Consider the following 144,179-nt stretch of genomic DNA (forward strand, 5'->3'; position numbering starts at 1 on the left):
CAATGTTCCCTTGCACCCTGATGTTGATACCTTCCCAGTATTTCTTCCTGTAAGCCACCATTTCTGCTGGTCCTACATATCCCATCTGATTTTGCAACAGTTAAAAGTGAAGGACTATATCTGAGGCTTTTAGTACCTGACTTTACCTCAAGTGTTTCTCTCCTCCAAGACTCTACTTCTCAAGCTAACTCTTGCATTTCCAACTTGGTTTCCACCTCAGGTCGAATTTTAGATCCAACACCATACACCTCTCTAAATCTAATATCCTCATTTTACAGATGAGGTAACTGAGCTTCAGAGAGGTAAAAGACTGGTCCTAAGAACACAGGATGCAAAAAGGTGAAGGCCTTTTGACACAAAAGTACATGTTTTCTTACTATGCTGATAATTTTCAGTAAAATCTAACTTCTATTTAATATAGATCATATCTCACAATAACAAGTTCTAGTGGATGATAATTTACTTGGCTATAGCATAATCAATATAATAAATATTTAGGTAACTGGGAAAGTAATTATTTTTTATAAAAATGTTCTTATAATTTCTTATGTCATATTTCATTATAATTTTTATGCATTGTATGCTAGATTTTTCTTTCTTTGTTTACATATACACAAATATATTCACAAACATCTACAGAAACACAACATAAACACACCCCACATGTGAATACTTACTTTCCTATTAGTTTTAAAAAAACTCCATAACTCAAATTAACCTATCTAGATGGACAGGGCAATAAATTAATAGTCCATGTGTTAAAACACTTCATAATAACTCATTAATTTTAATATGAATTGATTTTGAAATAATGTCCTAAAAGCATGCTATCAGTTTAAAGAGGTATTTTATTATTTGATACTGGTTCTGGGAAATATATGATTAATATTTCATTATTCATTAATGAACTCACTTATTCAAGATGTAATCACAGACCCAGGATCCATGTGTCTATGCTCACTATTAAAGTGACCTGGACAAGAGAAAGAAAATTCCTGAGGTCAGCGATTCTCAAACTGGAGGGGCGTGAGAATCACCAGGAGGGCTTGTTAAACCATGGATCCACCCTCAGAGGTACTGTTACAGTAGGTCTGGGGTAGGCCCCAGACATGTGTATTTCTAACAAGTTTCTGCTGATTCAGAAGCCACAATTGGAGAGCTGCCATCTTAGTTAATCATCTACTTGAAAGCCATATAAAAAGGGAGTTTTCTGATTCCTTCGGAGCCAACTCATAAGCTTGTAGTCTTATACTAAGTAGGTGATGTTATGACTGTCTTTTCTGCATCCTTACTATGACCTGAAATGTTCTAAGAGGAGGCTCCTAAAAACAAATGCAAGTATTAACCCAAGTCAGGCAAATGTGTGCGAAAATACATCAATAGCATCAGCTACTACAACAGAGAACATTAATATCTGTAAGCCTTAATGCTTTAATGCAATCAGATAGATTTTATAGGTTCTATAAGTAATTGAGGGTGAGGGATGGTTCCATATTTTTGTGTACTATTAATTTGTAAGAAATTGGAAAATATTTTTATAAATCTCCACTGCAACTGAGCATGGCTATTCTGTAATTTAGGTGTTACTAGCATCAACTAAGGTAGCACTGCTTCTACTGTAATCTGCCTTTAACCATATACGCTATTGCGGATTTCAGTGTATTGACATTGTGGATTCCATATTTGTGAATTTGCCTACTTGCTAAAATTTACTTATGACCCCCAAATCAATACTCATTGTCCTTTCCTGGTCATTCGTGGACATGTGCAGCGTGGTGACAAATTTGAGTTGCCCAAGGCGTGTGTTCTCAACTGAGATCCAATCTTTCTTCAGCTCTCATACTATAAAGAAGTACCCTTTTTGCAGTCTATTTAGTGCCATGTTTTTCATATTTTCATACCTTTTTTACAAAGTAATTTTGCGTCTATGGCCATGCTACCCTAAACATGCCTGATCCTGTCTGATCTCGGAAGCTAAGCAGGGTCGGGCCTGGTTAGTACTTAGATGGGAGACCACCTAGGAAGACCAGGTCTGTAGGAGTAAAAAATAAAAAAATAAGGGATTGTAAGCTGACAAGGTCCTTGCAATCTGTGAGGTCAACCAAGGATTGCCTTGCCTAAAAAATTAAAAAAAAACAAAAGTAGTTTTGCTGTTTAAAATGGCTCCCAAACATAGTATTGAAATGCTGTCTAGTATTCCTAAGAGCTAGAAGGCTGTGATGTGCCTCATGGAGAAAATATATGTGTCTAGGTAGCTTTGTTTAGGCATGAGTTATAGGGCTGGTGTTGGCCATGAGTTCAATGTTAACAAATTAATAATACATATTAAACAAGAAACTCCTGTGTCTTTAAACAGAAACCCACATTTAAAAAAAGATTATGTATTGATCAGTTGACAAAAATGTTATGACTAGCGGCTTGCAGGAATCTAACCCTGTATTTCTCCTAAGAGCAATGATTATGTGCTAATTCAGTGTTTGCCGTGGCTTTATGGAACACAATCATCATGAATAAGGAAAATCAACACGGCTTAGGTTTGCTGAGGCTACCACACTTAGCGAATTTTATTCATCCATTGATGAAATTTATCATCTTGTTTTGTGTTGTTGGCACTATATAGTTACTTCTCAAATATGACATGAAAATGCAGACTTTCCACCATGAAAAAGTAAAAATGTCACAGGTGATTTAGTGATCTGCTCTCGTGCATTGGATCGGGAGCAGAGTATGATATTTCACTGATTTGATTTTTTTCCCCTTTCTTAGTCTCCATAAAATAGAGATATTTGGCTGCCTTGCTCTTACTGCCAGGAGTATAGGTCCCCTGGCCCTACAATGTCCACACCTGCAGATTCTGAACATGGGGAGGCTCCCTAAGATTTCCGAGGCCTGCCTGGTCAGGAGCCTGGAGAACTTAGGAGAAGTAACTGCACTTAATGTTGCTGGCCTTAAAATGGTGAGACTTCTTGGACTCAGACTAGGTTTTTAATTGATCTCCATGTTCCTATGTTTTCAGAGCATAAAACTAATGTTTCTGTGGCTTTCTACCTCATCTTGAAGTAATACTCTGAAATGGGCATTTAAGTGTGTGTGTGGTGGGGGAAGAATCCCATAGTACCTGTGTGATAGAAAATGTTTGAACATTGGATTACTTCTTCTACTTGAAAGAAGAAATATTTGAATCTGGAGGAACAAATATGACCTTCCTAAGGAAAGAGTGCTATATAGTAATGGAGTAGGTAACAGATCTAAAAGTCAATCTATTAACGATCTTTTGCTATTTTTGTAACTGAAATAATATTTATAATTCAATAAAACCATAGGACAAGAGATAATGATAATATCTATCATTTATTGAGCCCCTCCCATACTCTAAGAACTGTACAAGGCACTTGTTACACACATTAATTCATTAGCTTGCCATCTTCCCTGTGTGAGAGGTAGCATTATCCCTAATTTATAGGTAGAGTCATTGAGATTCTAGTTGGTGGAAGAGATACAGGACAATTCACAAAGCTGGTAAGCCTGGACCCAGATTTGCTGGTTCCAATGCCTCTCTCCCTTCTCACTGACTTCCTTCTATGTGGAAGGAGAAGGGAGTCTGACTTCTTCCAACATATGTGATTAGCCAAGAGGTGACATGACCATGGGACAGACTGATTTTTACACATTGAATGTTGATTGCAATTCTGTGTACTTGTAGAAGACAGTACTTCTGAGATTGGATTGTCATCATGCTTTTTGATATTAGTTGATTGGAAGCCAGTGAAAGAATGTTCTGATGTAAGTAGTTGAATTATAAATTTTATATTATCAGTTTTCTCTTTTATAACTTCATCTTGTGCTCTGAAGCATTCTTGACTTGAACACTGCTCTGAATGAAGTAATGAGGGAAGAACAATACTATATTTCTTTTTCTTTATAATCAAAATGTCATGTCCTTGAAATAAATTCTCCATTAAAAGTTGACAGTCTGCTCTTGGCTTGCTTGATGATGTATTTAGATATGTTTGGGGAAGTCTTTTACAAACTGAAAATTCTAGAAAGAAAGAAGCTCTCATTCTTAGTCTCTTTTAACTCAAAACAGCAAACTCACACAGCAACAATAGCTTAATCTTACTCAATTTCTAGGCATTCGCCTCTAATCCATGAAGAACTCCCAAATCAGCATATGTGTGCCATGTTGGATTATTTGATATCCTAAAGAAGATGATGGATGCCATACAAAGGCAGAATCTGCTACTTAAATTATTTGAGTCTAGTTTAATAAATAATGCTTTATTGCTATAATATTTGAGGTTCCTTAGTTAAGTAAAAAATGGGATAAGTACTTCCACGACTCTCTGATTCCTATAGTTAAATGGGGATTCTATAGATTCTGGCACCAAGACAGACAAGAGCACATATTTGGAGCCTAGCCCAAAAGGTCTTTAGGCCATAGGTGTTAATCAAGAAGCAAACCATAGTTCCTGTCACATGGTAAGTACTCCGTAAATTTTTATTAACTTAATAACTGGGTTGTGACCAGGCTATGAAGATTGTATGATGGTAAATTATGTGTCAATTAAAATTTTGTGAATCAAATCTCATTTTGAATGCACAGTGAGGTGTTGTTATATTTAGGAACTCTGCTTGGAATTATTTGTAAAATGAATAGCTGCTTCCTAATTAGTCTACTCTCTAAGTTTGACTTTAGTTTATAAGGTTTTCTTAAAGTGTGGGTCACCTGAATGTATGAGAAAATAACAGCATAACATGGTATCCTGAATAGGATCTCTCCTGTGATTTGTTCATCTTTTATGTCCTAGAAAGTCAAAGTCCCTTTATGATGTTCTCTGAATGTCAAGCTTTTTGGTAAATTCTTAAGAGAGTCACCATGAAAGAAGGTCATGTTCTCTTTGCTCTTGAGACTGTAACCTTTGTGGTCCAGATGGAGTTCAAGGTTTGAAAGTGGGCTTTTGTGCTTACTTACATAGAGAGCAAAAATGTATATGTGCACTTAGATCAGACTATAATAGGTAAAGGGAATAAGTAGTACAGCATAATTATAATACATAATATATAAATAGATGGATAGAACATAGATATATAGCTATATGTAAAGATATAGAAATGGACAGATATAGATGTCAGGGTGAGTGAAGGTTCTAGGACTTAATTTGTCCTTCCTTATGGGTGCTTATATCCATCTTTTTAAAAATAATTCTTTTATTTTTCAATTATAGTTGTCATACAATATTATATTAGTTTCAGGTGTACAATATAGTGATTAGACATTTATATAACTTATGAAGCGATCACCCTGATAAATCTAGTACCTATCTGAAACATACGTAGTTGTTATAATATTACTGACTATATTCCCTATTCTATACTTTATATCCTCATCACTATTTTGTAACTACTAAATTGTACTTCATAATCCTTTTCCCTTTTTCACTCTTTCCCCCAAAGCCCCTCTCATCTGGCAAACATCAAAATGTTTTCTCTATCTATGAGTTTATTTCTGTGTTGTTTGTTCATTTATTTTGCTCTTTGGATTCCACATATAAGTGAAAGCATATGACATTTGTCTTTCTCTGTCTGACTTACTCTACTCAGCACAGTACCCTCTAGGTCCATCCATGTTGTTGCAGATGGCAAGATTTTATTCTTTTAATGACCGAGTAATATTCCATCATATACATGTACCTCCTCTTCTTTATCCATTCATCTGTCAATGAACACCCAGGCTGCCTCCATATCTTGGCTATTGTAAATAATGCTGCAGTGAACATATGGATGCACATAGCCCTTTGAAGTATTGTTTTGGGTTTCTTTGGATAAATACCCAGAAGTAGAATTCTGGGTCCTTGTCTCTTGTTATAGACTTGGTTTTAAAGACTACATTAAAGTCTGTTTTGTCTGGTATAAATATTGCTACCCCAGCTTTTTTTTTCTGTTTTCATTTTCATGAAATATCTTTTTCTATCCCTTTACTTTCAGCCTGCATGTGTCTTTCAATCCAAAGTGAGTCTCTTGTAGGCAGCATATGTAAGGATTCTTTTTCTTGTCTACTCAGCCACCTTATGTATATTGATTGAAGCATTTAATCCATTTACATTTAAAGTAATTGTCGATAGATATGTAGTTATTCCCATTTTATTATTCATGATATTTATTTATTTTTCTTCTTCATCTCATAGAAGTTCTTTTAACATATCTTGTAATATGGGTTTGATGGCGATGAACTCCTTTAACTTTTTCTTGTCTGGGAAGCTCTTTATCTGTCCTTTGATTCTAAATGATAGCTTTGCTAGGTAGTAGGTCCTTGCTTTTTATCACTTTGAATATTTCATGCCAATCTCTTTTGGCCTGCAAAGTTCTTATTGACAAATCAGCTAATAGACTTATACGAGCTTCCTTGCAGGTAACTAACCCCCTTTCTCTTGCAGCTTTTAAGATTCTGACTTTAGCTTTTGGCATTTTGATTATGACGTGTCTTGGTGTGGGCCTCTTTAAGTTTATCTTGTTTGAGACACTCTGTGATTCCTGGGCTTGTATGTCTATTTTCTTCACCTGGTCAGAGAAGTTTTCTGTCATTATTTCTTCAAATAGTTTTTCAATCATTTGTTCTTTCTCTTCTCCTTGTACATACATTTGTGTTTAAATGGATATGACCTCCAAAATTCTGCTCTATTATAAATTACGAGAGGTAAAATCTGGGTCTGCATTCAGCACCTGGCACCATCCTAGCTACAATAAGGTGATTATTAGTGATTTTTTATGATAATGATGATATTAGGGAAATGACTAAAATTTTCCTACTAATAGAGTACTAAGTAGTCATTAATGTGATGGTTAAAATAAGCCAAAAAAGCACATACAATCCTGGGGTTAGTCAAAGGTTCGATTTGATTTTTCTATGTTTATTAGCTTCCAGTTGGTACATTTTGATCCTCAATTTCAATGTGTTCCATAACTCATTTTATTCTAATAATAACTTAAAACTGAACCTACTAGCCCTAAACTTGACATTCACTTTAGAATCTTATAACCAATTCCATTTTATATCATTAATTTATCCTGGTCTCTCTTACTTGCTGATTTTGTTAATAGGGAACCTGGATGCTTGCAGCAGATGACTGACTCTTATCAGTTTAGTTCTCAACTGAAAGTGCTTTGGAAAAAATATGGGCTTTGGAACCATCAGTCTTAGATCTGACTGTTAGCCTTGACATTTACTTAGGGGCAGCCTCAGCAAGCTATTTAACTCCCAGACCCACATATTCCTTAGTTGTAAAGTGGGGGTATTAACATTAATCTTGTAGGACCATTGCAAGGACTAGAGTCAGTGTATATGAAGTGTCCAATTTGGAGTCTGACACACCTTAAGCAGTCTTCAAATGAGAACTATTAATATTATGTTGCTGCTGATGATTATAATGCATCAGGGAAAATGTACATTTTAATCTCTAACACGCTTGATTCATTGCTCTGTCTTCTATGTGCAGAGAGCCCTGTGATTGAAAATAAATTCTTGTTCATTTCCTTGTGTAGGTGAGGGATCAGATCGTTCATCTTATTGTGACACAGTGTCCTAAACTGGACAGTCTGATCCTCAGCTAATGCTCTCAGGTAACAGATGTGAGCTTGGTGGAAATAAGCACCTATCTGCAAACTTTCAGGTACTTTCTCCTCTGTGAGCATTTGTCCCAGACCCCAGCAAAGTGATCACATTCTTCTTTAGGACCATGACTTCGGTCTCTTGATTTTTCTTTATTTATATCACTGGAATAACCAATAAATTCTAGTCAGTGAATGAATTAGAAGCTGGGACTCTGCTTGATAACATTTTTGTGTCTTGGCTGAGCAGCCAGAATAATTCTGTGGAGTGACCTGATTCGTCAACACTGGAATAGAATGAAACAGAAAGAAATGGATGCACAGCTTGGAGATATGTGAGATTCTGTTTGACCAAAGATTTTTTTGAAGGGCAAATTTAGGAAATGATTTCAACAACTCCATAACAAAAGCTCACTTACCCATGAGTGTTCACCAGAGAAAGGCATTGATGGTGCTGTTCTGAAGGGTCTGAGCCACAGCACTATTTGCTTTATTTGTTCCCGTCCCATGACCCCTTTCTCCGCTTTAACTCAAAATTGCAGAGCTGCAAAGGACAATGAGGAACAATCACCTGTCTTTTTGTAATATGGTGTCATTGGCTTCTTCTTTTCCAGTTGCTGTTGCTGCATACCATCACCCTGGAATTGAGTGGTGTAAATTAACCATTTATATGAGACTCACAGTTTCTGTGGTTTGTGAATTTGCACAGGGCATAGAAAGGATAGATAGCTTATCTCTGTTCTACAATTTCTGCGATCTCAGCTGGGAAGATTCAAAGTCTTGGATGACTTAATGGTTGAGTCTAGAATCATCTGGAGCCTCTTTTATTCACATAGCTGGCATCTGGACAGAGATGACTTGAACTCTGGACTCAGCTGATACTGTCAACTGAAGAACCTACACATGGCATTTCCTTATGGTTTGGACCTCTCCTCACAGCATGGCAGGATGGTGTAACTTCTCATATGGCAGCTCAAGGCTTAAGCATTAGTATCCCAAGAAACTAGGAGAAAGCTGTAGCATCTTGGATGAACTAGCCTTAAAATTCATGTAGTGCCATTTCCTCTGTACTCTATTGATTGAAGGAATGACAAATGTGCCTGGCTTTATAGGGGAAGTCACTTCTCAGTTGTAGAAATGTTAGAAATTTTGTGGCCATTTAAAAAAAATGACTGCTGCCCATTTTAGAGATGAGTCACCTAAGAGTCATAAAGGATCTGTAACTTTATATAACTTTCTGGAAATAGGAAGAGAAGACCCTGAAGTGATGTTTACCTCTTAAGCTCAAAGGATTATAAACTGACTGCATAAACTCTATAAGGTGACTTTAGAAATGGAAGAAGAAAGATTAATAACAAAATATAAATAATGATAAAAATTAATAATATGGTTATTACATCTGTATAGATGTTAATATACAAGCTCTTCTCTATTCTGAAAGGTGAAGCTATTTTTGCTCTTATAAACATTTTATAATGATTTTTCAAATAGTTTTTTAGAAAAATCTTCTATTTCTTGATGTCACTTTAAAATAGTTAAATGAAAGTGGCAAAAACCACTTAAGCTTTATTTGAACTCTAATCATGGAAATATTGTTTATCTTTAGTACCTTTTTAACTTTCACAATGGAACATTCTATGAAAATATAGGTAATATAGAGCTCATGGTACTTAGCCAATTAGATGTGGGGAACATAAAAGACAGAGCTCTGACTCTGTTTAGGAAAGTGAGACACGTCCCAATACAACATTGGTATGTGTCTTCTCTATAATGGCAAATTCCATTAAAGTGAACTTTCCTCCCATGTAGTTAGTTAAAAATGAAGCTAATATTTCTCCATATAGAAACACCAATTATTGACTTGCTAGCTAGGAGAAGGGCAACTGAGTGTGCTAATTTGTGAAAAGCACGTACTAAATTCTTTTTACTTAAACTCTACAGGTATCTTGATGTGAGTGGATGCCGATAGGTAACCAATGCAGAAATCCATGCATTGGCAAAAAGTTGCCACTAGCTCAAGTATCTGGACCTAAGCTCTACAGGGATAAGCAAAAAAGAGTAGAAAGTTTTCAGATTATCCTTTTTATACAGTTGCTTTAAAAAAATGAGTCATGAGTTAATTATCCATTTCAGTTTATCATTTTAAGGGCAACTTGTGAGTTTATAATGTAGACTATGATATGGTAGTCCAAAAGGAATCTCTATAGATTCTTGAAAGAGAAATACATGATAAATAAAAATATGAATGAAGGAGATTTATCCACTCATCTGAGGGGAGAGTTGTTTGCTAAGAGAATATATATATATATATAAACAATATATTGTGTATAGTTTGGTATGAACTGCTCCACAAACTTGGAACTAAAATATGTTCATAATTATTTACTTTTCTCATTAACTACTCATTTAAGCAATTCTTGCATTTATAGGAAATCTATTTTCTTCCTCTTTTATCTCCCTCCTTGCTAAATTATCCTGGAACCCTGGAGGCTTACAGAGTCGAAAGGGAAAGAAGAGTCTATCCAGTTTCACCTAAGTGAAGAGATTGGAAGCTCATGTGTCTACTACTGGTGATGCTGGAGATTCACTCTTCACAGTTCAATAGATTCCAGGGTCCCCTGGTGCAGCGATGCTCATGGATCCAGATCTCCACTGAAGCCAGCTTGGTTCATGGAGGGAGAATGGTCTCAATACCTCAGTTCTAAGCAGGATGCCCAAGACTAGGATCTCAGGATTGTTCCTATTGGTGTTTAATTTTTTAAATTTCCTTACACTTCCCAGTGTATTAGTTGACTGGTTACAACTGTTTTTGACACTTGTCAGCTTGTTTTCCTGAACCGCAATCTTTCTTTCCTCTTCAGTCAGCATTTCCTCTTAAACTCTTAAATCATAATCATTCTTCCCCAGGATATTGTAACTAATAGACCACTCTTCCAATGGACACTACTTCGGTCATTCCAAAGGCCCTACATGTATCTATCATTTAAGCGAGGAAGAGTCTTACTTATGCATGGGCTTCCTTCACTACTGTTGAATAAAGTGAAATGTAAAATATAAGAAACAAGCAATCATAAATATCATTGTCAGGGTGCATGTCATACCTGTAAGAAATGTTAATAAGCCAGCACCTTTGTTAAAAGAACAATATACAATCAGGTATAATTGACCCATTTAATATTTAGAAGTACCAGACCCAGAGCAGGAGGTATACACTAGCCAGACACTTTGTGAATACCTTCATTATATTTGGTCACATTTACTGATTATCAAGATTTCTTTTTTTTTTTTTTAAAGAAACTCAATATTAAGGAACTATACACATAACACACTAACAAAAGCTCAAAAGGAAAGGCTGAGTTGCACATAGGTGCTTTTAAAAGCTGCAACATATTCTTGGGAATATACAAGGCTATGTGTATGTGCAGTGTGCATGTGCATGTGTAAGACTATGCATGCTTAGAAAATATTGGAGAAGGCTCAGATACCACTGGCTGACCTTGAGGCTCTCTGCAAGTAGGAAATGAAAGCTAAGGCAGGGTTGAAAAACTGCCTGGCTGAATGTTGAAGGCATGCCCTGATGCACACTCAGTCCTTCAGTAAAGATTGGGGGATGTAATAGTTCTAGTTATTTAGGAGACATTCTGTCCAATCATTGGTTAAACACTAAGCTAACTGAGCAGAGGCATCAGTGGCCATACTTGATATAAACTTTAAAAAATTACTTCAGAAAAGTCACAAATCAACAAATATCAATAAAAACTAACAACAATAGTAACAAGAAACCCTGGGGAGGAGGAGAATTTGATTTCCAGTCATATTATATTTTATAAAATTTTCAGTTTTTGACCAAAATTATAAGACATGCAAAACAAACAAACAAACAAACAAAAAACCCAAAAAACCCCAATAAAAACTGTCCTGGAGGAATCTCAGACATTGGACTCACTAGTCAGACTAAGGGAAAATCTAGCAATGTCTCACCAAATAGAAATGTCAATAAAGAGAATTATAAAAAGGAACCAAATAGAAACTATGGAGTTGAAAAGTATAGTAATTGAAATGCAAATTTCACTACAAGGGTTCAATAGTATATTTGAGCAGGCAGAAAAAAAAATGAGTTTAAGGATAAATTGAGATTATACAGTCTGAGGAAGACAATAAAAAAAGGTGAAAAAAACATGAATAGATCCTCAGATATCTGAGGTGAACTTTTAAGCAGATCAACATCCATATAATGGGAGTTCCAGAAGGAGGGGAAAAAGGGGCAGAAAGGCTATTTGAAGAGATAATGGCCCAAAATTCTCTAATTTGATGAAAAACATTACACATCTCAGAAACTCAATGGATTTCAGGTAGGGTAAACTCAAACTCTAGATGCACATCTAGACAAATCATAATCCAACTCTTGAAAGACAAAGATAAAGAGAGAATCTTGAAACCAACAAGAGAGAAACAACTCATCATCTATAAACGATCCTCAATAAGATTAACAACTCACCAGAAACTTTGGTGGCTGGAAGTCAGTGGAATGACATATTCAAAGTACTGACAGGAAAAACAAACAAACAAACAAAACTAAAAAACAACCCAAAACCCTGTATCTGGCAAAACTATCCTTGAAGGAGTAGAAATATGAAGGAGTAATTAGAACATCCTCAGGTAAAACAAAAGATGAGAGCTTTTGTCGCTAGAACGCCTGCCCTACAGGAAATACTAAAGGGGTTCTTCAGGTGAAATGAAAGGACAATAAATAGTAATGCTAATCAACATAAAGAAATGAAGAGCACTTGTCCCCTTTAAGGATGTATGTCTTAACAAATATGTTCTTGAGCTCTGAATGACAATCTTGTAAAAAAATTTATGACCTTTATTTTTGTTCTTATGTATTCTTGGACCTTTTCCAAGTAGTTGAAGTTGCTGTATACATGGCCTATGATTTTAAGAGATTTATTTGACTTCTTCATATCTCCCATAACACCTAGCACATTTAGTATGCCACTAGGTCTTAGTGGGTAAACTGTAAGTAATTCTTAGTTGGTTGCTTAAAGCATCCTATTTGCCAAAGACATGTAAACTTTTTTTTTTTCAAAGATAAAAATAATGAAATAAGGAACTTCAAGGGGGTGTTGGTTTGAAACATTAATTACTATTTGAAGTTTTGCAAATTTTTTTTAATGATGTTTAAGTTATTTCATCTCACAAAATTGAGTTTTTATAGCTGTAAACAATAATAGTTTGGAAGAACTGAATTTACAGAAAATCAACCTTCTAAAGAAGTCAGTGAACCCCAAGTTCTAAGTATTATTACTATTACATTTTTTAGTTTAAAATGAAGTGGGGTGGCATGGTGTTGGTTTTGGTTTACTGGAAGCAATTTTTCTTTCCTGGGCACATTAAATGATGTTCTTATACCTATTTGTTGTTATTGGTGTATATCTTTTGAAAATTTCAAATAAAAGACTGATTTGTGGTTAATTCTTCATTCCCTGGATTCACAAAGCTAAATGTTCCTGGAATAGATGCAGGAGTACAGTTTCTGTCATTTAATTTACTTGGCATATTTAAATACTATACGATAAATTCAAAATTATTATGGTGAGCTATTTGCAGTGAGAGATAGAAAACAATATCCAAGATAAGTTCTTCCTTCAAGGTACTTATCATTTAATTTGAAAAAAAACACATGAACACTCAAATATCTAAAAGGAATACACATTCTTTAAAGAAGAGAGAGATTGTTATAGCTTTAAGAGTGGGGGTGGCTGCTTGGAAAAGGGTTTAACCTCAGATAGTCTTTGAAGGACTGGTAGGATTTAGGAGGGCATAAAAAAGTAAAAGGAACTTCAAGTGAGAGCAAATTGTCCCACATGTGATTTATTTTTAACAGTTTTCATTTGCCCAAAGCTTCCTTACATATCAGGTCCTTCTCACAATCTTCTGAGGCCCTCAGGCCAGGTATTAATATTCTCACCTATTGAATAGGACATTTTAAGGCAGAAAGCTACTTGAGAGCTTTCCAAGTTAAAGTAGGATGGGGATTGGAAAATTGTAGCCAGCTGCCTGTTTTCTAATGGTCTGCAAGTGGAAAAAAAAATTTTTTTTAATAACCCTAAACGGTAATATCTTAACTGGTTATATAAGAACCTATATGATCTTTGATTTTTGCCTCTTAGCCTGTGATTAAATAAAATTTAAATCTTGCAAAGCCTAAAATATTTAGTATCTGGCCCTTGAAGTAAAATTGTGTCGACCACTGATTAAGGTTCTTCATAATCAAATAAAAATTCTTTGTTTTAATGAAATTAAGACATGGTGCTATTATAATACATTTAAATATGGACCATCTTGTAAATATAGTTTTGTATCTGTCTCTTTTCCATCTAAACTTATACCATGTTCTCCTTATTAGCCATCATTTTTTTCAAAAACTATTTTGATGTTTATTCAATACTCCATTATATAAATGTGATATAATTTATTTAAATATCCTATTGTTCAATATATAGATTGCTTCTAATTTTTATTATGAAAATATCCTGTATACAAATATTTCAATCTTTGATTATTTCATTTGTATAAAACCCTAGAAATAGAATTACTAGCTGAAAAGTTATGAAATAAGCATTTTAAAAGATTTCAGGTAAATATTGCTAAATTGCTCTCGGAAAGACTGTACAGTTTGTTTTTCTTATAGTAGGGTATGGAAGTGCCTATTTGCCATCTCACTGGAAACCTTGGGGTTCTCTTAAATATATAGCCAGCTGATGATTCTTAACATTAAAATCTTTTCAAATTCTTAATGGCATTTTGCATTACTTGATCACTTTTGTATATGGGAGAGTTTTTTGCCCCCTTCACCATTGAAACGTACAGCTCATTTCATAGATTTGTAGATATTCTTTATAGATATTAGAGAGCTAATGCTTGGTCTTTAAAATATTTTGTAGATATTTGTCCAAGTATAAAGTGTATCATTTTATAAAAAGTTTTTCAGTTGATTTTATTGGGGTTTCTTGATATATTGAGTGTATTTTAAGGTGGGGTATGAGACTGTACAAAATATACATATTTTAAAATGTGTTACAATGGTTGCATGCTGCTCTCTGCAAGTTTATCTGATGTCTCCCAATATTTTCATATAATTTTGTCAGCCTTTTGTAATCCAATCAATAATGATTTATTGATGAATGAGAATGTAGGAGCCAGTGGACCAAACCAAATTTATCTTTTTCCATCAATCTGATATATATATATGTAAGTAAATTAGCTCCATCTGTTCTTCCAAAAGGACTACAATTTGATGATTATTGTATTTCTTAGAGTCTCCTGCTTTCCAGTTCAAAAGGATGAAATTCCTTTAAGAACTCAAAAGATAGTGCTAATAAGCACGATAAGACTAGCTCTTAATATCTCTAGGTATATTACCAGAATAGTGTCTTCAAACTCTGAGTCTTGAAAGCTCTGATATGATCTAATCTGATCTAGGATATGTTATTTTAATCCCACATCCTCCTTTCATATTTCAGTTTTAGTTTCTTTGTGTTTTCCTTTCCCTAATGTATGCTCATACTTCTTGGACCTGGGTTTAACATTTCTCATTCTTCATCCTTATGAATGAGGATGACGATAACACCCAGGTAACTGATATTATAGGATACATTGGAAAGGACTGAATCTTAAAAGCATCTCTGTCTACTGTGGGAGGCAAGAGAAACAAGGCTGTAAATGCTGAGTTACAGGAAGCCCAATATCACAACTAACAGACATTAGTTTTTTATTTTCTTTCAAATGTATTGCAAATTGTTTGCCAACACAGTTATAGCAATTTATACTTTCACCAATATATAGTGTACCTATTGACTACAACCTAGCCAGCACTGGATGTTAATTTTAATACTTCTGATTAAAGATGGTACTTCATTATTGTTTTAACTAGCAGTTTATAAATAACTTGCGGAGTTGAGTATTTTGCCTTATGTACTAATTTTCTGTTTGCTTTCCTAATTTTTGTTAAATATAATTTTTCTCTTTGATGAAAATCTTCATACATTAAAAAAATGTGTTGCAATGATAAACATATAGTTCTTAAACTTGAAAATCCCTGATTAAAGATAATATATGAGGCGATCATTTATCAATTTGGGAGAGTCACACATGAAGCCCTTTATGGAACTCATCTGCTCTAAGGTGGCATTTTAAGGTGTGAGCCATTGATGTTCTAGAGAAAATACAGTGATTCTACCTGGGTTCTTCATGTGAAACTGTATATATTAAATACAGGACCCAGAAATGGATCTGAATGGAAAAAATAGGGCCATATTGTATAGACATGAAGTCAAACTACCCAGATACTTTTTACTCATTTCCTACAGATGAATTTACTGCAAATATATACCCCATACTTGCAGATCACTGAGCCTATGGATTTGTTAGATTTGCAAAACTGACATGCTTCCACCCCTGTCTGCTACTTCACCAATGTCATCCCTCTTTCTAATTATACTTCTATCATCTCCTCCATTATTTATGCAGCAGTTGGTACACAGATTAAATCTGTCATTGTCTTACAGACTTTTATATAAGAAAAATCAAATAGTCATAGCAAATAGAAAGGGAGACATATAAATTTACTTCATTATAGCCTTGCAGCTTTATTTTAATTTAGGCCCAATTCGTTATTTATGCTTAAGCCATGTTATAGATGAAAGTTGCCTTTTTCTCTCTTCCCCGCCCCCCTGCCTTTCTTTTTGTCTTTCATCTGTGACTTCTGGGTAAAGATTATGATTATGATTCCTTTGATTGACTTACTATACATATTTGAATTTCACTTATAAATGTCTAACTGAAACATAATGGAGAGAAATTAAATATAGGGTATGCTGCGGTTAATGATAAGCCACTGTTAGATTTTTACTACTAATTTTATCTATTGAGACCAAAGTAGCTCCCTTGGGTGTGATGTAGAACAAACAAAAGTGTAATTCAGCTAGAACCAGGGTTTTTTTCCTGGGTTACCTATGATGGTGGGCTTCCATGAATGATAGTTCAGATCAGTTCCCTAATTAGGAGATTATCTTCATTTTAGGAGGAAGCTGTGTCTCTAATTAAACTGATATGCAACAGAGGCTCGAGAGAGAGCTTTGTGAGGATAGAACATTGCAAACAGGCAGAATTGAGGACACTTTTTTTTCATTCTGGTTTGTTTCTAAAGGCCAAGACCACACTAATTAAAGTACAGAGGAGAGAATGACCCCAGATTTAAGAGCTTATTTTGCCACATTTTCAATATCTTACTATCACTGAGATTCTAGGCTGTGTGTTTTCTGGTGACTATGGCAACATCCCCACTTTTGTTGGCTCTCCTATCACTCTCTTATAGGATTACTCGCTTCAGGCCTCCTCAGTATCTTCCATTTACATTTTACTTCCATGTCTTAAATAAAGCATTTATTTGATTCAAATGTGAATTCAAAACCAGTAACCTTGCGTTGTTTATTGCTCTCGATCCAGTACTTCAGTAGTTTAATTTATAGAGAGGCGATCGAGTAGGTAAATACATGACAGATACTTGGACACTCAGTGTCTCATTGTTTTACTACAGCTCTCGCAGCAGTGGTACCTCTTGAGCAGAGCCTGGTCTATTTTAGCAAGATTTGTTCAATTATGAGGGAAAACACATTCTATTCTAACAGAGATAGTGATGGAGACTTCCAATGGTGGGTGAAAAAACTGAGAGAAATGTGTTACAGAAGTATAAAACCTGTCCTTTCATTGCCTTCCTCACATGAATGAATTTGTTTTCTTAGAGGAAAACATGAAACACCATTCTTGTGCTCATGAAAACACTTGATAGAAAGCTGTCTCTATATCTTGTGGTGCAATCAAGAAGTAGTTGTGTTATCATCTAGGTATGGGCCAGAAATTAATGGAAATAATTATACAAAAACAGTCATGTCTATTCATTTACTTATAAACTATCAGGAATGAGAGGCAGATTACTTTTTATGTAAAGCAATAAGATTTCTACCCAAAATCTTTAGGAAAATACTCATTTCATTCTTGTGCAAGTAATCTGAACAATTTGTTTCGTTTGAGAGGCAGGATCGACTTAGCGTGTGGATTTAGGAGCTCAATTCCCTGGTCAAACCACATTTCTTTTATTAGCTGTGTGACCTTGGCTAAGTCACTTAAACCTCTCTGTGGCTCAGTCTCTTTATCAGTAACATGAGGATGAAAGTAATAGCACCTAACTCAGGATCATTGTGGGGATTAAGTGAATTAACATAAGAAAAGATTTAGGGGCTTGGCACATAGAAAGCACTCTATAAGTTTTAGGCATTATTATTTGTTTATAATACTATAATTTGTCTTTATTCCAAATAACAAGTACTTTTCACTATATATGAAGTCATGCTGCTTATTTACATAAAGGTGGTTATTTCTTTTGGTAAGCATGTTTTTAAAGAAAAAGCAAAAATTATCAGTATTACTCAATTTGAATAAATTTTGAATTTTGAATTTTCATAATTACAGGGAAGACTTATTCCTTCCCTGTAATAATGGCACCAGTCTAATCATTCACTGGAACCCAATGAGATATCAGAATTTCATTATTCATGGATATAACCATGAAATTTAAAGTCCTCTAGTTTTTCCATTACTAATTTGAACTTAGAGATAATGTCCATTGTAAAGCTGAAGACAGAAGAGTGAGTTTTGTATATGTATAATGTTTCTTAACATTGAGAGGCATAGATTTCTTACTAGATACACATATTCTCACCATTATTGAAAACTGAATTCTTTTAGAAAAAGTATGTGGAAGCTTTTCCTTGACCTTCTTAACATTAAAAAGCACCCTCCATGGTAAGCTATGTGAAATGTTCAAAATCTCTAACCCAGGCCTGTACAGGACACACGTACTATCTGGGTCAATCATCTGGGAAGCAAAGATGATAATACAAAGATTTAAATTTGAAAGTTACTTTGCCTTCAATGTTGCATGGCCATATCTATATGTGAATATCTTATGTTTCTGTTTATACTCTTCTGAGATTGTTGACTGCCTCATTTATGCAACAGTTCTGGGGATGTTACAAACCTATTTCCCCTAATTTCTCTTTCTTGTTTGCTATTCTCCACTCTCACCTGTCTACCTACAGTTCCAAAATTTTTGTCTTGAAACCTGGTAACTAGTCTAACAGAAGAGTTTGAAATGGACAGAAGAATTAATGCTTTTGGAGGGCATACATATAATATTGAACATGGTGATGCTAATGGTGACAGTCCAGAAACCATCTTTGTTCTGGAAGAGACTTTTTTATTCCCAAGATCTAGGTAAACATTTGCATAAGGTTATCAATGTTTCATGTCCACTCAATTTTGAAAAATTCTGGGGTGGGCGTTATGTTCTCATGTTCCCTCCTATCTTCTCATGCCTCTTGGGCAACTGCTCCCTCTCATACTATTAATGTTAATTCAGCCTCTTCATTTGTGAGCAAAATGAAATTCAGGAAAAACATTTCAAGGAAATCTAGGAAGGGCTTATATCACAGCAAAGAGAACACTTTGCAAGCCCTTCAGCTTCACCTTGCTGGCTCCAGCCTCTGTCCATTTTTCTCTTTTCTCTCTCTCCTATCCCTGTCAGGAGGAAGAAAAATCCCTTCATGTCCAAGAAAAGTGGCAAAACTATCACATGTTGTTCTGCAGATACTTTTCTCCGACAAGACTCTATAAGGTTCTTTTCACTAATACCCTAGTCTCTTCTTAAGTAATTCTGGTGCCAAATGTTAAGATAATGATTATTCACCTAGTTATTATAAAATACACATAAAATGACAACACTGTAATCTCTGGATTTATCTACTATTAGCATTTCTCTAAGAATCTCAAAATGAAACTTTAACATCTTTGCCCATGTCTTTACTTTTTTGCTTGATTTTTATAGCATGGAAATTTTATTAGGTATGTTCATTGTGTACATTTCTTTCAGGAAGTTCCATTTGCAATCTTAGCATAGTTGGGAGGTCAGGAGTAGTAGGTGAGGAGGAATGGGATGGGGTGAGTGGATATGCAGGGCCAAGGTAAATTTCAGGGTTGAGTTTTTGAAAACTTAATAACAAATACATTTAATAACTGTTTTAATAACTTGTCCTTTTTCTTCTTTCTAGAGTTTGTTCATTGGCTAATTATTGTCATATTAGTTTAAAATGTGTGAAACTCAATTTCTGTAAGAATGTAACCCTGGATGTAGTTAACAGCTTTGTAAAAATTGTAGATGGTAAGAGAATGATGATTTTGCCCACTTGTGTCTCTTTCAGTTTTAAGTGTCATCATGAAGAGAAAACTTTGTATTAGCTGTGCTTTGGTTTGTGCTTCTTTATATGTCCTCATGGTTGTTTCCATTTTATTAACACACAGTTCTAGCAATCATTCAAACTTCCCAGAAAATACTTATTGCACCTAAAACTAAACCAAGTTTCCATGACCTCAAATAGCAGGAAATATACTAGTTCCTTAGTACTTTGGAATTCACAAAAAACTTCTGAAAAAAATATTTGGAAAAAGTGGAATACCTTTCAGTTATGTTGGCCCAGTCCTTGAAATACTGTTTACTAGAATTATGCAAGCCAGGGGATGAAAAAAATTTCAGGAGTTATCAGTTAAAGTGACCATTTCAGGTGTCCCGTATTTCAAGAACTATTTGATTAGTCCTAGTCTACTCTGTGAAATCTGAGTTTTTTTGAGGGAAATCTAAGATTTTTGTAACAAATCGATCTTTCAAGAAATGGAGGAAGTCATAGAACGACTGGGGGAATCTGAAGAACAAATCTTCTATGTGGAGCCCTAGGACTTATTAGGTTTTAAAACCAATAAAACAATGGAACAGTTTGAGGAAATTCTATTTGCAAATTGTAAATATCTTATAAAAATTAACTAATAATTTATCACTGGAAAATCAGAACTGAGCGCTTAAAAGATATAATGAAATCTACATTGTTTTTAAAAATCATTTTTAAAGCTATAGCAGTCTCAAATAATATGTTGGTGGGAAAAGTATTCTGTCTTCTTCCACCCTCTCATTATGTGGTGCAAATGTGACCTCTTATTTTTTTTGAAAGTCGGATTTCCATTTTATTCACCCATCTTCTGTAACACTAAGACTTGCAAATTTAGAAATGCATGTAATATCTTTTGAAATCCTGATTCTATATTTTCAATTACTACATTAGTAAAAAATTAATGTCCTAATTCATTGCTGAAAAGAGCCTTATTTGAATATCTCATCTTTTGGATACCGAATTATATAAAGTGTCCCAGAGGAATAGCAATGGTTTTAGAATTTTATAGATCTCTTTCTGACTTATCTAGTTTGTCTCATTTTGTACTTCTGGGTACAGGAACTTTAATCTTTTTTAATCTAAAAAAAGATTAATATTTTAACATCTCCTCAAATGGAATTGAGAACTCCTCTCATGCCACACAGAAAAGTACATTTCTCCATTATTTTGCATAAGTATAAATATATCTCTGATCTAACAATGTATATATTGCAATCTCTAGAGCTAAAAGTAATTTTTGAGTGTTAGAGATCAAATTTACAGGCTTCCCTAGGAAGAAATCCATTGTGGTCTTAAAACATGATCTGCCTATTGTTAGAATATGAATTTGGGAAAAAGTTGAGTGTATCCTAAGTAGCTCTAAAATAATTATTAAATTAATAACAAGGAAAAATCGATATAATTATCATTCCAATATTACCAACATTAAAATGAACATAACTGCCTAATAGTTGTTTATAATTATTTATAATTCATAAATCCTGCCTACTTTCAAAAAGGCTTTGGGACTTTTCATAGTTAAAAACACATACGCACATCCATACATACATCTGAGCAATTCAAAATTATACAAAAAATGATCAGAAATCAGCTAGAGAAAGAGTAGAAATGGAATTGAGGTCAAGGTGAGTACAGCAATTTAACATTAAATGTAAGTTGGAAATGCTAGCAGGGAAGGCAAAATGAGATAAACTCTTGGTCTTTTTACCTTTTACTTATTTATTTTTTTTAGGCGAGGCAACCCTTGGTTGATCTCACAGATTGCAAGAAACTTGTCAGTTTACAATCCCTTATTTTTTTATTTTTACGCCTACAGGACCTGGTCTTCCTAGGTGGTCTCCCATCCAAGTATTAACCAGGCCTGACCTTGCTTTTGCTTTCTAAATGTAGTCTGGTAATTCTTCATGAAAGGCAAAATTAATGCATTCTAAGAAGAATTTGTCATACAATATTTCTAAAATACTGAGAAACTAAAACATTTAACAACTATACAACATTGCACAAGATTCTGATCAGTTTTTTCTTATTTTCTTATTTTTAAAAATGTTAAATAAGTTAACCATTAACAGAGTTTTCACATTCTTCCTTCATCTTACCAAAATTTCCTTGCGATGATTCACTTCTTTCTCTGTAGGTTGAATTACTATGTTTTTATTGGGTTTGAAGAATTTTTAGAGGCACTGATGGTAGGGGACCGGTTTGAAAATAAGAAAATTCTTGTCCAATGCATTTAGTTAATGTATGCTATGAGAATAAGTGAAACATGTCCTTACCTCGCTTCTTCATGTAAAGCAGGGTTGGCAAATCTTTTCTGTAAAGGGCCAGAGAGTAAATATTTTAGGCTTTGCAGGCCATATGTGTCTGTTGCAACTACTCAGCCATACTCTTGAAAGTGAATGGGTGTGACTTTGTTCCAAGAAAACTTTATTTATGGACAGGATCTATCACAATAGGGCCCAACATCACCTTTATCTTTGGAATACAGATGCTTGTTAACTTCAGATATTCTCACCATTTCCTCACTAATGTAACAAATTAAAAAAAAAATACTTGTTATTCTCAAGTTTGATGCTATCTTTCTTCTTTGAGAAACATAAAGTATTAACAAGGTTATTTTAAAGACTCTTCATGATTTATCACACTAAGAATCTAGGCTCAATTGTAACCACTCCATATAATCTGTGGTCTTGTATTTTTTTAAATTGAAGACTCTCCATCTTTATGGCTGTACCATCACTTCCCACCTGTGTAAAATAAAAAAAGCTTACAGAAGAGTCAAAGTATTTCCTGACATTTCTGCCCTTACCTGCTAATGTTTTTAGGAAAATAGAATTTTTAGTAAATAAAAAATTTGAAATATACTGTTAAATATGACCAGAAAATTTCTCAATTCAAGTGAGATATAAATTATTTTTGAGTTTAGATGAAGATAATCAAGGAATAATTGCATGTGAATTTTGCATCTCATACCAAAATAATGCATTTTTATGTCATATACCTCTGCCACTACCCAATAATGATAAAGTAGAAAAGTAAAAAAGAAAAGTTAATTTTGGCATTTTCTTGCTTGTTTGTATTATTTGTTGTAATATATTTAAATTTTTACCTGAGATTGCTAATTGGTACATTGCAATCTACTTTTCTTCAGTCTCTCAATGTATTGTAAGAGAAGAATTAGATCACTCTGGAAGAAATATTTTCTCTTTTATACTCAATAAATATATAATTGTATGTACTATGGTTTTATATGTACTATAGCAATGTCTAATGTGCAGGACTTGTGTCAGGGCATTGCAGTGGCTTCTAGGTAGCCCATATGTCACACAGGGTCCTTTCACAAACTGCGGACAATGTCACATCTCTAGACTTGAGTCTCTATAGAGACTATTTCATGCCAAGGAAGAAGTTGTTACAGCCTTGGCTGGGGTACCCAGACACTGAGATGAGGATTCCTGTGAATGTGTAAGGTTAGGGCAGTGAGGCAGACAAAACCGGAAAAGGAAGCTGAATAAGCAACAGTGCAACACTGACATCGAACATCAGCTAGCAGGTGCCTTTGTCTGTTCCATTGCTGAAGATTGTGCAGGTCAACTCAGAGCTGTTCACACTGAAGGCCAGGGAGCTTGAACACCATTTGTTGTTCAAGGTTTAGTTCCAGAGGAAATACAAATTGCTCAGCATTTATGGTCCTCTGGACACACAGGCAATGTGCACTCTAGCAGCCTGAGGGCAGTCCTCCAACAAGTGACACAAGGGCTGATTGTTGGGAGGAAATGCATAGGGATCTGAGGGGATGTGGCAGAGCAGGATAGCATTTGCTAAATGCACTATTAAGGGAAACATGCAGCAAATTTGAAGCAGTTGGTCTGGGTTTGAGTCCTAGTTCTACTAGCTGTGTTATTTTAGTCATATCACTCAATCTGAGGTTTTAGTTTTGTTTCTATAATTGGGAAACCTACCTCATGAAAGATGTTTAAAGGATTAAATATGATTACATGGTGGCACAAAGAAAGGATTTTGGGCAGAGGGAACAGCATGGAGGAAGTATAGAGTCTTAAAAAGATTGCGTACTATTTGGGAAACTGCTAGAGTGCAGCAGGGCACGTGTGCAGTAGGTATGGGGGTGGGAATGGGGTCTTATGGGAATACTTGGGAGGGAGGCCTAATTTCTTTTTGGAAGGTTAAATAAAAGATACTTAAGTTGAAGTGTACAGCAAGGGGAGGAGGATATCTAGTTAATATGGTGAACTGAGCTGAAGTGAGAAATACCCGATCCCACTTCAAACATAGAGATATAGAAAAAATACAATAGAAAGGATGTAATATGAAGTCAAACTCAAAGCAAGGAAGGTATAATAGATTAAAGATGGCCACAAATTCTTTACTGCTCCTCTTATTGAGAGGTGGTGACTGTTTACCCTCCCCTTGAGTCTGAATTGGCCTTAGTGACTAGACTGACCAATAGTGGGTGGCTAAACTAACATGGGACTTCTGGCCCAAGACACTTTGAACACTCATTCTTGGAGTCCTGAGTCACCATGCAAGAAGTCCAACAATTTGAAGAAGAGACCATGTGAAGAATCCCTGACACTATTTGGAAAATGAGAGTTGGATTAAAATTTGAAAATTTATCAATATAATTCATCACACTAACAGAATAAAGGAGAGAAAAAACATGATTATCTAAATAGATGCTGGAAGCATCTGACAAAATGCAAAATCTACCCATGACAAATATTCTTAGCAATGTATGAATGGGGGAGGATTTCCTAAAACCAATAAAAGGAATTTATAAAAAAAACAACAACCTATATTTAATGTCCCAATTTATGGTCAAAAGTTAAATAATATTCCCCTGTGATGAAAAATAAATCAAGGAGATATGTTTTTACTACTGTAATTCTACATTGTACTAGAAGTCCAAACCAGGACAATAAAGCAAGAAAAATAAATAAAAGACAGACACTAGAAATGAAGAAGTAAAACTATCTTTCTCTTTCCATAGATGACATGAGTGTGGATGGAGAAAATCCTAAGAATTATACCAAACAGCCACTAAATTTAATAAGTTAGTCTAGCAAGGTCTCGGGATACAAACACGTTCATCATAATACCAGAATCAGTTGAATTTTTATATGTTGGCAACAAATAAATGAGCTATATCATGTTCATTGGTAGGTAGACTTAATATCTAAGATATGTTCTCCCAAAATTGATAAGATTCAACATAATCACAATGCCAGGATATACATATTTGCACAAATTGAAAAACTAACCTTCAAATTTATACGAAAACCTAGGACCAGAAACATCTAAAACAATTTTGAAAAGAATAACAACGTTGTAGAACTTATTCTAATTGATTTTGAGATATTATCAAGCAATGTAATCCAGACCATATGGTATTAGTGAAAGGATGGATATACAAATCAATAGGACAGAACAGAGTCCAGAAATAGGCCTATACATATATGATCATTTGATTTCTGACAAAGGTGATTCAATGAAGAGGGGATAGTTTGTTCAAAAAGTAGTGTTGGAAGAACTGGATATCCATATAGAAAAAAATAAACTTCAACTTTTCACTCACCCAATATACAAAATTAATTCAAAATAGATCATACATGCAATAAATGACAAATCTATATTTCTAGAAGAAAACATAAGAAGTATCTTTGCAACTCTAGGTAGGCAGAGGCTGCTTAGATGGGTCACCATAAAATAAATGTAAACCATAAAATGGAACATTGATAAATTGGATTTCATCAATACTAAAACATCTGCTTTTCTAAAGACACCATTAAGAAAATGAAAAGGCAAAGCACAGAATGGGAGACCTTCAAAGTGTGTGTGTGTGTGTGTGTGTGTGTGTGTGTGTGTGTGTGATGACTCATTTCCAGACTGTATAAAGAATCCTTAAAATTCAGTAAGACGACAAAAATGAGCATGATTTGAACAGACATTTCATAAAAGAAGATATAAGAATAGCCAATAAGCATATGAAAAGCTGTAAACACCATTAGTCATCAGTGAAATGCAAATTAAAACCACCATGGGATACTACAACACATCCATTAGAACTGTTAAAGTTAAGAAGACTGCTGTTACCAAGGGTTGGCAAGGATGTGGAGCAACTAGAACTCTTACGATGCTGGTAGAAATATAAAACTTCAATCACTTTGAAAAGTAGTCAGTTACTCGTGAAGTTAAATATATACCTATTGTGCTTTCCAGCATTCTCACTTCTAGGAATTTACCCAAGAGAAATAAACACATATGTTCCTTCACACAAAGACTTGTACAGGAATAGTTATAGCAACTTTATTCACAATAGCCTAAACCTGAAAATACCCCAAATGTCAACTAACAAAGTTTTGGATAAACACACTGTGGTATATATGTATAATGCAATCCTACTCATTACGAGAAAGGAATGCATTATTGAAATATGTAACAATGTGAATTAACCTAAAAATCATTGCACTGAGCAAAGAAGCCAGGCATGGAAGAGTATGTACTGTATGATTCTATTTATGTGAAACCGTAAAAGGCACAATTAATCACACTAATTTATACTCTTAGTTCTTAGCCATGGGGCTCATTCTCAACATGGCAGCTACTTCTCTAAGGCCTGCAAGAGACTCTCACTCTAGTCTGCTTGGACAAAGTACTGTAATGTAATTGCAAGAGTGACTATTCCAGCATAGTCACAGATTCTGCTCACTTGGAAAAGGAGGGTATTATACTGGGCATGAACACCAAGGGGTGGGAATTTGGGGGCCACTGTAGAGGCCATCCTGCTTACTGGAGTTGGGTTTTCTTTTACTGTACAGAAGTTAAACTGAGATCAATGTATTTTCACTGGACTTAATTCTTGTCTGTTTCCACTTCCTGCATATATAATGTAAAATGCGAACTTTTGTCTTGACTGGGAGGAGCAAGATATGCGAGACACACAGTTTGCTAATGTGGGAAAATGACATGTGAGCTTTGCTTGGTCATCACATAATAGGATTAGAAGTTTGAAACTCAATCCTTCTCGCTCAGCTCTAGTATTGAATGCCTACTCTGGTTTGTGAATTGGTGTTTAATACTGTTTGGAACATTATTGAGATATTTAAGTTTTTACAATGAAAGATTTACCAAAGTCTGATAGCTGCCAACACATACACATACACACAACAATGCTATATATTGATTACAAAAAATATGTTATCAAAGAAATTCAACTGGGCCTGTAATGCTGTATTTTTTTAAAAAACAGATCCAGAGAAAATATAATAAAATGTTCACATCTGCTAATTCTGAGTAGAGGGATATGGATGACATATTATTCTTTCTCTTTTATCACATTTACATAAAGAGTAAGTAAATCACTATGATGTAAATTTGCTGACACATTCTTCTTTATAAAATCTTCAAAATTTTTCCTATAACTTCCTTAGGAATAGTAAGCCATGAGTAGATATTATGAGAAAACTAAGACTCAGGGGTCTTAGTGTTGCAGGGGTGCATATGTTGGAGAGAGTTCTTGAACCTACTAATTGGTCCCTCAGCAGTATTCTATTACCTGGATATCTGGTTTCATCTTAACAGGCTTATCGGGCCAAGTAACGAAAATGTTAAGTCAGGCTCTGAGGACTGCTCTTGTACCTGAAGGAAATCCTATAGGGTAGATTACAACAGGCTTCCATTAAAAGCCTCTCCCACTGACTGAGTGAAGAGGAGGTTAAAGGGTGGTGTTCATTCCCCATTAGAGGAAGTTGGGTCAATTTATAAAATAGTAGCAAGGGATAATTTCTTCTGATTCATCACTTTAGTCATTGTCTAACACTCAGTTTTCCAAAGTATGTTTTCAAGAGCACTTACTCTGTGGAAACCCTACAGAAATGGAAAAAAAAAATCCTGAAAACTAAAAGCTTCCATAGTCAAATATATTTGGGAAATATTAGATTAACAGCTTTCTTTACTTCATCCAAGAATACGTATAGTAGGATTCTTTTCCAAATATATTTGTGTTTTGGAAATGTATTTGATCATGACTCTTTTCAATATCGTTTCATTATTTTGAGAAACACTCTAACAAGATTATCTCTGATTTTTTAAAATCCTGGAGCAGCCACAGAGAAGCTGATTTTCCTAAAAATCATGCTGATAACTGTTAGGCAAGCTCTCCTTACTTACCAATTCACTGGTTCTCAAAGGCTGCTCTGTTATCTCCAGTTCCTCTCTAGCTGTTTCTGGATGCTAAAATAGAAAAGAAATGCCTGCTCTTTCTTCTCTCTTTCCTCTACTTCTGGAAATCAAAATAGAGACAGATTATATAACCTTGGCCTTCCCCTGAGTGTATTGCTAGGGATATTCAAAAGCATTCCTCAGTACCTTATGAATGGCTTTGTAGAGGATCTCATGTTAGATAAACAGGGGGTTTCTTACTCTTTCTAAAAATTAACTCCAATTTTCTCATTGATTTACACAAAGATTTCAGATGGACTGCCAATATGTATTTGTTCCTAACAAATTAGTCTTAAGCCTCCTCCCCACTCTTGCCCATTTTTTTTTCTGACAATTACTTAATGACGTGTAAACAAACACTTAAAAATACAAAAGGCAACCCAATATTTGTACAACTCCTTTGGGAATCTTTTTATAAGCTAAAGAGTCCTTTCAAAATGTGAGTGATTCTTCAATAGAACAGACTAGAAAGTACGGAAATAATTCCAAACGCATCCATGAATTTAGTATATGCTATAGGAGAAATGGGTGTTGATTAAACGATGTTGAGACAACCAGGTAGAAATCCAGAAAAAAAGGAAAGCTGAATCTGCAACTCACACCTGACCCAAAATAAATTCCAGATAAATCAATTTTAACATGAAAAATGAAACTACGTAAAGGACTTGAAAACAAACAAACACACATTCCTGTTATTTGAGCTGACATAATACACACTACGCTGGATATATGGTCCAGCTAACAGCCAGCACCAACTTCCAGGCACTTGAATGAGGCCAAGACCATGCAGCCACAGTTAAGCCACCATGCCTACATGATCCCAGGCAAGCCAGTGGAAGAACCATCTACCTGAGCCCTGTCCCAGGTAATGACAATGAAATTATGAACAAATAAAACGGTGATTGTTTTAAATCATTAAATGTTTTTCGTGTTGTTATGCAGTGATAGATAATTGTTATAGTAGGTCTGGAGTAGATTAATATCAGTGCAAATGGGAAAATGTATACCTAAGATATTTGGAATAACCCATGTTTCTTGATGACTCTTCAATGAAGAGGCTCAGGGAAAGGGCAAAGCCGGTCAAAGAATATAAGAATTTAGAAATAAGTGCAAAAATCAGAGTGAGTTCAGGAATGAAGTTGTATGAAGGGTCTTCAAGAAAGCCCTCTGCCTAAGCAATTAAAAATAACAACTCATCTGTTTTGAAAAATGCAGATATTTATTAATTGCTAACAATATGATAACATTTCAAAGATTCAGTTTAATAAGTGTATTTGTAAAGTTTTAAAGGCATTACCACGCTAGCCACTTTTTACTTTATATGGAAAAATCAATCTTTAGAATAAACAGGAAAGCACATAAACTCAAAATCAATAACAATTTACATCACACTAATGATAAAATTCATTTCAGTGTACTAGCTGTCCACTTGTACAGAACTATATTCACTTAGCAATTAGACTGCTAAGACCAGGGCTTCTAATGGAATGCCTCATAATTTACTAAATTTACAGAAGGAAATTATCAGTGGTATTTACAGCTTGATAGATGCTGTGTGTTGACTGTTTATTGTGCTATTCAAGAAGAAACAGTTCTTCAGATGTTTAGCACTTAGTCTTCTGTTTAGAAACACTAGCCTGAAGCAATGTCAGTCAAACCCACTACTTTATTTTTATGATATTTAAAAAAATCAAAGTAATAAGCAATAAAGAGAATTTGGAGTGGGGTAAAATGAAAATAGAGTCATAACTAAAAAAATGACAGTAAAGTAAGTCTAGAAAGTGGGAGAATGAATAATGTGAATAAAGTAAAAATAACCCATATGCATTTTCACAGGCTGTAAGAATCACGGAAGGGTACATATACTATGTAAGTCATACGACAGAGTGAAGGTCTCTTGGAAACGGAAGGACAAAATTTTCAGAAAGGATAAAAATGAATGAATTTTAAAGACCTTGTACCCATTAAGCAGTCAGTATTAAAGAAATAGCATTGTGAAGTAAGTGTTTAAGATCAAAGGATAACTAACATACATTTGGATATACAGCATTTCTAGAAGCTTTAACGAAACAAAGCTATTCCAGTCTTTTAAATATTGCTGCTTACCAAGGATTTGGGTTATTAATTCTCTGTCAGGCTGAGGAGACAAGAACTGAGGAAAATTATTTGGATGTGGGGATCTGGAAGATCTATGTGATTTCCAACGTGCATTAACTAGTTGGACCTTAATGTTGGACGGACATGCATTAAGGACAACCAGTAAAATCAGAGAATGGCGTCTTCTAATCGATCTTGTACTTTGGTTTGTAAGAAAACTTGTATATACAGAAGTTACTAAATTTTTCAGAATCAGAAATGAATAAAATACACATAACGTCAACCAATTTGGAATCCTACCCCTACCTTCCCTTTGCGCCCAGTTAGCTTCCTGCGCTCATGCCTGCACCCTGTGTCGGGGAAGGTGGGCTAAGTTCTTAGCTTTACCTGAGCACGAGTTTACGCAGAAGGGCCTGGCAATGCTACTGCCTCACCCTCAGTTCCAGTCGGGTGCCCCAACTCCAAGCGCCCCAAACTTGCGCTCCGCAGAGGCGTGGGAACGGGAGCCGCGCCCTCCCCCGCTCGGCGGGGCGGAGCCGGCGCGCCGGGAAAGTGGCGAATGCCGGCCCGCCGGGTGCTCATTCGCGGGTGGACGCCGCTGCGCGGAGTCAGGGGCGCCCTCGCATCTCTCGCCGGGACGAGACCAACGGGGATCCGCGCTCCACCTCCGACCCGCCCCCCCCGGGCATTCCCTCAAGTGGACAACCAGCCGGACGAGCCGAACTCGCCTCGGCTCCCGGCGGCAGCAGGTGGCTCAGGACTCGCCGCCGTTGCCGCAGTCAGGGCGCGCAGCGCGCCCCGTCGCGCCCCGGAGATCTCTCGGTCGCCCCCGTCGGGCGGGATGGAGGCGGACGGGGACCGGGACGAGCTGGCCCGGCTGCGCTCTGTCTTCGCGGCTTGCGATGCGAACCGCTCGGGCCGCCTGGAGCGCGAGGAGTTCGGCGCGCTGTGCGCGGAGCTGCGCGTGCGCCCGGCCGACGCCGAGGCCGTGTTCCAGCGGCTGGACGCCGACAGCGACGGCACCATCTCCTTCCAGGAGTTCGCGCGCGGCTTCCGCGGCGCTAGCCGCGGGGGGCGGCGCCGGGGCTGCGCGGCGCCGAAACCCGCGCCCGCCGAGGCCCTGGCCGGGTCCGACCCCAGGGACGCAGAGGAGGACGAGGGCGACGAGGGCGACGAGGGCGACGAGGACGCGGCGGCGGCGCTGGCAGCCCCCTGGGGCCCGGCGGGACCCGGCCAGGCTTGGCAGGACTTTCAGGAGCGTCTCGGGGACGAGGCCGAGTTCATCCCCAGGTGCGTGTGTGGGTTGGAGGGCTCGAGGTGATGGGGGTGTTTCCTTGTGCAGACCCTACTCTTCTGTGAGTCGCTTTTCTGCATTCGCCTACTCACTAACTTTTCCAAGACTGAGATCCCCTAAGAGTTAAGGAAGGGAATGCGCTCGGAGTCAGGGTTGGGGAGAAAGTTTCACTTGCGCATTTCTGAGCCCTGCAAAGGACACTTTGTTAATGACATGGGCCGTGTGAAATCCTCAGCGTCCTGAGATTCTTCCGGGACAGCTGTTTAGGAGCGCTCCCCTTTTCAACGCGACCTGGTTACGTCACCACTCAAGGACTCCAGGCTGCATCCTGGAGCGGTGAAGTGACACGGTGCGTTTGCCAACTGGTATCCTCTGTAGTAGTTTTTGCATGTGTTCTTTTTCCTACTACTATGTAGAAAAAGAGACATTGTTGGGCACATACATTGCTGGACACATATATTCACTGATGCCTACATTCTAGAGTTCATTTGTTTAAATTTCAGAATAACTTGGGGGTGGGAGAATAGACTTTCTTATCTCTGATTGATGGAGGAACTTAGACCCTGACGCTTAGACCTATAAAATGTTATGGGACTTGCCCACTAAATAAAAGAGCAGAGATTTGATCTCAGATGTTGTGAACTGAAAAACTCTCTTTTTATACACACAGAATGAAATGATAAAATCAAACAATAAATTCTCTACTCTTATGACGCTGACAGATACAACATAATATAAAGTGACTAACTTAATTCTCAGGGAGAAAAGGATACCTTCTGGTTCAAGAAATAGGGGGAAAGCTACTCAGGTGTTTTTTTTTGTTTGTTTGATATTAATTTGCATCTGTCTATTCCCGGTGTCCTCACATGTCTCAAGCTGTTACTTTCACTTCTTCCTCAGGCATTACAAACATGTGAATGCTGTAAAATGCTTTTCGGCTTTCTACTTAGATTTTAGTTGAAATTTTGTAGAGCTCTGGCTGTCATTATTGAGAAGAACAGAAAGGTATAATTTTGGTTGGCAGTTTACTTACCTGAGACGTAGATTTAGAAAAAAGAGAGCTCTGGGAGGCGGCAGTGGCCTGGCTCACCCATTCAGAGATTAGACCTGCAGCACCAGGAGTCCTCCCTTCTGCCTCCACCCAGTTCTCCCTCCAGTTTGGAAAGTACAGGGAACACTGGGCATAGTGAGTGACGCACTGCAGTATAAGAGGGATTGTGTAGAGAAAGTGGGTGTGATATCCATCTTTCCTAGTATTTACAAATGAATTAAAATATAGCGTCTTCACCAGGGAAATAGAAAAATTTAAACATCACTGTGAACTCTACTCTGAATCATCTTTCATCTATAACTTTGTTTGGGTCCAGCTAATTAAAAAAGTAACAATTTTAGGAATAAGGAAAGGTGAGTCCACATCATATTATTTTTATGTATATACACACAGATACATGGACTACTTTTCACAGTTGTCAGGTCTTAGCAGCAGATATTTGACACTTAACCCATAAATGATTAAAATGACTTTCTTATGATCAGTTTACAAACCAGAACTTAAATATTATTGGTGGTATTGCTGTCCTACTTTTTCAAACTCTTCAAAGGTTATTAAAATTAATGGCCCCCAGTACACCTGGTAGACTTGTGTTCTTAAGCTCCACCCCCTTCTGATGGGAGATTAACAAGTACAATATTTGCCTTCCTGTACTTGTTCAAGTGGAAAATAACTAAATGGAGCTGCTTCATCTGATTGTTACCATGGCAGCCATAACTGTTTTGGTAAATTGGATTGCTTCTATTCCAGTTCCTCATACAACTGTTGACCTTCCCATCTTCCCATTTAAATGTGATAAAACTCTTTTGTTATTGATAACGCCATTGCCATTATTTCAGCCAGATTGATTCTGTAATCATTATTGAGTGTCTTGTGCTAGGTACTATCTTAGGTACTGTCCTAAGTCCCTGGAGACAAAAAGATGGATGAGATGTAGTTTATGCCTTCAAGAAGTTTATAGTGTGGATGAAATAGTTCTCAAAAATTTCCTCAAGACTGTTTAAAGACAAGAGAGTTATTTGCAGGAAAACTCCGTCTATTGTGGGCATAGCCTGATGGAACTAGCAAGCAGGGACTTTCTTTGAAGTCTTGAGTTTTTATCTTAAAACTCATGTTTGTTCATTTTCATAATATATGGGGGTTGTTTTAATATACAATATTATATTTTCTTCCTTGGGGAAATTGTCTCTCAGGAAGGTGTGCCATTTCATCTGGTGGCTTTGTTTTCCACCTGGCACTCCATCTTCCCCCTGGTGGCACCCTGTCCCATGCCGATGGGGATGTAGGGTGTTCATGTATAGTTTGAGGAGAACAGACATCAGATATAAGAATGTTTGGTTCTTTAGAGTCAAAATGTGGTAGCGATTTCCATTTCAAAGTTCGTTCAAGCTCTTCGATCAAAATATAAAGCAAATTTGGGTTAAACTCTCCAGTCATCAATAACTGTGTTACTAGAGTGAAAATAATACTGCATTGTGAAAGGATGAAAACAGGTTCTGGGATGTGTGTCAACACTAAGTTCATTTCCTCTTAGAAAACTGAGGAAGTCTTTCCATTGAAGTCTGGGAAGGGAGGATCCAGAGCAGTCGTGTGAACTATTAACCTGAGCCGGGCAGGTGTCCACAGAATACAGGGTCAGGATGGACCGTTACCACTTCCTAGTAAGCTGCAACTAGGTCAGCCAGCAGGTGAAACCAGGATGGGCAAGGTGATGTGGTTATGTAAGAGAATTCTGAAAGGAAGATTGTACCAGGCCAAGGAAAGTTCTCGAAGTGGGGAGAGAACGTCTGGGGAGAGACAGAAAGCAGACTCGTAATAACCTAGCCTGGCCAGTTTCCGGTGTCAGGGGCATTATTTTGGTGAAAAGGAAGTTCGTACCCAGTAGGTACTCGATAAATGTACTCACTAAATATTTGCTGAAGGAATTGAATGAGCCTGTGTTCTTCGATTCCTTGGTTCATATACTGAGAATGCAATTAGTTCATGCTGTGTTTTTTTTATTCATTTCTTTTTCAAGTTCTTGTGAGCTGGTCATGGTGCTCAGAGGCTGGCAAAAAGAGAAAGAAATGGGTGTATGCATGTGTGAGTGTGTGTGCGTGTGCGTGTGTGTGGCACGCACTAAGCATTTGACCTGACCTGAAACAAGAATGGTGGAACTCATCTCTCCCCTGGTTAGAGCTGAAGCTTTTCAGAGTTTTCTCAACTCCATTTGTAGCGATTTTGAGTATCATCTGTGAATTGATTCACTTTGGTAAATTAGCTTAAAACCTCACATTCCCACAAACAAAAACATGAGGGTCCAGGTAGTATCAGAACCACAAAGAATTTGTGAATGGGCACAGGTTCTGCCGCGGTAGCCAGATCAGGGACAGACCCACGGTGGATTCCTAGGCATAACAAGTGGAAGTGCAATTGGTGACCTCTCAGGCAGGGCTAAGGTGGGATTTGGTCAGACACTAGAATCGGTCCTGGGTGGTCAGCTGTGCCACATGGTTTGTGACCTTTCTATATACACAATAGTGAAAGGGAGTCTTTTATTTAATAATTTAGAAACAAGAAATTTAATTGAGAAGAACCAAACCTACCCATGTGCGAACTATACGTGGATTGTCAAGACAGTTCATGTCAGCATGTTCTTATAACAATGATCACTAAAGTCTGGAGGAAAAGATCAACAGTTGAACACCAGTCCCACTTAATGAGGACATTTTTAAAAACAAGTAGCTACACGTAGGCAGAGGCATAATTTTAATACTGGTCAGGGTTTCTTTTACATTTCTTCTTAGGTTCTACCTTAGGGTTTTTCGGTCTGATAGTCTTTTGAAGTAGTGGAGTTGCTTCAGAAGCCTGCTTCACTGACATGATATGGTGCCTGAAGGATGAGAAAGGCGGAGGCGAGATGGAGGCAAAGAAAGAGATAGAGGGCTGGAGACAGAGTGAGAGGGAGACAAGGTGAAAGACAGGGATCAACAGACAGATGAAGAGACACTGATTATTAATTGGATAGTGCCTTGGTTTCTCCTTTCTTACCACTCAGTGAGCTTATGGCCCTGAACCAGCTTGAGATGAGAGAGGCAAATCAGCTTTTCTCTGCTTGATCGCAGCTCTTCAGTATCTTCAAAATATAAGTATCTGGGTGTTTTGGACTGTGTTTGTAGTGTTCGAAGATTAATATAGATATTTTGCTCACATGGCCAGTAATATCTGGCCAGTGCTCTTCCAAGGAGATAAAAATTTATTCCAGCCTTGAAGCATAATGGTGGGTTGGGCCCCAGTCCTGGAAGAAGTTTAAGGATGCTATCTCTCTCCCTGCCCCTCTACACACACACACACACAATAATGTCATGTCACACACACACACACACACACACACACATTATATGTATGTGTGTGTGTGTATTTTTGTTTTCTCACTGTTGCTGGTCTGTTGCTTTTTGTTTTATCTCTTTAATTTAATATATTCTCTATCACTATTACATGTGTCATTACCCTGCTGCTGAGTGGAAGAAACATGTCTGTTAAGAAAACTACAGCTCTAACTTGAATCTTCTGAGCCTTGCTCCTGGGCCTTGTAGGAGTCTGTGCATGGCTTGGTTTTTACGGGCTCCACTTACTGGTGGTCCTTTCTAGTTATGATAATTTGAATTTCATCTCAAGGTTGTAATTTCTTTTTGGTCTTCAGACCCCAGAAAGGTATCCTTAGAGGACTGTCAGTTTTGACCATATAGATAGTGGTCTGCTGTGACCCTCAGATCTCGCTGATTGTCCAGAGCTTTGCTCTCAGGTTTCATTGAGAGATTGTTTATTCTGTCTTGATGGTGTGGGCAAAAAGAAAAAGTCTTAAAATGGATGTCATTGGAAGATTGCTCTCCAAGAACCATAGACTCTTATCTAGCTTGTCCTTTAACCTGAAATGTTGATTTACTTCTCTCCTAAATCACTATTCAAATTCATGGTCACACTACTCCTATCACTTGGAGCATGTAAAAATCTTTACCTGTTTCTTGATTTCTTCCCGAGTTACATAGTTTTATTTCATTTGTAAAGTAGAAGTCACTGCACTGTGCTAATCTGCCTTGAATATAGGAATGGAAGCTGACAACTGAATCCAGAACCATTAGATTAGATGCCACGGTGATTCAAATGTCTGTTGTTTTTTACTCCTGAAATGGCATATACAATATACATTCTTCATGTGTATCTTGCTAAAGCTTAGGTAGGATTTGACTGCATTATGTAGTTGGAAGGAAGAAATGGGAAGAAATTATTTGTTATGGATATTCAGGCTGTTTTTATCTGACAATTTTAGCTTCATATCAGGTTGTAAAACGCAAAATAAACACTTTCCCGGAGGGAAGTTGCAGTGGTGGAATTATGCATGACACATATGGTTTCCTTGGAATTATCCCCTTCCCCCCCAAAACAAAACAATTTCATTGCTTCAATTTGTAAATATTTGAGATCTTCTTATAATTGCTTTTGTTAGGGTAATTATAAAAAGAGAAAAGTGAATTTTAACCCTTGAGGCCTTTGTACATTGTACAAAAACAAGATATACAGATGCAGTAGCTCAAAGATGTTTTATTTTTTTTCTCAAAGTCACTCAATAGTTTTGTTCCTGCCAGTGTCCTTGGCACTAGCGAGACTTCGGACACCTCACCCTGACCTTGAAGGAGCTTGTCTCACCTTCTCAAGTACCCGGAAGTTTCTGATACCAGAAATAACTTCCTGGCACATACCTGGGACTGTGGACATTTCACATCAAAAAAGTTTCTCAGATCAGTGGCTGCACAGACCTTTTAGGGTCTTCACATGTATGCTTGGAAGTCTTAGATGACTAAAACATTTTGTTTACGTTTTGATGGAAGATAAAACATATTAATTCAAGCACATTTGGAATCACCTAGATGACTTCTCCATTACATATTTGGCTACACAGTTTCAATTCATGAAGCATCCCACAGCACCACATTCGCTGTCATGGGCCAATGAAAAAGACAGAGTGGTGAGGCTTAGTGTATGAATGATGTGTTCATGAAAATTGAAAGTGACTGACAACACACATAGACTCTTGGGTTGTGTGAGGTCTCAGTAGAAAGTATTGGGAGAATGGGGTTTTGATCATGTAAGTGCATTCAAAAGAGCCACGTGCAAGCTGCTGGTACCACATTGACATTGGCTGTGGGGATTTAGTTTCAGTTAGAAGTGTATCTGCTGTCAGATTAGATGAATGTTGCTAATTCTGATTTCATTGATTTTGTAAATGTGTGTTGGTCTTATAAACATTTTGGAGACATAAGTATAAGGAGTTTATATCTGGTTTATGTTTGTTCGTAGTTAAGTGACATGATATATAAACAATATTTACATGAACTCTGGAATCCATAAAAGATTTTCTTTAATAAAGTTTGTATGTTAATCAAGTGTAAGAAATTTTGTTCTAAAAAGAATTGAAATCTTCAAGAACTATGTAGGATTTAAAACATTAGTTTCTCTATTTCTCATTGCTTATTGTCTTGTCCATCATTTAAATTGAGGGCGTAATGCTTTGGAAGAAATTCATCTTAAATTGCTCCCAGTCTTGTCTTTTTTTGACAGAAGAAACTCTTCTTTCTTGCCTTTTTCCTCCCTCCCTCCCTCTCTCCCTCTCTCCTTCCCTCCCTCCCTTTCTCCCTTCCTTCCTAAATCGTTTTTTCTGTATCCACATGTACCCAGGACTGTACTAGTTACTGGCTTTCAAATAGTGTCCTATCAAAAACCAAAGTTTCTTAGCCAGTTTCTCTCTGTCCAGAGGTGATGGCACCAGTGAGGATATAGAGTGGAAAGAATCACAAGATGCATAGTCTAGGTCTAGCTGTCACTGGTGGTCAGAAATCAAACAGACCAGCTAATTCAGGGAGTTTCCTCCTGTCTTCAATAGAGAAGTTATCTCCATTAATCTGTGGTGGTGTCATTGCTCCAGCGAGAAAGACTCTAGATCCATGTTAAATGATCTCTGCATTCAGTTCTCTTACAGTCCTGTGGGCAACCGATGTGCTGGAGTGAGGCTCAAACTCATAGGCCTCTGTGGCCAGCAGGAGCCTCCGCTTCATCTGCTGCCAGACAATTGCTGCCGTGACAGATGTAGGCCCAGTGTTGCCAGTGATACCAACTTATAGGGAAAACTCCAGATGTTAAGTGGAAGTCAAAGCACTACATTGAAAAAGATAGTGTCCAGTTTGTATTCTCTGTTTCCTACATGTGAACGGTATATTCAAGTGTCAGGCATGATCTTGCTTTGAAGATCTGTGTTGATACTAGAGTGTGGCCTCATGGCACCTAACTCAGAACTTTAGATATGATCCTTCTGCCCCTTCCAAGTTTGTGGGATTGTATTTTGACCCACAGATAGTCTGTCTTTGCTCTCTTTTTTTTTGTTTTTGGATGTTGTTATACTTTTCTGAATTACCTTATTCAGATTCAACAGATGTCACTGTACAATATTTTCTATCTCCAGGTTATGCTTCCCTGGCAGGTGAGTTCTTGGAGATAAGAGCTGAGCTCTGAATGCGTTGGGATGTCCAGAACACCTTTTTCACTGATGTCTTTCTTTCTCTTAAGTCGAAGCTGGAACAGTTTTTAAGACATGCCACAGTTTTTAGGCATGTCACAATTTTAAAGACATGTAAAAAAATTAGTTGGAACGGAATGGCTTCTGATAAAAAGAATAAGGGAATTTAGTTACAAGAGGTCATGTTTTCTAGTACTGCCATGCTGTTTTCTTTCATTGGTGGAATGCTTTGTCCTACATGAAAAAAAAAAATGTGGAGATGAAAAGATGCTCAGCATCACTGATCAGGGAAATGCAAATCAAACCACAATGAGATACCACCTCTCACCTGTTAGGATGGCTGTTATCAAAGAAACAGAAAGTAACAAGTGCCATTAAGGATGTAGAGAAATTGTAACCCTTGTGCAACTGTTGGGAATGTAAAATGGTGCAGCCTCTATGGAAAATAATATGGAAGTTTCTCAAAAATTTGAAAATAGGACTACCGTATGATCCAGCAATCCTACCTTTGGTTATGTATCCAAAAGAATCGAAATAGAAGATATCTGCAGTCTTACGATCACTGCAGCATTATTCACAATAGCCAAGAGTGGGAAACAATCTAAGTGTCCATTGACAACTGAATGGATAAAGAAAATGTGGTATATGCTTACAGTGGTTCAGCTTAAAAAAAAAAAAAAGGAATGCCTGCCATATGTGACAACTTGGATGAACCTGGAGGAATTATGCTAAGTGAAATAAGTCAGACACAGAAGGACAAATTCTGCATGATTCCGTATATATGAGGTATCTAAAGTAGTCAGACTCTTAGAAGCAGAAAGTAGAATTGTTGTTGCAGGGGCTGGGGGATGGGAAAATGGGGAGTTGCTGTTCAGTGAGTTACAGAGTTTTATTCACTCAAGATGAAAAAACTCTAGAGATCTGCTTTATAATAATGTACATATATTCAACAATACTGTACTGTACACTTAAAATTTTGTTAAGAAGACAGATTTCATATATGTTTTTTAACAAGAAAATATGGAAATATGACATTTTTTACAGGGGTAAGAAATTTGAATAACTACAAAAGTTCTGTCTTGTTTTTTCTGGACCGCTTCCAAATACAGGTTCTGTCAAGCTTTGCCCGTTAAATGTACTCACAGTTTAATGTACCTGTCATTGTTATATGACCAAACAGAAACACTGGAGATAATGACACATTTAAGAACTCCTGCCCACCACTCACACATCAAGGACAATCACTCTCTTCAATTTCAATTTATTTTATTTTGTTCTAAGACATTTTATGGGAATGTCCAGCTATGACATCCCATTGCGATAATTTACAACTATAAAATAGCATGCCGAAGTGGCGATTTTGTTATAATGATATCTTTGACCAAGTATGTTTTTTAAATGTCTGGATACACAGCAAAAAAGTGCAAAAGAGTTATTCATTCTGAAAACTGAATGCAGTGGTGAAAGTATCACTTGCTGTCAGCTGCTCGTGTTGCCTGTTCCAGGGCAGAAGGGCTCGTGGGAGGTTGTGGCAGCATTTGCTGACTTGTAGCCCATCGACTTAGACATAGTGACTGCACCATTTCATCCCTTGATGTGACAAGTCACCTCATAATTCTTGCTTCTATAGAACAGAGTTACAGTCTGTTCTGGGCTAAAGTGAAAGAATTCCCGAAGAGTCAACCAACATATGCTTAGAATATCCATGTTTTAGGACTTTCATATGTCATCTTTTCTGATGGACATGCTACAAGTTAGTGTTAGTGTTTGTGATACGAAGTACTTTTTCTTTTCCTCCATGGGAATCTGTTGGCATAGCATGTACTTCAATCTGGCAGTTATGGGTAACTTGGGAATGTTAATGAATGAATTATAGTGCAGGCATTTCTGCTCTAACGTAGTGTATGCATTCCAGAAAATCTAGTATTCTTCAAATGCACACAGCCCATATTTAAAAAAAGAAGTAAGGATGGGGCTGACCATTTAATTTTTATACAGCTTTGTAAGCAGAATACGCAAAAAACCCCCAGTAACAATACTAATTAGATACTAGCACAGTAAAAAAGAGTCACATTCGATTCTTAATAAACAGAAGAAATACTGTAGTCCAGAATACCTGTAGATGTTTTAAAACACAAAAATACAGAATTTTGCAGTTTATTTTTTTTTGAATGTGAAGGTAGCTTGATGGAAGGAGGTATATGGATTGTAGCTGCTGAGTTATGGGGAGAAGGACAAAGTGTACAAAGACTTGAGTGAACCAAGACAAAGCCTGTGGACAGTCTGTGCCAAGGAACACCTTGGGGTGAGTAAGCATTGTATCCAGCCCTGTGTCCGCACCTTCAGCTATGGGAATGGACTTAGATTTGGTGGCTGTTACTGGGGGGTGCAAAACATTACCATTCTGGGGAAGCCAACTTCTACTTTAGCATCATTCACCTTTTGACCTAGGGAATGAATGAATTGATGCATCGAGAATATGCACTCTGGCAGAGCAGTCCTTGTCTTGAGTACAAATTCATGAGAGGCTAAGGCAAAGCACAAAGCCAGAAATGAGTGTTAGATCGATTCTGTGTGTATAGATTCAGAGGTTTTACGCTGGCCTGAAAGGATAGTGCATCGCTTCTCTCCTATTAGATTACAGTGAATAAACTGTCTTCAGGCTATTGAAATCTGTCAGTCCACAAAAGTTTACAGGTCTATCAGACAGGTTGTTTCAATCCTAATGAACTCTGTTGAAAATTAAAATATTGCATTATAGCTGAGCATTTGGGGCCTTAAAAAGTGGACCTACTCTGTTGAATGATATTTAGAATTAAAGTTCTTATTTAATAACTGAATAAGAATTCAGTTCTTACTGAATTCAACTAATTTGAATAAATTGAATAATATTATTCAATTCTTTTAGGCAATGTTCACTGTGAAGCTAGCACATTTGTTTATGTGCCATCAGCCCCAGTGAAAATGCAATGGTTTAAGTCACTGTATTAGTTAGGGTTCTCCAGGGAAGCAGAACCAATACAATATGTATCTATATCTACATATGTCTCCATGTCTGTGTCTATACTTACCTAACTGTTATGTACCTGTCTGTCTGCCTATCTATCAAAAAAGAGATTAAATTAATATAAGGAATTGGCTTACATGAATATAGATACTGGCAAGGCCAAAATGCAGGGTGGGCTGGCAGACTGGAGATCCAGAGAAGGGTCCATGTAGCACTGTGAGCCAGACGGCAATCTGCTGGCAGGATTACCTCTTCTTTGGTGGAGGTCAGTCTTCATTTAAAGGTCTTCAAATAATTGGATGAGGATAATCTGTTTTACTCAGTCTACTGAGTTAAATGGTAATCTCATGTACAAAATACATCCACAGCAACATCAAGACATGTATGACCAAATATTTGAGTATTGTAGCCGAGCTAAGGTGACACATAAAATTAACCATCACAGCCACTAAGAAACTTTTTCAGACGTTTTGTTTTTTAGAATCCCTATGTTATGGGAATCAGTTTTGAAAAGATCAGAGAGCATTTTTTTTTTTATGCCTTTAGCTTATAAAATATGTACCAGAAAACTTTCAAACACTTACTTGAATCTGGAGAAATGTCTATACATATGTTATATTCCTCCTGTACCCTTTCCAAATGCCTAAACACTTCAAAACAATGCACTAAATTTCTGGGGCAACTTTAAAGTTATTAACATTTTTCTATCTGCCAAGAAAAGACTTGCCCTACATATGTTTATGGCTGCAAGATGCTCCCCAGGAGAAGAGGGCTTATTATTCACCCTTGTCTCCACTCTTCCATTCTCACTCTTCAGTCTCATTCTTCATCAAAATATCTGTAATTCTAAACTGAGCACCTCACAGAAGCAACAACATGGATTTAAGCAGCATTAGCCATCTGGCAAGCTATGTCAGCATTTACATTGCTGCACTTTCCCAGGCAAACTAACTGCTTCCTTGCTCACTTCCTTTCTTCCTTTCCTTCTTTTGCAAATGTTATGGGAAAGGCATTATGCTAAGAAGTCCAAAGGCTGAAGTTTGAATGAGAAACAGTAAGAAATTCCTTGGAGTGGGAACAGATTCTTATGCTGCTGTCCCCAACTACTAGTTTTTGTTCCTGAGTTGGTAGTTGCTAACATGGATGAAATTTGAGAGGCATAGGGAAGCCCAGAAGTGTTTTACTGGATACAGATCCTAAAACTCAGCCATGAGAAAGCCACTCATTCCACACTCATATTCCCAGGACAAAATATCATTCAGTTCCAAGGAACTCAGCAAACACTTTTAAAATCTTTTTCTCAGGCTTTGCTACTTAAGGGCCACAGACCAGCAGCATATGCCATACCTGGGAGCTGTTCTAGAAATGGGTAAAAAAATTATGGTTGTTGTAGATTATGGTAGTCATCTCCATTCCACTGTGTGACGATACCACAGTTTATCTACTTTACCATTAATGGCCATTTGGATAATTTCTACTTTGTGTCTATTACATATAGTGCTGCAGTGAGCAGTCTGTCTCATGTCTTTCGGTGAGCATATAGACACATGCAGTGCATTGTTTGCAAAATAATTTAGCTTTCCTTGCTAACTCGAGGTCATCATTATGAAGTCTAGTCTCATCTTGGACTGTAGTATAGTAATATCTCCAGGATTTGTGGAGATGGTAGTTCAGCTAGACTTTTTGAGTTCCTGTGTGTATTTTCTGTTCTTGCTGTCAGACTTCCAGGTTACAATTTACTATGGTCAGTGCTTCCTTCCTTTTTGGGTACTTTCGTTTTGCTGAAGATTCAGAAAGTAAATGATCAGATATATTAGAACTGTGTCTTAAACCCCTCTTTGAATGCAGGTTATGCCTTTATCAAGCAGGGGTATCTCAGAAGCTGTTTTTCATTCTTTCCTGATTCTCAGCCTTCTTTTGGATTCTTCGTTGTGCCAGATACCCAAGTTTCGGATGGCTGGAGTGCTGCTATTATTTTGAAATTATTATTTTTTGCAGTTTTGTTCTTTTTCCATTTGTATTCATATTTTAACTCCTTTCCCCATTTTGCTCATATTGAAAATTCCCTAAAGTAGACATTGTAGTTCTAAATTATCTTTGTAAAAATAATGCCATTTTTTTTTTTTTGGAAGTCAGATTCCTTCGGAGAAAGAATTTGCAAATCTGATGGTTATTTGCTCTTTTAGTGGGTTGGGGCTCTGCGAGCTCAAAAGTGAGCTAGTTTTCAGGACATCTGATCCTGGTATAATGTGAAAAAGTCAGATTTTAATATAGGCTTTTTGGCTACTTTCTTTTTTAAATCACATTCCAGAAAATCACCCTTCGGTCCTTCAGAAAATCAAATGAAAAAGTAATTAAATTTCCTGCAGCTTGCTGGGAAAGCAATGAAGTAGACTGGTGATGAGCAGTGGAGTGTATCTGGGGAAACTTCTACCTTGTGGAAAAAATGCCCCAGGCGCATTGAATGAGACCAAGAGCCTCTCAAAGGGTCTTAACTATAGAAATGTGGAATTAAAGATGTCAAGAGCATTTTATTTTAAATGGGGAATGTGTTAAGAAACTTTTAAGAAAATATAACTAATTTTGCTTTAGTTTGGTATTTTCGGTCCATCTCTTTGCATAAAACAGAGAGGCTAGAAAAGCATTATTGATCTATCTCTATGTTTGATGGTTAGGTAGCAAAGTAAGTAGGTAAAAATCAATGATTCTTAAAATTAGGACTAAAATTTAAAAATTCTTTCTAGGACATACTTTTTTGTATAGTAACTAAACAAATACTACCATGCATACAAATAGTTTTAATTTAAGATTGTTCAAAGATGTTGTCATTGAAAAGAAGTTCTTATTTTATTATATGATCTTTCAGAGCAACTCTTATAACCTTTCAAAGAGAATTTTAAGAAGGTCAGAACAGGTCGTGTACAATCTCCAACAGATTTTCTTGCCAGTATTATGTATACTCAGATATAAGGTTGATATTTAACTGTTGAAGAAAATGGGACTATAGCTTAGGCACCAAACAGTTATCTTTCCATGATATCAATAATAATTTAGTGTTAGATGCCAGTCATTCAATAATTAGTAGTAGATATTTAGCATATATTAAATATGAATTTAAGAACTACATTTCCCACTGAGTGAATGAGCAGAATGCACTTATATTGCCGAGTATACTAATTTTAGGAGAGAAAATGTGCTCTTTACTGTTACAGACTATTAGTTATAGCCCCAGCGGAAGAGACAGTTTCTCCAGTTGAAAAGATTTGGCTCTTTGCAGCATTCCAAGGGTAGGTTATATAGTAAATATTGGGCACCTCCTCTGTTGGAAACAATGTGAAAGGAGAAAAGAGAAAAATAGAAAAGACAGCAAGTAGGTGGAAGTGTAATGTGCTCTCTTGCCACATGCAGTCTGGCGTGTTTTCTAGAATCTCCTCCTTTCTCACTGTGTTCAGAAGGGGATTGGCACTTTTTACCTTGGCAATCAGATTTCCCATAGTTCATTTCCTCCCTGATCCTGTGCCTGGCAAGGTTCATCTGCTCCCTCCTCACTACTATCTTCTTTACTCTCTGAGTCAGAGTCCTGAGCCTGCCTTAGATCTAGTACACAACTCCTCCTTCCCCGCTTTACCTCCTGTTGAGTCCTCCTTCCCCAGGCTCCAGCCTTGTTCATTCCTTAATGCAGGATCTGTTGCAGGTCAGATTTCTGGGAGCTAAAGGGATATGGAGGTGGATAGGGTACCTGGGGATGTAGACAGCAACAGAAAACTCAGTAGGCAGAGCTTCAGATAAAGTGTGGCATGGGATCTGAAGGGGAGGAATTTCTTATGCTTGGAGCAATCAGGGTAGGCTTCATAGAGGAGGTGACTCTTTGGCAAGCCTTGACCAATGTGGAGGATTTGATTTCTGGATAGGAAATACAAAAGGTTTTTGTAAAGATTTGATTGGAGACTAATATTAAAATATATTTTGACTAGGAGGGATAAAGCTGGTTTTCAATGCTTTTCAGTCTCAAAAGTTGAAAAAAGTAGTTACAAGATGTGATGATGTTAAATACACCAAGATAACATGTTTGATACAAACATTGTCTCCCTTGTTGAAATTTTATGTGTTTGTTAAGTACTATTTAAAATGAGGACTATGAGCTCCTTAGTGTGCCTAGAAGATGAGAAGGGTGAAGGAAATGAGGTAGGAAAGTAGAGTGGCCATAGAAATGATTCTCCAAACCAGAATTTCCTTGCAAATAAATGAGAGGAACTAATATACTTAAAAGTATCTAATTGTCTTGAAATATTATTTTGTTGTTTGACAAATTGCCTTTATTATATATGTAATTTTATAAAATACAGTCGACCCTTGAACAATGATGTGGTTGGGGTGCCGATTTCTCCTCAGTTGAAAATCTACATATGACTTTTGAATCCCCCCAAAACCTATGTTGTTCCTTAGTATCTACGGGGTCTTTGTTCCAGGATAACTCCCCCTACCCCAGCCTAGATACCATAATCTGAAGATAATCAAGTCCCTCATATAATGACGTGGAGCAATGCATACAGTCAGTCCTTCATATCTGTGGACTCCCAATCATGGATCAAAAACAGTACAGGTATTTTTTGGAAAAAATATGCATATAAGTGGACCCACGCAATTCAAATCTGTGTTGTTCAAAAGTCAGCTGTAGTTCTATTTTAAAAGTTTTCAAAAATAAAATTATTTATAAAATATACAAATTTATATATACGTAAGCAATTTTTACATCAATTATATGAACATTAAATTACATAAGCAGAATAGTTTTAGAAAATATTTAACTATTTTAATCAGTTACTTATATCTACCTTTAATAATTTTCTGAAGAATATGTCTTTTTTCAATATGGTCTTATGCTTTTCTTCCCCCATGAAATTGCTTGTAATCCTCTTTCGAGATACATTTTACGATTATTACATTTGAAATTGTTGACATCAGCAGTTGACTATTTGTAGGTCATAATGTTTTCAATTAAGAAAAGTCTTTGTATAAAGTGTTGAAGAGCTCTTTAAGAGCAAATCCTGTGATAAGCTTAGAGCAAATTCTGAAAAATGGAGGCTATTCTCAGTTTTATTTTTATTTTTGGTATTGACATGTGTAAATATTTACATAGGTAAATATTTTAGCCCTGGATGATCATCACAAGTTCTATGTTTTTGCCTCCCTTCAAAGGACTTTCTTTGACAAAGACTTTTAAAAGTTTCTTAACTTTGATAAGACAAGACTTGCCAAATAAGTTGTTTCCATTTTGACTCTTGGATGTTTTCCTATAATTAGATGCTTCATAATTGTAGGCTTTTTTGATTTAATTCTATTCTGGTACAGAATATAAATTTAATTCAGTAAAAATAAGAGGTCCATCAAAAGATTTTCTCCATAAAGTGAGATATTCTAAATCATAATTGCAGAATTTTAGAATTAAATTTGTACAACATTTGAGCTCTCACCATTTAGTCTGTTTAGTTCATCAGTGCCTTCCTGTTTTCAGGCTTAGTTTTCAATTAATTTTGAACTGCCAACATCTTCAAAAGCGGAAGGTAGTTTTTATAGCTCCCATTGTTAACCAGTTTGTTAAAAGCTTTCCAACAGATTTTGAACAAAATGTAATGAAAACTTAGAGGACAGGTTAGAAAAAACAGGATGATTGGCTAAGTAGTTCTTCAAAGATTCAAATGTTTCCAAAACCTGAATGATGATAAGCTGCAAAGAGAAAAAGTAACCACCACAAGAAATGCTTAGCTATTGTATGTATGTAAACATATTTGAAATTTTGACAGCTACAGCTTCTATTTCAATTGGTAGAATATTAAAGCCTGTTTGGATATAATTATAAGCACCACCCTTAATTCCAGGTGCATTTCTACTTCATATATTTCTTAATTTAGTAAACATTTAATTTTTTACTCTTATTTTTCACTGAATTTACAATAGCATTAGTAATAAGATTGGATGTTTTACTTTTGATAGAATGAACTTCCAAAAGCTTTACTTTGATTTCATGCAGTGCATGGGGGGAAAAAAACTCTTATTGGAATTCATCTAACTGATTTTCTTTTTGAAGCATCTGATCAGATTGATGTAAAATTAGCCTATATACCTTTGCAAAGTTCTTTTTCTGCTAATGGAGACGGCATTAACAGCTATTGCTTCACTATTTGCGTTTATACAAGAAAACTTGGAATTAAAAATGCACATAATCAATTTCAGAGTCATTTGTTTGATCTAAGGGAAAAGTCATGTTTCAGAGGTGATGTATAAATGAACCTTCTGCAGCTGCATGAGTGAAATTGTAGACTCTGAACATAGTTTTCTTAAAAGACATATATGCTGATACTCCTTTAGGGGATTTGTGTTTTCTGTGCAGAGTCCATATAACCTGCACCCACTTCCCCCAGTATTAACATCTCACATTGGTATAGGACATTTGTTAGAATTAACGAACCAATGTTGATACGTTATTAACTGAAGTCCATACTTTATTCACATTTCCTCAGTTTTCCCCTAAAGTCATTTTTTTGTTGTTGTTCCAGCATGCCATCCAGGATACCATATTGCATTTAGTTGTCATGTTTCCTTAGGCTCTTCTTGGCTGTTAACAAACATTTCGAGCAAGTATTTTTATCACAATCTTTCTTGAGGAAAAGAAATTTGGTACAAACTTTTTATTAAAAAAGCACCTTTGTTTTTTGAGGTCATTACTGCTAAAAGGGTTTAATTTATCGCAAAATGTAAAAGCATTACCATTCAATAAAATAACTAGTTACACACTTTAAACCATACTAAAAATGGTTAAATCATGAAATGAAGAGCATTTCAGTTACTCTCTTGCTCTGTGGCAGGACTGTCCAATTTCTGTTTTCTGTACCTATTACATGTACTTTGTATGTATATTTTCTTGATTTCCCATTGATTTGGCCAAACAGCTACCTGGCAGCATTGCAGATCTTACAGGTAGCAGCTTAACTCCTGGTTCTCCAGGTGGCCAGCGAGCAGCCACGTCATCTTTCTCCACCCACCATCTGAAGAAGTTACCTGTCTCTTGTTTAATCTTGTCCAGCTTAATTTGTTTTATCAGTGACTATTCTGTTTCCTGTTCTTGAAAGGAAAGTCTTAGTTACACTGTGTCTGCAAAGGATCAGGAAAGGAGAGATGGGTTTATCACTGAGTGTCTTCCATTTGGACACATATTAATGAGTAGTCTTTTCAATGCGCAGGTGTCTGCACATTACTGTGTGAAAAAAAGCTGGAGGTAAAAGTGCAGATCCACCAACTCACCCTGGCTTATTTTAATGCAACTGTTAATAACTTTAATGTATTGTTAGTACACAGTTTCATAAGTTACTGTTAATGTAATTTGCGATTGAAAAAGAAAATCCCATATGCATGCTAAAACAGACAGGATAAAGGACAATAAGCATAAGCTGGGATTCTTCTCAGCAAAGCTGGGAAGGTGACAGATGTCATCTAAAGGGAAATTTTGTATAGAAACTGATATGCCACTCTTTATTTTCTCCCTAAATCCTATTTTCTTGCCAAAAATAGAAATTTTCAGTGAAAAATAACTGTAGTATACCTATTTGCACTAACATTAGTGGATTATGCCTACATTAACTTGACTCAAAGTAAATTGATAGAAGTATTGAGAAAGTGGACATGCATTATAAGATAAGTACTCTTAAGAAGTACATATTCTCACATGTACATATACACACGTATAGCACATTGATAATGTGCTATCCATATATGAAAAAAAAAATTTGATATGGACCTTAGGGGAAGGATGCAAACAAGGCTATTTTCCTGGGTGTAGAAGGGTTAGGTCTGCATTGCCCCATATTCGTTCCTATGCTCAGGGCCTATCTTACTAGACTATAACAGGGATCAAAGTAAGGCCCATTTGGCCCTCTGCCTGTTTGTGTAAATATAGTTTTATAGAAGCCCAGCCAAGCTCGTTCATTTATGTATTATTGGTGCCTGCTTTCATGCTATAAGGCAGAATTGAATAATTGCAACAGAGATCATTAATATTTTCTTATCTGGTGCTTTACAGAAAAGGTTTACTAACCCCCGGACTGTAAAACTTCGCAGACAGACCTCAGGCATGACCCACTTCTCAATTTTCAGGTTCCCCCGCACTGGTACCCATAAGGTAACATCTCTGTCTGTGGGGTTCGCTTCCTTCTAGCCCTTTCCCAGGATGTGACACAGAAGCAGACAGGAGATAACCACCTGCTTCTTTCTAACTCATACGGGTAGAAGAGACACAGATCATAACAATAGATGACATCTATCGGTCACCCTCAATGCACTTTGTATAGTCGTATATGCTTCAGTAGGAGTTAATCCTCACAGCATCATGTGGCGGGTTCCATTACTACACTCATGTTATGACTGCGGAAACTGAAGCTCAAGAGGTTAAGGATTTTGCCCTGGGTCACAAAGCCAGGATGCGAGGAGGAAGCGTTTGAATTTGGCCAGACCATTATGCTTATTCTGAGCACTGGTCATTCATGATTTAAGAATCCCTCAGCTGCTTTGAGTGTGCCTTCCCTAAACCTTCAGCACATTGCCTCTTTCTATCTTTCTCCCTCCACTGGCAAACTCCCAATAACTAAATGTCAGTGATTTTAAATAGGAAGTAATTTGCAATTTGACATGTTGCTAGTCTTTGAATAAATCTAGTTAACATACCCATCTTTCAGGGGGTTTTCATTTTAAAACCTTTAGGGAATCGTTACCCAAATAGTACTTAGTAAAATATTTTTCAAGGTGGTGTGAATCTGGAAGGACTTTTACCTGCAGGAGCTGTATTAGGGCCTTGGATGAAGCACCGGTGGTTGAATGCCTGGACTAGATCATCCTTTGATGGAGCAGCTGCAAAACAGAGCCAAAGAAAGCCCAGGCTGCTGGGCCAGCTTGTCTTTCCCAGTCTGGGGAATGGCGGGACCAAGTTCAAGAGACAATGTTTGTTTTCTCTAGAAAGGAGAGTCATTCTGTAACTGAGTTAATGAAGAGCGAGACCTATTGTGGGAACACAGACTAGAATCACTTCCAGTTACAGGTGGCTGGCTCAAGACGATTAGTGGGCAGGGGAACATCCTGTATGGAAAGAAAGACTTGAACTTCACAAAGAGAATGAATGCTACTATGTTCTAGCAGCATGGCTGGATTCAGCTGTTGGAGTTTATTTTTCAGTTAGTTGGGGTTTATTCTGGAAGTATGTGTGCTATGTAATAAAAGTACATTTTGGATAAGTCCTTCGTCAGATGTGTCTTTGAAAATATTTTTTCCCAGTATGTGGCTTGTCTTTTCATTCTCTTGACATTGTCTTTTGTAGAGCAGTTTTTAATTTTAAATGAGTCCAATTAATCAATTATATCTTTCATGGATCACACCTTTGGTGTTATATCTAAAAAGTCACTGCCGTACTCAAGGTCATTTAGGTTTCCTCCTATGTTATCTTCTAGGAGTTTTCTAGTTTTGCACTTTATATTTAGGTCTGTGATCCATTTTGAGTTCATTTTTGTGAAGGGTATAAGGTCTGTGTGGTCTTTGTCTACATTCTTTCTTCTGCAAGTGGATGTCCAATTATTCCAGCACCATTTGTTGAAAAGATTGTCTTTGCTCTGCTGTATTGCTTTTGCTCCTTTGTCAAAGATCAGTTGACTGTATTTATGTGGGTCTATTTCTGGGCTCTCTTTTCTGTTCCACTGATTTGAGTGTACTATCAGATTTTTAATTGTCTATAATTTTACATATTCTGTAATAAAGGAAAATAGAAGCTAGTGAAAACTCCTGAAGTCCTGCATTTCTGAGCTAGGTTACAGTGGACTTAGATTCACCTTTGTCTCTTTTAAAAGCCTTTGCTTAATTCTTTGGTATGGTCAAAACTTTGTGAAGATGGGAATAGTTATGATACACACTTGATCATGTCATCTCTTTCTTTAAACCTTCTGGTGGCTTCCTACCCTCTCAACATAACCACCCCTTCCCATGTCTTTACTATGATTTTAGGCCCTGAGCAGTCATCCGGCTCTTGCTAACTTTCCTGCTGCGTCCACATCTGCTGCGGCTGCTCCCTCCCCCATTCTGAGCTCTCCAGCCTCACCATCTTCTTCTAGTTACAGGAACTACTGACTCCTCCCCTGGCCCCAAGCCCCTCAGCCTATGGTTATTGGTGCCTGGGAGGTCATCCTTCACCTCTTCCTGATTTCTGCCTAGTTGACATCTACACATCCATGTTTACCTGTTCTGTGCTGTCAGAGCATCTTGTACATAATTGTCATGGTGAGCCTTATGAGAGAAGGAACTCACTTTTTTTTTTTAGCATTTTAGCTCCAGGATCTAACATGGTGCCCTTGGATGACGTGGATGTTTAACTTCCCATGCTCAGATGTTAGGGTCATAGTGTCAGTTTTCTTATGGCGATCCCTAGTGTAGAGTGGTGTAGACGGTGGCATTTGATTGTTCGCTTTTGTTCATAGAAAACTGTTTTGGGTTTTAGATCTGTATAACTTATAGCTTAAATAAATATTTTAATGCTTAAAGCAGTAGGATTTGAAATCTAAGGGACAGTTTTCCCAACAACCTTACTGGGTCACCATGTTCCTTAGTGTGGAACAGTGTTGTATGCATTTGACTCTTTATCAGAGGTGTGCTGAGACCAGATGTGTCCATACATTCTAAATACTGGCCTTACTATATTAACAAATACACACACACACTCTTTTCTAAGTAAAATGTTGATCTTATGAAAATGTGATTTTAAAAATCTTTATATCTTAAGTATACCTTTTTCCCCCCCTAAGTTCATATAATATCCCTTTCAGCTTCAATGGGACTATTTGCAATTTAAAATGCTTATTTCCCAGGGATCATTTTAAAATTTTAACTTGTGAATTTTTCATCAGTAATTAGCCATTACCACAAACTTTCTTACAGATCATCTTGTAATTTATCAAATGAGAAGAGGAATAGGCTCAGATTTTGAACACCTAAAGTTGGTAATTCAGGGTACATTTTTCTCTGATTGTGTTTCATTTGATTCCTCTTCTTTTGACATAAATTAGTGGCTCTCCCTGCCAGAAGTAGAGACTGTTTTGTTTGTTTGTCTTTATCTTGGCTGACTAACATATATGACTTGACCTTAATCTTTACCTGGCATTTGCCAAGTACACCTGTAAACAGGTCTACATGGTATTTGTGAATCCAACTGTAATTGCCTTAGATGAGGCACTGAACTTAAATTAAAACTGATTCGAGCCTTGTTACTGCCACGTACTCATCTCAGCACTCAACGTGTACCACATTGGCTCAGGCCCAGAATAAAACAGAGCTAGCTATATGTACAGCATTGTGCCATCTCTGCTTGTTTAACCTTCGACGTCAGGAGCTAAGACACAGGGAAACTGGTGACTATTTCGTTCTTGGGCAGAACAAAAGATTATCTTGGCACTCGGTCATGGTAGCATGTCTTCTTTTTCTTTTTTTTCCATCAGATGTGAAAATTACCAAGTGTCTCAGGTTGCAGTCTGTTGGCATAATCCAGGTGGTTCTCTAGTTTCATAGACACAGACCAAATGAAGCACAGACAGATGGAGAAGGGTGGGGGCAAGAGTGTCTACAATAGTGCTTTCCTCAAATAGCTTTAGGTAAACCAAAGTTTTATAAGATTTTTCTCATTTTAATCTTACTTGTGCTTTCATTCTTTAAAGGAGTCTCTTTGTATTGTTCATAGTTTTTGTAGCAATACTATGTACCATTTTCCAAAGTAATTAAAAAAATCTTGGTACGTCAAATTTTCTTAAATGGAGCCATGTACGTGGAACCCCTGAAAACCTGTTCAACATTTTCTTTTGGCCTGAAGAGCACTGTAGTACCTTCCTGGAGAGCTGGCCTCTGGAGCTGAATGGGCTGAGTTGAAAGCCTGCTTCTTGCTACCTGATGATACTTAGACCTCTCTCTGCCACAGTTTTCTCCATAGTAAATAGGATGCTAGTGATAACTTCTTTATAGGGTTATGATGAAGATTAAGTAAATAATAGAGGTCAATGCTAAAATCACTGCCGAGACTGTGTGTGTAAGGTGCTTAATAAATGTCTGTTTCAGTATATGAATGTTTCAGAGTATTCTTTTGTTTCCTTGAAAGAGAGTAGGTGGTGGTGGGAAAGACTTAACCTGGTCAGAGAAGTTTTATTACTTAGTTCATATGAAGCTATCAAGGAAGTAGCTTATTCTGGAAGAGGATGATAAAAACAAATTAGGAAATCATAATGCCAACTTTCTAAGCTCAAGCTAACTATAATAGAACTTCCAAGTCCCGGTGGCTTTATAAAGTACAAACTTTTTTTCTCATATGTCAAGCAGCGCTCCTGATTGGTTTCCCTCAATGTGGTAATTCAGGCATCCAGGCACATGCCATCCCTTGGCTTTGCCATATTGGAGTTCTTCACTTTAGCTATGAGGATTAGGAAGAGAGAAAGGGAGGCAGAGGAAGAGAGGGGAGAGAGAGATGAGGAAAAGGAGTGGGGAGAGAGAAGGAAAGAGGGAGAGAGAGAGGGGAAATGAATGAATGAGAATGAATATGAGCTGAGTGAGAATCTTACAAAGGATTTTAAGGGCTAAGCATGAAAGTGGCAAATATACTCTTTCTGCTCCCATTCCACTGGCCAGAACTGGTCACATGGCTCCAGGCTACCTGCTAGTGGTTCTCCCTGTGTGCCCTGTAATAAGAAGCAGAATGGATGACTATCCAGGTAGTCTCTGGCACAATAGTTAACCATGTATTTATTTTCTGCTAGTGGTAGACATTTTCTATAATTAATTTATTTGTATACTTCATTGTAAACTATTTCTGAAATTCTGTATAATGCCAGGACCAGCGAAGGACTCGAGAGAATTTATAATCATTATGTTTCTTTATTTTAGAAATTTGCAGGAAGTCAAGGACTCTACTGAGACGTCTACTTCTTAACATTTTACTGCTGCACAATTGGCCACAAAACAGAGACTGTCAAGGACAGTATCTTAATGATCATCCATGACAAGCTGGTTCCTGTTAACGAGAAAGTTTTTATGCTTTGTATTCTGCTGGTGGTCAGTAAAAGGCAAAAAGGCAAAGAAATTAATGATCCTGTAGTGATTGAAGTTACATGAGACAGTCTAAGAGCAGAGATTTTTTTTTTACTGTTTTTTAATAAATATGGCTCACTATTGCAACTAGTATTTGTACTCAGCTCTGATGGGAGAAATGATGGCAGCTTTCTGTGTCTTATATTGTCAAATAAAGTGACTTACTCCTGTAGCTTTATTAATAATATTCCACTTGAGCAGCTCTTTTGAATCACAGTTGGCCTCTGCACAGATTCAACAGTTTATGAGAGCAAACCTGGGAAAGTTTATAGCTACGCAGACACGCCTTGGGGCCATACTTAACTGTTTCCGTGTTAATATATACCTCACATTTTGCAGTTCTCCATAGTTATATGGATTGATTTTGAATCCCATTTCTTCTGCCAAGGTTCAGATATATAACACAATTGGGAAGCAATGTAATGTAATGGTTGATCATGTGTTCTCCAGCATCGAACTGAGTTTGGATCCCAACTCTGCCACCAGTCACTGTGTGATCTTGGGCACTTTCATTGTTTGCTATGGTTGCCCAGTTATTTCTGGTAACAAATACCAGACTGAGTGGCTTCCAGCGGTCCCCAACTTTTTTGGCGCCAGGGACTGGTGTTCTTATGAGAATCTAATGCCTGATGATCTGAGATGGAGCTGAGGTAGTGATGGTAGCGCTGGGGAGCAGCTACAAATACAGATGAAATCTCACTCGCTTGCTTGCCACTCACCTCTGCTGTGTGATCTGGTTCCTAATAGGCCACTATGGAGCAGTACCAGTCCGCAGCTTGGGGTTTGGGGATGACTAGCTTAAACAACAGAAATTTATTTTCTCACAATTCTAGAGGCTCACAGACTGAGGTCAAGGCGTTGATTGGGTTGGTTTCTTCTGAGGCCTCTCTTTTTGGCTTGCAGGTGGCCATCTTCCTGTGTCTTCACATGCTTTTTTCCTCTGTGTATGTCTGTGTCTAAATTTCTTCTTATAAAGACACTTGTCACATTCGGTTAGGGCCATTCCTAACAACCTTTCCAAATACAGACACATTCCGAAGTACGGGGGTTAGGACTTCAATATATGAATTTTGAGGGGATATGATTCAGCCTGTAACAGGCACTTGGCTCTGCCCGATCTGCAAAATGGGTTTGTAAAAGTACTTTATAGGGCCATTATGAGTATTCAAAGATATTATGCAAAGAAATTGCTTACCATAATACCTGGTACATAGTGATAATTCATTACATAGAACTTTTAATTATAATTATACATCTTATTATATCTAGCTAGGACATCTGTCCAAATTGGGAGATGGTTTTCTGCATGGCCTTTTAATTATTGAGGCCTTAGATTAGTGTAGTCTTTCTTGTGCTCTCATAGCATTGGAATAGGCTGCCTTCAGCAGAGTAACAGGGCAGAAGCCCAGGGCTTGTGATCAAGTGGATGGATATGGATTTTGTGCTAAGGATTTCTGAGTAGGCTTCTTTGGGTGTCACTGTGGGGTCATTAGGCATCATAGATGGTTGTGAAATGCTCTCAGATGTTCTGGTTCCTGTAATGGCCTGACCAAAAGTTTTACCAGATCTAGATAAGCATCTGGAGAAGAGCAATCTCTCTATGTCAGGGGCAGAAATCAGAAAGACTTTTTCATTGTTAGGGGAATAACTATGAAATCATAGAAGTAGATCACTGAATATAAGAATTATCCAAGCACTGGAGATGGTTTTTAAATAATGCAGTGTGTCAAAGCTGTTAGTATTCCTGTGATTGTTGGCTACCCTAAACAGTTCTAGACTTGATGAGAGTTGGTGGAATTCTATAATGCTGATATTATAGGTAACTTATCATTAAATAAGTACCTCTTATCTAAGTTCCTGGCATTTCTTCTTTCAATTGACGTAAATGTTTCTTGTTTTAAAAAAGTGCGGCTACTGTCCCAACACAGTCACGGCTTGTGTAAACCATTAGTGAGCATAGGTCCCCACTAGGGTAGAAAAAGGAAGGCCGGATCGCGTGGGCCCTGACAGAGCAATCTGTCCAAGGAGGACAATATGCCTGTCGGTCAAGAGAAGCTTTGAATGTGGTAGGAGGCTCATCCAGTTGTTACATCCCACACCGTGATAGCACACATTGATGGGAGTTGAGTTGTACAGGCATGTTATTCACAGTTCAAACCAGATCTATTTACTGCATCAGCTCCTAACCCGAGTCAAGGGCACTGCTAGCCAACTGTCTAGTTGTATCAAGGTTTCTTTTGAAATGACTGTGAAATATTTGTCTTTTAATAAAAGTCATTGAGTAATGAGTATGAGGATTGTCGCATATAAATACATATATAAATATGAATTATAAGAAGTAATTTTTAACTATAAAATAATATGTATACTTACTATTATGATCATAAAGTCTGAATTATACTCTTATTAGGGATTGGTGGGACATAGAATTTAGCAATTGGTTTAATGTTACCTTTTTTCCTATAAATCTATTTACCTTGCTTTTAAAGAAAAAACCCAGTAGTGACAATTTAAAAAAAATCCTTCCCTATTAATCTCTTCATTTTCATTTCAGTTGCCCTTACAGTCCTACATCTTCATCACATTGTACACTTTAAAAAATTCACATTGTACAACCGAAATGTATATAATTTTAATTTGTCAGTCTTACCTCAATAAAGCTGGACAAAATTGCTATTCTGTTGTAGAAAATGTGGAGAAGAATGCAACAACACCTCTTCCTCTTCATGAAGGTCATTCTGTTATTGCTGCTTTTTTTTTTCTTGGTTTTTATGTGTCTGTTTCCTAAAAGTATTCTGAAAATTTGCCTTTTTATTTTTCACTTGGTTTAATTAGTTAATTTCTTTTTTTTTCAGGAAAGAGCAAGTTAGTACCTTATATCAAAACATCAACCTTGTGGAGCCAAGACTGATTCAGCCATATGAACATGTTATAAAGAACTTCATCCGTGAGATCAAACTTCAAAGCACGGAAATGGAAAACCTGGCCATTGCAGTGAAAAGGTATTGAAGTCCTTCCTAAGTGGCACATGGGGTTCTTTACCTGGCTCTCCGACCCCGGGAGCACATGGACTGAACTGCATTATCACGTTATGATGGGAGGACTTTCTGATCCTCAGGAGTCTGGAGCTTTCTAAACTAAGCCAGCATGAGGAAAGTTGAGTCAGGCAGTACTTCGCAGGGTCAGTCAGCAATCCATCAGCAGGTCACCATGATCCTATCATTTAACTCTTCCAGGCCAATGATTCCATACAGAACATTCAAAGAGATTTGTTATCTCCTGTCTAGCCACTTGAAACATATAGGAGACTTTTCATCCAGAGAGGCACGCAGGGCCCCATTTGAAGCCTGGCTTTGTCACTGACAGATTTGTGACTTTGGGCAGGTTACTTAATCTCCTTGTGTCTCAGCTTCTGCATCTGCAAAATGAAGTTGTAAATATTCACCTCCTCGGGGCATTGAAACTTAATAGATGCCTTCATGGGTGATGCCCCTCGCACTGAATCTACCCCGTGGGGGGTGCTTAGTGATGTATCTTCCCTCTCTTTAGCCTTCCTCATCCAGCCTGAACTGAAAGCCTAGGAGCTGTTAAGCCCTTACTGTCACACTGCCAGTTTGTGTAAGGTTTGGCTGGCTTACACAAGATATCTTACTGGTTTTAATAGCAACCCAGTACAAAAGAAGAATTATATGTGCTGCAATTCAGATATTAACCTCTTTGCTTCCTGGAAGAACCACACTCCTTTGGCATATGTTGGGAAGGAGGACACTTTGTCGCAATTCCTGGTTTGCTTTCCAGAGGCTTCTTGTTGCATGTGTTCCTCCAGCAGATCCAAGCATGCTACTCACTTGCTGGTCTCTGCCTAGAACTTGTAAATGGCCCCTTAGATAGGATCCTCTCTGCTCAATACTTGTTTGGAACTTTATTAGAAATTAAACTAGTGCGTAAGTAAATTGTGAGGGAGTCAATAAGTTATAAGAAGGTAGCACGGTGTAGCAGAAATCGTCAAACTGGAGGACGGGAAGCCTTCTACTTAAGTCCTGTTCTCTACCTTTTATTAATAGCATGTCATCGATTCAAGTAAACTGACTTTCTAAATCTCATGGTGGCTGCTTTTCATGTCACTGATAATCTAGTTGAGTACGCAAGACATGTGCATGTGAAAATGTAGATAATTAAACATATACCTGAGAGGGAACAAAAGTAATTTTTTTAGAGCTTAATCTGAAGCCTCAAGCATTGTAAAGTGACTGATGTCTGCATACTAGACAATTGCTGAATAAAACTATCCTAGAACTCTTCTCAATGAAAATTTCCTATTTTTAACTTTTTGGCAAATCAGGACGCTCTGCTTCTATAGAAATGCAATTTATTGATTACATTAATAAAATTTTCTAAAGAGTAACTGTATGTTTAAAGAACTGATTAGTAATAATTGTTGAGATCCCTTTTTTTCCTCTTCTCACTGTAGCATATGACATTGTGCGTTTCAATCGATGGAATTTCAGAATTATACCTAACCATCTCTTTGCCATGGGGTTTTCTTTTTTTTTCCTTCCTTCCTTCCTTCCTGTCTGCCTAGGGTTGTAGCTCAGTCATAACAGCAAAAGGATTTTCAGAATTTATTGACAGACTCTCAGTCACTCGATATCTTTTTCTGCTCTTTGCCACCATCTAGTTTAATGTCATTTTATCCAATCTATTCCATTTACTTAACATCTAGTTTTAATGTCCTTTTATACCCAAATGGTCAAATTGCTAATCTCATCTTATTATGTGGAAGGAACAGGGAATATTATTTTAAATGGCATGTTTCTCTTCATTTGGAATAAAAAGGACTTGAAATAGATTAGGTTGAAATTTCTCTTCATGTTACATGTGCAAGAGTATGATGAGAAGATGTGCATCCTCTTGAATTTCAGAGCCCAGGACAAGGCAGCCATGCAGTTGAGTGAGTTGGAAGAGGAAATGGATCAGAGGATTCAGGCTGCAGAACACAAGACGCGGAAAGATGTGAGTATGTGGTATTTATTCGTTCAGTGAATTTTTATAGAGCAACTTTTATGGCCTGGGTACTGGACATCCTTTGGGCGCAGCAAGCCCAAGCTCTCACAGGAGATCTCGATGAGGGTGCTATTGGTTGTTTCCGGGGGCGGGTAGGAGAGAGAGAGAATAAACAAGTAATCAAATAAATAAAGCAGGTAATTTCAGATAGCAACAAGTGCAGTAAAGAAACAGTATGTGTGATAGACAGTGACTGGGAGAAATGGCTGTTTCAGGTTGGGAGGTCAGGGGCCTCTTGGTGGAGGTGACATGAAAGTTGAGGCCTGAGTGAGAAGGCAGAGCCAGCCTTCCGTAGAGGGGGGTGTCTCGAGTGTCACATACCACTCGCTGTCTCACTGCTTGTGTTCACTGCCAATTTTAAATATAGATTATTACAGTGAAATTAAAATGATCTCTGCAAGCTTTGTTGTTTCATATAGCATATGTAATTATAAATAAAGGTATACATGGAATATACTTTTATTCATTGTTATAGAAACTCATAGTAAAAGTTGGGTGCTGCTTTCAGTGATTTCTGTAAAAGAAATAATTGTCTTTTTTTTCCTTATAAAATATATTCAGGTGATTAATATTTACTAGAAACAGAAAATAGACATATTTCTTTGCGTAGCTAGTGTTAGGTTTTTAAACATTCCATTTTTTTTTTCTATTTCTTTGTCCTGTTACCCCTGAGAGGCAGCAAAATAGAATGAGAAGGGCCTGAGTGTTGACCTCCGATGGACCTTAGTTTGCTTCCTGGATCTCCCCTTGTTTAGTTTTGGTGGCACTAGAAAAATGCCCTAACTCTGAGTCTTTATTGTTCCATCTTTAGAATGGAATAATGCCACTTACTCGCTTTAATGGGGACTAAGCCTAGTGATCTATATGAGTGCACAGTGCAGTGCCTGAGGTGTTTTGGGTGCATCCTGGCCGTGGCCCTGTTGCTTTTTTCTGTTGCTCTGTGTACTTTTTAAAATTTTTAAAAAAATTATAGTTGACATACTGTTCTGTGTATTTTGTGTCTTCAGATTCTTCATCTTATTTTACCACATAGACGCCTTTAGGCTCTTTGTTATCTTATCTCTTAATAACAACTTTAATAACTACTTGGATGTCACATGCAACAGAATGAATGGTTCAGAGCCCATGAACCAGCTTTAGTGCGATTGATATCCTGTTCTTCTGTTAGCACTTTATTTTTGTAGTCTAGAAACAGTAGTCATTTTTTTCTGTCCTTTTTCTCTCCATTTATTTAATCTGTACACTCATTCATTCATCAAGATTTACCAAGCACAGGTGTTATTCTGTCATCAAGTCTCATTGCTTCTTCCAGCTAAGTACTTTCCAAATTTGTTATTGTTAATGAAGACCTTATAACTTCATGTTTTGTTAATTATAACATATTCCTTGGTTTCCTTGGCTCTGGTACACTGGTGGAAAATATATGGCCTCTGCAGCATCATTTTCTGTACTCTATAGCAATGGCATACAAGGCCAGTCAGTCACTGCTTGGATGTGGTCTCTGAAACTTCAGCATGCCACTGCCAACTGAGCAGTTTTGGCATTGGGATGACACCTATGTGCTAGCCCATCCTACTGTCCATCACACACCCTTTTAGACAGTCTCGCTGGAATAACACATCCAGTCTAATTGACAGTCTTCTCTGTGCATAGAAATTTTCAGATGATGTAATTGGTATTCAGATAAGATATGAGCTCTTGGAAAAGGGGTAAACCAACCAGGCCTTCCTGGGTCCTGGTGATAAGATTTAGGTAAGAACTGGAGCCCTTGGCTGTGCCATATCCTTCACTTAATTATAGTGATAATTAAACTAGCTAATTGATGTGCTATGTATGACCCTCTATCGCAATCTGGGTAATAGTCTTAGAGGTACCAGTCCCGGTGATATGTATATATAGCTTGTAGCATTTTGCAGTTCTTTCACTTTTATAGGTTTCAATTCCAGAAGTACCATACATCTATAGTTATGTGATTTACTTCCGTCCTCCCTTCTCGCCATACCTTTGTAAGAGACTTGGGATCATCCTTAGTTTGACACAAAATGTTTCTCATCTATGGGGTTTTGAAGAACCTCTTTAAATCAACAAAAAATTTTTTTCTTTTAGGAAAAACGCAAAGCCGAGGAAGCCCTCAGTGATCTCAAACGTCAGTATGAAACAGAAGTAGGAGATCTACAGGTGACAATAAAAAAACTCAAAAAGGTAGGTATGTGGCAGCTAGACTTTTAGGGATGGCCTCAGGATAATAGTGTATCTGAGCTATTAGCCACAAAAAACATTTGGAATCACATCAAAGCAGCAAATGGAATCAAATTTCAGAGTCAGATCGGACTCCTTGGCAAGACCTTTTTTAAGGGTCCCTGATTTTCTTTTCTGTTTCCAAAGACAACCTGTCTTTTCCATAAATCTAATAAATATGTCTGATCCCTTGAACAGTTGTCCATCAAATCTCAGTTTTCCTTCCTTAGTTTTTCACCAACAAGGTGCCCTGAATTCCTGTATGTCCAGTGGACTGTGTGCTCATGACAGTAGGGGACTGTGTTTCTTGGTCATGTATCCTTGAATCCCTACTCCGAGCTTACTGTAAGGTACATAGTAGGTATCCAGTGAACAGTAAATGAAATGAATATTCCTCTTCTATGTAGAAAGATCCAGATCTAGGGGACTCTGACAGCAAGTGGTGGGAGAGAACTTGAAGTGTGAGCAAAGAGGTGTGAATAGGTTTTGGCCTTTGCCCTATTTTGTTCATGATGAGTAGGGTGCATTTCACTCAGTATTGTGCTGGTAGATGCTTTAAAACGGCTTTGGAGAGGAAAGTGGGGAAAGGAGAGATTTGCAGCATTTGCCAATTTCCATGGTATAAACACTACCACCGTTACTGATTTCCAGCTACCAAGTTGACATCACTGAATGCACAGTCTGGGAAGAGATGCTTAAAATAGGCTCTCACCTGCCAGGACTAGCTGGTGCCAGCAGAGTACTGGATCCACTGTTTGCATGTGGGTGGTCTCCATAACTAATGGAAACATTGTGCCTGAAATTCAAATGAGTACTTAAAAAATAATTGTTTCTGAAAGTGGCATTGTGAATTTGGGCATAGCACTTTGCTTTTCTGGTTATTCATGTGCTAACCTTTAATGCTCCATCTAGTGTTTATATTCAGTGAGATTAAGTGATGATTAACTGTATTTTGTGAGCTATTGTAATATGAATCTCTAGAATTACTAAGAATTCTCCTCAGTAGCCTTAAAAAATGTACTAGCAATGTCAACCTTATATTGAATTTCCAAAGGTCATTAGACTGTGCATATGATGCAAGTGTTACAGAACTCGAAAGGACCTATCCCCCGTTTATGCTAGAGTCACAGGTTCTCCTAGTCACCGTCCTCACATATTTCTATGTCTTCCCAAATCTTTAGACAAAAAGAACGTGTGTAAGAAGCAACAGTTTCTTGCCCTGATACAGCATGTGATGAAGACCAGATAGACACTGAACAGTGAGTCAGGAGTGATGAGGCCTGAGTCCTTACCAAGACTGTGCCAATTTCTGCCTGTAACACCAGGGACAACTGGCTTCATCTTTCTGATTTTTAGTTTCTAACATGAAAATGTTATTAATTATTAAAGTGTCCTGCCTAGCCACAAAAACTGATATTTCTTTTGACTTTATAGTTTATTAAGCTCTTTTTCATGATTTAAAAGATCTAAATCTTAAACTTAAAAAAAAAAGTATAAATATCCTACTTTTATAGATGAAAATACTGAGTTCCAGAGAGGTTAAATAACTTATTCAAAATCACACAGCTAATAAGCAATGGAATTGTCCTACACTACGTAGTTTATGCTTTCTCTCTTATACCAGACTTCCTGCCTGAGTAGTGGGGTTGTTCTACAAAAGAATAAGAGATGACTTATGTGAGAATATGTTAAAGGCTCTAAAGAACTATAGAAAAGTTTGCAAAGTTATTATGATTGCCATTACCTTATGCCATTGATTCTGAGAAACTCACTTTGCCCACAGTTTTTCTTCTCTGAAATTGGCATGTATTTTGAAATCAGTGGCTCTTCTGAGTTACAGTCAGCCACGTGACAGTCATAGCATAGTTGCTTGAAAATCTTCAGTTGGTGCCATCTGGCAAGATGAAGAAAGTCCAGTGTCAAAATACTTAGATTTGATGAAATAAGGCATACATTTTGATCAATGCATAGATACTTAATTAATGGACACCCACAAATCCCCACATTTCCCACGGGATGTCAGGAAAGACATTTTTGTTGTGTTATAGATGCTCGTGAGCCAATTTAGTCTGGAAATACTAACAAGTCAATCAGCAAGTAAAGCTCATGTACATATGTATATAATTTTGTGTGCATGTGTCTCTAGCTTCATATCATACTTAAATTCTGTTGATTTCAGTCATTTAATAAATATTTCTAGAAATCACCTTGAAGAAAACAGAGGTGATTCTGACACTAATTCTGCTCTTAAAAATCTTAGAGTCTAGAAGGAGAAGTAGGACATTCACAAATACAGGATGGAAAATGCTAAGTGCAGAGAAAGTTCTAAGTGACTGTAAAGGTCAGACTCACATGCGATGTAACTGAGAAAGCAAGGATTGGGCTGCTTAATTGTTGAATGGTTTCTGGAAAAGGCTTTTCAATTGTTTTCAAAGAAAATTTATTAAACAAACAAACAAAAAAACCCCTCTTTTCAAATGTTTAAATTTTTCGAAGTAAATTTTTAAATCTTTATGAATTGATTATATTTAGTTTAATGATTTCCAAAGTCATATGTTGAAAATTGAAGACTTCTAGAATTCCCATTTCTATATGTCAAGGATATTCCTAATCTTAACTGAATCGATCATAGTAAGTTTTTAAACACAACTTTTATTTGTTCTTTCAGCTAGAAGAACGGTCGAAACACATAAGTCAGAAAGAGGATGTGGCTGCATTAAAAAAACAAATCTATGATTTATCAATGGTAAGAATCACCTTTTCATTTACAGAAATACATTTCTTGTTAGACTGCTAAACAATCATGCTATTATTTTAGTGTTCCAGGAATAGAAGCTTAAAGAGAAATTAAAGCTTAAAGATAAATTAATACTCTAGTTGGAGAAAGTCTTTGAAGTACCTTCAACCAAAGGTATCATTTATGCAGGCTTCTTTCCTCAGTGATACCCCACCTATTGCGAACGCTTACATTTATTTTTTATTCAAAGAAATAATAGCATGGCCATTAAACTTTCAGTAGTTAACTCTGCATTCTTGTAACATCAAGTCTGGTTTGTATCCTGGCTTTGTAAGATGAGACATTATTGCCCTGCCCTTCCTCTAGCTTTCCTCTTTCTGTTCCTTTTCCATCTTCTGCTAACCATATCTTTAGTTTTTCTAGTGCCAGTAGAGATAACATTTACATAGATTTTATTATCATCAAGTTTTCTTTATTTTGTATTTAGGTTTGACTCTGAAAGTTGAAAGCCAATAATGAACATTTCCTTTATTATGACTCTTCTCACTGCGGAGCCAAGAAGTAGGTTAGCATGAGCTAGAATTGCATTTCTTTCTCTCCAGCCATTTTCCCTGTGCCATTCAAAAGAGAAGGCTCCTAGCCTCGTGGTCAAATATATCCCTTTTCTGTACCACCAGTTCCATATTTTGCCACATCTTAGTTGGCTTTGTATTTAGATCATGACTTTCTTGTAAAGTTGCTTATTTTTCTTGGATTTCTTGGTTAAATTTTTGGTTTCTTGTTGTAAAAAGAAACTCTGCCATCTTCATGATATCACCAATATCTTGTAACTTCTTATTTATTCTTCCCAATGCATGGAATTTATTTTTTTTCTGCTTAAAAATATTGATTCTGGAGTCCATGAAGTTTCAGTTCTTATTGGACTTTGTTTTTTAAACTTGCTTCCCATTTGTCATCTTGGAATTTCTTTTCATTTTAGGTAGCTGGTGTAGGTAGGATTCCTGTGCAGCTAGGTAAATAGATCTGTTTACCTTGAAATTTCTCCTTTGAGAAAGGGAGGACCCTAGGAACTCTGTGTGAAGCCGGCTGTCAGACTGGGGGACATGGATCTTAAGAGAAGCTTTAGCTTTCTTTGTAGGAGTCAGTCATTTCTTTTTAAAAAGACAAGCCCTGTCTTGTTGCACTTGAATGACTCTGGTTGTCTGCTGTTCCTTCCTAGAGTAGGAGCAGGCATGGGCTTGAGGGGCTGGGTGACTTAATGTACAGATTTAATCTCTGTTTTCAGCTTCACTCTCACTCTGGGTTTTTGCCTGGCCAATGCCCTTTCTTTGTTCTACAGAAGTTCCTTCAACACACATCTTCTGGATCTCCTTTTCTCTTGTTCTCTTCCTTTTGTCAGCACATTTCCATCATCTAGAAATGTTTAAATCACTTGACTGCAGATGGGCCCCTATTCCATTCTTTTAATTTTTATTGCTTTATTTTATTTCTTTTGCTATTTCATGTTAATGAGGTCTCAAGAAGGAAGGAAGATGAATTCATGTACTCAGTTCACCATCTTGAACTGGAAACTGTCAATGAATTTTTTTTTTTAGAAAAGTGCTTAGATAAATTCTTAAAAATTTAAAAATTCTTTAAGAATCCTTAGAAAATTCTAATTTCCTTAGAATTTCTTTAAAAATATGATGTGTGCTTTTAATTTTTTTAAACAAAAATTTTTAAAGAAATTTCCCAACTACAGTGGTTTATTTTTAAGTGCAAAACTTAAAAATGTTAGGTGATAGGATTTATTGTATGTAAAAAGTAGCCAGTCTGTTTGGTAACGGGTACTATTTATTCCATAGACTTATCAGTTGTTTCATAGTTCTCATTAAGTAAAACAGATGTTTAAATATTTGGTCTAAGTTAATTTGCCAATAACATGTCAACATAATAATAAACTTGAGTACTAGAGTTTGGCACCGAATGTCAAGTATTTTAAAAAAAAAAGAACAATTTTGAAGAATTAGATTTTTGACACTTTAATACTTTATGATAATTTCAAATTACCTTGAATTGATAATTATTTCTTTGAGTACCAAGATTTGAAGAATTGTGGCGGGACGAGAGTGATGTATGGCAGAGTTTCACTGTACTTGACTTCATTTCTCCCATGTGGAAGAAACTCTGAATTTAATGACCTGCAACCTTCTTTGTCTCTAGGAAAATCAGAAAGTTAAGAAAGATCTTTTAGAAGCACAGACAAACATAGCCTTTCTTCAGAGTGAATTAGATTCTTTGAAAAGTGATTATGCTGATCAGAGTCTGAATTCTGAAAGGTATGAAACTTCATACTTTATTTTTCAGTTTGAGAGGAATGTTTATTTGGGTAACCACCCATGGGAATAAAACTCAGCTATGTAATAATAAAGGCTTATTTATTAACTTTACTAATACATTCTTCGCTTTCTAAGGATTTTGCTTTCAGTGTCAGATTGCCTAGTGATGTGTCTTTTTAATTTTTTTAAATGTAATAATTTAATAATTAATTAAATTATTGACTAGGTAGGACAGTGCAGGGCTTAATAAATGTTTGAATTAACTGGGAGCAGAAGAATATACCTGAAGTGTCAAGTGTCAGTGCTAATAAAAGTGCTTTGAAGGTAGAAATCCTGGCCCTGCAACACAAGAAAAGGGAAAAATAGACATCTTAGGCAGGTGATTTTATTGTGCTATGTTTCAGTTTTGCAGTATGGTGTTAATAATGTAAGACCTAACACACATGCAGGCATGTACTTATGTATATATATACAGACACATGGGTGTATGTTTATGTAAAAATGAATATATGTAAATATAAAATATATATGCGCACACATATTTGCATGTAAATGTACATATATTGTACACTCACATATGTACTTGGGAAAATATCTTGCTTTTTGTTTGTTGGTTTACAAACTTTATTCAGAGTCAAGGTCCTGTAATGGAAAACAGTGAAACATTTGTTAAGTACTCAGAATGTACAAGTCTCTGAGCTAAATAAGGAGTTATTAGTGTGGCGTACATAGAAAAGAAAACGTGGACTCTGCTCTTTCAGAATTTCAAATTTAGTCGAAGAAGACAGAAAGCTAAAAGATTTCGGAGTTGACATAAGAACTGAACCATGTCAGACACAACATGACCAGCAGTGTCACAGGTCGAGTTCATTGCCATGTGATGGTAGACAGTGCGTTCTTTTAGTTCAGAAGAGGTGAAGAACTTTACTAAAGAGGAGGCACTTGAGGTGACCGTGGGAGGAGGGGTGGGTTTATTTATGTTGGTCAGGAGGAGCAGAGGTAACATCAGCAAGTACTTAGTACTTTACTAGTATTAACTCATTCAGCCCAGAGAATATTCTGTGAGATAGGGATTTTTCTTATCCCCATTTCACAGATGGGAAAAGAGAGTCCAGAGATGTTCCAGGTGAGGGAGTAACCAAAAAAGGGGCAAGAACATAGAGGCAGATAAGACTGGTTTGGGGCACAGTGGCCAGACCACTGGAAAGAAAAAAGCCATTTTGAATGGAAAGGTAAAACTTAAAAAAAATTAAAAAGTTTAAAAGCTAGTTTAAGGCTATACTGTAAGGACCAAAAATTTTTGGCTAAGGAACTTAAATTCCTATAGAAAATTGTGAAGTCTTTGGCCTTATCAAGAGAGCAAATAAATAGATTATTGTGGACAAAGTTTGATAGCCTGAGAGCTGTGGAAGCTAGTGATGGGGTTTGTATGCTTAGAGATGGGGCTGAGGTAGAATAGGGGCTGGAGGTCAGTGGCTAATATTCAGAGTGGACATTTAGAGAAGGAGGCCAGGGCTTCGTAATAAAACTACAGAGGTGTGTGTCTGTTCACAGCCAGTGGAGAAAGCCTGGTCTTGTGGGTTCTTGTGGTTCAGGGTGAGGAGGGAGGGAGGCCAGGAGCAGGGGCAGTGTAAGGAGAGGAGAAGGAATCAGAAGAAAGGTGAAAATGGCTGGGGTTAGGATTGTGTAAGGCTTGGAATTAGTAGAGAAGAGTCAGAAGAGAGAGCAAATTGGATAGAAGGGATTGGTAATGTGAGGGCCTGGGGAGAGGGGACTTAGCAGAAGGTCAGTGGTTTATTCTCAGTGAAGAACAGAGCAAGGTCAGTGAGGTGGGGATGGAAGACCTTGTGGTTGCTGAGAGGGAGATGAGGTGGAGCAGAATGTCACACAAGGAGGCAGAGGGTATGGCTGTGCTTGTGGAGTCCCAGAAAGAGAAGAGGCTGCTGATAGCACAGGGGAACCAAACTGGAGCACGAGTGAGATAGAAACTGTGGTCAAGAGCACAGGTCTTTGAAAAGGAAAAAGAATCTGGGAGGGTATGTATGGGTAAGGCAGGACTGAACACCTAATTCTCATTCAAACATAAAATATAATTTTTCAGGGATCTGGAAATAATCCGAGAGTACACAGAAGATCGAAATAGTCTTGAGAGGCAAATTGAAATACTCCAGTAAGTTCTCAGATAAAATGCTCATTACATTTACATTTTACTTATTTTTTCGTTAATAAAACGTGTGCCACATGAAACATGAGGTGCTGTATTCTAAAGACCTAGTTCGCAGGTCCACACCTGTTTCTTCTCACTGTGCTGCATTTAGCATATCCACTTAGCTCTCTGACATTTCTAATCCTAAATAACCTGTTCAACCCAAGGGCTAGAGTGTAATTCTCTAGAAGTCCTCAGAAGTCAGGTGGTATGTCCAATACATCTTTATTATACTTGTAAAGAGTAATGGCCCTAACTCTAATGGCTCTATGGCTCAGCACACTGAAAGGGTATCAGGCCTCTCACGGTAGTGCATGTCACAACACCAGGTCCACATGATCATTCTTTTGCAATTTATTGTGCTTGGTTAGAGATAAATTTTTCTTAGTTTTTTTTTATTTTTTATTTTTTTTATTTTTACCCTATTGGAAATATTATACCTGCTTTGTCACCTTCACAACTGAGTTGCAGTAACTCCGGCCTCTGAGGCCCTTCCCCACAAAACTTCCCCTCTCCCTCCCTTCGTTTTCTACCCATGCAGTATTTTTTGTTGGTTGCACTTCCCCCAAATGAAGTAGATCAAGCTTGACAAATTTTTTTTTCACAATTTTTGCATGCTTTTCAAGTTCTCATCTATGGCAATTATAGAGTTGATGTATTATCATAATTCTGTTCATTTATTCATTCATTCAGCACATTTTCACTCAGTACCTTTTATGGGTCAGGGCTGCTGAAAGCTGAAGATAGAGTGGTAAGCGGGAGAAAAAGGTCTCTCTCCTCATGGGGATAGTCTAGAAGAAGACGGAAACTCATCAATAATTATAGAAATAAATATAAAATGCCAATGAGAGAGGTAGGACAAAGGGAAGGGATGTGTCTTCCAAGGGCATACAGTAGAGAGCTTTGGCTGAGGCAGAAAGGTCAGGAAGTGTTCCCAGCAGAAGCAAAGAGTGAGCCGAGGTCAAAGGATGAATAAGCCTCAAGTAAGTAAAGATTAGCTTCTCTCTAAGGCAGAGGCTGTGTTGTTAACCTCACTTTATAGTAGTAGTTGCTGAGGCTCTGGCAGGTTAAATAACACCTGTAAGTCATGTGGAAAAGACATGCCTGAGTTGGGATTTGAACCCAGAGTCACCTTTGGAGCTTTAAATGGTACATGGCAATACCTGGTGGAATAGTACCAGGCCAGGAGTAAGATACGGGAGTAGCCAGGAGAAAAGTGTGGTATAATATAGCATATCCACAGCCTGGCTGGGGGGTGTGTGCAGGGGCATAGAGCGTGGCATGTGGGGCTGGCTGGGTCTGGGCATTGAGGGAGCAGACACTTGCACAAAACTTATTCAAACGAAGGAACTACCCGAAGAAAGAGTGGTTCCACAGCACAGCCGATTCCTCCCTAAAATGCCTTGAGACCTTTAAAGAGAGGTGATATATTCATTAAGTTGTAGTTCTAGTAATGAATTATGATCTCAGTTTATGAGGTGTGAAGGGAAGTGGTAGAAAGTTGCAAGAGCTAAGTAATTTCACATTCTGTACATCATAGCCTGAAAAGAAAGTGGTGACATTTATCTCCACCAATACTTTTCTGTATCGATTTACTTATTAAGTTTATTTACTCTGTAGAACGGCCAACAGGAAACTGCACGACAGTAATGATGGCCTGAGGAGTGCCCTCGAAAACACTTTCAGCAAGTTCAACAGGTCCTTGGTATGCAATAGAGTTTTATAATACATTTTGTTCTGTCTTGTGGTAAAGTATTTTGATGAAAATTTTGTATTTAGAGGAGAACTTAGAATCATGTGATAATATAAAAAAAATAATATAAGTAAATATAATAAAAAGAGGTCACATTTTCTCCGATTAAAACGAATGTGCTATCCCACTGAGGACGTACATGCCTTTGTTAGACATGCTAGGAAACCAGAAAAAGATGTAAAGTTTGACTTGGGTCCTGGATGCGTTTATAATGGAGAGGGGATTAGATAGGCATAGATAGCAATAATATAAGAAAAAGTGAGCAAGCCTGTGGAGGTACAAATGAAATATTGCCCAGTTGAGAGGAGGGAGAGGGTGCTTCTGGCTAAGGAGTGTGTTTACACACATCGAGTATTCTTTATGGTAGTGAGATTATCAGAGTGGAGGCCTTAGATTCGAAACCGTCTTACAGAAACAAGCCGAACATTTGGAATTTTGAAGACTTTCCCCAGACTGTGTGTGCTAGAAAGCCTCTTCTCCCATCATCAAGTTTGGGGTTCCAGTGCCATAGTTTTGGGTATAGACAGATCAGTCACTAAGCCAGATTATGGTTTGAGAAGAGACAAATCAAAGTTGGTATTGCACAGTCCTGGCAGATTGGGGAACCGGGTGACCCTTTATGGCTTATGCAGTAGGGTTTGGACTTAGGACACAATGAGGAGAAAGTACTATAGTCTTGCCATTTTCTGGGCTCACATTTGTTCATGTAGGATACCAAACTTTTAATTACATTAGGAGTTAACTAGTGTGCTACAGTTTTAATAAACATATAAATGTATATAATGTTTACATGGACTAACAAAATGTTACTTATGTATTACAGCGTATAAATAATATATCACCAGGGAATACAATTTCTAGGAGCAGTCCCAAATTTAATGGTCATTCTCCTCAACTTCTGGGCTATGACAGGTATGTTAATACCTACTTACTTTTTGTTTGAATTCTGGATTGAAGTTAAAAGGATAGTAAATTTCCTTAGAGGTAAATTAAAATAATAAAATCTATTTTGGGCACTCATTTCTATTTCTGCTCTTACTTTAAATTTCTGAAACATGACATATGTAAAAATTAAAGTAAAAATGTTTCAGAGAGGGCAAAGTGATTTCCTTAAGATGCCATCATGACTTGGTTTCATGTATGCTCTCCTTTACCTCATCCCTAATCGTGTCTTGTTTCTTAGAAGTAGACTCAGTAAGAGGAGTTTGTTGTTTCAGGGAAACAAGTTGAACTATAGTCTACGACGTTGAGATTTGTCGTAATCTGTAAATGTTTAATAGCTTAGCATAATATTATGTAAGCTATGTTCAAGGAAAAGAAAACTTTCAAAACAAAGAGAAATATAGCTAGTAAATATTTACGAGCTAATGTATTAAAGGAGTCACAGAGGCTTACCCGAAGTGGAAATTTAGCTCTGTTTTTAATCAAATGAAGTGAAACATTGGCCCCACCGTCACTTGAAATTCAGCAATAAAAATGGAAAGATTATGTGTATGTATACATGTATGTACATAGAGCTATGTCCAGTGTTGCTACTTAAGTTACTTTTGGAGTATGTCAAAGTGTGAAAGTAGAAGTGAGTGCACAGACTACAGGTTTCCAGCTCTCCATTTCTGGTGTGGCTTTCCAATTCATGTTCATTCCCTTTTCATTTGAGAACCTTTGGTCCAAAGATTACTGTACTTAATATCTTGGTGATAACAAAATGGTGCCCTTTCAGGAAGGTGTGTTTATCAAGGCTTACTGGTGGTGATCACTTTTAAGAAAATTCTGTCCACGTTATCAGATGTTTTTATTGTTCACTGATTAGTGAAATAAAATTTTTTAATGGCTTATCGATTTATAGACAGCTGGCTCCTCTGTTCTTGGGAAATGGAGATTACATTTTTTAAAATATGTGGATGTGATGCCATTTTTCTGGACTGAGATTTAAGGTCAATTCTAAGTATACAGGGGCAGAGTATATATATTACTGAAAATTATTTCAGAAATTTCACCATGATTCATTTTTGAAAAGAGTAGACACTATAAATAAGGCTCATCAGTACTGGACTAAGAGTTTCTCAACACCAGAGACAAAATCATCACATCCCAGGGGCTCAGAGTAACAGGAACATGTCATTGTGTGCTCAGCACGAGCAGTAACTACGGGAGACACCGTGGTCCATACTGATTTTCCTTTTTGGAGTGTCATTGGTTTGATATGAGAAGTTAACACTTTATTTTCTTCTGGATGCTAATAGGAAAAAAACTTAAAAACTTATTGGAAATTTAATTTTATTGCTTGTGTGCTCTTATTAGATTTTAACTTGCATATTTGTTTTAGTTTTGTGTTTTTTTCTAAGAACTCTAACAAAAATGTAACTTGTTTTATATTTTTACATATTTAATTGCAATGAAAATGTTCTTTGGATAGGTAAGAATAGTTTACTTTTAAAAGGGTATGTATGTAAATTGAGTTTGAGAAAATCTGATCTGTACCTATAGGTTTAACTTAGAGTCTAGCTATTCATGGAAGTGATTTCTCAATTTGTGGTTTTACTTCTACTTCACTCCTTTTCAAAAATACAAATAGATTGAAAATAAAATTCTGACCAATCATAACTTGAGATGAAGTAGTTTGTACTATATTATAGTGAGACTGGTTTCCTTAGGTTCCTTACAGATCGACCTAACATCAATTTCAGAAGGAGAGTTTCAGAAATAATGAAACAACGAAAAACTTACACACACTCACACACACACACACACACGCACACACACCCTACCCCTTGCTGTCTAGTAGATTGAGATTTGGTATGAGGTTCCTGTCCCAGGATAAAGACTTCATAATTGAACAACATATTTAGAGAGAGTATGGTGGTTAAATCATCTTTTCCCTTAATTTTAAACATTTGCTAAAGGCACCAAAATGTTTTTGACTTCTCAGACTTATATGGCTTAATTTTTTTATTTTAAGATCACCCTGTCTTTTCTAAGGATATCCATCTCTTATTATTTCTTGTATCTGGAGACTCATGTACTTTGCCCATTCTTCCTTTCTGATGAGATTGTGTATGTTTGCCAACCACTGTGTGTGCCCAGTATGTAGTGGGGACTAAATAACTTGTCCTTTTTCACCATGTTGATTAGAAATATGACTCCCAGAAAGTTCGCCCTTATTTTGTCTTGGGCAACCCAAGAGAATGTATTCTTTTTCATGTGTCAGCCCTTTGATTATTTGAACAGAGAAACCAGTAAGATTTGAGCTGAGTACACTGAGCCATTTCTCATATGTGAGGGTTTTGAGTCTCACGTCATCATGCTTGCCTTTCCTATCCAGGTTCTTGGCATCCCTTTTAAGATCAGATGTTATCCAGAAATGGACATATTGTTCAGAATGTGGTCGGACTACATTAGAGCAAAAAGGTTCACGTGTTCTACATACAGTTTTCTTAATGCAACTTGAGATTGCGCTTACGTTCTGAAAACTGTAATTGTTTTTGTATCAGGAAATAAAGAAGGTGATTTAAAAAAACAAGTTCATTTATTAAAGATTTGATTTGAGTATCTTTATTGATTATTGCATAGAATGAACTGATATGGCTTTGAACATTTTATTTCCCCTGATGCTTAATCATGGAATACATTGTGGCTCTCGGCCAAAGAGAGAATGTCGGTCTTCTTGAATCCATTCTGTCTGACTACTGCTTGTGTAGTCTCGACCCTTGCGAACCCTCAGATAAAGCAGCCTTCTCCTTTACCCCCAGGTCTTCCCGCTCTTCCTACGTGGATGAGGACTGTGACTCGTTGGCTCTCTGTGATCCTATGCAGAGGATGAATTGTGAAGTTGACAGCCTGCCTGAGAGCTGCTTTGACAGTGGCTTGTCCACCCTGAGAGATTCCAACGAGTATGACTCGGAGGTGGAATACAAACACCAGAGGGCATTTCAGAGGTCACATGGCACTCAGGAGGGCTTTGCCGGTGATGCTTCAGACACAGATGTAAGTCCCAGAAATCACTACTTTCCCAGGCCTTATCTTCGCTGGAGCTCTGTCACCCTGTTTGATTTTTATCTGTCATGGGGATCAATTTTAAACATTATACATATGAAACGTAGTAGAATTTTTTCCTTCCTTTACCAAATTAGGGAGAAATTCTCATAGATTGCCATTTGCGGCCACTCTATTTCATAACATCATTGACTGTAGATTCAGCTGTATATTTTTCTTCTCTTTAATCTATGATGTATATGTGTAATGAGAAACTTTGTTTTTTAATAGCTAACTTTTTTTTTTAAAAAAAAAACAAACAGGTTCCTGATATAAAGGATGAGGAGACGTATGGTGCAGAAGGTATGGCTTCTGCCTTAGACTGGAAGCCTCAGGGGTCTGTTAGTGAAGGCAGCATCGTTGGCGTTTCAAGAAAGCCCATCTTGGCACTTTCACCCCAGGTAGGTAGTTCCTGAGACACTTTTATTCATGAACACTATTAACTTTCTATGCCATGTAACTTATTAGGAAGAAAACTGGCATTCTCTTTGTCACCCACTGTGGCTCTTTTTCCCTAGACAGACATGGTGGATGATAACCATAAATCTTCCAGCTCACAGAAGGCTTACAAGCTTGTGCTTGCTGGGGATGCTGCAGTGGGGAAGTCTAGTTTCCTCATGAGACTTTGCAAGAATGAATTTCGAGGAAACACAAGTGCCACCCTGGGTACGATTCCTTTTTCAGTTATTAATGGGGGAAAGGGCCTTCTTTAGCTTGATTTTATTTTCTTTAAGAATTATATACACAGATACACAAATCTCTTTCTCTCTCAATATCTCTTTTCTTTTTCTCTCTGTACGTGTGTGTGTCCTTGTTGACAGGATGGTCCTCCTCTGTTCTGGCTAAGTCTCAAATTTAGGAAAAGAAACCTCACAAAGGACAGAGGTATCTACTTAACCAATCAGATCAACCACACCAAGTTTAGAGCCTGAGGTGACCGATCCATTCATTCAGCAAACCTTTCTGGAGTCCTGCTATGAGCCAAATACAGTTGTAGGTGTCAAGGATACACGATGAACAGAGACAACTAAATGTCAGCCCTCAAGGAACTTAGACCCAAAGGAGGAAAATGGATGAAAAACAAATAAAAAAATATATGAGGTTTGAGGAGAGGTGCAGTTTTACACAGCGTGGCCAGGAAAGCTTTTCTGATAAGATGTCATTTAATGTTGATAAAGTGACATTATTGATGGCTAGTTTGCTATTATAGTCAAAATCATAGCTAGAGGTATGCTCCCCCCACTTGCTCTACAATGGTATTCAAGAGTGATCTCTTTCAGGACAAAGAAAGAAATAGTGTCCTGATTTCCCAGGTTTGCATAATAATCAGTAAAGCGTTGGAGATATGCAAATTATCATTTATTTTTCTTCTTCATCTAAACGTTTGTATTTTGTTAACCATTAGAACAGTTTGATTACCCTCTTCACAACGGACGTCTTTGTAAATTTATGGTTCTCTTTGTCAGGCCCTTCAAGATAACAAAGCTGAAAGTTCACTTCAATTTGACTCATAAAAAGACTGCAGTTTTTGGTACAGTTGCTAGAGAGCATGTGTATGTACATGTCACATAAACATATACATGAATATATACGCACGCACATATACACACATATTTATGTACATGCACACACACAGATATAACTGAGTTCATCTAATTGCATGGACAAATAGAACATAAACTTTCCCTTTATCCACAGATTAAATATTTCCCCAAGTCAGCTGGCCTGCAGACGGTGCATCTGTGCACACATATGTGGTCTGACTTATAATTAGTAAGTGAAGGTCACTCTCCTTGAAGACCGTGTTCATTCCTCTCTACCTCACTGGGCTGTTTGCCTTATTGGCTTTTATTTCATCTGAAGTGGGCTTGAAGGTAAAAACCAGTGGAATTATTTACATCATGTTCTCCATGTTCTCTTGAATTCCATTTCAGGAGTCGATTTTCAAATGAAAACTCTCATCGTAGATGGAGAGCGAACAGTTCTGCAGCTTTGGGATACTGCTGGTCAGGAGAGGCAAGTGCTTTTCATGATGCTTTGGGCTCTGCTTACGTTTGCACACACAAGCTTTGTAGGATGCTTGGCTTGCTTTTTTTAATTTTTATAATTATATAATTATAATAGACTATATAATTCTATTGTATATTAGAATTTCAGGAATACTCTTCCCCACGTCCTTTCCTCCTTCACTTATCTTGTCAGTTGTGTAAGAAGAGGATCTTAAACTTCCATTGAGCTGGTGTTCAGCTGAGAAAGAGAGTGCCCTCTCCTAACGGAGTTTAGATGAGACAGCACCCCTGAGTGCAGTGTCAGTGTGAAGAGCTACTTAGCTGGGGGACAAAAAATGGTAGAGTAGAGAACCCGTCAGTTCTCCTTCATTCAAAGGCAGAGGCACAAACTAAATAGGAGACTTGCATCTGGTGACAGTATCTTACCTCACATTCATTGCCTGTGACCAGAGCATTAAGCATGGGTTTTAGTATTGCCCAAGTCTTTGGGAGCAGAATCTATCCAGTTGTTCAATAAGTAAATATGGGGTACCCACCTACCTCTGTACCAGGTACCATTTAGGCTACTAAGATTCAACAGTGAATAGACACAAATACCTGCCCACATGGAGCTCATATTCTCTAGCAGACTGGGAGCCTCAACATTTAAAAATATTTGTGGTTGACATAACTCCATTTAAGATACTATAAAATATCACACTAGGTTTAGCATTAGGATGTACATGCCGAGGTCTGCTCCTCCCCTGGTGAATGCCCCACCCTTGTGTATGTAAAGCTTCTGGTACTCCTGGTGTTCCACAATGTTAGTTCTTTTTTCCCCCACCTACAGTACTACCCCCTCTCCCAGTTTTTCTCTAATGCGCATTTCTTCCATCCTTCTCTGTGTCCCACACGTAGGTTCTGGTAGCTTGCTGCCAAGACTGAAATTTTTAGAAATTATGCTTGCAACCTTGTCCTGGTTATGCTTTCGGGTTTATTGACATTCTTGGGATTGTTTGGTGGAGCAAATGATTGGCTTTTTAAAAATCAGTGTCCCAGATTCTCATTCTGTTACTTTTTAGTGGGCCATTCTAGGCCTTGGAGATGGCAATTTCATGGTGATATGTTGCCATCAGATTCTTATCAATTGGGGCTTAGTAGAGAAGATGAGAAAGAAGTGATCATAAAAGAGAAAGAATGAAGCAGCACCAAACTGACTGATTAGAACGGTTACCTAAGCGCTTTCCTCTTTTCCAGGTTCAGAAGTATTGCCAAGTCTTACTTTCGAAGGGCAGATGGTGTTTTGCTGCTGTACGATGTTACGTGTGAGAAAAGCTTCCTAAACGTACGAGAATGGGTAGATATGATTGAGGTAAGAAGTCAAAACAGAGAAACAGAAAATTACACAGGGCAGTTGCAGGCCATCTTCAAAAATGCTAGTGCTCTTCTTCATTGAAGTGAACGTGATATGAAGCCACTTATCCAAGCTATCAAGAAGAAATGGATGTCAGAGGCAGAGTTGCCAATGGCACTCGGCAGTATTGGTCTCTCTCAGTAGCTGGGCAAGTTCTCACAAAGCCAGTGACATGACTAACAGAAACTTCTGGGAATAAAACTTCTGGGTTTTCTTAACAGATAAAATCAGAACCCCAGTAGAAACGAATAAAAATGCAGGTAACCTGAGAAGCGGCAGCTCTTTCAAACAAGAGCGTGGTATAGCTGGCATGTCATATGGTTGAGTGTGTAAGGGGCTTCCCCATGTACTAGAAGTACAGGTGAAACACCATCCAGTGTGAGCACATGTGAAGCCCAAATTCTATAGTGACTGTGTTCTTAGCCCTATCCTGGTAGTGATTTGTGTCTTTACATATCTCAAGTTACAACTGAAACACTGATTTGTATTTTTAGCATGTGTGACAACTGTCTGGTCTTTTTTTGATCAAATGAGATGGTGTTTTCACCTGAGGAGCTTTGAAATCCTTTCATTTCACATTCGATAATTTTTAAAAGTGGGAAATGATTTGACCACAGTTAGTGCCAGAAGTTATTAACCAACATAAAACTATAGTATAAGCTACAGTTCAGCATACTCTCTTTGGAAAAAAAAACAAAAAACAAAAAAACCCAAAACTAGTGGCTAATACAAATTTTCAAGTAAGTCTATTATCTGTAATTTTTAACAGGCATTAAATGCAGGAGTAGCTAAACATAGAACTGATTACTCTGATCTCAAGTTTGCTTCTAGAGTCTTCAGTTAGACCTATTTCATGCCCTGTAAAAAACAGAATTAATATTCTCTTTCTAACTAAAGAAATAATATGAGAAGTGACATTGTAATTGGCAGTGATAAATGTGTATTTTAGTCTACTGAAATTTCATGACTTAATAAAAATGTTGACATTTATATAATATTTTTGTTCCGTAAAATTTTCCACATTATAGTCATCCCTGTAACATCTTAGAAAGGAAGAAACATAGTGTTATTTTCACTTATTATGAGAAACCTGAGGCATAGAAAGTATCTGACACTAGCTTATAGTTACTTAGAGGTTAGGGCTGGAACAGGGGCTAGAATTGGACCGCCTGATTCAACATAGTTGCTCCCTTGATAAAGCACCAGACTGAGCAGGAGATAACAAGAAGAAGCTTTTGAGGTCAAGGAAGGAATTCCTAGGTACAGTTAGTGCATAGAGGAGAAACATCTACTCCGTGGGAACAAATGGACCTCCATGCGATAAAGCAATGAATCTGGAGAATGCTGGATAATCCCAACTAACTCAGACACATGAATATTTGAAATTATAGAAAAACTTTATTGTTGAAACTGTTGGACATAGTATTAATTTTAAGTCTTTGGATTATGCTCGAGAAAAGGAAGCATAAACAGCAAGGTAGTCCCAGTGTTGAAATAGCTCTTGGTGACCAGCCGTAGTATGTGCCAGGAGCCCCACTGTCATGATCTTCTGAGCACCTACACAGGGTAAATGACCTTTTCAGCTATCGGTAACACCTTTCACAGGATCTGAAGAGTAAGAAAACTGCATTTAAGATGAATTCTTGAATTTGTTATATAGAAAAAATTAGAGACCACTTAGCATTTGACTTTCATATTAGAAAAAAAATGAGCATGATAAACCTTTACCATGGGTCACCCTTTCCAATTTGAGGAATTCTATAGGGACAATTTATGTGGCTACTGTAAATATGGGTAGAAATTAATGATGTGATCATTGGGATAGGCCAGAGGATTGAGAAGTAGAATGTCAGTGGTGAATGGACCCTCTGAATTAATAATTAATACACTTTGATCGAAAACCACTGGGTTATAAAATCTTGTGATAAAATTAAGGGTAAAATAAAATTATGGCCATTAACTTATCTGTTGTGAATAATTCATTGATTGACTATTTGGGTAAATGTTGAATAGAGACATTTGAGACATGATCTCCTCCTGACTTTCACACATTCAAAAATATTTTGGGGTGCCTCTGTGTAGGTGTTATATGGGTGCTTGGGATATATCTGTTAATAAAACAGAGCTTGTACTTTAGTGTAGGAGAGATAATAGCAACAAACAAATTAAATAGAATGATAGAAAGTGATAAATGTTATAGAAACAAAAGACAGGGCAGTGGGCTGCAGTTTTCATTAGTGTGGTTAGGGCAGCCTCACGAGAAGGTGATATTTGAGTCAAGACTTGAAGGAGGTATTTACCTGTGTGACTTTGGGAAGTCATTTAGACGCTCAGATTCTTGGTTTACTTAAGTGAATATTTGATTAGTGGCTTCCAAATGACGTCCCCTTAGATCCTGAGCAGACTGCCAAAGAACACAATTAATTAACACATTGATGGGCGGTTCGGGTAGGTTTGGGGAGGGCCTTTTACTCCCTTCTCTCCTCCACTCTTACCATACTCTGATACCTCCAGTTAGAGGAAAATGGTCTGAAGAGAAAGGAAGTCAAATGTAACGTCGTTATTTTTGAGGCTCTTGATCCTGTATCAGATACAGCACCAAACTGAGTGAGAATCTGGGTGTCTTTAGGCACAACAAAGAGTAAGCTCCACATACCTTAGCCAGGTCTGCTGCTTCTCTTGTTCAGGAACCAGGAACCTGTTTTCCTGTGCTAGCCAGGTTATCTTCTCCTGTTCTCATCAGAGCCTGCTGAAGTGGCACATGCCTTTACTGATCCCTCCATTTTAGAGATAGGGAAATTGAGGCAGAAAAATGAGACTCACCTGGTTTCACACAGTCTGTGTACAGCGAGGGGGTTCGAGGGGTCCGGTATCTAACTCAGCTCTGCCCTTCATATCACATATTCCGCCAGCTCTGCTGAGAATGTGAGATGGTGTGACAGTTTGAATATGCTATTTTGGAAGCGTTATCCTTAGAAGATGTTACTTTTAATGATTTGTAGTTGACTCCTCCTAAGAAAAATGTTACTTTGCTTTTGTCGTTAATCAGATAGCAGTGAGTATGGGACACTTTCAAACTCCATTTTGGTCCCATCATAGCTGAGGGATACTTGTGTGTTTTGTATATGGGATAATGAAGTTGACTTGTAATCACTGTTGCTTGGAGGCAAAGTTGTGGAAAATGAGGTTTTTACCACTGTCAAATGCAATCCTGTGGTCATGCTTTCCTGAGTTTATACAGGTTTGTATAGTATGAAGGGGGATGCAGGCAGTTTGGACCCTGGCCTGGGCCCTTACCAGTTTCCATGTAACCTCTTTGAGTTTCAGTGTTCTTACCTGGCAATGGGAAAATGTTTGCCTCTTTTTAGAGATTTTAAGGTTAAAAGATATTATCAGTGCATCATGTGGCACACAAGGGGCATTCAGAAATGATACCTGCAGCCATCATTGTTGTCACTTGTCCAACATTTGATGTATGCACACTTTTTTTCTTTTCTTTCTGGTAGGATGCAACCCGTGAGAGTATTCCTATCATGTTGGTAGGAAACAAGGCTGATCTTCGTGACACTGCTGCTGCTGAGGGACAAAAATGTGTCCCAGGATACTTTGGAGAAAAACTGGCAATGGTAAGAGTGAGAATGGTTCCAAATTGGAAAAGGTCTTTCACTTTTGTCTACTTTCGCTTAAGAGGTTCTCTGACAATTCTCCACCCTGTTCAGTGGGGCTTCAGGCCTTGTTATGCAGGCAGGACTCCAAGTGTCCCTTACCCTTCATGAGTATAAGGGTTAAATCCCTCATAGAACTAAAACGGCCCCTGGTCATTTCCCCGCACTGAGTATCACTGACAAAGAGGAGCCAGAACTGGCCCGTCTTCCTCTTCACTCTCACCTAGTTCCTGGAATCCTTCTCTAATCCCAGAATCTAGCTAAAGGAAGAAGAATGGGCGTCCTATTTTGAAAAGATGGGTTTGGTTCCAGAGGATTACAGTGTCAAGGGGCAGAAGATAGTGCCTGGGTGGAAGAGACTCGGAAGACTTGTTTTTTTTTGGAAAATTTATGTTCAGTTGGAATAGTCTACAGTTATTTTTGGTTATGCGTTTTTGTACAGCAAATGGAGCTCATTCCTGCTTAGAATACTATTGTGGGCAGTGTTTACCCTCCTGTTATGATCACTGTGTCAGAGTGCTATGCGACCCTCTTCTGACTTGTCCTACCCTATATGGAATCAGATTTATCTTGAGTCAGCCAAGAAGTCCATACCGTAACAGTCTGATTTAACGTTGCTGTCATTGTTGTCTATCATCAGCACCATGAAAGGACTTCTATGTAGAATATACATGTAAACTTTAAACAGAAGTTTGAATTTCACTATGTTAAGTTAGGAAATCTCTCTCATTTTAAATTCAGAACTGTGAACCAAATATAATAAGCATAAAAACTAGGCAATGAATACAGAAAAGATTCATTCAACACATATTTAATTGTCTCCACCATGTGACAAGCACTTCATTGTGTGCTGAGCAAAGAGTAGGGAACAAAATAGACAGTCCTTATCCTCATGTAGTTTATTGTCCGAGGGACACAGACGTTAAACACATGTAATCCGCATGTCAGACTCTGTCCCGCGTGTCCCCCTAGAGATTTCATAATTCCTGGACACATGCTAGTTTTTTTTTCCCTCCCCACAATTTCTTAGCATTTCCCAGGGTTACTTATTTATGCATCTCACCACTTATGCATCCTCAAAGATACTCTCTATTTCACCTTATAACATCTGGCTGTAGAACTCAGTAGCAGCACTACTCGTTTTCATTTTATGGTTTTTAGAGATTTTTTTATGGATTTGGGGACTTGTGGGTAAAGGTCCCACTGCGGATTCCTTCCCTACTGTTTGGTTTCTCTCTTTCTTCCTGCTCTAGAGCAGCCATCACATCTTTTCAGTATCTTATGCACGACCGTGTAACCTACACCCAGGCCTGCAGCACACACAGTTCTTTCCTAATGGAAATATTTTTATTTTGTTGATTTATAAGCTAAAATTTCAGGAAGTGTTATTTAGTGGTGTCTATTTCTTTCTGCAGACCTACGGGGCATTATTCTGTGAAACAAGTGCCAAAGACGGTTCAAATATAGTGGAAGCTGTTCTCCATCTTGCCCGGTAAAGTTTGTCTCATATTTGGAAAACTGGAAGTAGGGTTGAATTTTCACTTAGTTGCTGCATATGTCAAATTTCTTGACCATCACATGAATATACATTGGAAAACACTGTCTTGTCTTTCAGTAGTGGTTAGAGAAACAAACATGGATTTTATAAAAACCGATACTGCTGCTTGTTCACTGTAAACATGGGCAAAATACTTTTACTGCCAGAACAAAGCAGGTGCACCCAAGGTAGTGCTGACCTTTCTGGAAAATGTCACCACAAAGCTAATAGTTAACTTATTTGAATCATTTCCAGGAATGAGATTTTAAATACAAGAGACTATTATGAATATAACTATTACGACATTTTCCAGGGTAAAGGAAATAAAACATCAGTAAAATTATGTGTCATGCCAGTTGGAAGCACTTTGTTAAAATTATTACCCAGATAATCATTAAGCTAAAGCAATGGTGTTAATAATAAATAACATTTCGGGATGTAGATCAGAATAAGAAATTGCATCATTGAGGAGTTTGGATATAAATGTGTTTTAATCCTTAGAGTATTCTTAGGAAATAACAACATTATCTATTAGACTTAATCTATTCTGCCTGGTTTTCTGCCACAAATGAAAAGATGATTTATTATTGGCCTAACAGGATTAAATATCCAAAAAAAGAAAAATAAAGAAGAATAAAAATATGTATGTTGCCAATGATCTTTAATTGCTGACAAAGCAAAGACATAATTTTAGGCATAGTGCTTAGACATAATATAGTGCTTTTCCTCATCACTTGTGAGGTTTTACAAGAATCTTAACTTGAGTATGATAATTGGCCTCTTCTGCTAGTATACGTTGACAGTTAAAATACTTTGCAGTGTTTTAAATGCTGCTTTTCTGTTAACTAACTTGATGTTTATAGTGCTTATTAGAATAGAATTCTATTAATCGAAGGCGTGGACTGGGGCCTTGGCAGAGACTGTGGCTCTCACTTGAGAGAATCAGGGAATGGGCCCCAGAACCTTAGGTGGCCTGTGTGGCATTAGTTTGTGGCAGGCCTTGGAAGATGCCTTGAGCTTAAAATCAGAGTTGTTGAACATTACCTCCTTTGACATCCGTCCAAGAGAGAGAGCCACCTCCCACTACCACACTGGAAATCATTTTTGTTTAGAGCAAAAACAGTGCTAACTTTGAGTATGACCTAAAACAGGTAAAAAAATAAATAAGTAAAATAAAATAAAGCAAACATTTAAACATGTATAAATTCAAGTGAATTACATAATTTTTGCTTGTGATTAGTAGAATAATTGTGGGCTAATATCACATTCGTCAAATAAGAGCCAAAATAAAACCTTCATAGATTAGGTAAAATAATGGGTTCCATACACCTGTGGGTGCACAGCCATTTTGGTCAAACAAGATACATTCAGTAAATGGGGAAGGGGGGAGTTTCAATGAAGTGGACTGAAGATGGAGTAATTGCTGAATTGGTCAGTGTGTTCACTTTTTTCAGATGGTTGTGTGGGTGTTTCATTCAAATGTACATGAGACTTCCTGGATGGGAATGATGTGCCTGGTGAGGTACATGGGTGTGGGAAGGATCTGCAGGTCTTTAGAGCATTGTTGGTCCCAAGGCTGGACAGGAGCTCAGGGCTGCCGTGGGCAGTGCAGTGCTGAATTGCTGCTCCATCTGAGCAGGAAAGGATGCTGCAGGTCAGGCCCTCTGTGTGGCTGTTGGCTGCTGCCCAGGGTGTTGAAGGATTGTGGTATCAGGAGACTCAAAGTCGAACCTTAAATCTACCCCTGAATAGCTGCGAAGTCTTGAACAAGTCCCTGTCTTCCTTTAGGCATCTCTAAACTGTAAAATAACAGAGGAGGCTGAACAGTGATCTCTAACGCCCTTTCTAGCTCTGAAAGTGTGGTTCTCTATGTAACAGCCTGTACTCCACTGAATAACGTAATAGTTATTTGATGCTGACTTGTCTTGTAGAGTCATGTTAAAGTTAAATGACTCCATATTGCCATGGTCACACCCAGAGTGCAGAATCGATTTTCTTTATTATATCATAAAGATGGGAGAGGCTGTAAGCCTCCTGTCCCCATCTGCTCCTGCCAGTGTATTGAGTCAGCCAAGCAGCAGCCCTGTTTATATGGTGGAGCTTCCACCAGGCCTGGGTTTGTTTACATAAAACACTTGTGTGCACAGGCATTTTGATAACGAGGGCACTTCTTGTGAATCATTTATTAAGAAGTCAAGAAGTCGTTTTTATTTTATTTTTTATTTATTTTTTTTATTGTTGTTACTGCATTATGGCTGGTTTGAGGTCTCTAATCATGTTAGCAGTTTGTTAAATATGAAAATTATAAAGAAAGCAAATATATAAAAACTTCAGTTTGCTTTATACTCTGCCTCCTGATTTACTTGTCAAAGTACCTAGGTCTTAAAAGGAAACAGTATAGTCTCCACAGGTAATGCAAAACATGTAAGTTCTTGATTTAGAGCTTGTAAGATAGATAATTCCCAACACAGTTCCTTTCACACCATGTCATATCATAAAACTTGAACTAGATGGGTTTATGGATATGCACTGTCTGAAGGATTCATTTTCAAAGGGAGGCCGTAAATGTTTGCGTAACCACCTGAACCGCTCAGCTTTTTCTTGGAAAACCTCTCAATCCCAGGAAAAGTTTTTCTTAGAAATGCAATTTCCTTCTAGTGCTGATAGGCCATTCATCACAACCATTGTCCATTGGTAAGTGAATTTGCCATCTCCAGAACCACAGGCTTTAAACATTTTGCCATTGATTCAAATTCAACAGCCATTTCAATTGCTCAATGGCCTGAAATTTGATAAAAATGTGGAAAGCTCAGGCTGATGTTATCAGTCTGGTGCAATTACTGAGCCCTTTGGGCGAAAATCTTTTCCTAAGATTGAGTCATTTAAAATGTAGTTGTTAAGCAAATGGTAGTTTTTGGTGAGATAATTTAATTTTCCCAACCTTAAACCTGTTTTAGATGTTTGGGATTATATCTTTCTAATTTCCTTAAAATGAGACATGCCTACATTTTTGGTGGATTAAAGAAACTGAAGGCCAGATGAATGATGTGGATACCTATTTTGCTCCCTTATTTGCTTTCAGGTTCAATAATGCATGTATTATAATGAGCACTCAGCATAAGAAAGCCCTGCACATGGGTCAATAGAGATATCAAGGGAATGTGAGACAGGCTGTGCAATTTAATGTTAGAGAAAAAATAAAAAAGAAAAGCGTATGACCAGGCAGCCATATAATATGTAGCTGATAGAGGCCACTGGACCTCCCAGAAGGGAGAGATGTCATTTGCCTTATGAGGATGCTGTGTTTATTATACCCATTGTACAGATAAGAAAATTGAGAATTAGAGTGATTAATCACCTTACTCAAAGTGACACAGCTACTAAGTGGCAAAATTGGGACTTTTCACTATTAATCTGAATCATTGGATTGCTATTTAAATGTTGGTAATTTTAGGATTTCATTCTGCATTCTCTTCCTCTTTACTCTCTTTCTGCCTAATATCTTCCATCCTCATGGTTTCTGGAACTGTTTCTAGCTGGTGACTTCCAATTTGTATATTTTCAACCCCCACTTCTTTTTGATTCTATAACCATATTCCCACCCAACAACTGGAAATTCTGTAGGCGTAACTGACCCAACATATTCTAAGGTATTAAGTTTTCTTTAAAGTCATTTCTCATTCTATATTCCCCTTCTCAGGAAACTACCAAAATTATAATTAAAAATGGTAAATTGGAGTCAATCTTAACTCCTCCCAATCTTCCTTCATCATCTACCTCTAGTGAGTTCTGGGGCTCTGTTCATTCAGTGACCTCTCTGTAGTCTGTCCTGAATCTGTCCATATTTTCATTTGTTCATATTTTCAGTCATTTTCCTTCCCTCCCTCTCTCTCTCATTCTCTCTCTTCTCCCTTTCTCTCCTCTTTTCTCTCTCTTCCATCTCCTCCCTCTTTTCTCACCTCTCCCTTCTCTCCCTCTGCTTTGCTTTAGGCTTGAGAATTTATTGTGTGGGAATTTCCTGCCTTTGCAGGAGGCACCTAAGTTTCTGCTTCAGCATTTCTCCAACATCAGATTATCCTCTACCCTGTAATCAGGGTAATTTTTAAAAATAAAAATGCAATTAATACTTACTCTCTTGCTTACACCCCCACACTGGTGTCCTACCTACAGCATAGAGTGTGAGCTCCTTAGCACGTGGCTTAGTCTCTCGTAGCCTGACCTGACCTACCATTCCGATTGTATCTCTTACCTTGCTTCCCAAACCAATGATAATCTATAGACGTAGCAAACTTTGTTTCCAGTGGTGGCCCAGCTCTTCTGTGCCTCTTTGCCTTTGTGCATGCTATTCCCTGCACCTGAAATCTCCTTTCCTCATTAACTGAAGGTGAATTCCTATTCTATCAAGAGGTCACTCTGCTTTCGAAGTCTCCATGAAGCACCATCTCCATGAGGCCTGCCTTCCCTGCACCTAGCACACTGCGGTGCACCCTCTGTGTTCCTGCAGCACACTGTGCGTGTGTGGTAGTTGCTCTCTCGGGACCTGGTAATGATTTATTTAGACTCCTGACTCTGCCTCAAAGCTCACTAATTGAGGATCCCAGAGCTGGGCATAAATTGGATATTTGTTGAATGACCTAATGATGGAGATTTTGCAATTGCAAGTTGTATTAGTCTTACGTTGTTGCTGTAACAAATTCCCACTAACCTAGTAGTTTAAGCAGTGAAAATATATCTTACAGTTCTGGAGGTCAGAAGTCTGAAATGAGTCTTACAGGGTCTTAGGGACTGAATTGTGTTTCTTCTTTTTTTTTTTTCCTGTTTCCTCATCTGTGAAGTGAGGGTAATAATGCTGACCTGTCACTTGTCACCTGTCATGGGTGTGTGTGTGTGTGTGTTGTGGTGTGTATTAAATAAGAAAAATATGAAAACGTGTAGCATAGTGTTTATTAGCTGGCCTTCAGTAAGAATTATTTTCTCTTTTTTTCCTACTCACAGTGCAGTGGTTTTCAAAAGTTAACACCTATCAGCACCTTCAGGAGCTGTGCTGACCAAATTGGTAGCCACTAGCCACCTGAAGTATGGCTAATCCAAATTGAGATGTGCTGTATATATTAAATACTATAAAAATTGTAATGTATCTCATTAATATTTTTATTGATAACGTGCCGAAATGATATTTTCATTCTACTGAGTTAAATATATTAAAATAAATTTCACCTCTTTCTCATTACATTTTTTTAGTGTAGCTACTAAAAAATTTTAAATTACATATGTGGGTTACATTTTATTGCCGTTGAGCAGCATTGCTGTAGTGAGAACTTGCTGAGTGCCGTATCTACCACTCTATAACAAACAGTTTCATTCGTCTACTGCTCTGGAACAAAGCACCCCAAAACTTAGTTGCCTAAAACAATACCCCCTTTGTATTTTTTGAGATGACCAGAATTGGCTTCACTCTGTTGGAAGGTTCCTCGGTGTCTCCCACGTTTGCAGTCAGATGGCCGCTGGGCTATCTCAGGCTGGACGTCTGCCATCAGGGTGCGCTGCGTCGCGTCTGCCACCAGGGTGCGCTGCCTCGCGTTCTCTCATCTCCCACGGCTCCTCTGCTGGCCTCTCCCCCTGGACAGTTTAAATGGCAGCTCAAAGCGGCCAGGCCTTATTGACGCCTGGCTGGGGAGTCACAGCATGCCGTTTCCGTGGTGTTCCGTTGGCCTGAGCAGTCACAGAGCCGGTCCTGACCAAGGGAGTGGTGCACGGGCTCTATCTCTTACTGGGGGAGCACCAGGCACTGACAGGGAAGGGTGGAATTGTTTGGGGATGTCTTGGGAACTAGCTATCACACTCCCCTCACCCATAGAGATTGTCATTCAGCTTATCTAAAGTAAGACTTCAGGATCTGATATTTCACAAGCATCCTCAGGGGCTGCACTTGGAAGGACACTTGAGATCATGGAGATCTTTTGTTAGTGTTTCCTCTAACAGTTAATTCTAAAAGAAATTTAGGAAGATGCTAAAGGAAGGTTTTTTTTGTTTTTTGGTTTTTTTTTGGTGGATTTTAACCATTGTCACTTTCAGGATCATGTATAATTAAAGAATGCTTATAAAGTCATCATTGCTTTTGTTAATGTCAGCAAGCATTGGCTGAGGATGGGAGCCATGATCCAGATTGTTAAGAGTGAGCTGTGCGTGTGGCACACTATAAAGCATGTGAAACCACAGGAGAGAGCAAGAGGAGTCTGTGTACATATGTGTGTACACATGTGTATATGTACCTGTGCATGTGCATCTGCATGCATGCCTGAGTGTAGGGCCTGGTGCTCAGAATGCAGGTGCTGGAGCCAGTCTGCAGGGTTTGAATCCCAGCTCTGCCCCTTCTCCAGCTGTGTGACTGAAGGGGATTTCTCATATATAAAATATAAAATGGGGCACAACAATTCCTATGGTTTTTGTGAGGATTAAATAAGTTAACACCTATAAAGCATTTGCAACAATGTCTGGATGGCACATGGCAAGTGCTCAGCAGTGCTGTTTTTGTTCCTATGGAGCCATTTGTGGTTTAATTTTGTACCTGAGTAATCCCCCTCTATCTCTACCTCTACCTCTGTCTCTACCTCTATCTCTCTCTTTCTCCAGGGAAGTGAAAAAAAGAACTGATGAGGATAACAGCAAATCCATTACCAATCTGACTGGGAGCAGTTCCAAACAGTCAACCCACATGAAGAATTGTTGCAAGGGTTAAAGCAAAAAACATCCTTGGCCTCTGAAGTCTTCGTTTGCAGAGTACAGAATTTGTATGACTCGTTTGCTTCTTAGGTACAGTGGTGCCACCCACGGACACTGTCAGATGGAGAGTTACAGTGCGGGAAGTCTAAACTGTGTTCTCGGTCCCTCTGGAACCTCAGCTCTTCTTTGCTGTGTTTCCATGAATGATTTGGATCCCCTGATTAAATACACTTGTCATGTCTTCACAGAGTCTTAAAAGATAACCTGTAAAAGTTTTTTTTAAGTGCTGAAAAAAAATAATCACATGCTCAGAACAAAGCTGTAGAAGAAACTCACATAATTAGACTCATGTGGTAGATAACTGACTTTGTAGATAACCTATGACTGATGACATCGCCTTCAAATATTTAATAACAGAGTACAAATAAAAGGGGGTGATCATCCTAGTTTTGCTGTTAACTAGCCTTGTGGTCTCGGGCATGTCTACAGCCCACGTTAGATCTGTTTCTTCATCTGTAAAACAAGGCAGTTTGGCTTTGCTGGCCTTGGCCCTCACATTTGGTAGCACTTTTGAGCAGTGAGGAGAGCACCATAGCCCACGGTTAAAAAGGACTCTGGTTATGTACTTTTTAAATACTGGAGTATTGATTTTTCTTACTTCTGAAACAGCAGAATTTAATTGAGTAAATAATGGTAATTTTTAGGCTCCAGTGGAGACACAAAAATCTATTTATTTGTATGAAGAAAAAACATTTTTGTAACAAAAATAGTTGTATATAAAAGGGAATATTTTATGATCTCAGAATACTTACAAAGTCCTTGGTTTAAATTCAGTGTTCAAAATTTTAATGAAAACATAGTAACGCCACATACTTCTGAAAGTACAATGCCCAGGAAAGTTGTCGCTCTTCACTTAAAAAAGTACACCAGTGAGCGGTTGCCCAGGGCTGGGGAAAGGAGGGAACTGACAGTGACTGCTGATGGATATATGATACCTTTTGGGGATGATGAGAATGTTCTGGAATTATTTTGTGGTAATGGTTGCACAACTTTGTGAATATACTAAAAGCCACTGAATTGTGTACTTTAAAAGGGTGAATTTTATGATATCTGAATTGTATCTTATTAAAAAACTACATCAGCCCTTAGAATGATTTAACATTTTGCCAAACGAAAATAGGCATGTTTATTTCAAACCTCATGGTTTAAAAGCATAATATCCAATATAATATAGATCCCTTTACTCCCTATTTGCCAGCATTCACTTCCTTAAATATGAACAATGAAAGAAATGTTATGTATGGTTTTTGGAAAATCATCTCTTTAAAAGAGGAACCGTGATTAGGAAAGGAATCACAGTCCTTTGTTCAATGAATGTGACTAGTGACTCATCCTCACCAAGGTCCTGGTTGGTCTTGCTCTCCTTCTAGAACCCACAATGCCTCCCCGACTTCCCCACTGAAATACCTCTAAGAGCCAAAGGAGTCAACACTTGACTCTAGGGTGGTTCAGTGAAGCCTGGTTTTGGGATTTTGATTTTCAGTGGTCTGAACCAATTAAATTATTCCCAACTGGAGGTCTGAATTTACCTTGCTTCATATAAGTTCAGGCCCCAAGTAGTTTGCCCAGGAAACTTAAATAATAAGCTGTTATTTATTGTCTTACATAAGTTAAAAACATTCCTTTTTTTGATGAATTAAAACAATTCATCGTAGCAATTTTTCTCCTGTTTGTGATTTTTATCATCAAACTTTAAATTCTCCAACCTTCATTTTTGTTGTAATGAGGATTAACGAGATAGATTACACACACAGATTACAAATAGTCATGATATCATTTATTGTGCCTTCTCTCTATTGATGACATTTAGGTTTTTTTTTGTTGGAAGGTTGGAGCTATCCATAGCAACTCCACCATGGATTCCGTTTCCTATTTTATGCTTTTAGGTTCCAGGAAAAAAAAAAAGTTTACATTCTCACCAGAAAGAATGCCTTGCTTATGGGGAACTGTTGGACTGAACAGGAGGGAGTGGTGGCCATTTTTGTGACATGGTGAGATGAACGTTCTGCCACTGCTGTTTGCCTAGGTGGCATCTATGGAGCCTGGTTTAGAATGGACCTGACACATACGTGTTGACATATGGGACTCACATTTAGGTATTTGGTGTAATTGCACAAAACCATGTTACTATACATGTTATCATACTGCCTTTATTTATTTTCCCCAAAGTGTCTCTATTTATCTTACCATCTGTACATAAGAGTATGCCTTTGATGCAGAAGTATTATCTTGGTCTTTGCTTCCGAATTATATGTCCAGTATGCCCAAATCCATTAGATTACATAGGTGCCTTTGATAGACAAAGCGATCATCTTTAACTATTCGAACTTGGATAAATTTTTTGGGAACAAAATATAGCTCTAGTAATCTTGTTTAAAGAAAGCTACTTACAGATCTTTCAGCTGCACTGCTAAGAAATCGTGATTATTACCAACATTTGATTTCATGGCATTCTTAAAGTATATTTCCATTAAGAACAAAAATACAGTCATGTGTCGCTTAATGACAGGCATAGTTCTAAGAAATGCTTTATTAGGTGATTTCGTCATCGTGCAACCATCATAGAGTGCACTTAACAAACTAGATGGTATAGCCCACCACACACCTAGGTCATATGGTATAGCCTAGTGATCCCAGGCTACAAACCTGAACAGCATGTTACTATACTGAATACTGTAGGCTACTGTAACACAATGGTAACTATTTGTTTATCTAATACACCTAAACTTTAAAAAGATATAGTAAAAATAAAGTATAAAAGGTAAAGTGTTTCTGTGCACAAGTGGGGCATTAGTGGGGCAGAGGAAGGGCTGTGAAGGAATCGGTCATTGCAGGAAAAGTAGATATCAGGAAGAGGAAGGGAGAGAGGGAAGGAGGAAAGAGAGAGTGAGCAGAGATTGAAGGAGACCTAGAGAGATAAAGCTTGAGAAGGGAAATAATACAAGGAGACGAGGAAGTGAGGGGGAGAGAGAAGGAGAGGGACACTTGTCTTTTCTGGTCTGGTCTGGGAGGAAAGAGGGATAAAGAAACAGAGTAAAGATGAATGAGGTGAAGTGAGCCTGTGTGCAGGAGTGTGTGAGTATGGAGGCTGGTGGGCAGCCTCCCCTCCCCAGCCTCCTCTTTTCTCTCCCTCCCTAACTCAAGGCCACGGTCATTGGCGGGCCTCGGGTGGAACAATATGCTGAGCTTCCTCTAAACCAGCCAGAGCTAGCAGTAAACTTGACATCATAGTTAGGTCCAGCCTTTTCTTTCGACATTGCAAACAAACTTTTTGCTTATAATCCATTATAATTTTATGGAGCCACCATGAATTTGGTCTGTCTTTATGTGATACATGACTGTATTTCATGTTTTTAACTTAGACTTAATTTGATACATTTACATAGTTCTATGCAAGTAACTTGTCTCAATTTTTCCTTTGAGAGCCTTTAAAATCACAATTATACTATGCTCCCCTTTTATGTATCCTGACACACTGGATAATATTTTAATTTCATCATGGGAAAAGAATGTTGAATAAGAAGTCATTTTTTACTGTTAACTTTTAGCCTCATGCATTTTTATAATTTATTTTTTCCACTTGCTGCTTTATATGACATATGTGACATTTGATTATTTAATACTAAATGATTTGCATAAATCCAAGTTGCACAACCCTCTTGCTGAAGATAAAATTGAGGTTCAAGATAAAGATTTATTTTCATATTTGTACAGTGATTGGCTTCAGAGTGATGGTTTTTGTGGGCTTTTATTGTATATGTGTATAAGAAATTTCATATGTATATATTAAGTAGGCCTCTGAGTACTGAAAAATTGTTTTATGATTTTGATTTATATAGTTTACATTTTTCTAGTATCTGTCATATTTCGTTTATACTGTTTATTTCTCTTCAAACCATTAATAATTATACCATAAAGTATAATTTTTATAGCAGTGCAAATGTCTAAGGAACTACAAATATTTTCTGCATTGTAAATTCAATAAAGTAGGCTTCTTTTGGCCTTTTGGGTGTTTCTTTTAACTATACTGCAGGCATCCCTGAAGTAATTTTAATTCTAGGAGGTGCCTACATGAAATTGTGCCTCTAAACCCTTGTCTTTTTGTCCTGGGCAGCTAGCTGGCTGGTGGGAGAAAAGAATGAATACATGGTGTTCGGTACTATGGCGCAGCAGGTCAACCAGCTTGGGTAGGGGGATGACCAGAAAGAGCGGAGCCTTTGTAGAAAAATTTCAGGACTTGCTCTGGCCATCCTCATGACCACATGGATCAGTCCCTTTCTCTGACATCCATCCTTCTGTCCCTGCCCCCCACACTGCCTAGCTAACTCCTGCTCATCTTCTGTTTTAGCTTAAACATCACTTCCTTCAGGGAGTTTTCCCCTCTGAACTCCCAAGCTAGGATGAGGTTGCCTGCTCTCACGTGTATAGTACTCTTTTTAATTGACCAGCATCCTTATTGCTCTCATACGTACTTAACTAGACATAATGCCCCAAATCGTTAGCCCTTGTGGTCTGCAGCTGCCTCCCTTCTGCTGCACACAGTGCTTGAATGGGTGATCAAAGAATTAACTGTTTCAATGAGGCAGGTTTTGCAGAGTTTCTGCAGACACACACATAGTAGTCATGGACAGTATAAATAAGAGGCGGCATATTTTAGTGGCCACAGGTCTGAGCTCTGCAGCCATCCTGCTTGAGTTTCAACCTGGCCTCATCTACCTACTAGCCAGTTAACTGAACAAGGGGATTAATCTCTGTGTACCCCAGCTTCTTCATTGGTAAAACAGGGATGATAAAGTACCTTTCTCATGGTTGTAAGGACTAAATGAGTTAATATATATAATGGGCTTGGAATAATACCTGGCACTTTCATCACCCTCAATTAAAAAGGAAACTTTTTGAAGCACTGTTAATTGCATTGGTCTTGTTCAGGACCCTGGGTACTGTCATCAATGAGTAACGGAACTCCTAAAATTTACCAGATTACTCGGAGCATGGGGCATTGTAGAGGATTCACTTTGACAAAAGTTCATTGACTACCTCCCACATATCTTGGTATTTTGATGGACACAAAGTTGGGGTATCATATAGGATAGGATGTTGTGTAGGATGGTTTAAAAGAGAAGGAAATCATTGAGAGAAAAATGAGGGCCTGAAATTTAGAATGGAGAGTTGTGAATGGAATCCTTATAGGTACAGGATCTCCATTTATTAAGAACTGATTGGATCAAGTAGTTGAAGGGATGAAGAAAAATACCAGTGCTCTGACTGGGATGTTGAATCTAAATGACAGAGTGGTAGTGGGGTCACGGGGTTCTCTAATTAAATGCAAGCAAGCTTTTATGTTTATACTATGGTAAGTATGGTACAGTATATGCATAGTGTGGTAAGTATAGTATATTGATCATAGTATAAACATAATATGCTTGAAAAGGATCTCCGGTGGATATATCCAAAAGTACACAAGATGGGAATGAATCCCTAGGAAAGCATATTGTTTTGCAAGCTTTAAAATAAAAATAACAGCTTTTCTTTCCAGATCTAGACATTAAGATGTGTTTTCATAGCTGAAAATGAAAACAGGCAAAAAAAATGTTTAAACTTGAAATTACAAGGTAAGATAAATTTTCAAATGCAAAATTCTAGGAACAATTACCCAGTTTTTCTTTTTTTTCTTCTTTTTTTCCCTGCCCTGCATCTGTGTATCAGGTTGACTTGCGAATTTATGTTTTTAAATTTCCATAGAAAGGGAATTTAGTTGTAAGGTTGTTTAACTTGTGACCTCCCAGGCTGGCAGTTTATTAAGCACATTTCATAGCATTTGACTTAAGCTCTTGAAGAGTTCCTCCCTGTCCTTAGGATTTTGGCTTTCTGAAAATTTTTCCATCCAGAGTTTCTGGTATATCTTCCCACTGCTGTGCAGTGGGGGGTGAGGTAGAACTTGAGAGGTGGGTACGGATCCCTTCAGGGGGTGTCTTGTAAGTGGGTCCATTGTGGTTTAGGGGTAAAATAAATATCCTTTAATTTGCCATAAATATCTTCTTTTTTAAATGTATCTATTGAGTTTCCTTTTTATTAGCCTTAACAAAAACTTTCAGTAACATTGTCTCCCAAGATCAAATAAAATATCCTGTTTCCATAATTTCTAGAAAGAAAAGCCATCTAATCAAATGAGTCTATTTGGATGTTTATTTTCTGTACATTATACTTATCAAAATTTATACTTAAAGGAATGGTTGGGGAGATAGAGCGTAAGGCCTCTTAAAAATTCCCTCTCTGTTTTCATTCTAGAAATGTCTAAATGAAATATGTAGCTATGCTTGACTGGAAGCCATCACGAAGACTTTGTGCTAGTCAGAACATGCTGAGACTGTTCTAAAGTATTTGCTTTAGTAACCTATAAGTTCGATATTATATCGGAAATAATATTCCTCTTTAATATCTTCTCTTCTTGATTAGTCATTCCAGTAACAGTTATTTGACCTGTTAGATAAAATCCAAAAACCTCTTAACATGGTCTCTAAGGCCCTCTGTGATCTGGCTCCTAACTGGTCAGAACTCTGTGGGTCCTGAGAGAAGCTGAGGAATAAACATGCCCTCTCTCATCCCTATATCTCCTCAACTTAGCTCATCACAGGTTTCTACCCAGCACCGAGCTCTAAACAGGTGATACAGACTTGAAGGCAGCTATTAAATTACACCACAGTGATGGCACAGGGGCTGCAGCAGTGGCAGCATCTTGATGCTTTGGGGTATGGCCCTAGCTCTGCTCCCCAGGGCCTTGCTTCTCTTGCTTGCTGCTTATCATCTGTAATCTGCACTGGGTTCTTGAGCCTTCATATTGATTCTGTGAGTTACCCTTGGTTTTTGGATGAGACCATTTTCTGCTTAAGCTCAAAAAATACATATATATAAAATGCAATTAATCCATTGATCTACCTAGTTTGTTTATATGTGACATCTCTTAATTTCGATATCACAACCCCCCAAAATTAGTATATGTATTATCTCTTATTTTTCTACTTGATCTGGATTAGTTTCCTATCGCTCAGCTAACAAATTACCACTAACTTTATGACATAAAACAATATAAATTTAGTATCTTACAGTTCTGGATGTCAGAAGTACAAAAGTGAGTCTCATGGGCTAAACTCAAGGTGGTGGCAAGATGGTGTCCCTTCTAGAGGCTCTAGGGGAGAGTTGCTCTTCCATTTTCGAGCTCCTGGAGTCTGCCTGCATTCCTTAGCCCATGGCCTGCTGTCAACAATGACATCATTCCAGCGTCGGTTTCTGCCCTCACACCTCCGTGTTTGGCTCCGACTGTCCTCCCTCAGTCTTCCCCTTGTAAGGACCATGTGAGTTATTGAGGTGACCTAAATAATCCAGGAAACCCTGTCCATCTCAAGGTCATTAATCATATCCGCAAAGTCCCCTTCGCCCATAATGTAACGTATTCTTAGATTCTGTGGATTAGTACATTATCAGGCCATTAGTCTGCCTACCGCAACATCCACAATAATTTCGTGGCATTCACTTTTTCTTTTCACAATTTCCAAGTTATTAGGTGATCTAAATTTTAAAGGACAATACCTACTAGTTTGCCTTTTAATCTTTTAATTTTGAAAACCTGAATAAGTACACAACCGAAAACTTTTATACCTTTTTTTCTATGGGAGATGTGATGATGATTTTAAAAAATTCCTATGTGCTTGCTCTTTGAGAACAGGAAATTAGCATTTATCATTTCAAACATTAAGTTTATCTAAACGACCACAACTTGATATAGAGTTGACAAACTAAACATTTATATAGCACTGATTAGGGGGAGTCCTCTGAAAAACTGGGCAGAAAGAAAAAATAAGTATGCTCCCTATTCTGGAAGAACATACCAGTTAGTTGACAAGATCACAAAAGATGCCATTTCCTCAGTGACTAGAGAAAATGGAACCACCGATAAACTCCAGCTGCGTGGTAACTGGAAGAATGTGTGTTCCCACAGGTTTCTCCTGCAGCCATTTGGTTAATGTGTACTCCATGCCTCCTATCGTTTTAGAGGCTGTTGAAATGGCTGTAAACAGATATGGTCCTTTGAGGATTTTATAACTCCTGAGATTGTAGACTCGATGGAATTTCAGTGGGAGCACTGAGCAAGTACACAGATGAATTACTAAAAACATGCATCACAGCATGTACAACTGCCCTGGTGCAGATGGTCTACCAGAGAGTACCTGTCGAGCATTAACCAGACTTTGGGTTAGCTCAGATTCAGACCAGGCACAGAGAGGATATATACTTTTTTTTTTTATTGTCTCTTTGAGTCTTTCCACTATAAGACCCTGCCACAGACAATGTATGTCTTAAAGATTACCTAAAATTTTTGAGTCTGAATGGTCTTGGAGAAGAAAATACCTTAGGACTTAATGATGATTATATATACCTAAAAAAAAAATCACAGGAAATATGTTTTCTTTCTATTGTCCTGACTCACTGGGCTGAATTGTCTGGAAGAAGGGGATAATACTGTAATGTGGCTAATGTTCTGATTCAAATTCAAGACAGCCATCTGAATGGCTTTTCCCCATGGCAGCCAGGACTCTAGCAGTTCTCATTTTAGAACAACTGTGGTTTCTGTAGGGCTTTTCTCCCTCAGTCTTGAATATTGGAAGCTCTCAAGCTCTCCTAAGAACTGACTTCTTGATTTCTTAACTGGATGATGGGTAGATGAACACTCTCCTCTCGATGGACCTACTCCAGTGAGTGGGCACCCAGGATAGAAGTAATGTCAGTGCTAAGAGGGATTTTAGAGATTATCTATTCTAAGCACTTTGTTTTTAATTGGTGAGGTAACTGGTATTCAGGGATAGCCTGTGATTGTGTGGTTTTAGACCTAGAGCTAGAGCCCAGGTCTCCTGTCTTCAGGACAACAGTTTAAGACACACTTCCTCTCATTTTGTAGGACTGGGAAATGAAAGTGTGGTCTGGCTTCTCCCTCCCTCCCTTCCTTCCTTCCTTCCTTCCTTCCTTCCTTCCTTCCTTCCTTCCTTTCCTTCCTCCTTCCTTCCTTCCTTCCTTCCTTCTCCTCCTCTCCTCTCCCTTCCTTCCTTCCTTCCTTCTCACAAGTACATAGGGAAGACAGAGAGACTATAGAGAACCCACATGACGAAGGAGGCCAAGATTAGAGTGATGCATCTATAAGCCAGAGAATGCCAAGGATTGCCAGCAACACCAGAAGCTAAGAGAAAGGTATGGAACGTATCCACTCCTAAAACTTTTAGAGAGAACATGGCCTTGCCAATATCTTGATTTTGGATGTTTGGTCTCGAGGTATGAGTGGATAAATTTCTGTTGTTTTAAGCCACCCAGTTTGTGTCAATTTGTTACAGTTTCCATAGGAAACTAACACAGCGACCAAACAGTGACAGCATTCCTGCTTCAGCCAGGAGCTCTGAGCAGAGTTTGTGGTGAGGGGTGGGGAGGATCAAATAGGTGAATGTGACACGATGTTTTATCTTTGAGGAACTCACAGTCTAGCAGTCAAGTTAGGAACCTTAGTGACCCTCCCACCCCATGCCACCCACAGGTATATTCAGAACAGCAATCAAAGACAGGTGACATCTATGGTGACATCTGTGTGTTGCAGTTTCATTGCAGAGACCAACCACTGGAAACACTGTGAAGAGAGGAAATTTTAATAAATCTAGTCAGGCAATAATTGAGATTGGCCTTGGAGAACTGAAAGCTAAAATTTAAAATTATTAGCGAACAATCTGGAATAATAAGGAAGGTTCTGTTTTGAGTTATTTAGGGTCGTCAGCCAAGATGAAGAGACCCGAAGAAATCAAACAGAAGAGGGTAAAGAAGTTCTGTCTGAAAATACTTCTAGCCAGGATTCAAGGGGAGAATGTGGTATAGAGATCACTAGCCCCCGAGGACCCCCATCACTCTGGGATCACCCCTTCCCCGCTCCTTTCATGCACATAGCAAATTCCTAATGGACAGGCTTGAATTAGTTGTGACCATTTCCCCAGCTCTTATTTTACGTAAGGAGTCAAGCTAGGACCCACAGTGGCTCTAGTTTTTGTGCCAATGAAGTTACCCAGGCTGGCCTAGTCCCCTGGTTCAGACCATTTCCTATGAGGACTTTGGAGAGGATGGAGAAGAAAAAAGTGGAAAGTCTGAGGTAGGGTAGGGCCACAAGGAGCAGTCAGAGCGGGATGAGGAGATGATTTACACCCGAATGGTGGTGGTCAAGCCCAGTGGACAGACACTTGGACACAAGGTACTTGCATTCAGTTTCACTGGAATGCTTCCCAACCTAAACTTTTAAAAATAATTATGGGCTGCTCCACTTTTAAAACGAGCTGCCCACTGATGGATAATTTTAAGTTTAGCAGCTTAATTTTAAAGAGGTCTACATGTCTAATGGGAACTGCCAAATAGGCCAAATAGGAGGCAGCATGACAGAGAGCACCAAAGACTTGCATCAAGGACACGTCCAGATCAGTGTTCCTCAACTTTAAAAAAAAATTATTCCACTAAAGAGTCATTTTAGACATGTTTTCATGATTGCCTCCTGCAAGAAATTTTAATACCAAAAATAACATCCATATCTGCTTATACACTTAAGTGCATATCTGTGCTTCATATATTTAAACAGTAAGATCCCCTTGCCCCTCAAGAAGCAATTTCTCCCACCTGGGAGCGATATCACCACGTTGGTTTCATCTATCCTGGTGTAGATGAAACCAAGTTGAGATGGCATTGTCTAGAGAGTGTGGGCTTAGAAATCTGACAGACCTGGCCTGGGACTCTGCCACTTCCTGACTGTGACCTTGGGTAACTAATGTAACTTATTCTGAGTTTTAATTTCCTCATCTATCTTATCTATATATTAAGGGTGATTTAGATTAAAAGGTAAAGAACGTTAAGGAGTTTGTACATTGTTGGCACCTAGTCTGGGGTCAAAGTGGATGTTCTTCCTAGCTCTTCCCTCCGCTGTTTTCCATTGCCCTGCACATACCATCGAGAGAATGGGGCATGTGACAGTTAAGGAGTTATACAAACGTGAGCTGTTCATTTGCAGAGATTTTTCCTCCTTGAAGCATGTTTTCCATAAAGTGCACGATGGCCTCCTTTTCTAAAGAGATTTGCTGGGCTTGGGCAGCCTGGGGCACTGGGGGCCTCTGTCTTTGCTTCCTCTCGCCTGCCTGATTTACTGTGGAGAGGAGGGGTGCCGCCACTGTTGGCTTCTCAGATGCTCAGAACAGATAGAGCCAGAGTGTAAGGGAATTCAAAAAGGCAAATGGAAGAAACATATTAAAGAAAAAAGAAAGAGAAACAAAGAAAAATCATAAGCCTTCAGAGTGTTTAAAATAAAGGAATAACAACTGTTGTCTGGAAGAAAGTTTGTTTCTCTTCAGCTGCGTGGTTCCTTAGCATAAAATGACTGTGTATTGGCAGTGGGAGAAGAAAAAAGAAAAGGAAAAAGTGTTAGAGGAACACTTCTAAGGAGAAGAATGAAAGGAAAAATGCCTCCTTCACGGTGCTGGTGGCACTCAGGAAGAAGCTTAGAGTGGTGGTTAGTTTCTAAACGAGGTGTTTAAAGATAATGAGCCCCGAATTTTTAGGAAATGATGACGATGTATTCGGATAAGCCAGGACTTTTGCTTTTCTTTTACCTACGAAACATCTGAAGTTTTGCCATATTACAAGCCACTGAAGTCTGATACTTAGAAGGACTTGAAAAAGGACTTTTTGACAAATTCTTTGAGGAAACTCAGAAACTCCACCCCCAAAGAGGTTAAATCACTTATTCAAGGTCACACAGCTAGTGTGTAGCAAACTGCCGTGCCCAGGGTTCCTGATCTCAGACCCACTGGTCTTTCCTCCAAGTTAGTGGTTAGCAAAGCCAGGACTTGGGAAGAGTGCAGGTCTGGAGTCCAACTGCCTTGGGCTGAAACCCTAGCTCTTCCCCTTATCAGCTATGTAGCTTTAGAAAAATCATTTAACCAGCTTTTCTCAGAGCAAAATTCTGTTTCTTAGGAGGAGCAAGTGTTTCTGCACATAGTAGGTGATCTATCAATGTGATGTCATCTCAAAATCCAAACCCAGATCTCTTGGGTCCTAGAGTATTGTCCCCTTTGACCGAGTGCCTATGAAGTGGGTCTAATCTGCTGTAATACACAAGATCCCAAGAAACCCTAAAGTCCCAGTTGATTTTGATCATATAAAGTTTGTTCAGCATCATTCATAAGAAAAATGTATATTTAAACAATAATACTATTTCATTTTTCCTTGTGATTAGCTTGGAAAGTTAAAAAAGTTTGATAATAAATTATGTTGGCAAGTGTTTGGGAAAACAGGCATACTTATAATTTGGAGTATTCATCGTTATTACCTCTTTGGAAAATAATTTGACAATACCTACTACAATTTAAAATACATATACTCTTTAAGCCAGAAGTTTTACTTTTACAGATATATTCATACACATCCAAAATGTATATCATCTCTGCATTATCTGCTATAACAAAGTTTGCACAGGATCTAAATATAAACTTTTAAAAAATGAGTGAAATACATTATAGTGTGTCTGTACAATGGAATATCATGCAGCCATCAAGAAGAATGAACCATCTCTACATATACTGGTGTGGAACCATTTCTAAGATGTACCGTTCAGTGAAAAAGAAAGATATAGACTGATAAGTATAATATGATGGTTTGTGATATAAAGGTTGTTGGTACATTTATCCTTATATATGTACAAGTTACCTGTGGAAGGATCCAGAAAAAATTCAGGGAAGGAAAACTGAGAACTGGGAGACAAGGGCAAGGATGAGATTACCACTCAGAATACTTTTGAGACCTTTTTAAATTCGCTCCATATACATATACAATTGACCCTTCAACAGCACAATTTTAGACTGCACGGGTCCACTTATATGCACATTTTTTCAGTAAATATCTGTATTTTTTTTAATCTGTGGTTAGGAGTCCACGGATGTGAAGGGCCGACTATATGCCATTTTATACAGGAGACGTGAGCATCCACAGAGTTTGGGGTCTGCTGGGGTTCTGTGGGACTGAGGGACAACTTAGATTTGGGAGGAGTCAAAAGTTATGCAAATTTTTGCCCACGCAGAGGATTGGTGTCCCTAACCCCCATGTCATTCAAGGATCAACTGTATTATTTATTAAACAAACAAACAAACAAACAGGAAGCCCAGCCAGGCCAAATGGCCCTCTCACCCATCTTCTCTAATCTGTTTACTCATCTTTCGTGGCTTCTTGGGTCCTTACCTTGTTTTTCTCTTGACTCCCAATGTCCACCACCACCCTCCTGTGTCCTGATGACTCCTTTCAGACAGGCTCCTTTGGCTTCTATCGCTGATGCTCTCCCTTGGGCATGATGCCGTGAACACTCTCCAGCTCTGTGGGGATCCACTGGCTGGAGGCCCCCAACTCCTGGCTAGGCCAACCAGCTCAACAGGCAGCATGTACCTCCTGGCTGCACACACTGCCCAGGTACAAGGAGAGACTGATCTAGTTGGGTTGTTGTGCATTGTATAGATGTACTAGTGGGCCCACCTCTGTTGACAATTTTACCTTTGATTGGCCTCAGGACATCTTAGTTCCTTCATTCACTTGTTTCTTCATCAGCTGATTTGTTGGTTCTTTTGTTCATTCATTCATTTAATGATTCTGAACCACAGAAACAGAAGCTGCGGTGCAGTGGGATTAATATTAGGAGTATGCCTGGAGATTTCATATCTCTGCTCTCCTATTCCTCAATCCCATGGATAATTTAGATTTTATTATATCCTGATAGCATCAGACTTAATAATTAACCAACCGAACATGTTGTGTCAACAGTGGCAACTTCTGGGAGCTACTTTCAAATGACCTCCCTTTTACCCTCATCAGAAAGGATCTACAAGATACAGCAAAGAAATGTTTAGTTTAATGGCATTTGCAGATGAGCCTTATTTCCCTTAGCTGGCTTTTTTTTTTTTTTAACCGTTAAAATCCTTATTATTGAGGCTTTTCAGTGTTCCAGTTCTCCCAGGGGGCATCTTGGGGAGAGCAAGGAATGCCTGAAGGCAATCGACCACTTTCTATCTTTAGCCACCTGGGATCTCGGGTGAGGTTAGAGGTGCTGCTAGGAACCCCATCAATATTGAAAACGCCTCTGGCTTGATTAAGCTTTGGAAATACCTCCATTGATCCTATTCAAATATTTATTGAACACCTGCCTCCGACATGGTATACTAATTAACCTCAGAAAAGTCAGCTTCACCCAAGGCCTGGAAGGAGAAGGCTCTCGAGGACACTGGGTGGGAAAAGGAAATTTCTCATGGGTGACTGAAGAATGGGCTGGCTCGGCTCAAACCCAAGAAGGATACAGGAGGGGGGGGGGTGGGGGTGGTGGGGGGTAGGGGTGGCGGGCGGGGAAGCCAATGGGTCTCAGAACACTGATAGAGTTTATGGCCCCTGTTCTCAGTGAGGCGACCAGACCTGAATGGGCATCCAAGCAGTAAAGGAAGCCTAGATAGAGGCGGCAGGAGTGGTCCTCAGGAAGGCAAGGACTTTCTTTAAGTGGAGGCACCATCTTGAACAACTCCACGAGAAAAAGCGGTACAGTTTCTTGACTTTTCCTATAGAAAGTGTTCTTTAATGAGATAATTTAATAGCATAATACTGGCATACCTCGGAGATATTACGGGTTCAGTTTCAGATCACCACAATAAAGTGAATTGTAACCTTTTTGCTGGTGAAGGGCTATGACTTCAGTTTGTAAAAAAACCCACAGCACCTGTGAACTGCCTGTATTTAAGGGCACAGACTCTGGAGATAGACCAACGACCTGGGTTTAGATCTAGGCTCTACCTCTAAGTTTGCTTCACTTCTCTGGACCTCACTGTCTTCATCTGTAAAATGGGGATATGATAGTACCCACCACGTAAGGTTGTTTGAGGACTGAATGAGTAAAGCACTAAGATGGCGCTGGAACCATTATAAGTACTCGAAAATGTAAATGGTTACTTTAACTGTGCTAAGTTTTGCCCTTTTGAAAATGACTGTCTTCTAATGAGTTAGAATTGTTAATTTGCCTACTTTTGAATTTTGTACTTGTATGGGTAATAAGATTTTTGTGCTGCAAAATACTTTTTTTTTTTCCTTTCTGTGGTTTTACTCTGTTGTCCTTTCCACATCATTTTTTGATCTCAGAGAAATGATGCAAACGAGGGTGGTAGTCACATGGTCTGTGGTACCCAGACAGTGCTGCCAAATGATATGTGAGCACCTTAAGTTCAAAGAGAAATCCACTGTTGTCAGCTAAAAATCTTAAGAGGTCGTAGCTGAAGATTCCTTAGCTCTTGAATGGTTTGTCTCAGTTATTAATAATAATGTTGACTAAACCCTTCTTTCCAAAAGCCTGCCAAAATGATCTTTTCCCCAAACTTGTGTGCTCATCGTATTAACTGTTTCAAATAACATCCTCATGAAATAGAAGTTATTCACATTTATTTAAAATGGTTTGCATTTGTGTACAAATTGACATTGCCTGAGAAGAAAGTCAAAGACCTTGTCAACAACGAGACTTTTGAATTTGCCCTCAAAATAGTGAAGATTAGGAATATATCCATCAAATTCTGTCATTTGCAGAATTTCAGTATGCAACAAGTGGTCATCGGCCTTGACCTTTTTTCTGTCCCCCTGATACTTCCTGGCTTCTGAATTGAGCCTGAATAATGTTTGAATAAGTTTTATTTTTGAGACTGAACTGTTGTTCCAACCATATGGACCTATTCAGACTTTTGTACGTTGCGATCCATTGCCAAATGATTTTTTGTCAATTCAGTTCAAGCTGCAATTCAAAACTAACTGTTGTAATGAAAAGAACCGTTCAGAGAAAGCTATTTTCCAAGTGGAACTATTCCTTAAAGGACCTCCCTCTTTAGGGCCAATAATAATTTTTCACTGAACACACCCATGGTCATACTTTTTTCATAATATATTTTGTTTAAGTGAAACTGAGGAAATCAGTTCAGTTCCTTTTACCCAGTCCTTTGCAACGGGAGAAAGATCTCTTTTCAACTCAACAGCTGCCACTGCTCTGAGCAGCAGTGTGTCAGTTCTTCACTGGTACCTCTAGGTGGCAGTGCAGCCCAAGACAACATTCCCTGTCCTAAGCTTCCTCCCCTCCCCCTCTGAGTTGGCAGTACAGGTTAGATTGGCATGCAGGGAAAATAATCATTAAAAATAAATGCAATCAAAAGAAGTAGGTTATTATAGTGGCACATTGGAACTGCTTCAGTTAGAAGTCTGTCAGCCTCCCATTAGGAATGTTGTTTGGGAGGAGTTTGTCACTCGGCTGTGAAAATTTGCTAGAGGTTAAATGTGATACATTCTAGGTCTCAACTTTGTAGCCTATTTATTGCTAAGAAGTTTGATTTTAGAAGACTGGGTGGCTTTGAAGTAGCATGCAAAGACACACAGATGGATTTGTTTTACTTAAGGCAATTCATAACTGCTTTTGTGACACTGAAATGCACTATGACCCAGTGGTTTCCTTGGCCATACGAAATCCTCAGTAGGATTTCAAGATTAAATTCTGAAAAATACTGTAGTGTATTTTTACTGCTGCACAGATTAAATTCTGAAAAAATACTGTAGTGTAGTTTTACTGCTTCACAGTATAAAACATTTGGGTAGGTTTAGCGACCCTCCCCCCATTTTATCTGAGGCCAATCCCTTCTTGAAGCCACGGTTTACGCCTAAATGAGAAGTTAGTCTTGATGCCTATTATCATCTTGTGTGAGTTTGGTGTTCTGGGTTATGCTGTGGTAATAAGCAACCCCGAATATGAGTGACTTACCACTAAAATATATTTCTCACTTGCACAGCATGTCTCACTTGGGAGACGTAGCGCTCCGCACTGTTCCGGAAGCTCTGTCATCTTGGAACTGTACCAGCTGGAATATGTGTTCCTGGGCCTTCTCTTCTGCTCTCTGTTCTTAAATGGACACATATCACTTTTGCCCCCAGTTCATTGGTTGCAGCTAGCCCCACTTAATGGCAAGGGAGTGGGGAGATGCTGCATTATTGGGCGAGCAACAGTCTCCACCATAAGTCACTTTGAGCTCTGCCCTTCAGGATTCTGTTGGGGGTGCCATCTTATTTATATTTTAATACTCTCAACTGTCCACACCAAATGCATGTTAATTCCTCAAAAACTAAATTAAATACTTTGATGAACTCCCAGGCCCTCAATGAGGTACAGGCTATGTAATTTATTATTATTATTATTTTTTTGAAGAACATCATTCTCTTTTTTTTTAGGCAAAATTAATCGCTTCTCAGTGCCTTGGTGGCATTTTGTATGTGCAGGTAGGTTTGCATTTGTCACAACCCAAATTGTTGCTACTCTATCTCCTCTGATAGAACATAGTCTCCTGATCATATTTATCTTTGTATTGCTGGTCCCTGAAAAGATATGGATAAAAAATGAACGGATGGAAAAAGTTATTCTATAAAAAATGATAAAAATAATATTTTTGAGCTCTGTGTGCTCAAATACTAATTAAATTTTTAACAAATTTAATATACATAGAGGCCTTGTCTCTTTCAATTCCTGAAATAATTCTATAAGGTAGATAGATGAGGAAATTACATTTTACAGCAGGTGAGTAACTTTTGCAAATTTATGAGGTTGAAAAAGCTAGAGCCGGGTTTCAAAGCCAGGCCTCTCTGATTCCAGAGTTGTACTTTTGAACCATTATGTTATAGTGATGTATATCCTGATTTGTATGTTTTAATAACTAAACCGTAATTAAAAGCATAATAATGACTGATTGAAGTTCACCATGCAAAGTAGTGTCAACCTGAAGAGAAGCCTCCCACGGATGACAAGAGGCCTGGATTCTATTTCCTGTGCCAGTTCTACCACTTATGGATTAGATGATTTTGGGCAACTGAGAGTTAGGATTATTAATTTTCAACTTTACTATATTTACTTGAGATCTTGTTAAAATGCAGATTCTGATTCATTAGTCCAGGGGACCTTAGATTTAGCGATTCTAACAAGTTGCCTCATGATGCTGTTGTTGCTGGTCCATGAACCACATAGTAATAGCCGACGGCTTCCTAACATCTGATTGTGTGAATCATTAGAAAGTCTTGATTGAAACGCTTCTTAATTTATATAATTGGCACAAAAGTATGAAGCAATTGATTCAGTTATCTTAATGTACGTGTACTTGATCATTCACCCCCACATTCATTCTCTCTTCTTCTAGCAATAAATCTAGAATTTCCCTGGAAAGTCTCTCCAATCCTCAATCTCTGTGATTCGGATGGATTTTGGAGGCATCAGTGTTTGAAATTTTCTGGCCACAACATTTGGTTCAGGAAATGTCTGGAGAAAGGTTGTTCCTGAGAATTCAGAACCAGGGGCAGAGACACTTTATTGCTGGACTTGAAGGACAAGAGCTGTCACAGCTGTCCTACCTTACTGCCATGAGCAGTAAGGTATCCACACAGAGAAAATGGATCTAAGATAAGAAGGGTGATAGGCCACGTCCTGGGGCAGTCTTTTGAGATTTGCTTGTAAAAGTAACTGGGCAGGTTCACCCATATATAGTTAGGTGCACCAATATATGGTTTTTCAGCTTATGTGTGTGTGAGTACCCTTACAAACATGTGCCATGTGTGATTGACCAATTAAAGGCTTATTGATGGTACAGGTCCAATCTCCTCTCAAATAAGGGCCTTGCCTTGGGTCCTGCTCAGCATTGCAGAATGGACCTGAGGGATTCATTCACCAAACTTCAAGGCTGAAGTCGCCACTAAAAGCTAAGCAGAAAATACAACAGAGATATGGATGAAGCAGAGAGGTTGGAAATGGGAGGGAAGTCACAGGACTGCATTAAAGATTCAAGGCCACAGCGCAAAGGATAAGAAGGGAGCCTGCGGAGAGTCCCTGAGTTGTTGGCATCTGGCTGTGGTCTCTTCCACAGGGAAATGAGTGCAGGCAGTTGGTGCATGGCCCGTGTAGTGGGTGGAGAAGGAATCATGAGATGTGCCAAGCCAGGAGGACACAGAATGAGATTGTGCTGCTCTCTCAGTCCTTAATAAGGCAAAGATACAGATATGGACAACAATTTGTTTTGGTTATGAAATTGCTGCTTGCAATGCCTCTCTCTCCCCCTCTCCCTCTCCCTTCCCCTCTTTCTCTGTTTCTCATTATTTATTTATTTTCTGGCAGCCGTAATCTCAAATAGTCCCTTGAGACTGGGCAGCAATGATTATGGATGTCACAGATGAACTCCTCTTAGGATGGCCGACTTCACTTTGACCTGAGGCAAAAGCTATTTAAATTTTATTAGGGAAGCAGGCCAACCACCTTATTAGACCTTTGGGTAATTAAAAGAAAATTATCCTATAAAATGTTTCATTGTGTACATCTGTTCACTGACCATGGCTTCTTGATGAATTTAAAATATCTGATAGGCACATAGCATAACAGTACAATTTATCTGAATCAGACTAAACACACTCAGTTTTATGGAACATCATGAGATCTGTATTTTTCCTATTTATGAGCAATCCGCTTCCTATCCCCCATCCCCCCAAACATGGTTGCTTCAGCATATTCTGAAATCCATGTTCCCGTGATTGTTTTTGCCTTGCTTCAGTAACTCCAGAGCATTTATCCATGTAATAGCATGGTCTTCTGCTCCACTGCTTATATAGCCCTCACGCCTCAATGACTTTGCTTGATGGGATGCAGACAAAATGCTGCTTAGTATATTTTAGGTATCTAAGTGAATATGTATCACACACAAAGGAAATGACATTTTAAAAAAGATATAATCATTTTTAGGCAAATGGCTAATTAAGTTTTATCATACATAGTAACTTATATTCTGTATACCCCTCATTTGCCTTATAGGACAGTGTGTTGGGCCATATTTGACTAAATGGTAAATTCTGATGGATTGGTTTATTAATAAAATAACACTTTCTAAAATATAATTGCACATTTCCATCTTCGGTTAATTACTCTACAATAATCATTTACATGTACCAATGTATTACATGTGTAAGGATATTCTGAGCAGAAAATTTTTGATTGGGGAAAATTAGACAAAAATTTTTATCAAAAGGATGTCCATGTTATGGTACAGAGTCCTGAAGGAATCTAATACAGTTGCTAAGAAAAATGAGATAGATCTATATTTGCTGACCAGGAAGGTTTTTTAAAAACAAATATACATATAGTATAAACCTGATTTTATTAAAATATTAATTGTAAAAATAATACATGTTTGTATTTTTATAAAACTGCGGAGTAAACTGTACCAAATTGTTTCACAAGAGGTAAGAGAATGGGCTACTATCTCTTTCTAAATACATTTCCAGACAATTTTATTGTGGAATTTATAATAAGAAAAACAAAGTACATGTTTTCTTTTGAAAAGGGTCTAGACTTAAGTGTACATAAAAATAATTCTGGCCTCCCATTGGAAATCTGGCCACCAAAAAGGAGGCTATTAGATAAAATGAAGTAATTTCTATTGATGTTTGTGGACGGAAAGAGTAGATCCCTCACAATGACAGCAATCCTTGAACTTCTGGCTTGGCAGGAAACTTCGCAGCAGCAAACCCAATGCATCATTTTTGAAGATGGGAAAAGGAAAGATTGGTGGGGTTAGTGTCTTTCCTGAGTTCAGGTCGTTGGGGCATGATTAGATGGCCGATTATGTGAGGCTCCAGAACTCCTCAGAGACCCTCCCAATGCTTCCCCTTGAGAATCTTCTTCCTAGTTTAAGAGTTAATATTGCCCAAGTTTTGAAATATATCTGCCACTGCATTTGAAAGCTAAGTAATACTTCAGCTCATTAACTTAAGAATCCTAAAACACCTGTGTCTTCAATTGCTTATATTTTATTACTGTGCTGTACGATTCTGGTTTTGAGTGTGGGAAATGAATTATTCATGACTCTTCCTCGAAGCCCTGTGAGACAGTGAGTCCTTATTACTGTACCTTCATTTTCCAGATGAAGGAACACGACACCAAGAGGGTAAGTGAAGTGCCCTCGGCCACAAGCTGGGTCAGTGGCAAAGTTGTTAACAGTCGAGCTTGGGTGGGAGGGTTTTATATCAGGTTCATTCTATCTTTCTGCATTAAAAATGAATTCTGAAAATCCGGGACACTTATCCTCGACTTACGGATTCTGGTATTTTGGGATTCTAAAGATTCAATTTTTGTAGTATAACAAAAAAAAAAAAAAAAAAAAAAAAAAAAAAAGAGGCGAGAGAAAGAGAGAGACAAAATTATGAAGTTAGAAAATTAAATATATAACGGGGATAGGTATTAACAGGATAATTAAGCCCTCACCATTGAGCCTAGATTTGCATATCTGTGAAGAAGGTAGTACTTATCAAATAGCCATATATAAACCATCTGTGTCTATTATATGAGAAAGATACAGAAATAATCTTTTTGTATGCTTTGTTTTTATAAAAAATGTACATAGGGCCCATAGAAAGATTTTAGATTTTCCTCTCTCAGACTTGTGTGATGTAGCAATGAATTTGTTTTTATTGGATCATTCTGTGCATAAAAATATTTCAATTATGTTTCTGAAACCTAAATTAAATCCTCCATTAATTTGATGGAGAGAGTCGGATAAGGTGAATCACATTACCCAAACTCTCCTGAGACACTCACACCCTTGCTAAACCTATTGGGACTCTCAATTCACCAAGTGCACTTGTGAGAATCATAAGCAGTGTTTTTTTTTTCCCCTCCACTTTAGGCTTTTAGGGAGTCTTTGTCTTTATATGCAAGTAATTTTAATAAAGTACTTCTTTATGAAGCACACACACTCATACTTAAAAATATTCTTCCTTGTTAGAATGAACTGAATCTCCCACCCCTATTACAAAAGCAGAGACCTTGTGAGCAGAGAGATGGCGTGAACTTTGCACCAGACAGGTGTTTCTGTCAAGTGAAAACAGACCCAGGAGAGCTGCAAGTGCACTTTCAGGATAATATGGCAGGGGGAGCTATTTAGGCATTGGGTTGGAGTGGGGCTTATAAGAACAGTCCTATGAGTTACTTCCTAGGTTGGGTGTGGGTAGAGAGGGCAGTCTTAAGATACGCTGGCCCAGGTGACCTTCAGAAGATGGTGACTTATAATAGAGTCTAGCTGTGTTTTCCTCTGGGTTCCTCAGGAGGAGCGTCCCCCAGCCCCCGCCACTTACTGTAATATTGGTAGAGGGGAATGGAGCTAATCACACCCCTCCCCCAAAGGAGACGCCACATCCTTCCAGGCTGAGTCCAAGGAAGCCTCCACTGGTACCAGCTAAAGTCAAATGTAGTCACATATAGAAAGCATGGAACGGGCTTGTCTGTACCTCTGTCATTCCTTGGGTAGGTGGCAAGGTAGGGGCTAGTTTGGCCTGTCCTGAGGGAGGGTTGCTGACACCATGAAGAAGGCTGAAAGATGACACTGAGGAAGAAGCTGGAAATGAATTTGGGGAGAAAGGGGAAGTTAGAGAGGGAGGGGGTGGAGGTACCCTTCAAAGACCTTTTGTTAGTGCCCTTTGTCAAGGGCCGTAATGGAGAAGGGCTCCAGGCAGAGAGGCCGGCATGGACTCAAACAGAAAGTATATAGTCGAGGTATGAAAATGGCTTGTGACTAGAAAGATGGTGGACAGTATGGGATAATGACTGCAGAAAGGTAAATGAGACAGATTGTAAGACTTGTTTGATGTCTATTCCTGAAAAATCAATTTTAATAAAAATTAGCTAAGACTCATTTAGAATGACTCATTTGCCTTCTAGCCATATCACATACCACATAATTTATAAAAATATTTGATCAAATAAATACAAGTAGAGAGGTAGACTTTTATTTGGTAAGCATCATTTGGCTAGAATAATATTGTTTGCATAGCACTGTCTATAAATCTTTTTGTCCTTGTTATCTACATGAAAGGAGGTAGTTCAGGGTTTATCCATTTTACAGGTGATAAAATGGAGACCCAGAGGGGCTCTGGTACATCCAAAGCTACAGGGAAAATTAGTGGTGAAGGTGGGACAGGAACCAAGGTTCCTTGGCTCCAGGCCGATATCCTTTTTCATTGAACCATACTGTTTAATATTACTTTAGCTAGAATCATTTCCCTGGAAAATAGTCTCCATTTCCCCATTCCTTTCACAAACATGAAAGGAAAATATAGGTCAGTTGAGTGATAGGTCAGGGTCGTCTGGTATTAACGAGAAAAGACTGGATAATTTCCTTGTCTCCATCATTCTCGGTAGGATATATTTCCTCTCTGTCCTTTTTACTCTCATTCTCCTACCCACCTCATCCCCAGCCCCATGGGTCAACCCTCTCCAATTTACAGAGCAGTCCTGAGCCCAGCTTAATAGTATATCTTGTAAAAGTTCTAGATTATATTTATTTTATCCTTCCAAGAAGAAATAATCACAGAAAACAAAAGTGTTTCTTTCATTTAGGCCACAGTTTGTCATATCTAGCCCAAGAAGTACTAGCTGAAATTACTGATTATATCTTATTTGGGCCCGGCAAAAAAAATTAGACATTGTTTTGAAACATCATTGAATTCGATCTTTTCTTAGTGGAGAGTTGTCATTAGTTTGTGCAATTGCGGGGATTAGCAATCAAACTTTTCATGTTTGAGTGTACACTCTGTAGAGTGAATTCTTTTGGGGTATCATGAGAGAGCAGAATTTAGAAATATGTAATGTCAGAGATGATTTGCTCTTCTATTTATTTTCTCTTTCAGGAGAATTTGTTTTATTAAAAAGGAAGACTGAGGTGCCATCTATTTCATTCCATTTTGACAGTACCCTTTCTTTGTACAACATATCCATTTTGAATGATACAAATTCCCCTTCCCCCCATAATATGTAAACCTTTCAAGCTCAGAGACTCCAGCAGATGACTGGCAAAGCTTTAACTTTACTAAATGTGATGCTGTAATTAAGGAAATGTGGACTTCAGAGATAATCATTAGTTCTTCCATATGAACATCTAGCCTGGGATTTTGCCGCCTACTATGTTTTCTTCCTAATGACAATGTTGGAAGGCTTCCATGTAATTGAAATTGCCCCCTTTGAAGAACTGATGTGTTAAATGATCATGTAATCTCATGATGATGGAGTAATGGAGAGATGAAGAGGATTTATATACTGGCACAAAGTGGAAATAAATAGACAATCATACGGTAAATTTCTGTACCACTCAGCAAATTTGTGCTGTAGAATTAAATTAGTTAGGTGTTGCCCACTTCTGCTTAAATTTAGAAAGACACTTCTAGACTACTTTAGATAGATCATAAATTGATTCCAAATCATAATCCATGGATTCAGCCACTCAGGAAGGACCATGTATACATATATATGTCTTATGATGAAGTAGGGGTAAGGAGTGTATTGCTCCACTATTTCTACAACAGTGTTGCATTATGAGCATCCCCAAACTTCCTTACAGGTCTCTGGGTCTGGTGCACTTGAATTGGATGAGGCTGGACCCTGGGCTCCAGGCTACAGACTGTGGCTCAGGTTGGATTTAGATCTCCTTCATGAGTTTCTGATCCTACTTGTACAAGCCTGCTGTTCATATGGCAAATAGCAGGAATTCAAAAGAGCCAATGGAAACAAGTAATGCTGCCAGAGTTCCCAGTCTTGAACTCTCACACTGACTCCTCTACCCACCATTGGCAAGTTGCAGGACAGAGCTCAACATGAATCCAGCAGGGCAGGTGTTCCAAGTCACATGGCAAAGCCATGGATGCATAATAGAATTATATTATGTACAATAATTTGTAATAGTGATTAAAGCTACAGCAAGGCCAACAATCTTTATCCCTACGACTTCCCTAGGTGGCTCTTATGGCCCCTACCCTTGATAAGTATTGGATATATTTTGTATATTTTTGTAGTCTACCCACTGATTCTGAAATCAACAATAAAGTCAAACTGTTTATAGAGAAGTTCACAAAGTATTTCCTCTCTGGAGAGTCTTGTTTGTTTAGGATTTGTTTATGGATATATATAATCGTGCTGGAAGAAATATTTAGATTTTATCTCTTTTAGTCACTAAATACCTTTTAGAAAATATGTAGGCTTCTGCTGTAGAAGAGTCTGTATCATCAGTGAGCCCTCTTTGCCTTAGGGAGGAAAGAGAGCTGCCACCTGCTCTACCTTGCATCCTCTACTCCATTCCCTCTCCTGGATGTCTGGCCGGCTAGCCCAGGTTATGTTTAAGCTGCTCTCACCTTCAATTTTCTATGGGTATGGAGTTCTGTTCAGTTCTCTAGGAAGAATTTAAGTATGAGATGTGTTTAATATCCAATTCAAACATGAGAATGTACAGTACTTTTGCCTGAAGGAGTACATAGAAGTTCACTTTCTTTAGCCAATTTTCCCATGTATTCTAAAGGAAAGGAAAAGAAAAAGTTAAAAATTTCAAGTCATTAGTCATTCCTATCTAGTTATGCATCTAACTCTGGTGAGGCTTGCTGTCTTCCTCATTACACAATATTCCATTCTATTTGCACATTGTCTGAAGATGAGTGTTTTTATGGGGCAGACCACATGAGTAGGAACTGTCTACTAAACCTTGAAAACACAGCTATTGAGACTATATATGAGTTATCATTCTGATGATCTCAAAATTTAAGTTCTTAGAGGAGGCCTCTATTCACTTTATTAATATCAAGCCTCAAATTACAAAAAAGCATTTCACCAATGGTTTTGGATTTTGGAATAATTTTGAATCAAATACCTGAATTCAGAGGTGGAGAAATGTAGGCAAGAATTCTTGATTCCTCAACTCAGACTTCACGCTAGGTTTGCGTCTTAATGAAAGAGAGAGCATCTCTGTGTTTCTGCATAGAGCATGGTCCAAAGAAGAGTAAAGGGCACACGGGCTGTCCTGCTGTCTTCAGAGTATGACCCATTCTTCCAGGTGTCCTGGAGGACTAAGTACTAGAAAAGGCAGCTCTCTCATGGAGGGCACACAGCAGTGTCAGTGTTGTAGAGCCATCCTCAGATATCTTAACGAACATTCCAGTGGCTGCAAAAGTAGAAGAACAAACGGAATATGTTTTTAGAACCCATGCAAGACATCTCTGAGGATACCCAGAAAGTACTGGAGGAAACAGTATGTGTGTATGTAGGGAGACTCAAGTACTGCTATTAAACAGCAAATTTTTGTTTTCTATTTGTTATGCCCACAAATAGGTGAAAAACCAAAGCAATTCAGGTCACTCATAAAGTGACAAATGCATTTGGGCAAGAAGATGTGTTAAATACTAACTGTTGAATATTTTGGCTTCATCCAAATAGTCCTCTGATGAGTGTCTGATCCTGAGAAGGTTGTTGGTCCCATGAAAAGCAACTTCCTGCCATCCTCCTCTGTCTAACTACCTTAATAGTCTCTTGTTCTGTTAACCCCCCAGTTCTCTACCATCTCACGGTCCTGTTCTCCCCACCAGCGCAGGCTTTTTCGGAGTTGATGTGTCTGTTTCCTGGCTCATGCTTTGGCATTTCACTAAAATGCCTGTTATCAGACTTCAGGAATAAGGAGATTTATTTTTTGCCTGGTCAGGGCTGAGCATTTGGTCGAGATCATTTCTGTTTTTAGTATGCAATGTTCTGAAGCCAATACTTTGATTGCAGATGTCCATGGTATGGCCATAGATTTCAGGCCAGCTTCCTAGTTCAGAAGACTTAAGTCAGCCACAATCCTTAAAAAAATCCTATAAGAGCATACTAGGTACAGTTCTATATCAGAAATGTTCTAGCATTTTTTGGAATGAGGTAGTTTTGCATATTTTTACTCCATAGACATCATGGATACCATATTTCAATTGCATGTCAATTACTCTCATACTTCTGCAATATAAATTTTGTAACTTCTTGCCCACAAATTAGACTGAGTTTTAAATACGCTTCAACTCATGCAAAAGGGATAAGCTTGCTGCCTACAGGTTTTTAGAGAAAGTCATAGGAAATGAACTTTTTTAGATAACATCAATGCTAAAAGAATTATCCTGGAAGCATAAAACATTTTCAAGTTTTTCCTAAGTGCTCCTTGACACAATGGCGCCTCAGTGATTGAGATTTGAACTCCTGTGATCTGCTTAATACTGAGAAGGTTATTTTGAGGGCTTTGTGCTCTCAAACAGGAGCAGCATTTCATTACCCCAGATTTCAACAGAACTCCGGAAACGCCAAGAATTTACCTGCTGTTCCCAAGCTTGGTGAAATACAGCCTGGTCCAGCAAGTCAGAGAACCTTACCTCTGGATGTGGCCCACTGTGAATGTGAAGTGCTGAGTCTTTATAGCCAGAGCATTTAAAATGGCCTTTCAGTTCTTAATTAGTGGATGCTTTCTCTACTACTGACTACCTGGGACTGACATGAAGGAGAATTTGCCTAGATCGCAGGGGGCCCTGGGAGAGCCATTATCAATCACAGTGTGTTAGAAATGAAAGATTGAAGAAAAGATGATTAAAGCCCCAGCAGCTGCCTTCACAAATGAACTTCAGGAGAAAAAGCAGTTTAGTGTAAATGTGGCAAGTCTTCATATTGGAGCTTGATGAAATTAAAGGCAATGCCAGGTAATATAAACCATTGTTGAATCTTTCTTTTATTAAAACCGGGCTAAAACAAGGAGTAAGAATTTGTCAGGTGCAGTAATTACTTTGGTACTTCACTGATGAAAGCTCTCTGGGGCAAAGCCTTCCTCTCATCTATTTTCCATTTCCTCCTAGTTCTACCTTTAGCTGCTAGAGAAGAATAAATATGAGCTGTGGAGAGGGCAACTTCACAGCCTACCTATTAATGGATTAAATATTTCTAAGGTAACAATGATGGTGTTTTTCTCATTCTTTCTGTTGCCATGAATTATTATCTTTAGAAAATTTCTTGATTACTTGGTCAAATATGTCCTTAGAAGAGCATAGAAACATATACGTCAGTGACCATAGAAACAGGAAAAACAGGACTCAAATCCTGATGAGACAATGTTTGTTGCATACTATATATGCAGCTGGGGTAGGAGACGAAGGGAAAGAGGATACTGAGGCATTAATAATGGGATAAAAGCAATTGGTAAGGAAGAAATAATAAGTCTGTCAGGCCCTTACTACTTACGGTGTGGTCCTTGAAGCAGTATATGCATCACTTGGAAGCTTGTTAGAAATGCAGAGTCTCAGGCATTACCCCAGATACTGAGGTGGAATTTGCATATTAATGAGATCTACAGGTGATTCATGTGAATGTTAGACTTTAAGAAACTTTGGTCTATGGACAACCTTTGCACCGGGTGCCACCAAAGCCACGAAGATCCGTAAAACCCAGAGGATATTCACAGGTTCTCAGAAGGCCTCTGCACAGGGCCTGCCAGTGGAAAGAATTACACATTCAGCGCAGGTGAAGACAGAACCGAATAGTTAGAGTGATGTAAATTCATACGGAATTTTTATAGTTAAGGCATTAAAGCACTCTCTCTTAATGACTAAAATTTGTGCCATAATCGAAAGGCGTCAAAACCCTTTGCAATAGATTCACTTATTATGAAAAAAGCACTGAGCAGTCTAAACAAGAATGGGCATGGATGAGTATCAGATGTGGAGCTGCTGGAAGCAAAAGAGACACACTCGGCACCAGGCAAGGAGACAGGAATGTGGCCTAGGATAAAGATCTGCTTTTAATCACTTTTTGCTAATAGCTTTAACATAAGCTATTAGTGAGGTGGAGTTAAAGAATGCTGACTGTGGGTATCCATGTTAATTCTTTGTAATTTACTGCATATATTTGTCTATTCCCATGTGTACTTAAATTAACTCTTTAATAAACTCTACATACCTTGCTCATCAGTGGGTTTTGTTTTCTCACAAGCACGGGCTTATTTCTCAGCTCCGCTTTTATATTCTGGGTGACTTTGACAATCTAGTTCTTAGCCATCATTTGCCTCAGTTTCTTCAGCTGTAAAATGGGGATAACGGTACTCAGCTCATAGATTTGTTTGAGAATTAACTGAATTAGTACATGTTATTTGCTTGAAAGAGTACCTGACACATCGTTAGGGCTTAATAATTATCAGTTGTAATTATTATTTACGAAGCCCTGAAATAAAAGTATCCATTTAGGTGTAAGGAGAGGTTGTGGAACCAGGAGGATTTCACCAGCATAGGCAGTAACTCTGCCAGTGCCCAAAGAGAAGAGATCACCTCAGTCAGACCTAGTATTTTTAGGAGCTCCCTACCTTCAATATAGATACTAATATAAAAATTAGATAGGATTTTAAGTAGTCATAATAAACTTAAATGTATGTTTTATGTAGCCAAGAAATGAACTCTTTGGAAATAGAAAATCTGTTACTAACCTTTGCTTCCAGAAATCTTATCTATTTTCTTAGATCCTTTTTATTCTCATTCATTTTGAAGGCCAGTAGATCTTTAGTAAGTAGTAATAGTAAAAGTAATGTGGCTGAACTTCATTCTTTAAAAATTGATCGAGAAATCTAAATTAATTTGCAGCCATGTTATGTATCTTGTTCCATATGACAGGAAAACCAGAAAACAGTTAAGATATGATAAAATTGTAAAATATTTAGAATCAGCTGGAACTCATTAAGAATGAGATATTTAGTCTTAAAAATAGCTTTAATGAGAAAGTATTTTTCTCCAACTACTTTGCGGTAGTTTTTCATGTGTATTTTAAAGATTTCCTCCTCCCCCTCCTCCCCTTCCCTCCTCTTCCTCCTCCTGTTTCTTCTTTCCTGTAGGGCATTTGTGCAAGGAAATGTCATTAAAAACACAATTTGTATAGGTGAATGCAGTAACCTCCAAAAGCAATGCATTTGAACAGCTGTCTTTGAGGACACATAATAAATGCGTAAAACAAGTAAACGTGACCCATGTTATAGACTGAATACCTGAAAACTTTCTTTCTTTTTGTGATTCTGCTCTAATATTGTTGTCATTTGGTTTCTCTGGGCCTCAGTGTCCTATCCTTGAAATTTGGACTAAAATACAAAATCGTATATTCAACCAAACTTATAATGCTAGGCCTTTACGATTAGGACCCTGCACAAAAGAATTATTAAAAACATTGCTAACCAATTAATTAAATTTCGCCTGGTTTAGGAGAATTGGGGTCAGGAACCAACATGAGACTGTTTTGGAAGAAGTACAGTCTTTCTCTGAATATAATACTTTCGTTGGGTGAATGTAATTCCTGAGAATAATTCCTTTTCCTGAGTTTCCTTTGGTCTGGGTCCATGCTGGTCAACCTTTTCTGGATTTTCATTTTCAAAAGTGATTTCCTTGCATCTGCTTTCTTTCTATCATTGAAGATGTTGACAATCTATACAAAATCAGGAGAAAGAGGTCTTTGGAATGCTAATGAATTTCACTCATGGTCACTTGGCCCATGTGGCTGAGGTTTGGCAAGAAAAACATGGCAAAAGATGTAAGGGTTAGTATAATTGAATTCCTGGGCAGCTCCTTGTTGTCTTCCAGCCCAGACATACTTCTTTGCCTTGTTTCTATTTTTTTTTCTGGCTTCCATAAATAATCTGTGAAGTGGACAATTGGCAGCCAGAAATCAATTTGCCCTTATATCTTCCTTAATTAATTTCTCATTGTCAAACACTCACAAGGCATTTGTAGGGAAGAAACTAAATCTGCTACCTGTTATGGTACTTTTTATAGATGGTAAAATAAAGATAGGTTCAGGGTGGAATAAATAGGCAAAATTTAATAACTGAGTACACTCTATCTGGATTTCCTGTTTTTTTTGACTTAGGTATCTGTAGAAGACAATGTTAATTAACAATAACAAATTGTTAATATAAATAATTATTAAGTTAGATATATATTACATTTTAGTTGTGTTACAAAAAACAAACTGGGTATTATAAATAAATAGAAGATAGGAATGACAAAATGAAAAGTAAAATGATAAAGTACATGAACATTCCTAAGGCTTTGAAACACACATATGGGGAGCACAGCAGACACATTAGATGCTCAAGAAATAATTTACGAATGGAATTTTCCAAAAATGGTTCTTATTTATAGCTTTACCTACCAGCAGCTTAGGAGATAATCTATTTGCCTTATACTTGCCAATGCCATTCAATTCTTTTCCATTTTTAAAATTCAAAAATAGTATATTCTTACTACACAGCTATGAGAATGGCTAAAATAAAAAAATACTGAAAATGCTAAATCCTGGTGAGAATGTGGAGCAACATCCATGTGGAACTCTCATCCATTGCTAGTGAGAATTCAAACTCATGAAGCAACTTTGGAAAACAGTTTGACAGTTTCACATAAAGTTAAATAATACTTATAAGACTCAGCAAGCACATTCTTAGGTGTTCGTCCAGGAAAAATAAAAATTTGTGTTCACGCAAACACCTGCACACAAATGTTTATAGTAACTCTGTTTGTAATCACCTGAAACTAGAAAAAACCTAAATGTGTTCCAATGTGCAAATAGTTAAACAAACTGCTGTATCTATATGATGGAATTCTACTCAGTGATTTAAAGGAACAAATTATTGATTCATACAACTACTTGGATAAATCTCAAAGGCTGCTGAGTGAAGAAAAGCCCATCTCAAAAGACTACACACTACATAACATTCTCAAGAAGTCAAAACTGTGGTGATGGATTGTAGATCAGTGGTTGCCAGGGGTTTGGGATGGGGAGTGTGTGTGTGACTATAAAGTGAGAGCAAGGAACGGTTTGGTGTGTAATGGAACTGTTATGTATCCTAATTTTCTTGGTGATTATATGGATCCATACATGTGTTATAATTCATAAAACTGTACATCAAAAAAGAGCTCATTTTATGCTATGATAATTTTTAAAACAAAATAAAAAATACATTTTTACTGAAGACAATGAAACAACAGGGAAACATAAAAGTAAAATGGAAGTCTTCACCCCTCAATCCCTAACTCATACCTGAGTGTGTTTCCTTCAAAGCTCTCTGTGCTGCTCTCATAGGCTGAGAATTGCTGATTAGGGTATCTACTCAGGAGCTGCAAGGCCTGGATTTGTGCCCCAGCCCCTTCGCTTACTCATTGTAGCTCTGTGACCTTGGGTAAATTACTTAACCTCTCTGTGTCTCTGTTTCCTTATATACAAATGGTATATGGATGCTCATTTGTTCTTTAGTCCATTTGATATTACGTTAACATCTTTTCAGGTCAGTATATAAAGATATTCCCTACTTCTATGAATTCCAAAGGCTGCATAGTAGTTGACTATCATATAATGAATTATAATATATTTAATATATATTATATATAAGTAATATATATTTAATACATTTAATATTAAAATTTAATATATATCTTATTTAAGTATATTGTATAATATGTATTTAATAAAGTTCTTACTGAAGAATATTTTTTAATTTAAATTGGTTTTTATTTTTGTAAAGTTTTTTCCACCAATTCAATCCCAATGTGCTTGCAATCTTCCAAGATTTGTTCACACCTTATGATTTATTGGTGGTGCCTTTTTAAAATTCTCATCCTCTTCTTCCTTTTTCTTCTTCTTTTTAAAATCTTTTCCAAGAATCCTATGGGCTTTTGGAAGGCAGTAAAAGTGATGTATGCATCCATCCATCATCCTGAACCAAAAGCTCTTACTTTTTCCTAAGATCCTTTCTTAAACCAATCCTCTGAGTTAGGGGAAGTATTGAGGCAGAAGAGGGCAGTTGGGGAAGAAAATTTGAGTGTGCATTCTGTTTAACCATCAGTTACCTGGGAGAAGTTGAGAATTTAATTTATATTCTCTGGTTCTCAATTTCTTCAGCTATAAAAGATCTGGTTAGACTAGATGAACTCTAAAAGTCAACATTACCTCCACTTACATATGAGGAAACTGGGGCTCACAGAAATGAAATGATTTGCCAATGGTCATCAAGGAAGATGTATGATTGAGTTTTGAACATGTGTCTTCGGATTTCGAATCACAGCATACACCAAGAAGTCCTGAGTAGTGCCACCTTGGGAGCTGAGAGTGAAGGGGAGGCATCCTCACTGAGAATAACTTCCTACCAGGGTGAGTAGGGGTGTGGACATGGCCATGTACACACACAGGAGGCTGTCTTGGAAGGTCTTTGTCTCTTGAGCCTGACACCCCCGCACTTCTGCCAACACAGCTGTGCTCTAGAGCATTACCTGCTCCGGTCTTGCCTGGGGCTGGGTGGGTGTGCAGCTAAGGTTTGGCCCAGCACCGAGAAGCAGCCCTATACAGATGGTGGTGCGGCTGGTTGCACAGTGGTTGGGCTTCCCCGCACTGGAGAGCACGGCTGTGCTCATTTCGAAGTCGCTTTGACAACATTCCTCTCCTGGCAGCCATGTACTCTCCCCTCCAGTCTTGTGCAAGCAAATGGCTTTGCAGCAGCTTCCCCCAGTCCCCATAGACTAGGAAAGAAACATTAGGCCTGTGCATTTGCATACGTGCCACTTATTTATATCTTTCTAAAAGGCCCTTTCCAGATTTTATTTTCTCCTTCCTTTCCATGGATTTTCCTTTGAGTTATTTGAATATAGTTATTCTTTTTAGTCAATATTACGATTATTAAATAAAAATATTCCAAACCCCAAACCCCAAACCCCAACTCCTATAAACACACAAAAAGATAAGCAAACAGAAAATCAAACCAATAAACACATGCATCCTACAAATCCATTAAAGTGCTTCTTCACCATGATCTCATCAGCTTCTAATTAGAAGACCATTTGCTTGTTTCTTACATGGTTTAAGAATCAAGGGTTCATCTATTACCAAATGCCTTTTAACTTCTTTTAGATATAAACTTCTGAAATTTTGATTTGTAATTTTATTCTTTTTGGCCCAGTTTGTTTTTCATCACTACCTGGTTCTGTTTATTCCCTGAGTGTTATGCAATTGTGCAATCTAACCAACTTCTTTGTTACTCCAGACCAGGCGTTCTCAACTCTGGTTGCACATTAGAATCACCTGGGGGTGATTTAGTTTGCTTTTGTTGAATCCTAGGTCTGCATATATTTTAAGGTACTTTGAGTGACTTGTAGGTAAATGGGAATAAGAAATGGAAAAATTTGTAAAGGAGGTCAACTCCTTCCTTTATCTAGCTAACCTATTTTTTCTTCTTTCAGTGAGTCTCAGGTAGAAACTAGGAGGTTCGAAGTAGGAGGTTGTGGCTTTCAAGTCTTTGATCTGGGAATGCATTTATCATTGTCTGGGGGGATCATGGCCTACCCTATGGGCTTATAGGCACTTTTAGAGGTCACGGGATGAATACAAGGTACAGCAAGATTTTTTTCACTTGCCTTTTAATTTTCTCTATGTCACTCTTTCATTCATAGTTTAGAAAACAGCAGGTGACTTATGTAGGATTTCTAGACTCCTTGATAAAATGAGAAGGTGAAAGGGAGTTCTACATTGCAGAAATTTGCATAGACTTAAAGTGTGTCTAAGTCATTGTACATTTTAGACTATATGGTGTCGCTATTTGTAATGTTTTCGAGCATAGTTATTTTAAAAATAGTTGTGGACATTCTGGCTATAAAGACACAAAGCATTTTGCACAGGTTGTGTGTTTAAACTCATGGGAAGGGAGTCATGAAGCATATTTCCCATGTCCACCTTCTGTTGAGTATTGAGAAAACTCTTTTCTCTTTGCCTAAGCACCTGTGTTGAATTTGGTAGCTGTGGTGTTTGGACTAATTTAGCAGTAATTAATCTCCAGGCTAATTATGAGCCCTGTTGTCATTTTGCTAGGTGTAATTAAATTGCATAGCTGGAGAAAGTTTGGAAACTATGGTTTCCAAGAAAACTCTTCCCTGTAACTTGGCATAGAGTTCAAGAGTGACAACATAATCAGCCAATTAAATATAAGCTGGAAGCCTGATGTCCTTCAGGATGAGTTTATAGGAAGAAGACAAATGTATGTTCACAAGAGGCACCTGCTGTTTTACTGCTGCCTTTTTGGAAAGAGCCTGGAGTGTTCTAGAGGTTTTCTCTCATTAATCCTTTTGATAGCTTTATTAAATAGGAAGTGGAACAAATATTTTAGTCCCTTTCAAATAGGTGAGGTGAGTAACATTGTAAAGGTCACCCGTCTTGTCAAAGGGCATAGTGACCATGAGTCAGAAGTGATTTTAATAATGTTTTTCCTTATAAAATATGATGCTTAACTACATGGATCCCTATGGTAACCCTCAAATACATAAGAAGTTTATACTAGCATGAAGGTACTAATATGCCTTTGGTGAATAAATTCTTTGTCTTTTGGGTCCAAAGTTCTGTTTAAGATTTTAGTCCAGGGTAAAAGAGATACCATATATTAACTATAAGCTAACGAGGTACAGGGTGGATGCTGAATTACATTGGCCTTGACCTTGCCTGTCATGAGGCACTTTGAAGAGATGAGTATGAAGATGCATGTCCATATGTCCATAAAAATGAGCCTTGGTGATCTTTTTGGCAAATAAGCAGTAGGCTTCCAATGCCTGATATAGGTTTAAAGATGTATTACATTTGCAATTTTGAATAGATTTTAAAATTGTGCTTTACTGGAGCTCTTAAGCTAACTCTTCGCCCTAAGCCTGCAGAGAATACGTGATCAAGGAGAAATCATTTAAAACATGGGATAGCTACTGTAGTTGCAGTGTTTCCAAATGCGTATGTGGGTGTGTGCATGTGCCCCACTGCTGACACTCAAGAACTCAGCATGATTTGGGTAATATATTGACTAATATCAGTAAACTTTTTAAATTGTTGAATATTTTTCATAGTTGTACTTATAGCAAAGGCTTTCCAATAAAAATAGTAGGAAAAATGTTCTTTTTGAAAATAAACTTATCTTATTAAAACTGTGTACCATATAATATAAATTTTTAAACAAATAATGATATGAGTGATATGTGGGTAGAGCCAAAATTATGAAGGGGTACTTAATGGACTAAAGTTGGGGAGACAAGGGCCTCTTCTACTCCTGTTAGAAGGTCTATCTTTTTGATCCTTTATCTCAACAACAATCCCATTTTGCAAGAGGTGGGTCAGATGAGAAAACTAATGTGTTGTACACTTACATTACAAATGTGTATGTCATGAGTCCAACAATAATAAAAAATAAGGAAAACCATACCCAATCTCTGCCTGTGTCTCCTAATTAATTTTAGATCCCAATCATTTGACTGAAAAAGCTTTAGATGTTATGAACATATGATTTAGTCCTTATAACAACCACAGATTGTGATTGTCCCCTGAGGATGTTTGCCTTTTCCCTGTTTTGCTGAGAAACAATCAGCTATGCATATATCTGTTCTTCCTTAAACACAGATAAAGCTGTGAATGGCCAGAGTTCCAGGCTTTGTATGTTGACTATGGCTTTAGAAAATAAAGGAGACTCTAAAAGAAAATATTTTCATTCATACTTCCTGAATGATTGACACATAATAACAGATGAATCTCATGTGCCTTGTGCTAAGTGAAAGATGCCAAACTCAAAATGATATATACATACTCTTTGATTGCATTTATAACACTTTCTGGACAAAATAAAACTATGAGAACCGCACACTTATTGGTGGTTGCCAATGGCTAAAGCTTGGCTTCCAAAGGGCATATTATGGTGGTGGTTGCGTGACTACGACCATTTTTCAGAACTCCTAGAACTGGAAGCTAGGGAGGGTGACTTTTACCTGCTTTAAATTATACCTCAATAAACCTGACTGAAAAAAAAATAAGGCTTCTTAGTATTCCATAAGTAGAATTACAAATAAGATGTGAAATAATAGTCAAACAAAAATGAAAGTCCATGAATACCTGCAAATCATTTATTGAAAGAGCAGAAAGTCCGGCTTAACTTTTGAAGTGATTTACATTGATAGACTGTCTCTTAATCTGTATGTCCTCTAGACATACAATACGCAGCAATGTCAGGTGTATGCTTTTATACAAACTGTTTCCATTCCATCTTCTTGTTTTCTCTCCTGCTTAGGCTCAGTTCAGTCCTATTGCTCCTCATAGTGGGAAAAATGTTAAGCTCCTCATACTGGTAATGTTATCAATGTTATCATTGCTAAGAGTGGTTTCTCTGGTGTGCTATCAGATAGAGTAAAGCACTATTAATGATTGGTCTGTAGCAGGTTTCCATATAAACACAATCTTCTTTGCTTTGGGTCCAATGAGGGGATTCTTAAAAGTGGAAATGACCAAAAAATTAAGAATGTATAAACTTTTGGAGATTCTCTGTTAGGAACTACTTGGGAATGGCCTACTTATTTAATAGTGTGATCAAGTACAAATAGGGATTCGTAAGCCCCTCTCTTGCTGTGCATGTTCCTCTGTTGCAGTATTCATTATACTGTATAGAGATTATTTTTACTTACTTGGGTATCTTCTTTAGTCTGTGAGTTCTTTAGGAGTGGGAGTCATATTTCATTTATTTTTGTATCCTTGTTATCTAGCACAGTGTTGGTAGGAATTAAAAACTCTATTGGAATGAACGGATCAAAATATAGCTTTATAATTATTTTAAATGAATTATTTCCATGTAAAATATAGACTTTTACAAGGATTTGGGCAGTTGGAATGAGTTGCAAGATAACAAAATAGACATAGGAGGACATTTTTCTGTGATACTGTAAGTGTAGCTTTCCTGGAGGCATGTATGCTTTCCCATGAAGTCTTCTTCAAATGTATTATAGTCCCTGGTTGCGTGAAGTAAGAACTACTCAAAGCTTTTAATGTATTATTTTAAAATGGTTTAAGTTAATATAATAATGCAAATTAAATCATTTAAGAAGAAATAAAATGAGGGTTTCCAATCAAGATGGCAAAGTAGGTAACTGCTGTACTCTCTCCTCCCATGGCCACATCAGAATTACAACTAAACTACAGTACAATCATCATTGAGAATCAGCTGAAGTCTAGATGATCAGAAGTCCCATAATTAGGAATATACAGAAAAGCCACTTGGAGACTGGTAGGAGGGGCAGAGATGCAGAACAGGCTCGTCCCACACCCATCTGCATTAGTTACAAATTGGGAGGGATATCTTGGCTGTGGAGGCCCTCCCGAAGAGTTAAGGGTAACGCCACATACCGGGTTCCTGGGCCCATGATTCCAGTGTCTGGGAAAGAAGTCCCTACAACTTCTGGCTGTGAAAACCAGCAGAGATTGTGGCTGAGTGAGATGGAGGGCTGCTGGAGTCCAAAGCATTTCTCTTAAAGGGCCTAAGACACTCCATAATTAAAATGCCAAAGATCAATGACAAAGAGAGAATCTTAAAAGCAGCAAGAAAAAGGCAGTTAGTTACCAACAAGAGAGCTCCCATAAGACTTTCAGCTAATTTCTCAAGAGAAATTTTAAAGTCCAGAAGGGATTGGCAGGAAATATTCAAAGTGATGAAAAGTAAGGACCTACAACCAAGATTACCAAGCAAAACTATCACTTAGAATCAAAGAACAGATAAAGAGCTTCCAAGACAAGAAAATGTTAAAGGAATTCATCAGCGCCAAGCCATTACAGAAAATATTGGAAGGACTTCTTTCAGAAGAAGAAAAAAGAAAAAGAAGATCAAAGATATGAATAATAAAATGGCAATAACTACATATCTATCAACAAATTACTTTAAAAGTAAATGGTTAAATGCTCTAATCAAAAGACATAGAGTGGCTGAATAGATAAGAAAACAAGACCCTTACATAGGCTACTTATAAGAGACACACTTCCGATTGAAAGATACATACAGACTGAAAGTAAAGAGATGGAAAAAAAATCATAAAAATTAAAATTAAAAAAAAAGCTAGAGTAGCAATACTTCTATCAGAAAAAATAAACTTTAACACAAAGGCTATAACAAGAGACAAAGAAGAACCCACTAATTCTACTTTTGGATATTTATCCCAAAACACTAATTCAAAAAGACAGCCACATTTACACGTTCATTGCAGCGTTATTTATGATAGCCAAGATATGGAAGCAACCTAACTGTTCATTGATAGATGGATGGAGAAAGAAGCGTCTTATATACATATATATATATATATACAGTGGGATATTACTCAGTCATAAAAAAGAATGAAATCTTGCCATCAGCAACAACATGGATGGACCTAAGATATTATGCTAAATGAAATAAGTCAAACAGAGAAAGACAAATACCACATGGTTTCACTTATATGTGGAATCTAAAAAACAAAATAAATGAACAAACAAAACAGAAAGAAACTCAAAGATACAAAGATACAAACTTTGATGGTTGCCTAATAGGAGGAGGGCTGGGGAAAATAAGTGAAAAGGGGAAAGGGATTAAAATAGTCATGGAGATGTAAAGTATAGCATAGAGAATTTAGTCAATAATATTGTAATAACTATGTGTGGTATCAACCAGGTACTAGATTTATCAGAGTGATCACTTCGTAAGTTCTATAAATGTCTAATCACTATCTTATACACCTAAAACTAATATAATATTGTATGTCACACATTTTTAGAGTTTTTCTACCTTGCTAATAATGTGTATTATTAAAGTTTAAGCATATTTTATAGGCATTTAGGTACTGTTTTTACAGGACCAATTTATTTTTTTTTAAGCATATGTATATTGTTGCCAATTCAGAACATTTCATAGTTCAAATAAGAAATTTCCCTTGTGGCCTTTTAGGGAAGTTTTTTTCAATGTAGTACATGTAAATTTAATTATTACATAGTCTAGTTTTCATAATTATATTTTATGATCTAAGAGCTGATTTTAAGATTTTTATTTTATTTTACTTAGTTTTCTTTTCTTATTTTCTGGCAATCACAGACAGTTAACCATATTCACCTTCTGATACCTATTACACCACTGTCATTTCACAGAACTTACCTTAGCAAGCCCTCAGGATTGTTTACTGATCACAAACTCATTTAATTCTTCTCAAATAGTGCAAATAGTCAAGATCTGCTCCTTTTTGTTGATTTATTTCCAAGAGGCCTTGCAGGATAATGCCCCACTCTGTGGCTTCATTTCACACATTATCTTGGTTCTGTTGCCCTTCACACATCATACTTATCATCAAGTCACTTATCCCTGGCTTCCTAATCAATACATCAATTAGCAAATATTTGCTGAGTACTTTTTGTGGTGGGCACATGTTGTCTGTCTTGCCTGGGAAACATTTTGCTTTTCTATTGATAACTAGACTTTGATTTTCCTCTGGGGAATCTCCCCTCTACAGCTCTCGGTCATGCACTTGGACCCCCTACAAGCTCCAACAGTGGTCACATGACTTAGACTGGCCAATCATTGTATTCCATTTCTTTGGTCACAGTGACTTGTATGGTGATGTACATACAACCTAAAATAGCCCATTAAGAATAAATTCTGTGACATTTGGCTAAAATTACTGGGAAGAGACGCTCTCTTTCTGCTAGGGTTACTAACCAGGTGCAATATTTCTGGGTCTACCTTTAATCCCATTATAAGAAGATCTTTGGAGAGCCAATGTAGAGAAAACCAGAGCTAGGGAACAGAGAAATTTTTATGCCCTCTTTAGAAAGCCTGATCCAACTGTCCCAGAAGCTGGTATCAGGCTACATCTGGACTTCAGAGTACACAAGTGAAACATTTTTATTATAGTTCGAGTTGGGTTCTGTCCTTCAATAAAAAAGACTACTGATTAAAACACTCATATGTGAAAGATTCTGGAATATATAAATTTCTGGCTTCCGAGGATTTATAATAAATCAGAAAGTATAAAATATGATCATATCAAGTTAGCATTACTCTTTAAAACATGCAATTTATCTCTCCATTCTTGAAATTACTGTGTGCTGTCAGGATTATTTGCATATATACCTTTCTTCTATGATAGATTGCAGAGAAGAGATCCTGATCTAGCCACCTCCTTGTCCTTAATACCTAGTACAGTGCTTTCACATGGAAAAGGTTCACTAAGTTTTCATTGAGTTTACCTGAAAAGACAGCTAATGTTATCCAAGGATTTATAGTTAATGCCAAATGAGTGGTTTAGATCATGATGTCCTATTGCTTTAGGTTTTGTCCTCCAGGCCAGATCCTCGTTTGAATTGCTACCACTAGATAATTTTTGTTTTGTTTTGTTTTGTTTTATTGAGCAAAGGCAGTGATTTATATTTGTTTGATTTATAAGAAATATGCTTCATTATCAAAATCATGTTAAATTAGCTTTATAAACTATAAAATTCTAAGTTTAATGAGGAAAAGAAAATGAAGAGAAATACTTTCAAGAATCAAAACTGTGTGCAATAATAATCATTATCTCAATTGTGATCATTGCCTTTGACCTTTTCTAGCTTGAATTACTCTTACCTACTTTTACATAGTTGCGTTGTAGAACCATTTTGTCATTAGTTAATTAGAACCAAATGTCCCGACAAGGTCTCATTCTTTCATCTCAGAGCTGTGAATCTTTGTTCTTCCTGGAACAAACTGAAATGAACTTTCTATCTGATATTTCTCTGTCTTCAAAAGTGGAAGTATGCAAAGCTACTTTGCCTAAGGTATACAAAACTAGATATCAGTACTGAACATTTCTTTCTTTTAAATTTTAAGCAATGTAGACATGAATGATCTAGTTATAAGTGTATTTGTGGACAGAAACAATGCTTTTATAGCAGTTGCTAAGACTTAGAGAAGGAACCTATATTCAAAACCTGTATATCCTTTATCCTGGGTAATGTCATTCTTTGGGGAATGAAATTATTATGGTTATATTTAATAATTCCTTTCTATGGTTTCATTTTGCATAAGAGAGTGACTGGTGGAATCAGACAGACTCAAGTTTGAATCCTAGAGCTATTAATGGTGGACAAGTCACTTACCTTTTTCATCCTATTTTCTTATCTGTTCCTCATAGGGTTGCTGTGAGGACTAAATATTCTAATGTATATGATGTCATACACAATGGTGGTACTAGCAATGGTTACAAATTAGCTGGAATGGTTATTGTATGACCTTTCCCTGTATCATTCCTAGAAAACCTAATGTAAAGCAGGGGTCCGTAGTAGCTGGGGTATCGGTCTGTGGCCTTTCAGGAACTGGGCCGCACAGCAGGAGGTGAGCGGCAGAAGAGCAAGTAAAGCTTCATCTGTGTTTACAGTCACTCCCCAGCACTAGCATCACCGCCTCAGCTCCATCTCAGATTATCAGGCATTAGATTCTCATAGGAGCACTGGTTCCTGGTGCCAAAATGTTTGGGGACCACCGAGGTAAAAGCAATTCCATTTTTCCCCCGAGGTTGATTAGGCCATAGGGCTAGCTGGGACCATTCTTTTTTCACATTCCACATGTGTCCCTCTAATAATGCATACGGTGTTGGATTGTGTGTCCTTCCAGGATGGAGGAAAACTGTTCTTCCATTCAGGGTATACTTTTATGAAACATGAGAAAGAAAAATAGAAAAGAATTAGCCCCAAATGCTGTCAAATTGTGAGAATAAAGCCAATGTTGGTTTTTCATGTAGCTGAGTTTTTTTTTGTTAAAGGAATTAAATTGTAACAAAATTAGCTTTGATCAAAGAACTTGACCTAATTTCTTACAAGAAATAAAGATGTTACTGAGAATTGAAGTTTATTGTTAGAATAATAGAGATCACAAGAGGAAGAATTTTGTTCTCTTGTTCTCTGTTGAATCTCAGCTCCTAAAGTTATGCCTGGAATATAAGAGGTGCTCAACAAACAATTATTGAATGAATAAATAAATGCTGCTAAAATAAAGAAAAAATAAGTAGACTTAGGTTGAATTTTAGGCATGACAGATGTGGCCTTATAAAATATATTAGATAGAAGCAACATGGCTAACCCAGGAAACTGAAGTTCCTCTTCTCTGAAAATCTCAAAGAGCAGGCTCAGCTCTTATTTCTCCAAGATCATGTCAGTGTAACTTTTGAAGAGAAGGAGACAGACTAGATATATTCTGAGGTTGGAAGTTTCTAGAACTCTCACAGAAAGCTCCTTATCTCTGTGTAAAAGCTTTTCTCATCTTGGAAGTTGGCAAGCTTTGCCAGGCAAAACAAATATTTATCCACAGTTAATCTTCTACCCTTGATCATGCCTTAAGACAGATATTTCTTCTACAGATCCATTTTGCTTCTTATACCATTTTGTTGCAAGCCATCTGTTACTTGTGTGTGCAGGTGAAAATGACCTCAGTAATGTTTATTCATAGTTCACCTTTCTTCACAGAAAGCAGGAAAAGGTTCCTCATTAGTGTCTAGGGCCATAAGTCAATAGCTGAATGATGCTGTTGCTTTCTGTCTTCAGACAAGGAGAGGAGTTTTGCTCAAAGTTTCATAGATAATACTATTTTTTTTGGTGCCCAGCCCATCTTCAGTTGATCATAATATATTGTAGCTCTACTTTCACGTCGAAACTAGTGTAATAGATCAAAGTACTTCTTTCCATTCCATGGACAATGCTTTAGTCATTCAAACTCTTAATATGAAACAAGAATATTTATTTAAAGATTTCCTGGAAACTTTGGACAGAAAACAGTGCTCATTTTATAATCAGTTTGAAATCAAATGGTAATTATTTTGAGAAAAAACTTTCTTATTACCATGCTGATGTACTAACATTTTTTTTAGAACAAGGTAACTAATTTAATAATTAAGTGACTGCATATTTGTTGCTAAAACATCTGAAAATGGACAGGCTTCATGTTAAATGGTCTCATGTATATGAAGCCAAAGTACAATTTTTCTTGTTTTTCTTGTTTGGCTGCTTATTAGATACAATACCAGAAATAAACAACAGCCAAGAAGCCCTACCAAAGCCACAATACGTCTTAGGAAGGCACAATTGGAAGACAAGTTTGAACCAATGAAACACAGATCAGAAAGATAAACATTATGGATTTAAAGATCACACATCCTCAAATATACCTTATGATGATATTGATGAAACCAAAGGATGCAGCTCACTAAAACTGATTTAGTTACATGTATATGTAAGTAAAAGACAGTGTGTCTGGTGAATCTAAGATGACTAAAGTAGCAAAAGACTCCAATGATCTCTAGTTTGCTTTGAAGGTGTAATTTATGAAGATGCTTTAAGATTATATGTAATATAAATGATAATATTTCTAGAAGTATATTTGTGCTTTGTAGGATTCATGAGTAATAATGCCTGGAGCCCTCTAACAAAGGTAGTTGCATGAATTAGTGGAACACATCTGGGCTTCAGTACAATAAAAATGTTGGCTGAATGCTTCCTTGTAATGGAGGAAGATGCCGAGAACTGGATGACTGTAAGCAATTGATGCTGTTTAACATCTTCCTTACTCTTTTCTATTCACTTCTCAAGTGGGTCAGCCGCGTACCTCTGAGAGAGGAAGAAGAAGGCTTCAAGGGGCAAGTCTAATGCAGAGTCAATTTTCAATTAATTTACTTCTTTTTGGATAGACTGACATTGCATGTGTATACCCAGGCTTACTTGCAAGCCCTTACTAATGAAGTCTCCACATTTAATGCTGATATCTCAGCTTTATAATGCATACTTCCTATAAGATCAAAGTGTAATACTTAATTCTCAATTTCTATGCAACTATATATGTGAACCACATATATTTATTTTGTGTTGGGAACAGTGGGAAGAAGTGGAATGACATTAACCAGGTCTTATATGAAGAGTTTTCTCCTTTCTTGGCTTGAAATCGATGATACTGTTTTCCATAGGGACATGAGGAAATAAAAACTCTAGGCTCATAAGAACCTCTATGTCCTACTTACCAATCAGAAATATAAAGCAACTAGAAGGTCTTTAAGTGATTGGTAATGTGACTAAAAGAAAAGGCAATGTGGTATGAAATAGCTGAGCTGAGTAGAATGTCACTTGCTCTTTAGAATTGGTCTGAAGGTTGCTCTCTCCATTCACAGTCATGAAATGGATGGACAACTAAAATCGGGATCAGAATATTTTAATTCCTTCTCTATTCTATCAATTTCTGGCCATGTTGCTCAGGGCAAGTCAGTGAACTTCTCTGAGCACTGCTTTCTTCATCTACATAATTGAAAAAATAAAAATTCTTTGCACAGTCATTTTCTGAGACTCCATTGAAATAATGTGTGTGGAGCATTTTGCTTGTTGTGGAGAACTATGTCATTGTGAAGTGTGTATGTTATTATCCTCTCTAATGGGAAGCTCCCTGAGGGTTTATGCCTTTCATAAACTTCCTCCAGCTGCCTGTTTTATTTCCCGAACACTGCTCCTTTGGCTCTTCTTTTTGTTCTGATTACATCCAGGAGGAAGCCTCTGTTAAGAATTAATGAGCTTTAGTGCCTTCATTTACCATCTGCTCCCCCTCCCCCTTTTAACAACTGAAGGTGTTTCTCAGTCTCAAGACCTTATGTTGGCTCTAGCCAGACAGATGGGAGTGATTCAGATGAGAAAGATTCTTGTTTCTATGGTACCAAGGTCACACTTAGATTTGATGTTGCTTTTGGGAGCCAGATGGTGACTAGAAGGTAAGAAGATCCTCTTTTTAGAACCTTGGTCTGGAACACATTGACCGCATTGGCATTCATATTCATTCATTCATTCATTCATGCATGCATGCATTTGTTTATTTATTCAACTAACATTTATTGTTTGTCTGTTATGAGGCAGGTATTATGCTAGATAGTGGGTATATAAAGTTGTATAAGATAGACTCTCTTCTTTGAATTGCTCACAGCCTAGCGGAGGAGATAAATACATATACTTGGGTAATTATAGTGCAATGTTTGATGTCCTACAATAGCGCTATAGCACCAAGTCTAGTTTTGGATATGGGGGAGGTTAGAAGAGCTGAGTTACTCTCAAAATTTGGCCTTTTCAGCAAAAGAGTTATCTTCTTAGTTCCTGCCATGTCCTTTAACAAAGGGAACTGGTTTAAGGACCAGGAAGTGTTTAGTTGATATCCTCAATTCCGCATCTCTTTTCCCTTATTGAGAGTATATGCTGTGTTGGGATTCACCTAGAAATACACATTGGTAGTATTTGTACATGTTTAGAGAGCATAATAATCTCCCTATCTCTATTTCTAATAAATATGTGTCATCTATTATTTAGTACAGAGGGTGATAATTAGGGCGCTAATAGAAAACAGATGGCACACAAAACTATTGCAAAGGTGTGAGTACATCTCCACCCAAAGATTGTTCAGGAATCTGTGAATAGTAGCAGCTGAGCTGATACGACCTCTATGTACAAAGGGAAAAAGAGAGTGGTCACTTTCAAGAGCCCAGCAGAAGAAGGTCTTGTAGAATTGGCCTACTTGAGAGGTACAGTGACCTTTAGTAGAAGGTCATAGTCAGCCCACTCCAAGGATATCTAGCAGGGAGAGAGCCAGGCAACAAGTCTCCTGACCTCACTTTTCTCCCTCCTTCAGATCTCTCTGGCACTCTACATTGTCCAGACCCAATGAGAAGCCACAGGGGCTGGAATCCTGTAGACCTCATCCATACAGGTCACCAGAGAAGGATGAAGAGTAGACCTAGAGGGGCAAGCAGAAGATAGCCATGGATGAAAGATCATGTCCTCAAGTATAACATGAGCCATGAGAAAACAGATTTGTCCACTCCAGAAAGTTATGCTATATGTGTGTGTGTGTGTGTGTGTGTGTGTGTATCATAACTTTTATGCACATATATTTACATTATGACTAAATACATATATATATTATATATATGCACATTTATATGTATGTGTGTGTGTGTGTTTTCTGAAAATAATAGCATATGAGTTTTGTATAACTTTTACTTTATTACTTGAGGTGCTTGGAGGGACATTTGAGCCAAACTGTTTTCTTTTTCTCTTAAAATTTTCTTTATTATGAAAAATTTCAAACATATACCAAAATGGAGAGAATAGTATAACAAACCACTAGATGTCTATTATTGTGCTTCAATACCTGTTAATTCATAACCGATCTCGTTTCATTCATACTCCCATCCAATCTCTATAATCCTATGATCTTGAAATAGATCCCAAACATCCCATATTTGGCTTTTGCTAGGCTAAACATAAGTAAAAGCTATTTTTTAATGGATCACTTTTCTAAATCACAAATTAAGTGTGTGTGTGTATATATACACATATATATAAAATTATACACATAATTATATACATATAAAATTATACATATAATTATATATATGTGTATGTGTATATACATTATATATATATATTCACAGCAGAAATGAATATAATTATACAAAGGTCAGTCAGCCCCACTTAACCTTAAATTACCTTAAAATAATTAAGGAATGATGGCAAAATACAATAAAGTCGTGTGATTTTTATAACTATTTACTGTGTTATAGTTCAAAAATACTGACTTGTACCATTTTTTTTTCCTCCACTGTTTCTTTTCCTTGTTTTACAGTTAAATAAGAGAAAACTGAAAAAGCTTCATTTGGGAATTGAGTTATCTCCCACCTACATACTGGGAACCTACTGTGGGGTATGATTTACTATGTAGAACATTCTTTCCCTCTGATCTGTAATGTCATGTTCCATATATCAGGTTTTAACACACAAATGGGTCTATGTTGAGCATCTCTTTTTATCTGTTGGTTTGTTATTTATAAAATCAATCTTGATTGATTTTAATACCTGTTGGTATATGATAGTGGATTTCTAAAATGATCTGAACTACAAAAAACATTTTTTGAGAACTTTGAAAGTCTTCTGGAAGTTTATAAACTGAACACTACATGAGCATGAAGCTTAAAACAAACAGGAATAAAACATGATTTTCTCCTTACTTGTGCGTGTGTTTTTTTAGCAGACTGTAGAAAGCTTGATTGAAAGAAAAAGAATATATCTTTGTAATATTTGTGTGTCAAGCATAGGACTCATATGTCTTTGATTAATGTAGTTTTCCACTCACTTTAAAATCTTTCGCAGTGACAGAGAAGGGAAAGTTGAGAAAACAATGAGAGATGACTGACAGAAAATCTCAACCAATTGTCTCAAAAAGTATGCACCATGGACCCAAGGGATGATGCATTGAAGGAATATATTAATTGGCTGGTGATTTAAACATGTTAATGATGAGGACCACAAATGCAACAGAACTAAATAAGCAGTAATTTAAAAATGGAGGATCTGAATGCTTAGGGATTGTATTAGTTATCTATTGCTACATAACAAATTACCACAGACTTAGTGACTTAAGAAAACACAGGTTTTATCTCGCAGTTTTCATGAATCAGGAGTCCAGGCACTGGGTCTTCTGCTTAGGGTCTCGCTAGGCTCTAATAAGTGTGTTAGCTAGATCACATTTTCATTTGGATGTTGAAATGGGGAAGAATCCATGTCCATGCTTATTCAGGTTGTTGGCAGAATTCATTTCCTGGTTGCTCTATGACTGAGGGCCTCAGCTTTTTGCTGGTTGTCAGTTGGAGGCCACCGCAGGGCCTAGAGGACACCTGCCATTCTTGCCATGTGGGTTTCCTCAACATGGGGTGTAGGTATATGGCTCTCACGAGCAGGCAACATCTCCTTGCAGTTACCAGCCCAGGAAAGAGTTAAGCCTTGACTTTTGTCCCTGTGCCAAGAGTTTCTGATTAGATGCTTAATTGCAGTTGGAAGCGTATGTTTAGGGTACATGCATGGTGATCTGAGACATTCAGAATCAGCATTTAGTACCTGTCCTTAAGCATGCTCCTGGGGACCAGAATAATAGGAATGTGGGTGCATTGTTGGCACAAATTCCAGGTAAACAATTCTCTTCTGGCCTTGCGACAATTCCCTGGTACAGGTGATTCTGTGTGTGGCATTTATGTTGTGGATCTCCCTTCACCTTTCTGGCCCCAGCTTGAGAAAAATTTCCGGCACAGCAGGGATGAGTGCCTAATGGCAACAGAAAAAGCAATTAGCATTTCCTAACAGCTAACCAGACACAAAAGCTTCCCCCAGCCTTGGATAGAACACCTTTGACCATTCATTGCTCCTCCACAGCAAAGTCTTGCACCTTACAATTTGCCCTTAATTATACAGGAAAAGAGAAATCTGTTTCTCTGGGAGAGCCTCTGAGAACCTGTTGGGGAAAGCTTTCAATTTTAATTACAGAAGAAATACTGGCTGAGGCAATGTTGAAAGGGAATTACCTTTCCTTTTCTTCTGATTTTGCAAAACAGCTGGCCAAACAGCACCACGGCTCTGTTTAGGCAAACCTGTGCAGGGTGGCTACAGGCCGTGCTGGCATTCATTTTGCAAATCAGCTGGAAAGATTTCTTTGGGGCTTAAGGAAGCTAATTTAAACATTGCATGTGTACAGAAACTTTAATCCCTCTTAATATGTCAGCTGCACCATCAGAAAAGCAGACCTCCTGCGCTGGCTGGCGTCGTCAAGAAGAAAACCAATACTGTCTTCATTATTCAAACCATCAGCCCATAGACAAAGGGGAGAAACAAGAAACAAATCATCCCACAGACACCCAGATCTTTCCTATTTCATCTTGACAGGGGTTGTTTCCATGCCGGCGCTCGATCCCCCACCCTTCCTGCAGCTATCGCCTCCTGTTACTCTTTATGGTAATTGAAGCTGGGCCCCAAAGTCCTTCGAGGCTTGTATCTTCTTCTCACATGAGTGACGCTTCAGTGATAAACTTGAACTTAAAGTCATTGAGGCGAAACTGAGGGTTCATTTGATAGCTAGTGGTTTTCAGCAGCTCCGCGGGGCTTCGGGCCACAGCGTGAGGTAGATTGTTAATGTCCTGTGAGGGGAAACAATAACACATTTCATTAATGCGTTCATGTGTGAAGCATCCATTAGTGCACTGGAGGTATTAATGGCGTTATGCTTCAAACTGACATGTGGGGCATGACAGGAATGGCAAGGTCGGATGGGAACAGATGACACGGTGAACAAATATTTGAATGGCTTCATTTGCCTTCGGGTCAGACGGTGGGTGCAAAGAAGAAAGGGGCTGCGGGCTGGAAACGAATATTTTGGTTTTAACATAGACCAGTGGCAGCCAAACTGAGAAAAAGAAAACACGCATGCATGTGTGCACGTGTGTTCCCTTCCTCCCAAAGAAAACCAGAGTCTGACAGTAGTTAAAGCATGAAAACGAAATTTTACTCAGGAATGATTGCAGTTGGGGAAAAGAGACCTCAATTTAGAGCTGGGCTCCATTCCAAGTACGGCGTGGATGAGTGGAGATTTAATGCCGAGGAACAGAGTGGGGGGCTGTGGATGGAAAATTACCAAGACAAAACATCAGGAGTGAGGGGGGATTGTGTCTAAATCGACTTGACAGGATTCTTGCTGAAGGCAGGCCAAGGTCATCAAATATCAGGGGCGGGGTTTCTTCTAAACTGACTTACTAAGATTTTTGCTAAAACTGGATGATGCAGGCCTGTCAAAGATGGACATGGAGGGTCAAAGCCTAGAGGGCTTAGAGGAACCTGACTAGAGTCAAGGAGAGCGTCTCCATCACCCCTCCCCCCATATACACACACACAGCCAGGATGGCGGGGAGGCATGCACAGAGACTAACTGAAAGCCACGGGTCAAGTGCAAAAGAGCCAGGCTGACTCTCAGCTGCCGGGAGACTTTCCTCAGATAAAAGCTTTCTGCAGAGAATTACATCATCAGGCCATGATGAGAAAAAGCAGTGCATTCTCTGCCCAACCTGATAGTGACTGATAGATGGGGAATTCGGAAACAAAAGTGTTGGCCAAAAGGATTGCTGGATTCTTCATTCAGCCCCTAGCGGCATGAGAACGACTATTGAATGGTACCAGGAGAAAGACAGAAAGGATCAGACTTGACATTGACATCTAGTAGCAGGGAGTTTGTTGCATATTTAGCAAATATGCAGTATGTGACAAGTGTTGGAACAGGGGTCAGTGCAAAGTGCCTTGGGAAACAGACCAAATGTGACCAATATTTACACTAACATACATCTGGGTTTGCCATGGAGAATCCTGGTTTATGCCTGTTGACCCAGCATAATTACCTGGACTCTTAAAAGTATACCAGTTTCAGGTCAAATGACTCCATAGCATTAGACGTCAGAATAGTTAGTGGTTTCCCTTAGGGAGGAGTGGGACAGGGGCACCGGGAGGGAGTTCTGGGGTAATGTTCTGTTTTTTTAACTGGATGCTGCTTCCACAGAAGCAGTCACTGTGTGTGTGCGCTTTACGTCCTTCTCTGCATGTTATGTCCCAGTTGGGAAACACCCTAATGCACTGCCCACCACTTCCTCACTTTCCACACTCCTCATTGAAAGAACAGCTTTCGCTAGGAGGAAGAATGCTTAGACATCTTAGCTTGTAGTGTTTTAGCTCTATTTAGCTGACGAAATAGAACTGACTACTCTTTGAGAAAAGGCTGCAAGAGGAGCCATGTGAGAAAGAAAGGAAGAGCAGAGAAGATTTCCATGATGACCATTTGGACTCTGAGTCCGGGCTCAAGCTGCAAAGGTCTGTGATTCTGGCCAAGAAACCTCTATCGTTGCCATCTCAGTCCCAGAGATGCTACCATTTGAATTTTTTAATAAAGTTCATGGCAATGTAATTCATTGAATTTCTTATATAAGCTGAATTGGGCAGTTACTGTTCTGTTTTTGCTTTGATCATGAGATGTGGAAAAGAATTTGATTTTCTCCCTGGGTTGCAGCAGTTGAATGCACATGTGGATTCAGAGTGGGGAGGGTGTGACGGCTGCGGATTAGGCAGGAGATGCTAGCAGCACACATCTCAGAGTGACAAGTTAATTCAATGTGAAAGGTCTGAGCATTTGGCAACTTCTCTGAGGAGGGCACCCTTTGGTTTCCTTCTCTGGATTCCAATGTTTTTTCTCAGTCAGAGAAGACAGTTCCCTTAATGCTATCCTAGAACAGATTGTGGGCTGACTTGCAGCTAAATTAGCAAGAGAGTGGGCTCTACACACTGGGAGAATCAAATGTCAGTTTGGGCGATCTCAAATGGCAACCCCCATGCAAGAAGTTACTGCAGGAGTGGGACCTGCACATATATTTTTTCTGAAAGTGAATTTTAGATCTGTTTCATATTATTCTTAGTGACAAGAGATTAGGCGGAATTTGAATGGAACTGGAAGGAATGAAAATGTTAGCAGCAAGATCGAGCTCACCAAGTATTTATCTAGTCAGTTAATATGGCATTGGTCACCAGACTAAATAGAAACACCTATGAAGCTTCAAGACATCTTTCCTCCCCAATTAGAAGTTGAGTATGAAGAATCTTCCCTGATGATATTTTAATATTGCTATTTATTCATTGCAACCAATGGCCCTCATTAATACTGGAAAAAAATAAAATGGTTGTAATAAATCAGAATAGCCGGAAGAAGCCAGAGATGCTGTTAGTGGAAATATTTATGCCAAATTTTTTCGGAACCAGGAATACCTAGAAGTTCACCCTGTCTTTATTATCCCCGCTTTCTCTTGCTTCACTGACTCTTGGATTACAGTTTGGCTCCCCCTACAAATTCTTGAAAACCCAGCCAGGATGCTGTCTCCTCTGAGAGTCTGCCTAGACCTTTCCAGTCGAGGCTGGGTGGACCTCTGCTATATCCCCTATGAACTTGGGCTTCCTTCTCACAGGGCCCTCATTACACTGACAATAAAAGTGTAATAAAGACGTCTATCTCTTCCACTGGGACATGGGTCTCATTGGACACCAGTGGCAGAACTTGACATAGATAGTTAATAAATGGATGCCAAAAGGCAATATGAGAAAAGAAATATGCCACTTAACTTGTGGATTTTTTATACTAAAAAATGTAGAATAAAAACTATTTTGAAGATTTGAATAAAGCAACGAAGTTGCATTATACTTCAAAAAAATGTGACATAGAAGTACATTTCCTTTCATAAGGTAATTGCTACAGTGTGAAATGTTTCTGAAATAAGATATTTGGTTATCTTGTTATACACATCTCATGTGACAGACTCATTGTTTGAGTCCTAATTAAGTATGTACACATACTGGTACAGATAATTGTTTATACTGTTAGTTTGAACTATAAGTTATTGATGGTAATTGACTCTCTTTGG

At 37.9% G+C, this 144,179-nt stretch overlaps 1 protein-coding gene and 1 pseudogene across 1 annotated transcript; both read left to right on the top strand.

Moving 5' to 3' along the window:
- The first annotated feature begins 1,923 nt into the window (after positions 1 to 1,923).
- Positions 1,924 to 2,041, top strand: LOC120612983 (uncharacterized; annotated as a pseudogene).
- A 28,764-nt stretch (positions 2,042 to 30,805) lies between these two features.
- Positions 30,806 to 95,075, top strand: RASEF (RAS and EF-hand domain containing). The gene is made up of 17 exons (XM_039875684.1): positions 30,806 to 31,568; positions 58,194 to 58,340; positions 60,261 to 60,351; positions 62,509 to 62,604; positions 65,309 to 65,386; positions 67,580 to 67,695; positions 69,797 to 69,865; positions 71,522 to 71,606; positions 72,478 to 72,566; positions 75,404 to 75,638; positions 75,950 to 76,087; positions 76,205 to 76,352; positions 77,621 to 77,702; positions 78,932 to 79,046; positions 82,595 to 82,714; positions 84,169 to 84,245; positions 90,924 to 95,075. The coding sequence occupies exons 1-17, from the start codon at positions 30,838 to 30,840 to the stop codon at positions 91,027 to 91,029; spliced, it is 2,523 nt and encodes an 840-aa protein (XP_039731618.1). The 5' UTR covers positions 30,806 to 30,837; the 3' UTR covers positions 91,030 to 95,075.
- The last annotated feature ends 49,104 nt before the right edge of the window (positions 95,076 to 144,179 follow it).

The sequence above is a fragment of the Pteropus medius genome, unplaced genomic scaffold, assembly GCF_902729225.1.
Source record: "Pteropus medius unplaced genomic scaffold, Ma_sr-lr_union100, whole genome shotgun sequence".
Lineage (NCBI taxonomy): Eukaryota > Metazoa > Chordata > Mammalia > Chiroptera > Pteropodidae > Pteropus > Pteropus medius.

Coding starts and splice junctions, on each gene's coding strand:
- RASEF (XM_039875684.1), top strand. CDS start 30,838: ATGCCGGCCCGCCGGGTGCTCATTCGCGGGTGGACGCCGCTGCGCGGA. Junction 72,567..75,403: donor CAACTTCTGGGCTATGACAG/GTATGTTAATAC, acceptor CTTTACCCCCAG/GTCTTCCCGCTCTTCCTACG. Junction 76,088..76,204: donor TCTTGGCACTTTCACCCCAG/GTAGGTAGTTCC, acceptor CTTTTTCCCTAG/ACAGACATGGTGGATGATAA.